The sequence below is a fragment of the Durio zibethinus genome, chromosome 28 (assembly GCF_047325235.1).
Source record: "Durio zibethinus cultivar Kanyao isolate XHJ-2024 chromosome 28, ASM4732523v1, whole genome shotgun sequence".
NCBI classification, from domain to species: Eukaryota; Viridiplantae; Streptophyta; class Magnoliopsida; order Malvales; family Malvaceae; genus Durio; species Durio zibethinus.
Genome location: NC_143189.1, coordinates 10251194 through 10369597, shown reverse-complemented (window position 1 = coordinate 10369597; position 118404 = coordinate 10251194). Strand labels below are relative to the sequence as shown.

Sequence of the window (118404 nt, the reverse complement as noted above, 5' to 3'; positions counted from 1 at the left end):
ATATTGTCCTTGTACCGAAGCAGATAGTGGCAACGATAAAATGTCCTTGCAGCCATGTATATTTAGCTTATCACGCCGGGCATGAATAAAAGGCAATGGCTCTAGTACTTTTAATTAAGAATATAATTAGTTCCGCAGAATGTGAAAATATGATCAAGTTACATTATGGAAAGTGTATTTTCAATAAACTTTACATACAAAAGTACAAACCATGATTTTAGGGGATCGAGCATTCAACCGCTAGCCACAGGGAATGAACAACTCAAACCCAACTGTTTAGAATACCGTGAAATGAATAGACTTTGCATTCCATTCAAAGAACTCCAATGCTTTCAACTCGAACGAGAGGTCTTAGCAAATAACAAAATCTATTACTTTGAAGCTTCATAGACTAGTTTTTATATTTGCCTCATTTGTTGTGCATCATCCTTCGACTGGATTTGTCTGTAAAAATATGAGATAGCGGGCACCAAGCTTCAGCAAGAGGCATCTCCAAGTTTTGAACAGTTTTGAAAGTTATGGGAACCATCTTATAGCGTTCCACCCAAATGATCACACTGATCATGCTGCAAAATGCGTGCCTGCCAGCCTGAAGCATCTACTTTGATAGGCTGGCAATCACGATCCAAACCAGATGTCGTTGCACAACTGCTTTGAATCCATCGATACTGCAAGATGACAGTAACGATAAGAGATTACAACCACCGATAATTTAAAGCTGTGTAACCACAATGTCAAGGTTCTACCAGAAATTTTAAAAATGTCACCAACTCTTTTATGTACCTATCAAATTGGTATGAACCATGAAGCAACATCCATATAATTTTCATTGATGAAATCAAAATTTACAAAAAGACAAACGTAAAAATGTCACTGATTATTGAGATACTAGGCATTAGTGACAGACAGGTTGACAGAAACAAAAGCATTACTAAAAATTATGGACTTTTGGAAATCGTTTTCTGCATCTTACCTCAAATAACCTTCAGAAAGACAGTTGCCAAATTAGCCTTGAGGATTTGAGGAAGAGTTACCAAGTCGAACAGTGTACTTTTACGGTTTAAGTGGAGTTTTTTTCAAGCAAAATGGTTTAAGGGTAATAGCCGAATTGGTCACTGTTTACTCATTATTGGATTCTGAGATTGAGTCTGAATTCGAGCTTGACTTCAGTTTGTCTTGGGTTTCATTTGAACTTTTCTCTATCCAAGTTAATCTGTTTAGAACTTGGACTCGCAGTTACTGATATGGTTAAAAACATCCATCTTTTTTCTTTTAGGTAGAAAGTAAGGATTCCAAAGTCACGTTATAAATCCATTTGGATTTTCGTAATAAAAAATATTTTGATTTTGATAGTACAGTCGTATTTTAAGGCTTTACATTAATTTAATTCTCTTTACAGATAATTTTAAAAGTACATTCTTTCATGTCAATTGATACATTTATAATTTTATTTTCGAAGTACTTTTCATAATGAATGATATGTAATTGACAAGAAAATGAAACTCATCTCCTTATTAATAGAATTAATCTTAAATTATAGCATAGTTTCACTTTTTATGTATAAAATAAATTTTTATAATAAATTATATAAAAAAGTAAGAAGCATGCTACTTATAGAAAAGTTAGAACAAAAAGAAGTCCTTTTCTTTTTTTTTTTTTTTTTTATTTCGTTTGAAGCCAAACTGTTTCTTTGAAATTGTGGTAGAGTTCGACTTGAGGAAGGTTTTCCTGGTACGGATTTGAGGTAGCTTGTGAAAGGGATGAACGGATGCATTAATATTAAGCAAAAGGATGTAAGATTTGGCATTTCTTTGAAAATCAATTTGGTAGAGATTTGTCTGAACTTCATATGTGTTTTTAATGGGAGGGTAAATTATGGTCATTGTTGATTTAAAGGATGATGCGTTTCATAAAAAAATTATAAAAAAAAAGGTAGGGTTGGGGGTAATGTTTAGTGTTTATGATTGTTGTAGGTGAATAGAATTTGCAAAATTGAAACAAATATCCTATGCAAACTCTATTAGTTTGGTTTTTTTAAAATATCACGTTCATTACGATGAATAATGATGATACATCCATATGTACAAATAAAATATTCAACGATCTAAGAATATTTTAAAAATTAAAAAATTAAGGAAATTCAAATTTTTTCAAAATTTTTTTGAACATATTTTTAATTGATAAAATTAATAAATCTATCAATAATTTTTATATTATGGATATCTTGAAAACAAAATTCTGAATTGAAGATGAATATGACTGTGTGAGTGTATCCTCCATTGATGTAAGCCCAAGGTGGGAACATGGTGGTGCCATTTCACAAACAAAAGTATGATACTTGGGACCCGGTCAGAGTATCAAGGCTAGGTAGAGTTAGGTTGGAAACTTAAGGCAAATTAATTAGGATGATTAGAATATTATAATATTTTAATTACGCAGCTGCCTTTCCAATTTATACTATATTTCTTTTCGTAAAACACGTATGATCTCTAACAATAATTATATGTAAATCTATAGAAACGCAAGTTCATATTTTGTCCTTAGATCTCCAACAATGGTGCCTTGAAAGGGTACGTTGGGGCCTCAATCGGCTGGGTCATCGCTTAAACCGTAATTTTCATTTAACTTTGACTACCTGAATGCGTGTGAGAAAATTACAAGTTAGTTCTTTCTTCAAAGTAAAAAGATGGTCAGAGTAGGCAGTAATACTCCCCAGTATTGTTATCCCAACCCTTAATTGCTAGAATTAGTCTCTCGTAGTTTTCTCTTTAGAATAAGATATATTATTAGATTTTATATAAATATATATAATTATGATTCTCGACATTTTTACTAAAAATTTTGAGAAATTTAAGATTTTACGGTATTAATTTACATAATATCAGTGAATAAAACATAATGTCCATACTATGTCTTCTGACATAATATCAGTGAACCATTAAATCAAGTCTGAGGTGTTAAAATGCATCATTTTACTAAGCATGACTATTAGATTTTTGGAAGATCTTTGCACTAGTTATAAAAAAAAAAGCACACACGCGCGCGCGCACACACACATATATATATATATATATATATGCTTTTCAAAATAGCATATCCTCCCAAAAGGTCTTCCATCTGTAACTTTAGCTTGTTGATAACTTTTACTTGAAAATTCTAGCAAGGCGTGCTTCTACATAAAAAATGTAAGATGGTATCACAGCCTATTAAAATAACCCATTTTTTGTTTGACTTCCTAGCTATAAATATGGGAAGCCAAACCATCATCTTATCAACAAAGAGAGTTGTGCAAGGAAGAAAGAATTAGAGAAAGCTATCTTGCAATTACCATGAAGAATAGCTCCATGCCTCATTCATACCACAACTCCAAATTTCCAGAACCAAATGTCCATAACTTGAAAGATCATAGAGCCATGAGGTCCAATGTCACAGAGAAAAAGCCATTCGTCGACATAAAAGAAAGTGCTGAGGCATTCATCCAGAAATTCAGGCACCAACTTTTGCTCCAGAGGCTGGAATCCATTGAGAATTATGAGCAAATGTTGGTAAGAGGACTCTGATCGGTTGCCCTTTCTTTTATCTTTAAGACCTTGCACTGGTATTCTGTGCTAGCTTCTTCCATTTGTTTCATTAATCTGTTTTTTGTATTGTATTTTATCTATTATGGATGAATATATACAGATGATATCGAAAGTTGAAAATATGTAAAAGAAAATATCGTCATATATTATATAATTAAATTAATACAAGCTTTTTTTTTGTATAATTTGTAGTAATTTTCATGATGAATTCTTGTCTGCTTTCCCTCCGTAATCTCCATCTCTGTTTTCCATGTCTTTCAAATGATAATCTTTTAAAAAGAAGGAAATCCCTATTTTAAAAGCAGTTATTATATAGTTGAAAATCCTTTTCTTTTTTAATTTTACATTAAACCGTATACGTTTAAGCGTTTGACTGTCCTAGAGTTTAGTAAATCACTAGATCCTTTCTTTTTTAATAAAAAACTAAAAAGCAGGGCAGAAGCTTCCAACAGCATCAGCGCTATCTAAATGCATCTTACGAACCACGGTGCAATCGGAGGTCAAAATCCCATTGAATTCCATTGCTTCTATCTGATGGAATCAAACGGGTCCTTATTAACCCCACCATTTCGTAAAAGGATAACTTTTTTTTTTTTTTCCAAAATGCGTCGTTTGGTTCTCTTTTAGATCGTTGAATTCAAATATAAATTTTTAATCTACACAAATTTTATAGATCTATATTTTTTTTTTCTAATTTTCGTATTTTTTTTATTTTTTAATTATTTATATTTTAAATTATTTTATTTTCATTAAAAAATGAAATGATTATTCTATAATGTTAAAACAAGTAAATTAATCATTTTATAATTTTGAAAAAGGTAAATAGTCATTTTATAATGTTGGAAAGATGTCTAAATATAACTTTTTGGGAAATCTTTTAATATATTTTTTAATTTTTTTGTTATTTATATTTTAAATTATTTTATTTTGATTAATGGGTAAAATGATTATTTTATAACGTTAGAAAGGATAAAACGATCATGTCACAATGCTAGACTAATGTTGCAATATAGTACTTTTGGAGATTCTAAAATATGTAGATCTGATTTTTTTTCTATTTTCATATTGTTTTATTTTTATTATTTACATTATAGGTTATTTTGTTTTTATTAAAGCTTAAAATTATCATTTTATAATGTTGGACATGTGTCAAAATATAACCTCTTTGAAAATTCTTTTAATATACTTTAAAATTTTTACTATTAACATGCATTTAAGTTATTTTATTTTCATTAAAGGGTAAAATGATCATTCTATAATATTAAAAAAGATAAAATGATCATTTTATAGTATTAGACAGATGATAAAATATAATCTATTTAAAAATTCTTTTCATTTATTTTTAATTTTTATTTTTAACATTTTAATTGTAATTTAGCAATTATCTGCTTCCTGAACATAGAAAACACATGAGACCCATTTTCCATCTATTTTCCATCCATCACCAAGAGAGAAATTTCATTCAAATTCATAGATGATGAACCACAGTGTTGCAAGAAGACAAGAACATTCCAATAAAAAGCAAAGAAATCAGCCGCCAATCGAGAAAGTAAAATGCAAGATCGCATTACGGTAAGGGGGAGACAGAAGTCCTAGCATCCAACCAAGATGAATGAATTTGGCCTTGCGTAGGTTGAGAATTTAGGGATGAGGCGAGCAGTTTCTGTCATTTTAATTTCAAATTTTCTTTGGATCGCTTATTCATGAACAAAAAATCGAAGAATCAACTCAACCAAGAACTCTCTTCCGTTCGTCTGGTTGCCTCCAAATAGCCACAAACAGGCAAGAGGCAAGACAAAAAACCCTTTACCAATTCTAAGACCTATGGACGAATGGCCAATTTATTTAAAGGTAAAATAATTATTTTATAATATTAAAGAAAATAAAAATAATTGTTTTACAACATTGAACAGCTGTCACTCTCTAATCCCTTCAAGAATTCTTTTAATAGAGTTATATTATAGATGAAATTATGATCACAAATAGAGATTATGTTTACTAAAGCATCTTAGTTGTTAAGAAATAGTAATAGTATGAAATGAGAGATACAGAAGGGAAGAAACGTAAATCCAAAGCCAAAATGAATGCCAAAACAACGATCAATTTTAAGAGCATGGCAATGCCTTAAAAGAGGAAGAAATGGCAGGTTTCAGCATTGGAAGGAACCTTTTTGCTAACTTCCGTCCAAATCCAGGACTCAAGATTGGTTGGGATTTAGATTTTGTGGGCCTCTTCTTCTTTTTTTTTTTTTTGGTTTCTTGACTCTCCTCTCCCTCCAAAATGAACTTCCATTGGACAGGTGCAATCATAATTTTCGATTCTTTATCGGTCATTCATTTGATTTTTCAATACTACATTTACATGATTGATTGTAGATGAAATTATTATTCTGGATAAAGACTTGAATCTAATTAATACGAGATGAATTTGTCCAATTTGGAAATTAGATTGACATTATAACATGACCTGTTGTAAAGGTAACCTAGTGATAGACCATAACTCTGAAATTGACACAAATCTAAATACGTACATGAGGTGTGAATGATAGCTATATATCCTAGTATTATTCGAAATTTATGAAAGGATAGATAGCAAAATCCTATTCAAATTGTGATTTTTTATGAAGTTTTTATTTTTCGTTCTATGATAAATAAATTAGGATAAGACTATGTGCTCATAACATGATTTCCAACAAACTCTTTCATGTGAATGGCATTTCACACTGTATATCAATCAAAACTAGTCCCAACTTGTGCATTAAAGTAGTAGATTTTGATACCCCAAATCATTCACAACAAGAGAAGGGGCCCTTATATAATTTTAAGTACTAGAAAGAGCTTTAGAGAATAGTCCATTTTTAATTAATTAAAATAAGCTCATAAAATGATCACTTCCATTGGGATCACATCTAGGCCTTGTCTTTAATAATTACGAAATAAATAATATTCAACAAACTACTAAACCAAGTGAAGAAAAACAGGGACTTGTGCATACAATAGTTAGACAAGAACATGACAAAAACAAAGCAGATAGGGTGCTTTTTTTCTTATGATTTTTACTAACATGCAGCTAAATCAAATGACTTAGCTCTGTTCCTGCAGCTGCTCTTACTGCTGAACCACTTGCTGTATCTGCTGACGCTGCAGCAGTTGCAGATTCACTCGGGAGCATGATCGAGCCATCTCACCTGCCAGTGGGATCACTGGTAGGTTATCACAGTTGCATATCTCAATCATGAACCCATCTGGGTCATGGAAGAACAGTTGTTCAACATAGATCCCGCCTTCTTCCACTATTGCCCGCACGTATTCCAAATCCATTTCCTTCAGCTTCTTCTCCACTGTCCCCATGCTCTCACACTAAACATGGGAATACAATTAGTAAATTAATTACCTAAGCTGCAAATCTATAGCTACCAGGGTTCCTTATCAATTTATAGTTGATTCATCTTCTTGTCAATTCCATCACCATAAACAAATTAATAAACGAGAGGGCCATGCATACACTAAGCTATTTAAGTGTTTCTAATTATGTTATTCCTTCCCACCAACTAACATTCCAACATGATTACTCTGAAAAAAAGGATAAAAAAAGAGGTAGCGGATCATCATTGGTTTTTAAGAATAAGAAAGGATCAAATTCTAGAAAAATAACATGGTATCTTGATTTTTTCCACTTGGTGTATCAGAATTCAAATCCTTAGCTGCTGCATTGGCATTAATAAATTACAAATAGGTAAAACTATTAGGATTATCTGCCCAATTCAGAGTATTTGAATTGAAACAAATATTTACATGAAAAAAAGAAGAAAGAAATTAACCTGGAAAGAAATGTGGTTGTCCTTGGGATTGATTTTCTTTTTCTTTGGCAAGTTCTCTGGATCCTCTGATTGCAGAAGATGCATCCCGATCCCATATCCAAACAACCTGCATCATCACAAAAGAAAAAATCCAGAAAAATGTAATCATAACTTGAAAAATGAAAATCAACCCTAGATTTCTTGCGCTTTCCATCATAATATTTCAGAGGAAATTTCTTGAAACAAAAATTAAGATTGACAAGACTTCATTACCATGCCCCATTAAAGTCAAATGTTCCAGGCCTCCTGATTGGAACAAACCCAAGAATATTCTGATAGAAATCTATGGATTCCTCAACTGATCTACAAACAAGGGAGATATGGTTCAAAGATTTGAGTTGAAGAGGGTTTTCCGTTCTTCCCTTCATCTTTTTAATTTTTCCAAGAAAAAATGTTTAAATCATTCGACAGACAAACACACCAGGAAAAGCGTAGATAAAGATTTATGGAGAGAATAGGATATAGAAAAACAGATAGATTTGAGAACCAGAAATTTATTGTTAGGAGGAAAACCAAAGAAATTAAAACGAAGGCGCTACTAGAACCGATGTAACGAAAGAGAAGAAATCACGGCACTTCGTCGAGAGATGCAAAAGAATTGGGGTTTATGTATAGCGGGAAGGACGCAAGGGGGACCTCTTCACGCAAGCCACGTGTCTTATAATGTGGATTACTCTGACACGTCGACACCACGTGCTGACTAGTATTAGCACCACCAAGGCAAGAACCAAACAAAGCTCTTCTGGTCAGAGACACGTAAGTACTTGATATGGGTTCTTGTCGGACTTGGGTGGGTAACTTTGTCAGTTGCCTTTTTCTACAAAATTTATTCCTTTTTTTTTTAATGAAAAAATTTATTCTTTCTTTTTTGGTAAGATTTATAATCTTAGATATTAGATTTTTTTAGAATAGAATATATTATTTATCAAAAATCATAAAAATTTTAATATACAAAATTTTATATAATTATTTAATAAAAAAATCATAATCTAAAAAAAAATTACAAAGGTTATGAGTTAAAATTCAAGTCTATTAATTATCATATTTAAAAATAATTATATAATTTGATATGTAAAATTGAATATAATTTTTTTACGTGAAAGAACATAATTATTGATGTGAAATTTATTTTTGGTGAATTCTTTTATTTAAAAAGGAATTTAAATCCTTTTTAACAATAGATAAATATGTTGCCCTTTCTAGATAAACGTGCGGACACTTTCGTAAAAATTTTTTATTAAGTGAAAACGAAAAAATTAAAATTTTTTTGAAAAGAAATGCAATAGGAGGATTTCTAAAGTTTTCATTTGAATTTGGATATATCTAGTTAACAATAATTAACTATTATAATTACTAGTAATTGATTTTTTTTTATAAAATTATAAACAATCATAATAAATATTTTATTCATATATATAAAAAATTATTAAATAAATTTAACATAAAATTAAAACAAATTCGTAAAATAATATTCCATTTATAATCTCAAAATTTTAAAATATTCGTGCCATTGATTCAAAGTTTAATTAGCAAGTTTTTTTTTTCTTTATTACTTTTAAGATCCATTATTGCTAGTCACGAGAATTGTTTCTATGATAGATGGATAAGCCAAGGGGCTCAAAAGTCAACTATGAAAATTGTGCACACATCAAATTTAAGTGGCGAGCTAGTATTCAGCCTTTCCATCAAATTGAAGTACAAATTGTGATAAATACTTTATAAAATTGGACATTCAAATTAGGGAGATGGGAATTTAATTACTCATAGTTTATAAAAACAACTTTTATGTGTACTCTCAATTTGTCATTACTTTACATTTTGTATGGTGGGATGGAAAAAAAAAGGGGAAAAAAACTTTTTATAATTTTTTTCTTAGATTAAAGGAAAAAAAATGAATGGATTCATTTATAGATTTTATGTCTTTCTAAATTCAATCTTTCAAAAAGTAAAAAAATAATAATAATAATAATCATTTTATTTACAATTTTATTTTTATTTTTTGTTTATTTTTCCCTCCTCAAATACAAAAAAGAAAACCAACATTTTTTTTTCTATTCTCTTCACACTTTTTTTTGTTCATTTCCCTTCATTTTTGCCAGACATTAACATTACATACACGTTTATCATGGAAACGATGGTGATTGCAAATAATTACTGTCATTGCTTGTATCCACGTTTATCTTTGTCAGCATGCAATATGACAGAAGGAAGTATAGGAAATGATGTAATTAGGTCATGACATGCAGACAAACAACACTAATTTCACGATCCGTGCTAATTATTTTCTTAATTTATTCCTAACCAACAACTACTACCAATTAATTAAAGTTTTGTAATCAAAGAATTAAAAATGAGGAGAGATACAAAAATGGTTTAGCCAAAGATAATTATAGCATGTGCTTAAAATCGGTGCTTTATTTCAGCCTCTTTTTTCATATTATTTTAGTGTTTCAGTCAGCTGTCTCAATATATAAAACATATATCTGGATGTGAGCTAATTTAAAAGTTGTAAATTGTATTTGTGATATAGTAAATTAAGTAAAAAATAAAGATGTTCAAATAATTTTAACTAATTATCTAATATAATTTTATTTGAACCCATAATTTTCTCAAAAGATTTCATATATTAAAATTTTAATACAATTAATTTGTGTTATACTACAATTAAGAAAACATTTTTAACTTTTCAAATAGAAACAATTAAAGCCTAACATATGGGTCTTTACTTTTAGGGATGTTAACACAAAAAAGCATTAAATAATAGTGATTTTTGGATTTGTTGGATTGGAGATGCCTTTCCCTACCTTATCCAACCTTTTTCCCTTTGTTTCTTGATTATTACATTTATTTCGTTTCATCTTTCAATAGTTAGTGTTCTTATAGGGATGTTCGAACCAAAGAGTATTTAATTACAATAATCATTGGTTTTCTTAATAGATCTGGCTTCTCACTCGTCATAATCATACTGCATCCTTCATAAAAAAAAAAAAAAAAAAAAAAGACTGAAGAGTTTAACTCGTTCAATCAAAGAAAATGACGAAATCCCTTCCATTTCCTTATTCGACCATCCCTATTTATTAAATGTCCATTTATTTTTTAAAGTTTTTTATCTTTTAAAAGTCTATCTTAAAAACCCTTTTAAAAAAATTCAGTTATATCCCTTCATTTGTCATGCAGATTCTCCTTTTTTTTTTTTTTTTTAAGTTGTAATGAAATTGGGAAATAAAAAAAAAATTGTTACCTTATTTATTTATTTATTTATTTTTGCTAAGCCAAAATTTATTGAAGTAACCACAAGGTTACAAAGCTAGTCTAGACTAGCAAATACAAGATCCAAAGAATCAATACAAACTCATTTGAGTATCAAAGAACACTTAGATGTAAATCAAAGAAAAGTACCCTACTAGCTCTTGATAATAGCCAAGAGCAATCAAGACCCAAAACAAGAATCTAAAATATGACCAACTATAAAAGAGCTCACCACACTTGACTTTTGAAAGAAAATATAAAAAAATTAATCATAGGAGCAAGAAAATATATACCTATGAATTTAGAGATAGACAGCGAATAACGATCGGTCGATGATAGAATCAATCACCCCAACATACAATGCAAAACCACCATGTGACAACCATTGAAAACTAATTGGTAACATTATCATCAAGATCCCTCCATTCCACTTCCATTAACTTGTCAATAATAATTTCTTCATTACCATTAAATGACAACTCGAGCCGTTTCCAAGCTCTCAAGTTTTGATAGCCTTTTCTTTATGAAACAAATTTACCCGTTAAATATCATTATCTGAGATGCTGTTATATTTTTCAAGGGTAATAAAGGGATTGTGAGCACACAATAAGATTTTCAAAACTTTCTTCCTACTCCATTTGTAGTTTTTCCATTTCTTTTTCTTGATTTTGTGACCTTTTTAGAATCTTCCTATCTGAGAAATGAAAATGGTCTTTGATGTCTTCATAATTAACACCATACTCCTCATCTTTCTTATCTAATTCACCCTGATCATTTTGGACATATTCCTTTCTCCTTCTTTACTTCCTCAAGTAAATTCTTAGGATTTGAACTCAACCAATCTTCTAATAAAATTTGATCCTTGATTACCACCTCATCATTACCACATTCAACTAATTCAAGACAACCACCAATGTTGTTAAGCTCTCACGCTACTTTACAAGAATTTGGAACCATATCACAATTAGAATTACACTCAATAAATCCTTCTTCACTACTCACCATAAGATCAAGGCTTTGATTATTTTCTTGTATTGGAACAATATTAGGTATATCCAAAGACCTCACACCATTAAAGGATTGCTTATCATCAATCAAAGGCAAGTTTGTACGTGATTAGCCATCTCTACTGAGTAATTCTCATATGATAACTCTTTTTCATTGTTCTATGTATCCTTTTTTAATTTTCTAAGACATAAGCTTTTAGTATCTCATCTAGATTGATTTTGATAACTAAAGACCCTTTGTCTAAAGAGACTTGAATATGATTGTACACAATACCATAAGAAATAGAAATTGAACTCTTATTAACCTTTTCCTCTACCATGCAAAAACTATCAATGTTTGTTTTATTCTAGATTCCGACAAACTCTTTTTAAGACTGCTAGAGTCATTTACATTTTTTTACCTTACACCTTTAACCACTTTTGCATAAGATTTGTTAAAATAGATCTCAGGCCTACCACTAGGTTCCTTAACCTTAGTAGTCCTTGCATGATGAACTTGGTCTGCAACACTAGATATTTCTTTAGCTATGAAAAGTCTAAGTTTATAAGTACCAATCCATATACCATCCAAAGCTTCAAGTAAATACCCAATATCCTTTAACATTTCTAAAACTGGCAAACCTGTATCTTTGACCTCAAAATTTTCTTTACCTTAAAAATTTTTATTGGAATGCTAATGTTACTGGTATTTCTGGCTTACAGAATGCTACTTAAAAATTTTTCATGTTTTCCTCTTAGATAGCATCTTTAGATTAACCTAGGTTTATACAAGAACAACTTTTAAAAACATATTTGACAAGACAAGTAATTCATGCCAATTTCAACCCTTTCTAAATTTAGCTCTCAACAGCCAAATAAAAAGCTTGGAAAAAATTAAAGGGTGCAAGAATTAAGGTATGCAAGTATATGACTGCTACAAGCAGTGGAGACTTAGTGCGGCTCTATGGGAAATTTTGTCAAATAGGTGGTACGTACTATTTTAGGAAGGAGTTTTTGAAAAAAAAAATGTGATAAAATGGATAGTAATGGAAAGATAAGATATTAGACTAGAAAAGAACATAATATAAGACCAAAAAAGAAAGAGAAATTGAGAAAGAATTTAGTAATATTTTTATTCATGATCTTGAAATAATCGTTTTACACGTTTATAGCTCATTCCCTAAATTACTCGCACCACTATCACACAACTATGCATAATATCAACAACTTCCTTATCCCTAAATTACTCAGTAAGTTTGTTATACTTCACGTGACAACTCCCTTAAGCTTACTTAGCATTCTGCTGCTAACTTCCTTCATAACCTAGGCCTTTTTACCTTTCAGCCCAACTTTATCATTCCTACAACTGTATGATAACATCACTTTACCCTCTCATTGAATGTATACTAATCCCTAAAGATCAAAATAAAGGAATTGGGACTTAAGCACAGTATAATCCTCCTATATAGCATGTTCGTAGCATGTTCAAAACATAATTTAGAGATTACCTATAGCTTAGCTTGTTTGTAGACATCAATTAAACCAGTAAATACATTAGCTTTGACCCTGAGTTTTACTCACAAAGCTGGAAATGAAGTATTCTTCATTTAGATGAGGGTTAAACTAAAGCATGTATAGCTTTAATTCCTCAAACCTCTATTGGTAGCCCTTTATTGTGCTTTTCTAAACTAGTTTATTAAATTCTTCTATCACATCTGAGTAAGTCTTATTGCAAAACTTGTTGCATTGAGCAAACTCTGACAAGTCATTGTATTCTTCTACATGATGTAACCATCGAACTAAGTTTTTAAATTTGTTGACAAATACATTGCTGCCATTTCTAATTTTTGATGGTCTAAAATGAAAAAAATAGCAAATTACTTCTGACATTTCTTGATCTACCCTAGGGTTATGTTTATAAAAATTGGGCAGTTCAATCTTAGGTCTTAGGGTATATGCATTCATAGTAGTATAAAGGTTACCACCCTTAATAAATTCATGATATTTGCACTGCTGTGTTCTACCATGAAAAATACTACTACTAGACTCAGGCTAAGTATTAACTAACTATCTCGGTTTATTGGTCTTATAGATATATTTTCCTTGGTCACCAATTATAGTGATTACAACAAGAGATTTACCATCTTTTTTTATCAAAAAAAATGATCATGATTTGGTTGCTATTGTTGTTGGCTGCACCTTCTGACTTTGATTAAGCTTATGATGTTGCCTTTGGATTTAACAAATCTATAACCTGTTGCATTTACTTCTTAATTTCATCTAGTAGGGCCTTCTAATTCTCAATTAACATTGCCTTAATTCTTTTCTTCTGTACCTCCCACTATTTTGGAATAGTGTCTCGCATTGCTTTCATTTTTTTCTACAATGCTTGAACTTGATAATGGAAGACATTATATCAAGTACCTTCTTCCATGATGGTTGCTTTCTGTATTTTCCCAAGATGTTTGGATTTATGTGGCTTTGATATTAATTTATGATAAAAATAGATAGTGATGGAAAGAAAAAAGATTAGACAGGAAAAGAAAAAGAAGTTGATAGAGAATTCAGTGATATTTTTTATTCATGATCTTGAAATGATCTTTTTACATGTTTATAGCTCATTCCCTAAATTACTCCTACAACTATTGTATGACTATACATAACTAATCAACAACTTCCTTATTCCTAAATTACTCAGCATGGACAACTTTTTTCTCTCTAAATGACATAGTAACATTGTTATACTTGACATGATAGCACTTTCCTTATCCTTAAATTACTTAGCAACATTGTTATACTTGATGTGATAGCTCCCTTAAGCTCACATAGCATTTTGCTGCCAACTTTCTTCATGACCCAAGCCTTTTTACCTTTTAGCCTAAATTTATAATTCTTGCAACTGGATGATAACATCACATTATTTGTGATAAAATAGATAGTGATGGAAAGAGAAAAGATTAGATCAGAAAAGAGAAAAGATTAGATCAAAAAAGAAAGAGAAGTTAAGAGAGAATTCAGTCATATTTTTCATTCATGATGTTGAAATGATCATTTTACATGTTTATAGCTCTTTACCTAAATTACTCACATGACTATCGCACGACTATACATAACTAATCAACAACTTTCTTATCCCTAAATTACTCAATGTAACTAATCGATAACTTCTTTATCCCTAAATTACTCAACAACGTCGTTATACTCCAAGCCACAGCTCCTTAAGCTCACTTGGTATTCTGCTGCCAATTTCTTTTATAACTCAAGCCTTTTTGCTTTTTAGTCCAACTTCATCATTCTTGTAACTGGATGATAACATCACAAAATAACAAAGATTGAAGGAAGTAGGGAGAAGATACGAGATAAGGCGTGGGGTTTAGAAGGAAAGGGGATGTAAATCCATACAAGAAAAATTCGAAAGGAAGTAAAAAAAAAAAAAATCATGTAGTGTTCAATCGAAAGGAAATTGAAAAGCAAATCTTCTTGATTTTGGAGATGAAACGAGCACAACTCATGCAATTGATTGACAGTGAAGGAGATTTCAATGTAAAATATATATATATATATATATATATCGTTACTAACATGAAAGTATTATCTAGAATTTTATTAATTGTTTTTTATTGATTGTTTGAAACCATGAATTTAACTGTCAAAGTGTTACTAGAAACGTCTTTCCCTTTCAAGACAGCTTCAGAAATTTCTTCAAAAACTTTTATTGGATTTATAAAAAAAAAAAATCAAAATTTTGATCATACAAAAACAATGTTATTATATTATATTATATTACATTGATTCCTCAAGCTTTAATGTTAATATAAATGCGTGTAAATAGGATAGGTGTTCACTGATCAAATTAGGTGAAATCTAAGTGAAACTTCTAAAACCTGGAGTCAGGGGAGCTTGGCACACCCATTAAATCTTTTTAAATATATTTTTTTTGTCAAATTGAGTTTAGACCTTTTTGACAGATTTTCAAGTTCAAGTTTGTTTTGCCCGTCATAGTATTCATGTACATGTTGAAGAAAAATTAGATCAATTGAAATTGAAAACCAAACTATTGAAAGAAAGATTCACATTAATTTCATGTCAGATAGTCTTACATTCATATATATATATATATATATATATATTATAGAGCTTAGCTTTAAATAGTTTTATGCTATTGTCGAGCGCATATACTTACATCATAATGCACTCAGTCTATGTTGGAAATATGTAGGAAGTGCATTTTAGGACTTGGATTGAAGCAAGCAAAATGTGGTTTCTTTTCTGAAATGCAAAACTCAGGTCTAATTAGAATGTAAGCATTGCAGCAAAACAATGGAGAATGAAAGGAAACCCAATTCTTCACAAAAACCATTTCAAGAAGTATATATATATTTTTTAAATTGAAAATTTTAATCTTCATCCTAGTTGAGAATAGCACAAAAAGTAGTTTTAAAGCAAAGCAACATGTAAAAGTAGAAGAACTTTGCTTTTATTAACAAAATATTGGGACACCTGTTCTAAGGGACAACATGGCAAACACTTAAATTTTAACCTTAAAACAAATGTGCATGGGTTTTGTTTTGTATTTTTCACTTCAATTAGCAAAGGATCCACTTTGGATGAAAAATCCTATGTGCATACAGTTGCATTATACCAAACATTGCAATACTTTGACCTGACAGGAGAGCATGAAGGAAACACATTACTTTGCCTTTTGAAGCCTTTTCAGTTGTGTCGGTATTCAGCCTTGTACCTGTTTGAAATGGGGAAGAAAAACATTTTTTTATTTAGAACTAAGGGGCCTCTGGATTTTGCCTCCTTTTTTGTATTGGTTTAAACAAATTTATTTATGTGAATTTTATGTGAAAGCTAATGAATTAACGAGAAATTACTTTTCCACAACCTCTTAATAGATTTGAACTCAAATAACAAAAAATATAAAGGATACAATATTTTTGCAGCTTGATCCAACCATTCATTCACAAAGAAAAACATTTCTTGTGGCCTCACTTCTCGCATTCAAGCTCTTCCCACCACACTGCCTCTGCTTTGATGACAAGATTTACTTTATATGCACTATCAGACTTTAGCGGCAGCGTCTTCAGCTTTGGACAGCCAGATACATATAATTGGGTCAAATGCGCGAAGGGTAAGGAATCCCAATAAACGCTTATCACTTCTAGTAGGTAACTTATGTCAACGTGTTCCAGCACAGTAAATGGGTTCGGTTTCTCCCTCAACTGGTTAAATTGACTCGGCTTCTCCTCACTGATTAGTTTTTCCACCTTTCTGCAGTGCATTACATTAAGAGATTTCAGATTAGGAACATGAATAAGCCATTTCATGTCCCTCACTTCGGGGCATCCGAACGTTACTACTGTTAAAGCATGTCTTACTTGCAATCCACAAGGTTTGCACCTTCATGTCTAGACTCTCCATTGCTTCTAAATGCAAAATCTTTGTTGTATTAAAAGGCGAGAAATAGTTCTTGAATGCAGTTCCATTTCTCTCCATACTAAAAGCATATTCAAAATGTTGCAAGTCTTCTAATTCCTCTATTAAACCTTCGTTAACACCTGATAGCACATTGTCTTCCACAATTTCTACTGAAGCATCAGAGGGTGAACTCATCATGAATGCTTGCAACTTTGGAAAACTTGATATTGGTTGTTGTGGGATTCTTTTGAGATTTAAACGACCAAATATTTCAAGTTTTCCAAGGCCTTCAGCTGAATCGGCAATTCTCTTATACCAATCCTGATAGATTAATGAGACATACTAGTGAAATCAATCTTGAAATTAGTAGCCGATTTTATTTGAAAATGTTCATTTATAATATATATATATAAATTGTAACGAATTTATTAATTTTATTGATGAAAATGGTATTCAGAAAAAAGAAATTTACTACAAATTTTCTTGTTTTCTAATTATTGGGTGTCATGGACATCATATTTTCCTATTTGGGTCAGCCTCTGCTTGAAATATCCTTTGGTAATTCCTGTAGATCCATATTCCCCTATAAGCCGACATAGAGTTGAAGAATCCATCATCGACAACCTCCAAAAAATTCTGGTTGAGAAATAAAGTTTTGAGAGCAGAACACTCAGGCTTTCCAACTAGTTCCTTTGATTTTATTTTGCATCAATGATATTCTTTCGACAGTTTTCCATTCCCTAATCTCAGGTTCTGCAGTTAACTGAGCCCCTGATCGCACAAAAAATTTACTGTTTTGTGCTTCTCCCATATTCGCTATGTATCCATAAAACCATGTCGCCAACCACATCATGCATCTTCACTTGTTCACATTGAGCTGATGAATTACTTAGGTTGTGAAACTCAACCAAAAACCCCTCAAAAATACAATGATTAAGTCAGATTTGAGAATTATATAATCCTCAGGATATAGACTGCAATACAAGAGACATGATCTAGTTTTGTCATTATCCTCCCATTTTCTCATGTGTTGATTGCTGCAATTTAGCAATTGCATTTTCCATGATTGGGGGCTCCCCTTGTAAGCCTTGGCACGACCGACTGTATCTACTACAAGAGGCAGTCCATCGCACTCTGGAACTACCATTTTAGCTACTTCGGAACAGAGATCTGGATCACTAGCAAGGGTCTCATGTCCAACCTTTTCTTCATACAATTTCCAAGCTTAATCTAATCCCAAACACTTAATTTGTGAGGTTGCAGCTTTATACCATGGCATGAACCATTTGGTATCATTGGTATCTCACTATATTTTTTAAAGAGTAATGGCAAAGGTTAATTCAAAATTTATTTAAGGATTTAATATTTTATTACAATAAATTAAATTATGAATTTTTTATTTTAGATAAATTGATCCATTAAGCATATTTTTTTATCCAATTAAACTTATAAATATTTATTTTTATTTTAATTGAACTCTTGATTAGATGAAAATTGATGTTGAAAGTTAATTAATTTTTGTGTAACAAGATCTTAATCGATGAAAATAAATTTTAAGAATTAAATTAATTATAATAAAATAGTAAAAATTTAAATAATTATTAAATTTTTATTCAAAAATTTTTTATCCTTTCAGCGGGGGTAATTTTAAACTGCTTTTCTAGTGTGTAACAGTGACGTGATATCTATTAAAATTTTAAAAATAGGAAAAAAAACCGGTGATCTAAAACTTCGGTTCAATCCGAACCATTAAAACGAAATCTGTCCACAGTCCACACGACATCAGTTATCAACTCAGTCCATTACTCAATGGTGTTACATTTTTTGTATAAAAATTCTAAAACCTGATCTTTTTCTTTGATTTTTTTTTTCTCGAAACCCAGTTGAATCTGTTTAAAAGTCATAGTTAAAAAAATTTTTATGAAATGAGGGTCCAGCCATTGTTCGTAATCATCTCGACACTTTCCTTCTTCTGGGCCGTCGTTTTACTCTCTCCTTCAACGCCGTCTTTGCAGCCTTCACATTCTTCGAACTTTCCCAACAGGTTACCGATCAATCTACTCTCTTTGGATTCTTATTTTCTCTTTATATATATGATAAATTTATTTATGAATCTTTGTTGATTTGGCAAAATTGCAGTGCCGAATCGGATGTATGGAGTGTGAAGAGAATTGTGGAATGGAGGCCTTGCAATTGGTGGCTTCAGTCTCGCCTAACCCGTTAGTATTTACTATATTCCTTTGATGATTCCTGCATTAGCTTTATTGGTTATTGGGTTTTTTATTGGATTTTGGGGGGAAATTCAATGATGTATTTGGAATAAGATTATTCTTTGTGAAGGGAGGATATATATATATATATATATATATGTATGTATGTATAATTTAATGAGTTAGGTGCCAAGGGAGTAAGAAAAGGAGTGAATTTTTAGTATTTGAGAAATGGTTTTTTCTTTTTTTTTTTTTTTAGTTTTTCATGTAAAAGATAGGAAAACATTGTTGTAGTCGGTATCAAAATAATATTTGGATTATACTAATATCATATGGCTTAATGACATAAGTTCATTGATTTGTTTGATGTAGATTCGGGAGAAGTATATGGGAAAGGGGTACATTTTGTGAAGTTGTGTTAAAGTTTTAAAAGAGTGTGGGAAGTGGGGGTTTACATTAGGTTAAAGCCTTTTGTTTGGATTTTGATATTCTGAGTCAATTTTTTTAATTGGCTATCAGTGCAGACATTTGCATTGGTTTTTTTGTTGAAATCCTGCAGCTCTACCAGCCAAGATTAATGGGTATATTCGTGTGGATTGCTATGGCGGCCTCAATCAGATGAGAAGAGATGTGAGTGCACAGTTATTGTAATTCTTTTTAATCTTTTAATGTGCTCTAAAAATCAGATGTTTTCATGGTGAGGGCAGTTTTGTGATGGTGTTGGTATTGCACGTCTGCTAAATGCTACTTTGGTGTTGCCAAAGTTTGAGGTGGCTGCATATTGGAATGAATCAAGGTAATCGAAATGCAGTGAGTAGGTTATCTTGTTTTCAGGGCCTTGTAGTTTCTGAATCTTTTTTGAATATTTTCAAACATGTTAAGACATTAATGTTATAATCGTGGCTAATTTTGTCATGCTTGTAGTGGAAATACCCTTAGTGATATAGTTCGAATAATTCTGAATCTACTTATTGAAGTTAAGATTACAAGAAAAATTGAGTGTAAAATAAAACCAAAGCAATACCCGATTAACAAATGCTTCTGCTGTTGCTTGTACGGTAGTCTGGGGGGATTAGTGTTATAAGTCATGTCTTCCAGACACCACCACTTGCCCTATCTTATCGTTGCTATCATCCCTACTTTCCTTTTTCTTTATCACATTGGTGTTTGTCGTTAGGTTGATAAGTGCTTGTGCGATTCTCTTTAGAAAATTTGCAAATGGTTGTTAAGGGATCAACTTCGGAAAATTGAACCTGTACCTAACTGTCCTACCATAAATTCATAATGTTAATGATTTAAGTGCTACTGAAGCTTTATTGTTTCTTCATAGTGCCCACACTTCCCTACGGATGTTAATTAAATTGTTATGATATGTCCCATATGCTTTTTTTTCCTTTTAAATATTTAAATTATAAACAAATCTATCAGTATATACTGCTTTGTATGTACTGGAAATTTGGTCATAGATATTACAATCATGATTCTAGTAGTTGTTAACAGCTTCTTTTCGTTTAGCATTACATTTAATTTATTATCATGTGAGTGTAGCCAAAAAGTTTCCTATGGTAGAGTGCTTAATGATAACCAAACGTGTTTATGTTGCCATTTTGTTTTATGTAGATAACATCTTTTTAACTCTTTGCTTTCACCACAGTGGCTTTGCAGATGTATTTGATGTCAATTACTTCATAAAACGGATGAATGGTTTTGTTGAACTTGTCAGAGACTTGCCACCAGAGATATCATCAAAAGAACCCTATCGAGTAGATTGTAGTAAACGGAAAGGTCAATTTGATTACATCGAAAGTGTTCTTCCATCCTTGTTGAAATATCATTACATCTCTTTCACGCCAGCAATGAGCCAAAGAAGGGATAGGTATTGCTTTTTCTCTTTCAGAAATTCTCACACTTCATTTACATAGAATTATTGCATAGATGAAGAGTATCTTTTTTTTATGACATCTTCTAGGTACCCTCAATATGCAAAAGTTGCCCTTTGTCAAGCCTGTTACAGTGCATTAAGGCTGACCAAATCCTTGGAGAAGAAGGCTACTGAGCTTCTGGAAGCCATACCCAAGCCTTTCCTCTCCCTCCACCTTCGATTTGAGCCAGACATGGTAGCTTATAGCCAGTGTCAGTACTCAGGTCTTTCTCCTACCTCGATGGAAGCCATTGAAGCTGCAGGTGGAGATGATAGAAAGCCATGGACTGGAGAAGCAGCTCGCATTTGGAGGAAAAGGGGGAAATGTCCTCTCACACCTAATGAGACAGCTTTTATACTTCAAGCACTTTCTATACCGACAAACACAAATATTTACCTTGCAGCTGGGGATGGACTAATGGAGATTGAAGGTTTAACATCTATTTATACCAATGTATTTACCAAGTCGGCCCTGCTTACTGGTGAGGATTTCAAAAGCATGCATGGGAACACAAAAGCTGCATTGGATTATTATGTATCTATAAACAGTGATTCTTACATGGCTACATACTTCGGAAACATGGATAAGATGGTGGCGGCAATGCGAGCTTTTAAAGGATTGTACAAAACTCTTTTCTTAAGCAGAAGAGCTTTCGCCGAGTTTACTTCTGAAGGGTTGGAAGGGAAGCTGTTGATGCAAGCGTTATGGAAGGTTCACAAAGATGATTTTATCATGGGACGAGGGTCTGCCTTGCCTGACTGCTTTTGTGAATCCAAATTATAGTTTCTAGTTTCTAGTTTTCTTTTTCCTTTTTGTGATGATTCATTGTTAACTTTTTTTTCTAGGTATTCTTTTTGTATGAAATTCTATTGCATAATTGTAACCCTTTTAGCTGGGTTTATTGAAATTTTTTTCTGAAATTTAAACGTAAAACACTTCTATTGGATTCTTCCTTTGATCCTCAAAGGTATTTTATTAAAGCCATTCTGACTGTGTCATTTTCCCATGTCAGCATCTAGAAAAAAAAAATTCCTGGCAGAAAGCATCTAGAAATTGGATTGCTTGTGTTTGAAGTTCCTTTGGAAGCGAATCATTCATTTATTTGTCTTAAAGTTTCAATGCTCATTGGTCTCCAAGAGCTTGGGGGTTCGATCAAGTTTTCCCCTCTGAGCTGTAAATTGTACCAAAACCTTTAAGCTTGAGAGAAACTTGGGCTTAATAAGCAATAAAAAAAATTGATCTTTGAAAATGCACTTAAATAAAATAATTTTAATCAGGTGATTTTATCTCGCAATTGAAATCAAATTCTATTTTCATTTCTAAGAACTAAAAAAAAATTATATATTTGATAATTTTAAATACGGTATTATGATATGATATAAAAATTATACAAAAATATAAAAATGATATGATTTACAATTTTTATAAAAATCACATATAAATTTGGTAAAAACAAAAATAATATATTTCATGTTTAACATATCAAGTGTTGACAAAATTTGTGATATGATAATTTTGTACTTTACATAAATTTAAACTCAAATAAATATAACATAAACACATGAATTATCAAGTCTAAAAAAATTAATATTATACATAATCCCTATATTATAGTAAAATATTAAATATGTTAATTTTCAAAATTTTCTAATATAATACTTGAATTATAAATATGTTAATTAATATGATATTTGAATGAGTATTTATTCATTACTAATATCTTTTAAAATTAATCGCATTAATTATAGATTTATAATTCAAGTGTTACATTAAAATTTTTTAAATTTAAATATTATATTAAATATTTTATTATAATTTTAAAAACATTCACGAGGTTAACAAGAAGCAATGTCCCCTTGACTCAATCATTAGACTAAGAAACATACGGAAACTTAACATGGAAAATTTGGAAGAAGGAACAAGACTGCTTCGACTCGTTCATGGGATGTGTTTGCAATTTGAACTGCTGACCATATAAAATTACTTTTCTTTGCTTTCAAAACTTAATTAATTATTGTCATTAATGACTAACCACGTCAAGGATAATTAAAAGGACCAGCAACAGTTGCTAGGCGATTAGACAAACTCCTTTTAATAAGCAAAACCTGATCCCTTACTTTCCAAGCAATTGTAGCAAGTTCTTCAAGCATTGCCAATTAGCATTCTTCGACGTCATACCATAAACAAAGCCTTTTCGTATTCATCCAAACCTTTTCCCTATTCATCAAAGTCAAACCATGAAGAAAAACAATTCTTAAATAAAAAATTTAATTCAATTTATTTATATAATCACTTATAATAAGTGATATATAACAAATTTAAAATTTAAATCTCAATATTTACAATTTTTTCTTTTATTTTCAAGTTGCAACCTAATATTTGTATATATAAAAAAAAATTATTGTGGTTTACATTTATGATAAAAGTATTTTGTGCTATAAATTTGGTGAGTGCAGAATTTAATTTCATTTACCGAATAATCTTTTTGCCAAATCTATTCTTTACTGAAAGTGGATAAATCACTATCTTGTAAAGTTGCATACAAAAATATTGGGCGAATCTGAAAACAACAAAGAAATTGGCATGCTTACAAACAAAGCGAACCAGAACCGCAATCTGGAACGAATTGTCAAGATAAACATAAGCAAAATGCAATGAAATAAACCACTTTTGTACCTTATAGGTGGAAACCAACTCTAAAATTGACTATGGCTACATGTCAACCTGAAAGCCTCAATGAATGTGATTATGTCGCAAGCTAACCAAAGATGTCCAAGATATCAAGTTACTTGTACATACAAGTTTGGTAATCTTAAACGCGTTTACGTGACCTTAAATGTTCCTTTATAGCATCACATCAAGTATTGTTCTAGATGAAAGTTTCCTACTAAGATATATAAATATATATTCTCTCCCAACTTTGGCATGGTAAGAAAACTTCTCTTACAGGAGCAAAAGTTGAAGAGTGAAACGAACCTGAACCTGAATTGCACATAGCTGAAGATTTGGCACAAGGCATCATTGATATAGTTTTTCTTATTCTTCGCCTCAGGTAATGGCACTCCTGGTATTGGCAATTGTGATTGCTGCAATGATAAGCAAAGAAGCCTACTTCGTCCATGGTGATATTGGCACTGCATCATTCTATAACCCTCCCTATATACGTGAGTTTATTTTCTTTCTTCTTTTTACTGCGTTCAAACACTCTCCTGTTGGAAGAACAACTCAAGACTTGAATTATAAACAATTCATCTTCTTTACACCTTTCGATCTTGCAGCAACTAAATGTGATGGTAATAGAGAAGAACAGTTTCCACCAGGTAATCTTTTTGTAGCTGTTAGCGACGGATTATGGGATAACGGTGCTGCTTGTGGGAGGCGCTACAGATTAAGATGCCTGAGCGGTCCCAAGAGACCATGCAAGCGTAGAACAATTGATGTCAAAGTGGTTGATTACTGCCCTGTCACACCATGCCCCTCTACAATTATGCTGTCCAGGGATGCTTTTGTAGCTATTGCACATCATGGAAGGAAAATCAACATTGAATATATACAGTAAATCCCTCCTCTTTTATCTTCTTCTTTTCCTTAATTGAAAAAAGCAGACAAACCTATACTGGATTTAGGTCTCTGAATTTAACCATGATGATTGATGACATGCTGCAGGATTTGAGATAGTAGCTAGCATGTGTAAAATCAGATCAAAGTACCAGCTTCTGCCTCTGTACGAAGAACATATATGCAGGAACAAATTAGAAGTGTAATAAAGATGCTGATAGATGGAAATATCAGTAACTTTAGCAATAACTATTTTAGGCTGTTACATATAAGGACAGAAATCATGTGGGAGATCACATGCAGTTATCTACGTTACATAATACGACATTTATGTTGTTTATAAGTAATGTAAGTACAGTTTTGCTCTAAGCTGCATGATGGGCTATTTTCTAGGACACTTTTTCAAGAAGGAATTAGTGCTGCATTATTCAAAACATTTTTTAACATAAATTTTGATCCTTAGATAACATGTGATTTATGATAGAGGTAATAGCTTTTATACTCATTAATGATACTTTTTTCAGATATTTGATATCTAAAAATCGAAAGTCCTTACGTCTTCAGTTATTTGATAACTAAAAACAAAAGGAAATGGTAATGAAAGTGGGGCGAGATGTGTACATCTAGCCAAATCAAACTCCATACGCAGCTATGAAACCATTTGTTAGGTTCAAAGTTCTGCACAGGAGCCTTCTCCTCATGAGGCTCCACAAGATCCAGCCAAGCTCATAGTTTGATACTAATTTTAAATATTTCAACACTTGAAAGCATCTTCTTGACTTGCAATTCCCAAAATCAAAATTATCAAAAAACTGACGTGCAATTTGTTGAATACTCTCACATACTGGCCAATGCAGAGTTTATGCATACATGAATCACTTTTCATGATCTATCTTGACAATCAAATATAATGCAGAGTTATCGTTTAAATATAAATCACTTTTCATGAGCTATCTTGACAAGCACACAATAAAGTGGGTATTTAATTAGATGGATTGGTTGATATACAGCCAAATACAGACACAAGTTGTAATGTAGCTGTATATTGCAAATTTGAAATCACAGACACAAGTTGTAATGTCATGCGGCCAACTAAATCCATGCATCTTATAGTGGCACAATATGGTAAGAACTTTCTTATCATATATCAGAAAAAAAACATTTTGCCTCTATAATAAAATAGTCAAATAAATAATTAACAATTTTAACTATGAATTTAAATCTAAACCAGTGTCTCTTATAATCAAAATTCCGCATGGTATCAAAATATCAACATATTAATTTAGACTGAATACCCAATAAAATAGTTTCATATTTTACTTAGCAGTTAGTTATTTAACTACTTCAAAAGTCAGATTTCTGTAATGGGCTTAACAACTATAAAAGTACCAACCTGCGGCTTAACTGGTTCTGTAGTGTAAAGGACTAATTATAGACGCATTCAAGATTACACTCGTATTAAGAGTCAAATAATGAAATCCTGGTCGATACCCCCAAGTCAATTCTGCCTCAGAACCTGTCATTGTATATAATGAGTTCGATAGAATGTAATTACAGTCGGCCTGCCTGCACAAGCACCATTAGTGAGAGATTAACCCACAATTGCCCGTATCCATCCTAAGCTTCCAACAAAAAGAAACTCACTACCTGATTTACACCTTGTCATTACTTGTTTTGGAGCTAAAATGAATTTTCAAGGACTGCCAAGAAAATCTTCTCCGTATTGAGTGATCCGGTGAAAGCCGCAGTTAACCACCCACCCCCACCTCATTTAAGACCACCAATTCACATGTGAAGCCAGCTAAATATTATTTTCATTTCCATATGTCTTTCTAGTAAATCCAGATGAGGTGTTTTGCATTGGACTTTTACTCCTGTATTTTACATATGAGATCTTCCTTTTGGTTTTCGTAGCTGCAGTGTTTAGTCAACGTCTGCAAAATAAGTAATGCCTAAGAAGTTATTCCATAAGGTAGAAATTGGTTCAAAAGTTGTGAGTACTTCAAAGCAGTTTGAAGTTCCTCTTCATTTAAATCATTGGAGATCATGTTCCTCCACTCCTTTGATTTTCCCTCCATGCAAATGCCATGTAGAAAGGCAGCAAAAGAAACAGAGTCAGGAAGGAATCCCTTATTCACCATTTTATCCTTTAATTGCAAAGCAATTCTAGTCATTCCATTTTGGCAAAGGCAGAGGAGGATAGAGTATAAACAGCAGCTCTTAGAGCAGATCCTTCAGATATCATCATATTAAAAGATTCAAGAAAAAGAGACTTCTTCTCCAAAGACTGATTATCCAGAATTGCACTTGGACTGTTTGTGAAGCCATTTACAAAATAATGGAAAGTAACATCATTAGGCATGCAGTTGTTAGACAGCATCAATTCAAAAGAGAAGACTGCTTTTGCAAGTTTACCTTCTTTGCAAAAGCTCCAAATAAGTATAGTGTATGTGACTGCACTAGGTTCCAAACCACAAGATTGCATTTCTTTAAAAGCTTTTTCCGCTGTATTGAAATCTCTACTTTGACAAAACCCATTGATCAGAAAGGTATATGTCACCGCATTGGACTTGCATTTTCTTTTCACCGTCTGTCCAAACATCCTCAGCGCACCAATCATGTCATGCTGCTTTATGTAACCATCTAAAATTGTAAAGTGAACTCATCTGGAGTGACATGTGCTTCTATCATTCTAGTGACGCATAACAGTGCTTCCTTCATCCTTCCAAATTTGCAGAAACCCTTAATCAAGGCATTGTATCCCACAACACCAGGATCCATGCCTTTTTCAATCATGGTTTCAAACAGTTTCTTTGCCTCATGGATATCGCCATTCCTGATGAACCCATCGACCAGTGTGGCATAAACAAATGCATCAGGGGATACATTTTGGTCAAGCATCTCGGCAAGGAGGACTTTAGCACTAGAAAATTTTCCTTTCTTGCAAAGACAATTCATCAATACATTATATATACCAGCATCAGGCAGAACTTCCCTTTCAACCATCCCGTGTCTAACTGTTAATGCAGCATCCACCTCTCCATTGCAACAAGTCCATGGATAAGAGCTCCAAAAGCAACTAAATCAGGTTTATGTCCTCTCTCTGACATTTCAATCAGCAAATCCAGTGCCTAGAAATGTTCCCCTAACCTGTAACAGCCTTGTATCAAAGGGGTATAACTAATTTTATTAGGTATCAATCCCCTCTTTGTTGCCTGCTCCAGAAGCTGACCAGCTTCTTGAACCTTCCCATCCTTACATAAACCAAAGTGCTATACGAAACAATATCAGGTTTACATCCACTCTCAATCATCTGCTTTAAAGTGTCTGTCACTTTAACTTCAAAAGCATGCTTATATTGAGCATCAATAATAGTGTTATGAACTTGAGTATTAACAGCCATTTCCCTTTCTTTCATTTCTTTGAAAAGCCTATCAATTGCCTTGAAATCCCCTTTCTTGCAAAACCCATTTGTCATAGCTCCATAAGTCTTCAATGTAGGCAACAACCCCTTCATTTTCAACTTCTTAAAATGCTCATTAGCCCTTTCAACATCACCTTTAGCAGAGTACCCATCAATTAATGTATTATAAAATACAATATCCGGAACACACCTTTTTCCCCACCTATCCTCAATCAATTTTTCACCTTCCTCAACCTTCCCTATGTTACATAAACCCTTCACCATTATACAGAGTATAATTATCAACACTGCCATCTCTTACAACCATTTCGTGAAACACTTTACGGGCGATCACAACTTTTTTAAACTTCACAAGTGATTTAAGCAACGAATTACAAGCAAACAGATTAGGAACAGAGTTATAAATCTTAACCACGGAATAAAACACTTCAAGAGCTTTATCAACAAAGCCATAATCCGCATAGACGCGCATAACAAAGCTTAAACCTTCATGGGTAGGCTTTATTTCTTCCATTTTCATGTTTTCCAGCGCGGTTTCGATCTTGGAAAACAGTTTGGATCCCACTAAAAGCTTTAAAAAAGAAGAATAAGCCAGCCCATTAAGGGGAAAATGCTTGGGCTCTTCTTTAGAGGCCCAATCAAAGAACTTTATACGTAATTCAACGTCGTGTATTAGATCAAACACGAAATGGGCAATCTCAGAAACGCGGGTTTCGTCATCATAGAAACGTGTTTCGAAGGAATCAGGCCATTATGGGGTGGGTTTTGAGGATTTGGATGGTTTCATTGATGAGGTTTTTTAGGTGGGGTGGGACGCGAAACGGTGAAGGAGGACATCATTTTGGGGTGTGGAGAGGTTTGATGCCGGAGAGAAGGGATTTAGACACGAGGAGGAGGAGAAGGGAAAAGAGAAAAGAGATGTGAGTTTTATTAGGGGGTTTTATGGGGTTTAAAATAATGATCATTTGGGGAGCCACAATCTTTAACTTCAAATTTCTTCTGCACTTCGGCTTCTAGCAAGAATGTTGGAAAACTTTGCCTCTCAAGAGAAAATTTTACCTTCTGAAGTTCTTAATGTCATAGTAAAATTCAGAACTTTTAATGACCTAAACTTAAAGTTAGTGCCTTTCTATTTCCATGATACCAACAATGCAATTTTTTTTTCTTTTTTGAAGTAAAGAAGAGTGTATGGCTCTTTCCGAAAAATAAGGATAAAAACAAAAGGATGAACGTTTCATTCATGGAAGCATACAAAGAACAAGCTCCTCAAATCTACAACTTTTTCCTATTAAAAAAAGAAAAAAAGGAAAACCAGCCATTCTGATATTATAGTAGTGGGATTGCTCTCTCTAATCTTTACAAAGCATTACGAAAAGCCATATCGTTCATCCAGCCCATAAAACTACTGCCAAGCACACTAAGCAAACAATTGTGACAATATCTCATGCCTAACCCACTGTCGGACTGAAGGAAAACCCAAATGTTTTCCCGTCTTGCAATCTCACTGAGAGAAACTTAAGGGGCTGAACCCTTTACCAATTCTTTCAATGAACCCTTCTTAGAGCCTTGAAATGCACTTCATTCAAGAAACCAACCTCAAATTCTTTAACAATTTAGTGGCCAACACCAAACATCAATAGAGAAAGCCTCCAAGTGCACCTCCCAATCCTGCACAATACAAAAGGTAAAATGGAACTTAGTTGCTCGGTTATGCACCTTTCTTTAGAGAAGAGTGATATGACTTAACCAAGCACATCCTGCCACTTAACCCAAAATCATAATAATATGGGATACTCACTGATTTAGCATCTGATCATATCTAATTCAGAAGAGTTTTCCTTCTTTCCATGGCCATTCTATCCTTCATCATTGAAGCTGAAACATTTCGTTAAGTCAACACCTCAGAATCCAAGTTCAACACATCAAAACTTGGAATTTTGCTCAGGTAATTTATCATGTACAGAGCAGGATGTTATTAAGGACCAAAATGAAAACTTACATATGAAAACATACATCCACAGGCACTGAAGACAAATTTTGGTTCATGTAATTTAGAACCTAAAACGAAAAATTGCCAATTCTATGTTGACAAGGTGCAAAAACAAAGATAACAATTCATTGTTATGGACTGTCAAACACCATATGCATGCTTCATTGAGAAAAAAAAAATGGAATTGCAAGTGCAAAACAGTTTAGCAAGCATCTTTCATTTACAAAAAGAAAATAAAAGTTGCAACCAGAGGAGCTCCATGTGCACAGAATGAAACAAATCAGGGGAGAGAGAGAGAGAGAGAGTAATTGCATGAGGACTTACGAGAATTTTGATTTCTGCTATGCATTAGAATTCTCATTCATCAAGGACTTGTAGAGGTGGTACAACAAATTAATTCAAGAAAAATGGGATCCGTGTTTGCTTTGATGCTAGCCATAAAAATCTATCTCCAATTTGTTTCATGAAACTACAACTGCATGGGGTAAAAGAAATATCAGCTTCTTTTAAGCTGTGTTTTTACATAATCAAACTGATCCTTTTTCATTCCGTCATCTTGATTTAGTCTTTTGATAAAACAGATTGCAAAGAATCCAATTGAGTAGAGGAAAAGGGTGGTATCCGACTCCTAACCAATGTCATAATCATCTTAGCCTTGCCCAGTTGCCCATTTTTCATAAGACCTTGGAGGAGTGAATGAATAGTATCCACATTTGGAAACCAATTCTTCCTCATGCAGTCTTTACACCTTGTATAGGCCAAATTGTACTCCCCTCCTTTGCAGAGATAATGAATCATGGTCTGGTAAATCTTAACATTGGGCTTGTACTCGCTATGACATTCTAGAGAAGAATAAACCCTTTTAGCCATTTCAAGATAACCGGCCTGGCAAAAACCTTTGATTACCAAATTGTAAGTAACCTCATCAGGGTCTATCCCAATTTTCTGCATCAAACGCATCACATCATTAGCTTGCCATGCCAGTCTCCTATTAATCAAATACTGGATCCTAACGTTAAAAGTTGTAAGATTAGGTCTGCACCCCTTATACACCATAAGATTCCACAACCCGTTACCCATCTCAAACCAGTTTTTCTGATAGAATGCTGAAATGAGTGTTGTATACGTAATGACATCTGGCTTTATTCCAAGCCTTTCCATCTGTACCATTATCAAATATGCTCTATCCAGAAAATCCATTTCACAAAATGCCTTGACAACTATATTGACTGTATATGTATCCAACTCAACAATGAATTTTGGTGGAACATCGGTGAGAAATGCCTCAATAGCTCTTAAATCACGAGTTTGAATCAAAACATTTAGTGCAGCATTGAATGATTTAACAGTTCTCTTACATCCATACAAATGCATATCATAAAAAGTGTCCATAGCATGCTTTATCATCCCAGCCTTACCATACAACGTTATAATCCTCATAATGAATCCTTCTCGTCTACCCTGTGGAAGAGTTTTCTGGTGCTCAAGTAAATGCTCAATGTAATCAAAGCGGCCAGCCCCGGCTAATCTATCAATTGTATCTTCAAATGCAAACCTATTCTCAATGACAAGTTTATTGTGGGAATTAGCCTTGAATAAAGCGAACAACTTATCAGGGTCTCTTTCAGCTTTAAGCTTGGAAAGGGCACTTTCTTGTAAAGGTATTATGTTTGATGGTTGCTTTGAGAAAGCTGCAGAAGTATCAGTTTTTGATGCAATGGCAGCAGAACCAGAAGCAAAAGCAGCATGACAAAATCTGCGAATTGGTCGCAGAGATAACATGTTCTGATATCTTTTCATCCATACGACGCCAATGTATCAAAATATTGTTCAACAATTTAAGAAAATTGAGAATCCCAGAAACATGAATCCGGCCAATGAACAAAAACTCTAAAAGGACTTTCATCAAACAGAACCATACCCAGATATCAAAACCCTTTTCTCAAGGCACCATCATCAAAAAATACTCAAAAACACAATACCCAGACGTTGATAAAAGAATCAAATGCACTATCTTGAACAAAATGAAGAACCCAGAAACAAGAACACCCAAAAACACAGATTAGCAGGCACGAAGTATACCAAAACAACCAAAAAAATCCTTGCTCTGATCAAAAGTAAAGAGCATGAAGAATATAAGTTTACCGGGAAAGTTAGAAGGGATCTGAAAGAGAGCTCATCATTGCTATATGCTGGTTACGGTGGTGGTCGTTTAGGCTTTGAGGGGGGAGGGGGGGGGGTTTGGGGTTTAGGTTTTGCCATTTTGAGTTGAGTACATGGGGAGACAGCGTGGACCTCTACGGGAGTTTGGGCTAAAAGGAAATGGATCTAGTGCCATCTCTAAACATGGGCCTCAAAATTAGAGTAGTACTACCTTATAACTTCGTTTTTTATGCACTATCATTAGTTTTATTTTGTAATTTTATACACAAAATTAAAAGATTGACATATCTTTCATTTATTATGTATTAATTTATTAATCTCGTTTATAAAATTTAAAATTTTCATTAATAGCAAATAAAATCAATTTTATATAATAATGTTTTTTTTTAATTTAAAATTTACATTCAATGAACTGTCAAATTTATATTTATATATATATTGTCATAAGTTAATAAATTATATTATATTTTTACAAACTATTAAAATAAATATATAAAATTTTAAAATTTTAAACAAAATTTACTTAGTATTTTTTTTAATTTTTTATTAAAAAACTAAAAATACTACTAATCAGCCAAAGGGCTATGGATAAATATAGAAGATAAATATTAAACTGAACAGGTAAAAAATAGAATGCGAAAATTTCATGCACTCGCCCTTCAAAATGAGGTTTTGTTTTGGGTTAATAATATGAATAGTTTTTAAATTATATTAAAATATATAATGAGGTTTTGTTTTGGGTTAATAATATAAATAGTTTTTAAATTATATTAAAATATATAATGTGGTATCTAAACTTTAAAATTTTAATGTGATTTTTAATTTATAAATTTATTAATTAATGTAATAATTATTTTAAAATAATTAATTTTAAATGATGATAAGATAAAAAAATAATTTTTTAAATATCACATTAATTATTACATTTATAATTTAAATATTAAATTAAATATTTTTAAAATTTAAATATTATATTAATCATATTACTATAATTTAAGCATTATTCATAAAATTAATTTTTTTTATCAAAGATTATATTACAAGTTGGACGGTTGCCTCATAGTTTTTAGGTTGTAAATGTAAATGGCATCCAGAATTCGTCGTGGAGTCATACAAATCCCCACTGAACCATCTTTTTTGATAGTAGAGGCCACTGAACCATCTTTTTAAACTCCCCCCACCCCCCCACCAAAAAAAAAAAAAATCAGCTTTCAACTACTGCTCTCTACCACGGTGCTTCCTCTTTCTGTTGGATGCGCAAGATTTAACATTTTGTTGTCTATCTGAAAGTTAGATGCGAATTCATATCTATGTGATCAACCATATGCTAAAGAATCTTTTATTTTTCTTAAATTTATATATGATTTTTTTAAATAAAGTTATTTTTTTATTATTTTTTTTATCATGTTTAAAATTATTAGATCTAACAAAAAAAAATTAAAAAAGAATGTAGTTTTAATTCATACTTATTGAGGAAAAAAAAAAAGGAAAATGGGATGGAAAAAATAAGAACTTAACTTGATTCCATTGGGGAAAGAGACAGCTATCCAGACAGGAGCGAAGACAAGTATGCCAACTAGATTTATCAGACAAACAATGAAGAATATGCCAAGTAGATTTATCAGACAAACAATGAAGAAAACTTCTGAAACCCTGTATTGGGCACTCATCTCTAGGGTGTTTTTTCTGGTAGATAAAATGAACGGCGGAAACATCTGCACATAAACAATATGGGATTATTCGTCAATCGTCATTGTGTCTTTCGGAACTTTATTAATTAATAGACTTTTACAGTCCTACTGGGCGAGTTAGGTGACAAAGGGCGAAGATATTGGAGGGCAAAATAGAGACATTTGGTGGATTATTGGATTTAAGTCAATTAAAAGTTTACAATAGCATACAGTGTTATGTTATGTGATAATTATTCTTTTACCTGAAAAGACTGACCTACCCTTCATTACTAGAAAGCTCAATTAGTTGTTTATTATCAAGTAGGACTTCTAACTTTGCTACCCAGATATTAGATTTTCTCTTAGAAAAATTTTGTATTTGGGAAGATGATCAGAGCAGCGATCTTTTTGCTCCCCTTGACTTTCATCTTCTTCGCCTTAGCAGACGCTACGAGAATCCTTCCACTGCCTCACCCTCTCAAATCCTTCAAGATCAATGCTACCCAGGTATGATTCTAGTTCTTTTCCAACTGATCCCAGACTTTTTTCTTGGTATTCAAGGTTTGATAAGAGTCTGGCACTCTACCAACAGCACACATAACTGTTGCTACAAGTAATTAACATCCATTTCCCCATAGCTTAAAACATCTTCTAAGTATAGGATTGTGTCAGTGAGAGTTTTCTTTGAGCAAATCTTGCTAGGAAACTTCAGTGTTACAAGTTTCCTGTTTATGAAATTTCCAGGAAATCTTCCTAGAGCTAGCTAAGTGCATAAAGGAAAAGACAAATAGTGTCCATTTTTTCATGGTGTAGCCCATGCTGTATGGATTGTTTTACTTTTATAACGTCTAAAATAAGTCTTTTATATTGCTTCATCCATAGAATGCGGGGAGCTGCTCTTACTCAGTGTCAATAAGGACAAGCTGTTCTTCAACTTCCTATACACGAGATCAAATTAGTCTTGCATTTGGCGATGCCTATGGAAACCAGGTATGCTTGTCTATGATCATTAACATACTGAACGAACCCCAACCCCAGATGTATTCATTAATTGCCCTTTAATGATCCAAAATGAAATCAGTAGGAAAAGAAGGCTGCTAAAGATCTTTTTGACTGTTCTGACTATTTAATCTTAGCCTCCCGTACAAATGTATTCCATGAATAATTCAGATCTCAACTGCTCGTATGTTTTCACTCAGACCCTTTTTAATTAGTGGAATCATGAAATTGGTAAGGGGCGTTTGGTTAAATGATTGTTGCTTGAATGATTAGGTGTATGCACCAAGGCTGGATGATCCATACTCAAGGACGTTTGAGAGCTGTTCTACTGATACATTTCAAATAGAAGGTCCCTGCACATACCAGGTTTGCTATCTGTACCTCTACAGGAGTGGATCTGACGGTTGGAAGCCAGAGAGTGTGACTGTGTACGGCTATTATACCAAGTCTGTCACATTTTATTACAACACCTTTATTCCTTCTGGGATTTGGTATGGCTTCAATCTTTGTAATGGAGGGGTTTCTGCATCCGCTTGAACGATGTAGGAAATGGGGTTCTAGCTGATGTTAAAATCCCTTTTGGATCAGATGTTTTGATTTCTTGAAACTTGTGCTCTGGCACCTAACCAGGATTTATACCCTCGTTTATGCTAGATATGCCTATAGCCTTCAAATATTTTGAAATATTACCATATATGTTGTCCAAACTTCAAAACAAAAATAAGCTGCTCATAGAGGTTATTTATGGTTGTGGTCTACCACAGCCTACGTTCAGTTCTATGGGATATGACCACTTGAAGTTAGTACGGTTAAGTATTTAACTTAAAAACATTGATAATAGACCCAAAGCCCAACTTCAAAATAAATATCTAACAGATGTGGAACAATTAGTAATACTTTAACATACCCTTATCATGTGATTGGAACTTAAAACTGATTGATAATAGGTAGAGAGCTCAACTTGAATACAAATATCTCGACAATGGGATAATTAACAACACTTTAACATGTCATTATCACATGATTGGATGGCGTAACACGCAAGAGTAACGGAACAGAACTTGGGTTCATTGTTGATTATTCAATCTAAAATGAATCAGCAATAAATAGTCGATCCAATGTGAATATAAGACCACAAGAAACTAATATTTAACAAATGTGGAATAAGATCACTTTAGCAACTACCATAAGAAATTTCACAGAAGGATGCAAAATTCAAAAGACATGCATGTTTTTAGTTAATACCAAGGAAACTCAGGATGGAATGCTGAAACAGATTCAGCTGGGATAATCTATATTTTCCGCACTGAGGCAGAGTAGTATTATGTTAAGTAAACTTCTGTAATTTTCGTTTTCGCTGCCTGAAACAACTAGAAGCCCTTGATTGGAAACTGGTAGTAGAGGCCAAGCAAGCTTGGCGCCTGATATCCTGCATGTGGCGTCATGCTGGAGTCATCCATTTAGTTGCTAATATGGTGAGCCTTTTATTCATAGGAATCCAACTAGAGCAAGAATTTGGATTCTGTAAGAACTTAATCATTAAATACAACTACTGAGCTTTCATCAACAAGGTAACTAATTCTCCAGTTACTTGAACATTGCAGTGAGAATTGGACTCTTATATATGCTTTCTGGCTTTGGAGGGAGTTTGAGGTCTGCTCTAACTCCTGGTCGTAGACAAACCATACCTGTTGGTGCATCAGGCGCACTTTTCCGACTGTTGGGAGCCATGCTTTCAGAGCTCATTACAAACTGGACAAACTATACAAACAAGGTAAACACTGTATGCTTTACAAGATTTTAAATTGCATGAGAAAAACAGAAATCTCTAAGACAATGATAAGATTATAGAATAGCAACAGTTTAATTTGAGAATAGAGGGTTCTAACTTTTCTATTCAGTGTGAAGCTCTGTCGACCATGTTGTTGATTATTACCCTAAATCTAGCGGTTGGATTTCTACCTCAATGTGGACAATTCAGCTCATATAGGAGGGTTTATGTCCGGATTTCTGGCGGGATTTATACTTCTAATGCGTCCTCAGTTTGGATATGTAAGCCACAAGCACAATCCACCTGGATAGGAGATCAAACATAAAGTGCCAAGGCACAAATGCAGCCAGTATCTATTATTGGTTGTCGCCTTAGTCCTTTTAATTGTGGGGTATATTACTAAAAGATCTACTGAAGATTTTGACAGTGAAATTAATCCAGCTTAAGCTGACTTTCTGGCATTTTGGCAGGTATGCGATTGGTTTAGAAAGGCTATTTGAAGGACAGACTTTTTAAAGCATACTTCTTATGGACTAAGAGACCATTTTTGTATCAGCTCAATTGCCTCTTCCCCAAACAACACATAAGCATGATACAAGAAACTCCCTTTCACCTGTTTTTATGCGCATTGTGAATATGAACAATCTATTCTAATTTTCGGTATTTACAAGATTTCTTGGCCTAAAATATTTGTAGTCTCCTTTTATTCAAGCAATCAGCAGTTGGAAAAATAATATGATAGGGTCAATGAGGAAGCAGTCTAATAGCAGATTCAGGCACTGTCATTTCTTTGTAGTACATTTTCAGTCAAAGAGTCAAGAAGTTTCAACCATGTAAATACAAGAAGTTATTTATTTACCATGCAGGAAACATTAAAACAAAATTTATGCAACTCATTAAGAACTTGACTACAGTAATAAATACATTGAGATCTAAGGCTGTTGCCAGTGCAAATAAGGTGCATACCTCTACCTAACCTACAAATTCTACATGTCAAACAATTTATTTCCACATGCAGTCAGAACTTGCAATGATATTGAGAGGACAGGAAAAAAGATGATCTAATAAGAAAACAAGCTAAATTTGGGACTTAAATTTCATATCACTTCATAACCATTCAAACAATCAAGCTTCCACATCATGCTTTAAGAAAGAGGAGTGATAGAGAGAAGAAGCAAAATTAAGATGAAGAGAACACAGAACAAAGAGGAAGATTATCAGTAGAGGCTGTGACAGTCAGGCGACAGCATAAGTGAACGGTATTAACTGGCCATTAGAGAAGAAACCATTTGAAACTGCCCTGTGCATTGCAAAAAGTATTACTGTAGCTGACAACTAGTTTAAATAAGGCTTTATCAAGGGAAGCTCTAATTCCATGACAACCCACATGAATAATCAGAAACCTGACAACAAGAAAAATAGACGAGGAAAGATACTGTTTTAGCATGAAACAGGCTATACTTTGAGCAATAAGCTTTAAGCATAAGATCTTATATGTTATTCTATTCTATTGGATTAATGACTCCAGAAGGTATCTCTAAGGAAACAAGGCTATTAAAAGTTATATTACGCCACTTCTACTTGAAAGAGAAGTTCTATAGCCGATGAAAACATCAGAATTCATATACAACAAGGCATATTAAATTCAGACTAAGAATTCTTGATTCATGCTTACCATCTTAAGTTATTCTGTTTATGAAGCAAATAACAGCTGATCAGATTAAGATCCCCTCCATTTCTACTTCCCTATATAGATTTCTTTGAAAAAGTGTTGACTGACTATATTATTTCATATCTCACATGAGTCTGAATAGCCAAAAAGTGCTTAACGGTTGTTTGCAACATTGTCATACATAAAATCCCTTATGAACCTGCAACCAACCAAAAATTAAAAAAAAAAAAATTATGGCAGAGATCATAATTGACTACCTCCATAAGCTAAGGGAATAGAATCATACACCCATTAGAAGACTATCAACAGAACCATCAGAAGGCTACCATCAGAACTGTGACCTACAACGGAACCAGGCTAGGCAACACCTGAATAGTACAGTAGTAAGCATATTCCTACCTATCAGAAAACTATTAATTATGCATTCCCTGATGTTGCTTATTTAAGGGTTTCAAAACATAAAGAGATGGTAATAAGTGGCTCATGTCATAAGGCACCTTACTCTTTCTATTGAACGTTATGTTCCATTAGTTGATGAGATGCCATCTATCAAGGCCACATTCCTCATCAAGTATAAGTTCACAAATGACGAAATAGTCAAGCATTTTATTATCCAAACAAAGAAAGAAAGAAAATTAAGCCTACTGTATCACATCCAAGAGAACAGACAACCAATAACAAATAAATCCAATGAGAAATATATATATATATATATACATATTCAACTTTGACTATAAAAGCATTCATGAATGACAAAATTTTTGGCTCATTCAATTCAGCAAAATTATATCAGAAAAATTGCAAATGCAATACTAAAAATCCAACCATTTCTTGAAATAAACAAAGGTCTCGAGAGAGATTATGCCATCAGGGGTACAATGACTTATCTGTGGACAAACTCCACAAGGAACGGAAGCCAAGGCCCCCACCTTCGGTTCTCCTCCATACCCTCTGTTACCAATGCATTCATAACAAACTTTCCTAACCGGAATCGAAGCAAACTCCCCTGTTCCACTACTTTTCACTTCCATAACCTCATTATCCAAAACCAAAGCTTTGACAATCTCTTCAATCTGCTGTTTCGATAACTCAATCTGCGAAACTTTGCTCCTCTTAATGGCAACCCTCACCCCTTCCAATGCAGCAACCTTCAGACCATAAATCTTCCTCCAACACTGCTCTTTCAAAACATTTACAGACTCGGTATCAAGACTACCTTCAACAAACCATGCCCCACCGGTTATTTCAGTTGATGGCTCAAAATCAGCAGAGACAAAATGCTTCCTACCACGGCTTTTGATGTTTTTCACTTCTTTTATGAGATTCTTGGATACAATGACTTAAGACATTTGGTATCTAGGTTGTCAGGAAGGTTAATTTCTCGTTTCATGTCTCGTTGGAAGATTCCTATGTCTCGTTTACCTTGGATTATATCATGAGCAGCTCGTTCATGTTGTGTTAGAGAATCGGAAGTTGAGCCCGGTCGTTTCCTTTTCAGCGAATTAGGCCTTTGTAATCGACTCATTCTAACATAAAACAGAAATAAAAGAAAACAAAAAAAAAAAACAAGAAATTCATGAATATTAGTATATCAGTAAGTTATATTTATGCTAAAATAGTTGCTAAATTTCGTCTATAATACATCAAAATTTTTTTCCCTGAATTTTCTATTTCCTAAGCAACCAAAACCCATTGAAGTACGAGAAAAAAAATTTCAAGAAAAAGTGGAACAAAAACTGACCTGAGAAAAGAGAACCGCATTGTAAATATAATCGATCGAAATTGAATCAGATATAATATTAAATTTAAATTTAAGTTCAATTTTAAATTTAAAGATTAATTTGAATTCTATCAAATTTTATTTTTTTAGTTAAAGTTTGATTCGAGAAAAAAATTAAATTTTTCGAGCTTATTTAATTAAGCTTGATTAATATATAAAATCGATTTTTATATTTAATAAAATCTTGATTATTTATGTTTGAGCTTAAATTTGAGTATTTTATTAATTAAAATAATTAAAATATATTAAAATATAAAAGATTAATTAAGCTCATGAGTAACTTGAATCGAGTATAAAAATATTCAAATTTGATTCGATATATAAATCAAATTACTTAAATTTAAACTTGACTCGATAATAATCAAATCAAAATTAAATTTTTTTAATCAAATTTAAATAATTTATAAATAGTAATAAATAATTTACATTCATTGCTATGATACAATGAAACAAAGAGAGAAATAGAAGACACATCCCATCTTCTTTCTCAGGGCCAGGGGCTGCCATTTGGGCTTAAGATTATTGCTACCTTCCATTTATGGGCCTACACTGCAAGTCTGGGCATTGAACAATCCAATCTCATATTCTTTATATCATGTCATATATAATATTATCTTACTTAATACATGATTATTTAGTTTTTTTGGTATGACAAGATAAGGTTTATTTATATATAATTCTATGTGGATAATTCATGTTATTTACATGTAAGATAGTTCTTTGTTTGCCTATCAAATAATCTTATTATTTAAATTTTAAAAAATTAGATTTATTCAAAATTTTTTATATAATCTTTATCCTCATTTAAATGAGATAAGATTATTGGAATCCTTCCAATAAAAAATTAAAAATTAAAAATCTCATTTAAAATTAATCTAAGCAATTTTTTTTATATAGAACATGCACGTATTCTTTATCTTGCATTTAAATTATATAAGTGCATTGTAAAATAATTTTCAAATTTTGGACTTCATTTATTTATTTATTATTATATGTTACGTAAAGCATGGATATACTTAAATATTGCATTCCTATTATTAAATTTGCAATATTTTTTTAATATTTTTTTGTCTTAAATTAATCAATCTTTTGTAAAACTAAATGCATGCACGAAAGATGTGTGTTGTTATAATTTTGTCATGTACATTAAATAAATAACCAATTTTCACCTTAAATTATTTTTTAGTATATAAATTTAAGTAAAGTGATAAAAAATTTCTTTAATAAGTTAAATAAGGCCTTAGGTCCATAACAACATATAATACTTATAGTTGTTTTTTATTTGCATTACAATAACATTTTTTCAATGTTTCATATGTCCTATAATGTATATAGAACAATGATAACTCTCTATAAAATTCCTTAAGAAAATAATTAAGAATAAAATGATTGAAAAGATATTTTTATATAAATGGTGAATTGAAACTTTGGTGTAGGGTTAGATCAAAATCACATGGATAATAAGATAATAATATATGTACATAGATAAAAAGATAATAATATATGACAAAACATTCATTAACCAAATAATTAATTTTTTATTAAAATAATGCTAAATATAAAAAAATTAAATTATTGATTTTTTACTAAAAATATGCAAAAAGAATTAATTAAAAACTAAAAATATTCTCTCTAAATTAAAAATCACACATATTTCTTCTATCTTTTTTCAATTTTCAAATATCTTATTATTAATTTCTTTTTAAATTCAAAAGACAAATATTTCTTTAAGCCTATTAATAATATGTGTTATGCCATTTTGTCCCATTATTTAATTTTCCTTTAAGATTTATATTGCTTTTGTGATTTTGTCGTTTATTTTACTTATATGATTTCTTCTTTTGACATTATTTTTATTTAATTCCTTTTTGTTTGTTACACATTTCTTAATTGATATTATTTTAGTATTTTAATCAAAATTATAATTTTGCTAAGGTATATCAATACCTCTTTTATTATTATTTAATTGATCATTGAATATTATATTTTTATGTTCTTCTAAAAACCCAATATTATATTTATATTCAAATTTTCTTTTTTACTTTTTTGATCCTTATCTATATTTCCTATTTTTTCATATTTGTTTCAGTATTTTGATCAAAATAATAATAGTACAGTTTAATTCTCTCATAACATGTTAATTGGATATATATTTATATTTTATATATGTCATAAAATTTTAAAGATAGATATAACTATAGGAAAAATACAAATTTTAAGATGTAAACACATTTAAATACGTAAAATAATTCATGCATTGCATGGGTCATAAATTAATTATATATAATGTAATATTACAATATACATAGTTAAATAGCGGTTGGTAACATGTAATCCTTCGTGGAAAACCTATATTATTGACACTAGCATAATTCTTTAATTTGTTGTCTACTAAATAATCTTATTTTTTAATTTTAAAAATGTTGAAAAAGATTAGACTAATCCAAGTCTTTTAATGTCTAATAATTTATAATCTTTATCATCGTTTAAAACATATAAAGTTGTGATCAGATGTTGAAAGATTGAATATAAATGCCACAGGCATTATCACATTTCCTGATTCGGTCAATGCCATTGATAGCCACGTTCTTTCAGATGGTACTCTATCCCAATTTTCAGTTACAATTATGGGTGGGAACATGATTCTTGTAACATTTGAAAGTAGAGAGGATTTGTTATCAATACTCGAAGAGGATCATGAATGGTTCCTTAACTGGTTTGTTTCTATTAACGAATGGAAATCAAATGATATATGCCAGTCAAAGCTTGTTTGGTTGAATTTGACAGGTATTCCATTACATGCTTGGCATTTCAATTTTTTTGCTGTGATAGGGAATTTGTGGGGAGAGGTCATATCTTTGAATGATGGCACAAATAAGAAGAGACAATTGGACATTAGCAGAGTTCTCATCTTAGTCAAGGAGTGTGCTCTTTTCCTGATGAAGTCAGCATATCGATTGATAATGAAGTCTTCTCCAACAAAATCTCAATTAAGAAGCATTATTCGAATTCTTTTCATAATAAGTGCAATTCTGGGTGCAAGTTCAACCATTATCCTCATGAGTTTGGCTAGTCTTCACAGACTGATAAGGTGAATTATAAACTCAAAGAAAAGGCGATGGGTGATTTAGATGAAAATATACCCACTGACGTGATGGCTAGTTTTCAAAAGGTAAAACAATAAACTCCTAAATATAGTCCTGATATCGAAGTTAATTTTAATCATGCAGCTTTAGGCGTGGATGATACTACTCGTGGCATTAGCGATAGTGTTGACGCGGTGAAAGATTCAAATTCAGGAATTATAAGAGTATGTTTTGATATGGATGTCGTGAACATTCATTTGGAAATTTGCAATAATGGTGATATTGATTCAAAGCGATCAGATAATTTTAAACAGTGTAGTGCAGATGCTATTCAACAATTATAGATGTTCTTTTTGTACTATTTCTATACTATTTAAGCTTTGTTGCTTCTAACATCTTACAGTTATATTTTTTTACTTCATTCATAGAACGTAAGATTCTTATGTACAGCAACAATTACAGATGTTGATCTATCTAATAAATGGTTCTATATTGCAATAATGGTGTAACGAACATGGAAAAAAAAACCAGTTCTTACGTAAACCATTTACAATTATATTTATTGGATACTAAATATATTATTAATTTTGCTTATTTTAAGTCTTTCCCAACAAAATCAAGTTTATATATGATTATAAAAGATTGCACTAGACAAATAGATCTATTGGCATTTGAAAAACTAGCTAAAAAACTTACTGATTTAATAATCCAAAAAATGGCTTCCAAGGAAAAAATTGACAGGTTTTCTTTTACCACCCCTATCATTGAACTACTTGACAGAGAAGAGTCTCTTGAAATTGGGTTGACACAGAACATCCTTGACTACAAAGTATTTGACTCTAGCAACACAAAGAGAGGGAAAACTATAAGTGCTGCCATAACTGGAACAGAACAAGAAGTCATAGCATCATACCTATCATTCCAACAATAGGAAACAGTCGAACCGGTATCCATATCACCTGTACCCGTTCACCATCTAGACCAATCAAGCATTACAATCCAAACACAACGTTTAAACTCACCATTAGGAACTCTAATCCCATGAGAATTATCCCCTAAAAAGTCCCTTGCAAAGAAAAATATACTCAACTATAACCTTCTTGAAAAATCCCTTGTAAAGAAACCAAGGTATGTCTCAACAAACTTCTGTCAGCATAAGCTTCTCAATCCAAAACAAAAAAGAAAAATGGTACTATCACTTCTAATTGGTTTATGCAGGATCAAAAAATGTAAGGACAAGCTTGACATTTAACACAAGTGTGACTTCACAAGTTGTTATATTTTTGTTGTACTTTTTAGGAAATAGTAACCATATTGAATCATTCTTTTTGTGTCCTCATTTTATTTATTAGGTCTATGCCAAGTTGCAAAGTTGACTATTTTCTTGAGTTTCATCTTTTGAAGACATGTGTCCAATTATGTTACTTGTGCTTTTTTGGTTTTTCCCTTTCAAAGAATATTAGACTACATATTTCATTTTTTAACATTTCTTTTGATTTTCAATTACCTTCATTTATATAGAATACTGATTTATTAAGACATTTTTTTATAGGAACAAAAACAAAAGGATGAATAAAAATTATTAGGTAACAATTTTTTTTGTACATGTTGATATAGCTTTTTTGAATTCGAAGATAATGTTCTCATGCACAACCAACCTACATAAGGGTGAACCTGTACATGTACAAAGTTGATACACTTTTTTTTTGTTAAGAGAAGTTTCACTTATTTTGTAGACATTTAATAATGATAGCTAACAAACTAACTTTTGCGAATCAGTTTGGAATTCCATCCATATTATATCAAATAGAATTATTTTTTTTGCATATATATGGCAAAATATATATTATTGCTTTATATTAGAGTCATTGTTGCAAATCATCATAAGGGGCAATGAATCATATCATTCCATAATAGATTCAATATTTGTAGGCCTTTGGTCATATGTAATTTAAAAAAAGAAAAAAACATCAATGTCATCCTTTGCTAGATAATGAACCACAAACATCAATGATACCATATTTTGTTTCTAATTTACTTACTAGTTTCTAATAATTTAACACTAGACAAAGATGTTTCGATTCTTCATTTTTCAAAAAGATGTATGCACTGTTCACGAATAGTTTATGTTAATTAATTTAAATATATATTTTTTTAACTATAATAGATTCAAATAACTGAATAAGAATGATTCATATATTTAATAAATTTTTAGAATTTGTATTCACCTTTTTTTAACTGTTTTCATTCGACTATAAAAGAATCTAAATTTAACACTTACAACTAGCAAAAAAAAAAAAAACACCTTTTAAAAAAGATTATAAAGCTAAAAAAAAAAAAACAATTAGATAAAAGAGTGACCAAAACTTTATAGTTAGGCAGCCCATTCCTTACCACCTTTAGCCCATCTCCCGTAAAACCAAACCCATGTATATTAAAACCCAAAAAACAATCAAATAAAAAAGAATCCACTAATCTTAACCCAAACCTGAAACTCCATTAGCTTATTTCTTTTCAACCAATTAATAAAAATCTAGAAAATTCTAACCCCCTTAAAAAGCTGAAACACCTTTCTTAACCTCTCATAATCTCTCAAAAACAAAAACAAATTAAAAAAAAACCACAAACACTCTTTGAAGATATTCAACTATAGAATGGCCAATCAACATAAGCCAAATGACGCAACTTTCCCCAAACCAGATAACATCCCAAAATTCTTCAAAATGATCATTTCAGCATCTTTCTTTAGGGATTCAGTAGTAAGTTTTTCTGAAATTTTCAAACTCTTCAAAAAAATGTGAATGCATGTATAAATTCTCATTTATATGTGCTATTCAGATCATATTATTGCCAAGTCTTCTTTTATTGTCTTATTGTTTCTTTGGTTTTTTGTTTAACCTATTTTTATTTTGGGAATATTTATGCAACAAACAACATAAATTTTCCTTTCTCTCCAACCTTCCTTTATCACAAGATAAAGTTACAAACTAAAACTTATGAATTGATTAGCTTTATTTTTCTACAACACCATAGAATAGACACATGCAAAAAATATACATATTTAGTGATAGAAAGTTGACTTTTGCTTTTGGTTTGGGTTATTTAGAGTAGGGTTAGATGGAAAGAGAGATGAATTTGGATGAGTTACAAGATTTAGTTGCTTATATCATTTTTTCAAAATTAGATCTAGTAAACATTGACTAGGTTTCACATGTTAGCAAAAAACTTAGACTTTCTGCTTCTGAGGATTCTTTTAGAGCTTAATTTTGTTTCTAAGATCTTCATCTTTCAACCCTTCAAGATCACTAAGGGAACTTGTTCCTTATTTTAAGGTGGATTTTACATAAGATTTTTTTAAACCTATGTTATCAATTCATTTCCTGGACTAGCTTTTTTTTTTTTCTTGATTTAATTTCTTTTTACATTGTATTTTCTTTACATGTTTCTATTGATTATATTGCAATATTTCTTACTTAATTGGAAAAAACCAAAATTTTTATTTTGCTTATGTAAATGCTTGTATTAAATAAATTTTACATCTAATTTAAAACATTCATGTCTAACTTTATTTATACAACATAAGACACTTGAAGTTATTTTTTTCAATCACATAATAAAGTTGAACCAAACTTTCAGTGTCTGCCAAGAACATTAGTTAGCCATTACATGACAAATATTGAGACTTCAAGGACTACCTACCTCAGAGGTCTAATGCCAAATCCATTTAGACTGAATTTGGTTTGAGTGTAATAACATTTTCTTTCACAATGGATAGAGAAACTTTATCACTGCCCGCAACATTGAATTGGGTTACTTTCTTATGTTTAAGTATTGTTAGCTTTATAAGTAATATGATGATCCAAAAGGGAGGTTAATTGGATTTCTCCAAATTCTTCCCAAATAATGATTTCAAAGTAATTGAATGGAAAATTAAAAACAATATCAAAATATAATGCAAATAACAATGAATTGATGAACTATAAGCAAATATAAACTATAATCAAAATAAAGAGATAAGAATAGAGAAATCAAACACAAGGATTTATAGAGGTTCGATCTTTTTTCACAAGGCACCTATGTCTTCTCTCTTGGTTGTCTACACCAAGGCTTCAATCCACTAATTAAAAAAAAACTCTTACAAGATACAAACTTATCTTGTATTAAATCTCTATATTTTTCTTAAGGTTTAGATAACAACCTCTACCCTTACAATATCAAGAGGATACCTCACATCTTACCTACAAGATAACCCAAATAATTTTTGTAAACTAAAATACCTCTTAAGGGTGGGTGTTTGCATAATGAAGTATAAAAAAATTTGATGAATGAACAACACAATATAGCTTGGATATAACAAATACAAAAATGTAGACTTTTGAGCTCTAACAACTATTGATTCTTTGAGAGAATGACAATATAACTTATTGGTTCTTGCTCTCTTCTTCATTAATCTTATTGGTATGTTGGAGTGGCTAATATATAGAGAAATTGAAGAACTAGCTCTTGAGGAAGCATGGAAGAAGAAAATGGCCATCGAAAGTATGACAAACTAACTGTTGAAGTTGTTTCAAGGCATACTTGATTGATTCCTTTCATGAGAAGATCGATTGGTTCACTTTTAGAAGCCAATTACCCCTTGCACATAACATTACCTAATCGATCCCTTTATGTAGGGGATCAATTGGTTCAAAGGGGTGATCGATCCCCTACATAGGTTGATCAATCCCTTCTTTATCCAAGAGCACAACACTATTTTTTGGGTAAAAATACAATTGATCCTTTCCCTGAGGGAATCAATCCTATCCATGGTTAGGTGGTTGTCTTTTGTTTTGTACTCTACTTACTAATGTGATCATATCTTGAGTTATATAAATCCAAATCACAAACTGTTTTAAGATTTAGAAACTAGACTAAAAGAGCTTTCTATTCATATAAAATTTATCAACTAATTCATTGTATACGAATTATAGTGAATTTTTAATGCTACCTTTTATGTAGTTTTTAGACAACTACAAAGTGTGTAGTAAAAGTTCAAAATTTTTTCTTACTAAATTTGAATTTTGATTTTGTTTCAGCTATTATAAAGTAGACTCAAAGAGTTTTCCAACATATAAAATTCAAATATTAAAACTTTGTGAATTAATACAAAAAATAAAACTTTGTTATTATAAAACAACTTTATTAAGTGAATCTATTTCTCAAAACCAATATTATTAAAATTGTATTAAGTCCAAAATGAATAAATTCACTTTAAAAACAATAATTGGACTTTCATTTAAGCTTAAATAAATAATCTTTAAAGATGGATTTGGTTTGAAAAATATAAAACCAAGAAAGGTTTGTTTAAACTTTGAAAATCATATTATTTATTTAGTACCAAAATATAAAGCTTAAAACATGTACTAAATAAATCTTTTTAAAATCTTGATCAAGCTTATTTATCTTAATGTTTTTTCATTTCAAAATAAGGATAAATTCAAGGCTAACAATCCTCCTCTTTTTGATATGATAAAACTTAAGAATAAATTTGCTTGATTAAAAAAACACATTCTTTAAGACATTTAAGATTTTGAAAAACTCCCACTTAAAGAATACAAGGCGAAACTCCTCATCAATTAATGCATATTAATCCAACTCAACAAACATATGTTAATCAAATATATGAAATAAAAATAATAAAATATATGCATGTCAAGCACAAGCAAATTTATCTATATGATATTTCTCTCCATTTTTGTCATAGCAAAAAGGCATGAGCATATTGATGAGCAAATAAAAATAAAGAGGCATTATTAATAAATATATTCATGAAACATTTCTCTTACTTTTTGTTTATGCTCTTTATACCAAATATTTAAGCTCTTATATCAATTCCTATAAGTATACAAGAAGAAATATCTCTAAATTTTTTATCTTTTTTTCTTATTTCAAAAGAAAAAGAGATCAATTTAAGGCATAGAACAAATAGTTGTACTAATAATATCAAGAGTATTTTAAATGTATGTAATTAAGTATAATATGCAAAATGAAGTTCACATACATGTATTCAAGCATAAAAGCATAAGTGTATCCAATTTTAGTATTTTAGCACAAGTCATCAAATTTACTACATGAAATTTATGAGCAAAGGATAATGAATGATATGCAATCTACTCATAAATCATGTTAGGATAAGATGTGCTTAGAACTTAAAACATCAACAGAATTAAGCATAAATTTAAGCATATGCATACAAGCTTATATTGATGGTTATGGATATCAATTGTTAAAGATATGTTATCACAAAACAAATCAAGCAAAATTGTATTCTAAAATTTTTCCTCCTTTTCAAAATAAGGATTAATCAATTTAAAACACACACAATTTTGCATGAAAGATATAATCTATATCAAAGATAGGCATATAAATAAGTGTCTATGAAAGTTAAAAATTTTTTTAACAATTTTGATACCAATTGTTACCAATTGTTAGCAATTTTATTCATTTATTCAACAACTTTCATAAAGCACACGTACTATAAGTATATAAAAGATTCATTCAATACATGCATAAATGATAATATAAATCTTTCATAAGTTATCCTATTCAAACAGGAATCAAAAGCTCATATGTATTTAATAAAGCATGAATACTAGTGAGTAATAAGGTTCAATTATCATCATATCATAACAAAGATTATTCAAGTATGATTTTTCAAACATAATAAGCACATATGCTATAGCAAAAAAATAATGAAAGCATAATTATTCAATTATAATCTAAATTATTTGAATGCATAACAAAGTACTTAACTCAAACATATGCAAGTATTTAATCATATATTTCAATCAAAATCATACAAGCATATGCAAAAATATTTCAAATCACATATACCCATATACCAAAAAAATGCAAATCATTAGACACAATATGGCACATGCTATGTCAATGGACTCAATCAATGAACTTGTATATAAATTTTAAATTTATATTTCATAATCTATGAGTCAAATCAATTTAAAGATTAAGAAATCAACATATCCAAGTCATAGCCATGTTTAAATATTCATTTTAAACAAATATTCATGCAATGAAAACTATTAATCAAAGCAACCAAAAACTAGACATGAATATCAATGAAGGAGAGTTAATCAATCCAAGCTTTCAAAAATATTATAACAATATCTACCAAGTGACTTGGTGATTAATTTTTGCAAAGTGTTTACAAATTCAAACATAATATCTCATTTTTGCATATATCAAAGCAAATATTTATCAAATCATGCATTAAACATTATAAATCATAAGCACATAGCATAGATTCAATACAATTACCTCTATCTTTATCAAGCTATGTTATTGTGCTCATTGCTATTGAATGAGGCTTTGAATCCTCCATTCCACATCATTTGAGTTAGTCTTTAATATACTTGGGCTTGATTGATGAATACGACTTACTTTGCTTATTCCACTTAAAATCTCAAAAATTTTAGTTCATTCATACTCATTTCAAGTTCTCCTAGCATAGACTTAAAAAAATTTCTTGACAAAGGATTTTCATTAGAACCATCAAGAAAATTAATTGATAAAAATTATACCAATTATTAGAAAATAATTTCATATTTTAAGTCACTGTAGGTAAAAGAAAATTTATTCACTAAACATAAGTTACCAATTGCAACTGAGATATATACTTAAACTAGAGGTCATATATCAATTTAAACATCAAATAATATAGGAATGGCACTAAAGCAAAACTTCTCATGTAATATGCAAAAATCAAACATTTTAGATCATTCATGAATACAAAATAGACATATTTAATTTTCATTTATATTCAAAACATCACCAAAGAATATTTCAAAATAAATTTTAGGCCATATGAAAATTAAAAACTCAAGGAAGACATATTTATCATCAAAAACATATTCAAAAAAATTTTAGCACAAAAGCATAAATATGTCTACATAAATTATAGGCCATAATCATCAATGACTTAAGTTAAAAATAAGCATTATAAGAAAATCATTTACTTAAGTTATATTGCAACCATGTTAAGTCAAGAAAAATCATATTTATCATATATGCACACACTTGACAAGAACAATAGATGAACTAACAACATATATCATTAAACATAATTAGTTCATCAATACTTAATCCCAAATCAAAAGATAAGTCAATTATACACAAGTTCCAAAATATTTCACAAAATTAATAAAACATTTAAGTACAAAATGAAGTATATTTAAAAGTATTTTAAAAATCAAGAGATAAAAATTTAAATATTTTCAAATCATAAGCACTAAGGTCAAGTTGAATTAATGATCATATGAGCACATATCTTGACCAAAAATATAGATGAACAATGAATCAATATATGTTACTTAAGCACATAAAGTTCATCAATTCATCAACACAAGAGAAGAAATAAATCATGAATTAATAAGGATAAAGAATTAAAACATATTTCAAGACTATTTCATAAGAAAGTAAAAGATCAATAATCAAACCTCAATATATATGATTTAGGCATAAGATGATCATCAATTTTTATAATTACAAATAAAAGTTAAAACAATTATGTATAACATAATCAAGTTTAAAGAATTCACAAAATCCAAGCATTATAAACAAATAAAGCAATTTTAAACATCATGGTCGTATAGACATGTTTAACAATCACAAATCAATATATATAAAAATCACAAAATCATTTCCATCATGCCAAAATCATTCAAACAAATATATTTACACAAAAACAATGGAATAAACATTCAAAACTTAATATTTTCAGGATTTTTATTTTTGATATTTCGAAGCTCATTTTTGCTTGAAAAAGATTTAATAAATCTCATAACTAATCAAGCTCATTTTTAACCATCTTGAACCATTCCAACAAGTTTCAAATGATAAAACAAAGCTGTTCAAGTGATCATTTGGCATTAGAAAGAAGAAAATTAAAAAGTTAACTCTTAATCCCATATTTCCTTGAAAAAAAGCTATTAAAATGGGCAAATATGTTTAAACTCACATTTAAGAGAAACATTTTATATTACACTTTGAAAAAGTCCGAATGGTTTTTATGCCCATAAATGTTCAAAAACAAATTTTAACATTTTAAGCTCTAAAATCCTTTGAAACTTGCATATAATACTTATGAAAAATTGAAACCATTGCAAGTTATCAAGTTTTCTTTGTTTGAGCAAGTTTAAATTATTGAATTTAATATATTTAAATTCATTTTACAATTAGAAACTTGCAAAAATAAAATTTCATATTTTAAGGGTTGATTCTAGCAAAAATGATTTTTAAAGCAAAACATAAAGTTTCAAAATCATTAAGTTTTGAGTGCTCCCCCTAAGTTTGTGCATAGATATAAAAATAATTAAGCACATAACTAATTACACCAAGCATCAATAAAAAATTCATCAACAAAATTATGTTCAAGCAATTTAAGACCACAATCAACTTCAACAAACACCTCAAATATACTTAAGAGCAAAATAAATGCATATTTAATTCAAGTTCACATTTTCTTAAGATTATGCAACATATGTCTTGTAATCAATGTCAACCAAAATTTGTATAATCAATCAAGTATTTAAATTTCATCAAGAATAGGCAACCAAATTAAAATTCTCTTCAAATAAAAGTTTAAAAGTTACCCATATCCATTGTGTGTCTAGAGTTTCATTCTTTAAAATCATAATGTAGCTCCTTGCTCTAGCGCACCTATAATAGATAATCGCATTTGTTTTTTGGTACCTAAATTACTGTGAGTTCTTAAGAGTTAGTCACCAAGTCTCTTATTTCTTTTGGAACCCATACTTGCTTAATTCTAAATGAAACTTTTCTCTTTATAGGACAAATATATGTAGTATGACCAAAAAATTACAAAAATTGCATTTAATCATTTTAGTACTTAAACAAGTCTTGAAGAGATTTTGTTTTTCATTCATCAATTCATTAAATTTCTTTTTCAAATCAAAATTTTCTTTTTCTAAAAATTCATTTCTACTTTGAGATGTTTCTAAATTCATTTTCAACTTTTCATTTTATTTTTTCAAATAATTCTTTGCATTCATTAAAAATTCATTTTCAACTTTTAATTTTGAAATCATTTTCTTATGTTTCAAATGCATATTTTTAAATCAATTACTAAATCATTGTAAGCATCTTTAACTCATCAAAAGTATAAGAGTTTGAATGACAAGAGTTAGAGGTTACCTTTAATTCTCAATAGCTATGAGACATGCTGCATGTTGGTAAAAAATTTATATTTCATGTAGCTCATCCAACTTCCTCCATATCTCATTTGAAATGAAATAATTTGAGACTAAGTTAAAGTTACGGGAGTCAAGAGCTTCATAGAGAATGCACTTAGCCTTTGTATCATCCATCATTTACCTCATATACTTTGCATCATTTGAAAGAATTCCAAGCTTTAAAATCTTGGGCATTATGAACATCTTCATCATCCTTCTCCATTAACAAAATTTAAATTTATCAAACATAGGAGCTTTAAGGACTTTGTCACCATCTTATAACCTAAATTGAGCCATAAGAACTTTATTCAAGGTGGTTAAACCTATAAAAAGGGACTAAAGCTCTGATATCAATTATTAGCTTTATAGGTGAGATGGTGATTCAAGATGAGGTAAATTGAATTTCTTCAAATTCTTCTCAAACAATGATTTCAAAGTAATTGAATGAAAAATTAAAAACAATATCAAAATATGATGCAAATAATAATGAATTAATGAACTATAAGTAAACATAAACTATAATTAAAATAAAGAGATAGGGATAGAAAAATCAAACACAAAAATTTATAGAGGTTTGATCTTTCTCTATAAGGCACCTACGTCATTTCTCTTGGTTGTCTACACCAAGGATTCAATCCATTAATTGAAAGAAAACTCTTACAAGATACAAAATTATCTTGTACTAAATCTCTATTTTTTTTAAGGCTTAGATAGCAACCTCTACCCTTACAATATCAAGATGATACCTCACCTCTTACTCATAAAATAACCCAAATAATTTTTGTAAACTAAAATACCTCTCAAGGTTGAGTGTTTGCCTATTAAAGTATAAAAAAATTTGATGAATGAGCAATACAATATAGCTTGGATACAAGAAATACAAAAATGTAGACTTTTGGAAGCCAATTATGCCTTGCACATAACACTACCTAATTGATATTTTTATGTAGAGGATCGATTGGTTCAAAAGGGTGATTGATTCCTGACATACGGTGATCAATCCCTTCTTCAACTAGGAGCACAATGCTACTTTCTAGGTAAAAATACAATCAATCATTTCCTTGAAAGAATCAATCCTGTCCATGGCTGGGTGGTTGTTTCCTATTTTGTACTCTACTCACTAATTTGATCACACCTTGAGTTACACGAATCCAAATCATAAACTGTTTGAAGATTTAGAAATTAGACTTAAAGGGCTTTCTATCTATATAAAATTCATCACTAATTTATTGTGTACGAATTATAGTGAATTTTCAAAACTATCCATTGCAAAATGTCTAGTAAAAGTTCAAAATCTTTTCTTACAAAATTTAGATTTTGATTTTGTTTGATCCATTAAAAAGTATACTCAAATAGCTTTCCAACCATATAAAATTCAAATATTAAAACTTTGTGAATTAATATAGAAAAATAAAACAAGTTCAATGTTGGAAAACTTTGTTATTGTAAAACAACTTTATTAAGTTAATCTATTTCTCAAAACCAATATTATTAAAATTGTATTAAGTCCAAAATGAATAAATTCACTTTAAAAACCAACAATTGAACTTTCATTTAAGCTCAAATAAATAATCTTTAAAGATAGATTTGGTTTGAGAAATATGAAACCAAGAAAGGTTTGTTTAAACTTTGAAAATCATATTATGTATTTAGTACCAAAATATAAAACTTAGGAATATGTACTAAATAAATCTTTTTAAAAATCTTGATCAAGCTCATTTAGCTTAATGTTTTATCATTTCAAAATAAGGATCAATTCAAGGCTAACAAGTATAATCATGATGTCATATTCAATGTTTATCTTTATGACAAAATTGCTACTTTACTGGCAACTGTTGATCATCAATGAGAAAAGATAACACCTTATTTTTCAATACTAAAGTGTATTAGAAAGAACCAATTATATTCACATTGTTTTTCTCCACAGAGAAACAAGTAAACAACTACCAGCAACAACATCCCAAAGTTGTTGAAATCGAAGGTTCAAGTTCAAAATCAAACTCATACAAGGGCATTCCCCTCTTTGCAAAATGAGCCCAACTAATGTCCAAACATCTTATATTTTGGTAAAAAAAAAACCTTGTTTTATAATACCTTACTTAATCACAAACTATTGTCTTACCTCTCTGCTTGTATTACAACTCAAAATAAACAATGCTCATCATTAATTGCTTCATCTTTTCTTGCCTTGCTTTAAACAAATTTCCATATTTTTTTCAACTTGAAAATGTTGTGGATACTGTGTTGCAATTTTTCGATCATTTTAATTTTCAGTTCGATGTGCTTGATTCTTATGGCCATGCAAGATATATTGTGTTCTGAGTATGGTTTTTTTTTTTTTTTTTCATTTTGTGGTTACTGTTTTCATGCATTGATTTTTCTGCATATGTTAACCAAATGTTTTTCTAGGTATTTGTTTTATTGCTTGGACCATAGTATTTTTTTTTATGCATGGTAACTGCTTGAAATTTTAAATGTTCTATTTTTGAAAATATATTTGTTTTATAGTGTTCGGAATTGATGCTGTTTAATTCTTCAATTATAAGACTTTTGTTTTTTTCCTTACAACTACTTATAAGAAATCTCTTAACTTTGGTCACTTTGATTAATTTTTGTTTAAAATGTCAATCTTATGATAATAGCTTAGGCCTGATTCAAATGTTTAAACCATGAGCAATCAAAATTATGTTTTCCCTTGCCTGAGTTATCTATTGTGGTTATTTCCTTTGATGTTAATCTATGATTCAAACAATCTTGATTATATTTCTAATCAATACCATTCTTATTCTTTACACAATATGTTCCTGCAACATTTGCCAAATGTTTCCTTCTAGCCCATCTAATGGATCTAACTTTTTAAATATGAAAATAGAAAACAGAATCTTTTGTTCAAAACACTGGCACCATCATGGATCAGCAACAAATAGAATTGTTTGTTCATTACATTACACCATGAAAAACAAAACTTTTTCAATTGACTGGCATTACTTTGCAATCGATAATCACCTCAACCTTGGAAAGCGATACATATTTCACAAGATTGAACTAAACAAATTCAATGGTTTCATCTTTCGCATTACTTAACTGCATAACTAAGTGAACGCTATTGTTCCCATTTTGTTAAATACCAAAATTACTGTTCTAATGTTCTCATTTTGTCAAACAGCTTCTGATGTTGCTATTTGTCAAAATGTAGTTTAACCCTTATTCCTACGTACAAAACATCTTCTTTTTTTTTTTTTTTGTATCTACTAAACGGTTGTAAAGAATATTCTCTTTTGTAAATAGTAAACAACAGTTTAACATCTACTACTAATAATGGAACATTTGACTACTTATGTTTGTCATTTGATGTTAAATTTTATTAAATTAGTAAATAATCACTCTTTCTAAATCCTAAAACTTTATTGAATTGGTAAATAATCACTCTTTCTAAATCATGCAACGAAGTGCAAGTACTTTGACTAGTATATGCGTTAAAACCTAAACCAATTTTGCATTGGAAACTTTTAATACATTCCTAAAATTTGTATAAAAAAAGGAAGCATATCACCTATAATTCTTAATTACAATGTTACAATTGTTCAATCAAAATAAAGATTGATGTAGGGGTTCACCATCTATAAATATAGTTTCCATATAAAATTTTGATGGATCCCATATAATTCTAAATTGTGATTGATTAATTGTATTATAATTATTGTAGTTGATATGCTAAAAAAAAAAAGCATAATTTCAAATGAAAAAAAAAATCCACCACAAATATATATATATATATATATATCTATGTGGATTTTCTTCCTTTGATATGATTGTCTTCAATGGCTCAATCAGATTGGGCTTAAGGATAATTCGGGGGAGAGAGACGGTCAAGTATTGCTTCACATCCCATGATAAGATTGAAAAGCAAATCAGTAGATAAGAATGGCTGTTGCAGATCCCATGGCATGTAGGATGAGTACACAGAATAAGCACCTGTCCGCTTCTTGTGCTTCTTCACAATCTTGATCAACCCTAGTAAATTTTATTGTGGTAAAAATAAAATTCAGGTGATTTTGCCTAGTATTTCTAGAGATTATTGATGATTTACAAAACTATTGAGCTTGATTAAAAAGGCTATATACCTTGAAAGTTAGTGATACTAAAATGGTGTAGCATCACCATCTCGGACTGAAAAGCTAAAATTTCCCTCAGCACTTCCAACATTTCTTCATTACCGGTTAAGTTTTCAGCCCTGATTTCCAGTTCCTGAAACACCCAAAAACAAGGATTTCTTAATTTCAACCAAATTGAATTTATTGCACAAACAAAAACAAAGTTGTGATTAATTCTTTTGAAGGGAGGATCAGGGAACAAGTGTTACTCTGAATTTGATGACATAATCCTCCTCTTTGTCGATGTAAAATGTATTGATCTTATCGAGTTCCCTGTCTAATAACAGGGTGAAGCCCATGTCTTCTGTTGGTAAATTCCCCTCATTGCTTACACCATCTGAAAAATTTCCACGGCCTGAATGGGGGTTTATCAGTTTCACTTTCTTCTTTAATGCCTTGTAAGCCATAAACTTCTGTTCCCAATCAGGCAAGCTTTTTGCTACCTGATCTCGATGTGTTTTTCCATGTTTCATCTCTTCTCCCTGTCAAGTTTCAATGATTGATGAAGAGGCGAGCAGAAATATATACATATATATATATATATATATATAAATATTACAAAGAAAGTTTTATATATATATATATATATATCCTATACAACCATAGGCATATTCGCATCACCACAAGATTTTTAAACGACAATCCAATAGTTTAAAACCTTTCCATGCATCAACTTTTAGAGACGATTTGGCTGGAAGCTTGTATCCATGAAAATTACAAGGTAGATTGTAAAATATTCCTTGTTGCTGCCTTTGCAAAACTTGTATATTCCGGGATGCTGGTGCAGAATCTGAATATTCCACAATGCTGCTGCAAATATTTTCTTCTCATTCTTTATATTATTCAATAAAAATGTCTACATCACTTCTTCCTTGAATCCATCGAAAAAAAATCATGAGATCCCAATTAGGTAACACTGTATGTTTTCTCTTTTCTTAATCTGATAAACTAGATTGTTTTTCTCTCTTAGACATCAATTGGAAGGACTTTACCAATAAATCCAAGAATAATATGTTCACATAGTAAATCACTTGGTTGACTGGTTATAGATTCTTACCAATATTGGAACATCATTTGCTTGTAAAACAGAGAGATATCAATTATAAAAATTTAAATTTTAATTCAATTAATTCATATAATTATTTTTAAAACATAATATTAAATATGATTTGAGTTCGAATAATAATATTTATAACCTCTTCATTTATTCTGAACTTATGACCTTTTATATATAAATAAAAGAAAAAAAAAAGCTATTTATAGTCATTTGATGCTACCATATTGTTTTGATTTAAGAAGTACGAACGTGGGACATGAATATAATACAATATAAACATATAGTGATTCAACAAGTTTTAAAAAATTAAGATATAATGCGGTAGGACGCGCCTATTAAAAGATAATAAATATATATTATGTAAATATATTATTTTTTAATGAAAAATAACCAACATGCACTAAAATCTTTTTTTAAAAATTATTTTGCAGTTGCTATTTTATAATAATTAGATGAGTGCTCTTATGTTGTTATGGGTCAAAAAAAAAAGTTTTTTGTCATTCATATTTATTGGTTTTATTGTTGAAAAATATACTTAATTTTTTTTAAAAAAAAATTGATAAAAAGTAAAAAAATCAAATAAAGATGATACACAGAGACTCAAATTGATATCCTATCTTGAATTAATTTGATACTATTTTTTATAAAAGTGTTTTGTATTGAATAAAAACAAATAAAAATTTATTTAATATTATTTATTTTATTAATCGAGACAAATGAAAATTCATTTGATATTGATTATTTTATTAATCGAGATGGATAAAAACTTATTTGATTATTTGATTATCTCTATTAATTGATTTATTTTATTGATTTATTTTATTGTAAAATCGACTTAACTAAAAAAGGAGCGAAAAAGAAAAGGAAGATTGCTTTACTCTCATGTTTCTCTCTCTTCTATTTTATTTCTCTGCTGAGTAAACATTGAGAATAACCATTTGTGCCTTCACCGTCGGTACCCAGAAAAGTTTTAACCTTTCATTACCGTGTCCAAAATAATTTTCTTTTGCCAAAATTTCTCACGTGTCCAGCTGCGTTGGATGTCCGGACACGTATCCCGACACGAATACGTCGAGGTCAGAGTCGTATCGGTGCTTCTTAGGCTTTGATTTAAATGGATGATAATGCCCATAATTAATTTCCCAAAAAACTATAATTTTCTTGTTTTCGAAATCAAGCCTACATTAATATTCAAGTTTGCAGAAATACTTGCTTTGGTTTCTTTTTTCCATGCGAACTAAAAATGAGAGGCGAAGGCACCATTGTTGTAATTTCCATACATTACTGCTACCACAACAGTGACAAAAACAACTATTCTTTGGTATATTGCATAAATGATGAGAACAGATAAATACAAAAACCATTTGAACTTTTCATTAAAAAGATGTAGACACTTTTTTTTTTGTAATTTAGAATTTAAATCCCATCTCAAAGTCACATAAATTCATGATATAATGATCAATTTGGCAGCAGTTCGATGAGCATGTGAGTAGAATAATGGGACAATAACTACTGCAATTCATCAGCCAACAATACTAGGAGGAGTTTGATGGATAAATTAAGCCTATGGCCTAAAGTTCACATATATATATATATATATATTTCCTGCTGGCCTCCCCTGCATTTTGTTCTACTAAATTGAAAGGGCCAAGTATCGGAGCTGTTGCATAACTATCATCCTTTCCAGACTAAACATTTCATATCAGTGCCAAAGTGCAATAGAAAAATAATTGACGTGTTTGTTGTACAGATAAAATCGAAGGCTTGCTCGAACAAGAAAAAAGAAGCCAAAAGGAAAAGGAGAATTGATCTAGCTCTTCATAAAAATAATGCAAAAATATTAAGATCTTAAATTTTTTTATGTAGGGGATTAGAAAAGAGTTCGACATTTCGAAAAAAAGTTATATATATTTAGATTTGAACTTCAAATAAACACAATCTTGTTGGTGAGAGAATAGACTCAATTGTGCCAATGTTCAAGGTCATTAAGATCTTAAATCTTAGATCCTCAATAAGTCCTTAATTAGTAGTTTCAAGGCTTACCTTCCATTTTTGTTAAACTGTATGGATGGTGCAGTTTGTATTATTTTCTTTGAATAACCAGATCCTGGACCATCTAGCACTGCAATAGGCTCTTGGTTCTTAATTCTTCTCTTCAATCATGTGCATTGATTGAATGGTGAAACCTAAACCCCAATAATGTCATCACGCACTTGAAGAGATGGATTCATGTTTTGAAGCAAGGTATATCCATGGACATTCAAAAATTAAAAAATTAAAAAATTTGAAAGAAAAAATTTCTTTGAACACCCTCTAAATTTTCTTCTAACATCTGTAAAATTGACAAATCCATTTCTTGTTTTATATTTATATAGACAATTCCGAAAAACAAAAAATCTTGGATCTATCACTGTGCACTTGGGGTTGTGGTATTATCTGTAGCAAGCCTTGGTTGCAGTCTGAACTTGCCAGATATACTAAGGCAAAATGAAAAATCTAAAAGGTTTAGAAAGAGAGCTAAAATATCGTCAAAACCTGACATGAAATTATAGATAAATTGCATGTCCACCAAGCCCTTGTTTAACTATGGAATTTGAAAATCTTTTCGGCGGGCACAATTAATTAAGGCCTTAGAGCTTTTTCGTTTGAAATTTGAACTACATAATCCAAAATCCGGGTCCTAATGTCTTATACAATCCCTGCAGGAAGTCGATTACAAAAATTTTATTGCAGCAAATATAAGACTCGTGATTAAACAACTCTTAAGATTTGTGGGTAAACTTTGGCTTGCTTGTGGAGCACGTAATCAAGTATTAAATCATGAATTTAAATGAGCTAAACCAGATTGAGTTTAAAGAGGTTAAATATGGTTTTAAGCTTTGCATGCAAATTAACTTCAAATAGAAGCACAGGTTGGGAACACCAGAGCTTAGTGGAGCCATGTACATGACCACTTTCATTCTTATGAACCATTTAAAAACTCACATCACATTTTCTCTTCAATATTTTGTTGAAAATTAGCATATTCAATCCTAGATAATAAATGAAATCTTCAACCATTTGAAAGGATACATACAGGCCCCATCACCCAGCATTAATCAATACAATCAGTGTGATTTTGATTGCTGAACAAAGTCCATAACTTCAAATATTGTTGTGAACAATTATAGCTGTTTTTGCCTCTAGCTAATAGGCAAATATGAAAGATAAGGATACCAAACCCCTAGAGCTATAATTTAATCTCCATGAAAAATTTGCTTCTTTCCTCTTTCACCTAACAAACAATCAAATAAATTACCGGCCTTTACTCTTGAAATGCAAAGTACTGGTGAATAAAAATACCTCAGACTTTAATCTGCATAGAATTTCCATTACATCAAATGAATATACGGAAGTTCCAAAAATCAGGAAGTTGTGTTAACAGTTGCTTGAAATCGGCCAAAAAGTTATAGTGTTGATTGAGTCTTCTTAAATTCCTGAGATATGATGAATCTGTCAAACTTAACATGGATATTTTGCTTATTTGTTGTAAGGATCAGTGATCACAAGCCAATCTCATTTAAAATGTTCATCTTCCTCTAAAGTAATGAAAAATTTTAACTTGAAAATCTGCAGTTTGAAGGTGAGTTGGGTTGTCATCATTGTAGACACCCAATTTGTCTGAGGTCTACTTGTGATTTTTGCAAATAAAAAATAATGAAAAAAAATAAAAAATAAAAAAATAGATGGTTGAGTTTGTGTGAAATTGTTGGAATTGGTTTGTAAAGTTAAAGTTAGGTTTAAGTTTAGAATTCAAAAGAAATTAGGATTCCTTTCTAGATTGAAATTCTCATATTCAGAACCCTATAATTATATGCCTATACGTATCACACAAACACACAAAAAAAATTAGGGAGAGAAATAAAAAATTGACGGCAGGTGAAGGAATGTGAAGCTACTGGCACCAAAAAAAAAAAAGAAGAACCGAAAAGAAGATTGAGCAACAAGAACAGAAGAAGCTAGCAGGAACCAAAAAATAGTGGAAGGCAACAGTGGAGGGGAACCACGTGCGTGTGGAGCAGGTGCCTTAGTGTGCTTTGATGCCTTAGTGTCATGTGATAGGCTAGGACATTGATTTGGTAAAATTTCAAAGGCTTACGTCAATTTTGATACTTTTTCTTACTTTTATTTAGTTTTTTTTAATTGTTTGGTACTTGTTTCTTTTCTTTAATCGATTGTTTATTCAGTTTTTTTATTTATGCATAATTGTTTATTTATTCACTTATTTATGATTTTCATTATTTGATATTAAATAAAATAAAAAAAAGTAAAAATAAAAAAAATTTGGGAATAAATATTAATTATCCAATGATGGAATTTATAAAAAATCTAATAGTAAATTTTTATAAAATTCTTAGATGAGAAATTTTGTCTAAATTTGATCAAAATGATGGAATAATTTAGACAAGGTTTCAATAACAATAATTAATATTTATTTTCAATCCAAAAAAATTTAAAAATATAAAATATAAAATTTTGGAATTAAATACAAATTATCCAAGGATGAAATTTTTAGAAATTTCAAATGGTAAATTTTATAAGAAATCTCTAGGTGAGAAATTTTCTCTAAATTTGTCTCAAATTGTGGAATAATTTAGATGAAAGTTTCAATAAAAGTAATTGTATTTTTTTTCCAAACTAAAAATTTGGCTTGAAAATATATGATAATTATCCAAGGATGAGATTCTTAGAAGTTTTAAATGGTAAATTTCTAATAAATCTCTAGGTGAGACATTTTCTCTAAATTTGACCCAAATGGTAGAATAATTTAGATAAAATTTCAATAAAAATAATTATCATATTATTTTCTTTCCAAGAAAAATAACAATTTCTAAATAGGCCCAAATGGTAGAAATTTTAAAAATTTAAAAGAGAAAATATTTTTAATTTGGCCCAAATGGTAGAATAATTAGATCTATTTTCAACAAAAAAATGATAATAATAAAAAGTAATAAATAATTAACTTTTTTCGACGACGGAGCCTCTTCAGGAAATCAAATTGGATCCTTGAATACTCTTGAGGTGAGAAAATATTTTTTAAAAATTCTACTAGATTGATGAAATAATCTTATAAATTATTTTCAATATTTCAACATAAAATTTGAAACCATTAGACTCAAGACCTTAGGATAAATTTGAAATAATATGGTATCATCCTTCGAATGGGCATGTGGGGGTGCTATAACCTTCCCTACATGTAACCGACTCCTGAACCCTGTTCTGGTTAGTAAACCCAAACATATTCTTTTAGAGACCCTCAGTCAAGCTTAGGAGTTCTTTAAAAGGATAGATTCCTTAGGTGACCAATCACACCTAGTAAAAAAGATTGGTGGCGACTCCATTCATTTGTTAAGTCTAGCTATAGATTTACGGATCTATATGTTATGACAGTTTGACGACTCCACTAGGGACTGCTAGAGAGTCAAGCCATAATTTTTGAATTTATCCTATCTTTTGAACTAATGGTTTTAAGTTATTTGTTGACTAACATTTTTTTCTTTTGTTTTTATTTGACTTATGGGGTTGATAATTATATGTTCCTTCACACACACTATCACATGCATTTGCATTACATGAGCTCTATACCCAGGCTCCGTCCCTCTTAGGAGGGAGTAAAGTACATACGCTCTCGTGAGATTATAATCTTCATAATGGCTAGCAAAATACCCCCACTCAAATTGAATCATTTTCATTGGTAGCCTATGATGGGTGAAAATTGGACTGCCTTACTACTCTGTGATAGACAATGATGTAAGGAACAATTTAAGAATCTTTTAGTAGTTAAAATATCCTAACCCTGCATATAGTTCATCCCTAAAAGACTAACCTGAGATAGAGCCTTTCTTACCCATTAATAGATATAACCCAAAATTAGGACACAAAAAGGAATGGTATGTTATCTAACCATTTTGTTTGCTTGATTTTGGACATCTACACCATCTTCATGTCATTTTGTTCTATGCATCATTTTTATATCATCACTCCATGTTTTAGCATTATCATATCATATCATTCTATGCATCATTTTCATAATTATGCCTAACGCCATCATTTGCATATAGGAAATATTTGCTATATATCAGTTATTGATAAATCAGATCTCCCACTTACATCCATGGAAAGCCAAATACAACCAAAGTCTACATCAGTACATTATGAGTCTTCTCATCAAGTAAAAATCAAGTCAGATGAAGGTAAAAAAAAGTAAGAAAATTGCTTGCCTGAGGGTTTTATTTCATCATTACCTAAGAAAGTTCATTTCGAGCTACAGCAAAATGATCTAGCTGACTTAAGTAGAGTCTGAGGATGCATGAGTAAAATAAGACATGAGGTATTTGAGAACAAGTATGGAGATATAGCTTCATTGTTTCAAATAGAAGTGGATAGTAATTTGATTAGGGCCATCATTCAATTTTGAGATCCTTCTTATAGATGTTTTATTTTCAATGAAGCAAACATGATGCCTACAATTGAAGAATATATGATCCTACTTCACTTCGATCTACCAAACCCAGACAAGATTTACTGGTCCAACAAGGTGGGCTATCGTAAAAAGCTAGTGCAAATGCTTGGACTTAGTTTACTTCAAGTCGATTTATGTGTTAAGATAAAATGTGAAAGTAAGGTTATTCCAAGAAGTTTTTTATGAAATTTCATCCAGGGACATATAGATGACGAGCAGGGATTAGTGGCTTTGACTATATCTTTATATGGATTAGTGATCTTTTTGAAAGTCATCGGATATGTTAATGTTACAGTGGTGGATTTTGTTGATTAGTTAGCATATCAGGTCAATGCAGCACCAGTCATTTTGGCAGAAACCATCCGTTCTCTAAACTTTTGTCGCAGAAATGATAAAGGTCGATTTAATGGATGCCTACAGTTACTTTATGTATAGATGAAGAGTCATATGGAATACAAAGAAAGTCAATTTCACAAACCATACCTTTATTCTAGTATTCCTATCAAGGAGTTCTGTTATAGCACATGGCCTCAAGCAAAGTCAAAAGAAGAGTGGGTTTCCTATTTTCAAGCCCTTGATAGTCAAGGGATAGTTTGGAAAGCACTTCAGATGCGTCATGATACAGTGTTATACAATTATGGAGATTAACCGTAGGTGTACTTATTAAACCTATGGGGTGCTGTTACTTATGCCTTACTTTAGTGAGAAGACAATCTGAATGTGAGCAATTCATTCCAAAAACTTATGGACTTAACCAATGAAAGTTCTCATTCACTGATAAAGGGGCATATGAAATGGTTGAAAAAGTCAAGAAATCATGGAAGCAAACCACCAAGGTTAATCAATAAAGGTTTACTTACGACGTCACCCCTGAATATAGTGTATGGCATGCGAGGAGGAGAAAAGACATTGTGCTTCCTAGTGAACAATTAAGGCATTCCCTAAAACCCATTCTTCAAGATCTTTTGTTTAAAGTGGAAACAGTTAAGAGAAAACTCAAATCCGAGAAAGATCTATTGGAACAAGAAAATAAATGATTGAAGTTGGAAATGAAAGAGAGTATATGACTTCAAGAACTGAAAATCCAAAGTCTCACAGAGCAAAAAGATCAGTGAAGAGCCTTATTTAATTTCTTAGATATGACACATTTATTAGTCACACCTGAGCTTGCCCGACTTCTAAAAGAAAATGAATTGCTAAAAGTAAGGGTGGAAGAAAAACAACAGGCCACTACTAGGGCACATAGACATAGCCAGATACTACAAGAGATAGTAGATCAACGTACAGCATAAGTAAAAGCCTTATCTAATGAATGCAGGAAACAAGCTCAACAGAGTGAGATATGGAAAGACATGTGCACAGAAAAACAAAGGCATTTAAGTCATTTGTTTGATCAGTTATGTGTTACCATGGACAAAGCATCAGAGATGAAAAAAAGAGTAAAAAGTTTGAAGGCTGTGGTGCAATCAGTGGGAGTTCATAGGCGACAATTACTTGATTTTCTAGATGAGTTACAAAATCATTATCAACAAGCTAGGAAGTTTATAATGAGGCATTAGAAACAAATGATGATGTTTAGGACTTTAGAATATTGCTTTGACTTTATTATGATGTAATTTTGCAATTTTATTTAATAAAATTTCAAATGGAGATTTCTTTTATCAATATTGGTGATATGGCAAATATTAGTATATTTCATGCATACATTTACATATCATACATACCATACATAGTTTCTAATAATCATATAATTATGGTACTCAAGGTTCAAGGATAGTTTCGTCCAGCAGAAATCCCTCTCACTGATACAACATAAGAGCTAGAGCCAGATAAATGGAACAAAAATACTCTCACCGATTTGAAAAATTGGAAAAGGCCCAGAAAAAGCTTGAAAATGAGTTAAGTAAGATTTTAGATGCTCTCAACAAGTTAAATAAGGGGAAAGGGGTAGAAGAGAACACAAGCCAACAAAGCCCTTTATCACAAGAAATGACTGACCCTTTATATCACCTGGTATTGGTCTACCTCAAGCTCAGTCCACACAAGAGGTTCCACCATAATAATTCACATACCTTACATATCCTGGAATGCCATCAACCTTTAATCCAGGGCATTTTCATAGCTATATGAATCATGTCTTTACTGAAAAGGTAGTAGAACTAATTCAAGTTCCTGATCTAGATGAACTAAAAGAAAAAGAGAAAAAAAAGGTAAAAATCAAGGCTCAAGAAGATTCTAAAATCAGTATGCTAGAACAAAGGTTAGGGCTGTGGAAGGAATTGGGTTTTATGCGTCTGTTGATACTGTTGGACTTTGTCTAGTTCCAGATGTGGTTATTTCTTTGAAGTTCAAAGTATCAAAATTTAAGAAATATGATGGTACAAAGTATCCAATGACCCAAATCACCATGTATTGTCGAAAAATGGCAGCCCATGCTCATAATGAAAAGCTACTCATGCATGTTTTCTAAAACAGCCTTACTGACTCCGCTACTAGGTGGTACGTCCAGTTAGATAGAACCCGTATCCATTTCTAGAATGACATTGCCCATAACTTTATCAGTCAATATCGACATATCATGGATTTGGCTTCTAATCATTTGTCTTTGCAAAATATAGAGAAAAAAGCAAATGACTCCTTTAAAGAATATGCCTAGAGGTGGAGAGATGTAGCCTCTCAAGTACAATCTCCTCTAACTAAAAAAAAAATTACAGTGTTGTTTATCAGTACTTTGAAATCTTCATATTATGAAAAGATTATAGGGAATGCAACAAAAAATTTTACCGATATGGTGATCTTTGACAAAATTATTGAAAGTGCCATTAAGAATGGTAGGTTCGAGGGAGATGAAGCATTTACTAAAAGGGCCCCAAAGAAAAAAGAGATTGAACCTCAAGCTGTGAGCTCTGATAGATAATAATTCAGATGCTATCAGCCTTACACACCACAGAGTTACTCTCAAAATTGTTCCACTGTGAATAATGGTTATCAGTACCAGTCAAATTTACAGCCATTCAACTCCTCAACTTATCGTTCCCCTTATAAACCACAGACTGCCACATACAACTATAGTGCTCACCTTTCCCCTAGACCTCAAATTCGTATGGCTAATCCTACTAGTGGTGTACGAGAGTAACGAACCATTTGTGAAAAACCCATGTTTGATCGAATTCTCATGACATATATGAAATTGTATCGAGAGCTCTACAATAGTCATCTAATTACTCTTAACCATGTAGAGCCACCCAAGCTACCATACCCCAAATGGTACGATCCTACAGCTCATTGTGATTATCACTATGGGGTTATTGGTCATTCCATCGAAAATTGCACTACCCTGAAACATAAAGTGAAAAGTTTGATTAACAATGGAATGGTTAGTTTTGATATAGAAAAGAAAACTGCATCGAATGTTAGTGGTAATCATTTACCTAATCATCATGTAAATGCTTTAAGTGATGGACAAGAGCATTATCTGAAAAAGAAAGTGGCAGAGATCAAAACCCATTTCAGTCAGTTATTTGATATTTTATGAAAAGCTGACATGATATAGCTAGTTTGTTCATATACTTCTCATGAAGCATGTATAGCCGATGAAAGCTGTAAATACCATAGTGGGGTATCGACCACTCTATTGAAACTTGTGAGTAATTTTGCCAAAAGGTGAAAAAACTCATGGACTCACACCAGATTGAATTCTACAGAGAAGGATGAGATTCAAAGAATACGAAAGTGGCCATGATCGACTAGACATCGAAACTATTCCTGAAACCATTAACAATTTATTGTGGGGATAAGTCACAGTCGACCGTAGGCAAGTTCACTCCCAAGCTAGTAACCTTAAAGTTTCTACTCTATTCCTTTACAAGAGCAATAGGGCTGTGCCATGGAAATATGATTGTGACACAATAGTCCAGGAGCAAGAAGAGAATGTTTTGAAGCCTGATGCTACTAATATAACTGGTGTAGGAGGTATTACCCAAAGCGAAAGATGCTATACTCCAAAAATGCTGAAATAGGCTAGAAAAAAAAAAGGCCAAGATAGCTTATGAACGCAATAATCCAAAAATGGTACCTGAAGAGGATTGCCCAAAATCGATGTCAAAAAAAGAGGCTTGTGAATTTTTAAAATTGATAAAATATAGTGAATATTCTGTGGTTAGCAGTTAAATAAGATGTCGACACGTATCTCATTATTATCACTATTATTAAATTCAAAACCACATCAGAATGCCCTGTTGAAAATGTTGAATTAGGCATATATTGCACATAATGTGTCTGTTGAATATATGAACCACTTAGCTGGAAACCTAATCATGCCAAATTATATATCCTTTAGTGATTATAAGATTCTTCTAGAAAGAAAGGGAAGCACTAAAGTTCTACATATCACTGTCAAATGCAAAAGCCATATTATAGCCAAAGTCTTTATCAATAATGGTTCTGTTATCAATGTCATGTCTATATCAACTTTGGCAAGGCTACCTGTTGATTATTCACATATGAAGGATAGCCAAATGGTTGTTTGAGCATTCGATGGGACTAGGCGAGAAGTTTTGAAAGATATAGAGATTCCCTTGCAAATTAGGCCATACACTTTTAATGTAAAATTTCAAGTGATAGATATCTCTTCATCTTATAGCTGCTTGTTGGGAAGGCCATGGATTCACATGGCAAGTGTTGTTCCTTCTATCCTGCACTAAAGGATTAAGTTCAATGTAGAAAGATAGTTGGTAGTAGTGTTTGGAAAAGAAGACATGTTGGTAAATCAGCCTTTGAATACTCCGTATGTAAAAGCTGCTGAGGAAGCAATGGAATGCTCTTATCAGTCATTTGAGTTAGTCAACTCTGTACATAAAGGACCAAAAATCAACAATGCTCAAAGATAATGATGTATAAGGCTATTAATAAAGGTTGGTATCATGGAGTAGGATTGGATAAAAATTTACAGGGGATAAGGGAGCCTCCAACAACGATAGATAACAAGGAGAGACTGGGTCTTGGTTATGAAATAGAAGATTGGAAAAAAAGATTGGCCAATAAGACAGCAGTGTTCATCCCACATCTTTATGAGACTTTCAAGCTTGGAGGGTTCCTATGCCTAATTACAGAAGAAGACTTTGAACAAGACATGGAGGAAACATTTGCTGAGTTATCCATCTATGCGATTGAAGATGAAAGTGAGAAGAAAAAGGAAACATGGGTTTGTCCTTGTCTACTAAACTACGAGCTAAATAATTGGAACGTCCTTGAGATGCCTGTTATCTTTGATACTGATTCAATGTAATTAAACATCCTAATAACCTATACCTAAGGCTTTGAGGTGATCTTTCTTGTTTGGACTATTTATCTATTATTATTTTAATAAAATTAGGAAGGATGTATTTTCATTCATTTTTTTAGTACTTTTATTTCATTGCTTTTTTTTTCTATACATTTTGTCAACACATCCTATTTCATTCAATTTCAGGTCCTTAAATGAACAGAAAAATAATCATGAAGGGGTTAATTTTGAAAAATCAAATAATGTTGATGCACTTGATAATGAAGATGATTCTGAAGAATATGCTATTCTTCTAGACCTAATGAGATTAATTGAGTAAAAAAGTAAACCAATTGAGCTTCATCAAAAGATAACTGAATTGATGAATTTGAAAGATGGGGAGAATAAGAAAGAGGTTAAAATTGGCACGTCACTTTCATCATTGGATAAACAATGATTAAAAAATCTACTTCAAGAATTTGTAGATGTGTTTGCTTGGTCTTATCAGGATATGCCTGGGCTCAGTACAGAAATAGTATAGCATAAACTACTTTTGAAGATAGAATGTAAACTAGTCCAATAGAAATTGAGACGTATGAAACCTAGAATGTTATTGAAGATCAAAGATGAGGTGATAAAGCAGTTTGATGCAGGTTTCTTACAAGCAACCAAATATCTAGAATGGGTAACCAACATTGTACCAGTTTCTAAGAAGGATGGAAATGTGCGAATGTATGTAGATTATCGCAATTTAAATAAGACTAGCCCAAAAGATAACTTTTTTTTACCTCATATTGACATATTAGTGGATAATATGGCCAAGCATTTGATGTTCTCTTTTATGGATGGGTTTCCAGGATATAACCAGATAAAGATGGCTAAAGATGATATGGAAAAGATCACTTTTGTGACCATGTAAGGAACCTTTTACTACAAAGTCATGCCCTTTGGGTTAAAAAATACTGAGGCAACATACCAAAGAGCTATGGTGACACTCTTTCATGATATGATGCACAAAGAAATTGAGGTGTATGTAGATGATATGATTGTAAAATCTCGAAAAGGCGAAGATCATGTCACCAACCTCAAAAAGCTATTTGAGAGGTTAAAAAAATTCCAACTCAAGGTAAACCCAGCTAAATGCACCTTCAAGACAAGGTCAGTGAAAGAGGGATTGAAATCGATCCAAACAAGATACGGGCCATTCAAAATTTGTCACCTTTGAGTACACCAAAAGAAGTTTGAGATTTTTTAGGAAGATTGAATTTTATTTCTCAGTTCATATCTCAATTTACCTACAAATGTGATCCTATATTTAAGCTTCTCCGTAAGAATAATACTAGAGAATGGAATGAGGAATGCCAAGTGGTTTTTGATAAAATTAAGCAATACTTGTCAAATCCTCCAATGTTGGTGCCACCTATTTTAGAAAAATCCTTAATTTTATACTTGACAGTATGTGAGAATTTAATGAAATGCACGCTGGGACAACAAAATGAGTCTAGTCGAAAGGAAAGAGCTATTTACTATCTGAGTAAAAAGTTCACAAAATATAAATCCAAGTATTTCTCATTGGAAAAAATGTGTAGTGCATTAGCATGGATTGCCAAAAGACTCAGTATATGCTCTATCATACCACATAGCTCATAGCAAAATTGGATCCAATTAAATACATCTTCGAAAAGTCTTCTTTGTCTAAAAGAATTGCTAGATGGTAAGTAATGCTTTTGAAATATGATATTATATATGTAAGCCAAAAGGCAATAAAAGAGAGTGCTATAGCTTAGTTTCTTGTAGATCATGCTATTGAAGAATATGAACCAATGAGATTAGAGTTTTTCGATGAAGATCTTATAACTGTTTCTTAATTAGAGAAGGGAGAGCATGAAAAAAGATGCTAAAAAATATATTTTGAGGGAGCTGCCAATACTTTTGGGACATAGAATTAGGGCAATTTTAATTTCTCTCGAAGAACAATACTATCCTATAATAGCGAGGTTAAATTTCAATTGCACAAATAACATCGCTAAATATGAGACATGTGTCATGGGTTTACAAGTTGTTATAGACGAAAGAGTTAGAGTATTAAAGGTATTTGGAGACTCAACTCTAGTTATATATCAATTGAAAGGGGAATGAGAGACAAGAGACTCAAAACTCGTTTCATATCAGAAGTATATTCTATAGTTGATAAAGCAGTTTGAAGATATCCAATTTGATCCTTTGCCTTGAGAGAAGAATCTGATTGTCGATGCCTTAGCTATTATGGCTGCAATGATTCGAATTAGTGATAATACTGATATTCAGCCTATTAGGTTAGATGTCAAAGATATGCCAGTTCACTGTTCTAATGTAGAAGAGGAGGAAGATGGGAAGCCCTGGTATTATGATATCTTATAGTATATTAAGGATCAGCAATACCCAATTCAAGCAAAAAAGAATGATAAAAGGGTCATCCGAAGATTAGCTATGAGCTTTTTCCTGGATGGAGATGTTTTGTACAAAAAGAGCCATGATCAAATATTGTTGAGGTGTGTAAATAAGGCAAAGGCAAAAATTATTATTAAAGAAATGCATGATGGAATATGTGGGGCACATGCCAATGGATATATGATGGTAAGATATATTATGAGAGTAGGTATTATTGGTTGACAATGGAGAATGATTGCATTGACTATGCTCGTAAATGTCACAAATGCTAGATATATGCTGATAAGATCCATATTTTGTCATTTGTTTTACATGTTTTAGCACCACCTTGGCCATTCTCAATATGGGGCATGGATGTCATTGGTTCTATTACCCCAAAAGTTTCTAATGGACATAGGTTTATTTTCGTAATAATATATTATTTCACAAAATGGGTAGAGGCAGCATCATATGCAAATATAACTCGATCTGTGGTTGGCAAGTTCATAAAGAGAAAGATCATCTATAGATATGGACTTCCGGAGAGAATTATCTCAGATAATACCAAGAATCTAAATAGTAAGTGATGTAAGAAATATGTGCCTAATATAAGATCAAGCATCATTACTCAGCATCATATTGTCCGAAAATGAATGGGGCAGTTGAAGTAGCTAACAAGAATATCAAAAGAATTATTGAGAAGATGACTGAGACTTATAAAGATTGGCATGAAAAGTTACCATTTACACTACATGCATATCAAACACTAATGTGCACCTTTACTGGGACAACCCCATTTTCTTTGGTTTATGGGATGAAAGTTGTACTGTCAGTGGAAGTGGAGATCCTATCCTTGAGAGTTTTAAAAAAATTTGAATTAAAAAAGGCTAAATAGATTCAAGAACACTATGAACAGTTGAATTTCATTGAAAAAAAAAGATTGACAGCGTTATGCCATGGTCAGCTATATCAAAGATGAATGATGAGGGCTCATGACAAAAAAGTTTGATCTCGTTATTTTGGAGAATGAGAGTTGGTCTTAAAAAGAATTCTTCCAAATCAACATGATAATAAAGGAAAATGGACTCCAAATTAGAAAGGACCACATGTGATGAAACGAGCTTTCTCGGGTAAAGCATTGATACTGGCTGAGATGGATGAAAATGATTTATCCCATCTTGTAAATTCTGATGCTATGAAGAAATATTATGCTTGAAAAAAAAAAGAGAAAAAAATTGAAAAAAAATGTGAAAAAAAAAAAGGATGACTCAAGGCGAAAACCCCAAAAGGGCAGTTTGAATCAAAATGGGGTTTATCTAAGTTGAAAACTAAAAAGGCAACTTAGATAAGGAGCATACAACATCAAATCTGAAAATTCATTGGCATAGAAGCTAGTATATTTTAAGGAGCTCTAAGTTGTTTAGTGCATCAGATGATTGAGTTTTTAAAAGAACCTTAAGATGTATTATCATGATTGTCCGATTATTCATTTTTTTTTTTGGCATTGTCTCCCCATACCTATCTTTGTAATTCCTTCTTGGGCAAAGTTTGCCAATTTTTTTGTTAATAAAAGACATTCTTCTTCATTCTTCGTGTGCCTCTTCTGTTGATTATTTTCTAACCATTCTTATTCTTTTCTCTTTAATACCTTGCAATGGAAGAAAAATGTAAATACATTCTTACTTTTTGATATTAGAATAATGATTGATAAATACATAATAAACATGAAAGATTTTTACATTACATTGAAAAAGTCATGAGTGATAAAGGCAAATTCGAGATGTTCAGTTCTTGATGAGGATATTAAAATTTGAAAGGGGATTTCTTGTAGAAAGAATGTGAGAATTAAATGAAAAAGATGATTAAAAGTTATGCTGATTTGGTCTTTAAAGGACAAAGGATTTGAGGCCCAAAAAAAGAGCTTGAAAAACTGGAGTACCATAACTAAATGGGAATTAATTAGCTAGCATTTGCATAGCATGCATTGAATTTTGCACGCATTACATTTCGCATAGCATATACTACATTTAAGAAAGCATAGTACAAAGAAGTAGGGGTATTCTAGGATCTCACATGAAGAAGGTAAATGTGAAAACTTTTTTATTTCTCAATTCTCGTTCGAGAAAAAGCTTGTGAGGTAAGTCCCTAATCCTTGGAAAAGGATATCTCTTAGCATCAGAATCAATTTGTAAGACCTTTGGACATAATCTCCTGAAATTCCTTCAAACATGATCTTTGACTCCTTTGGACATGATTGTCAAAGAGCCATTTATTTTTTCAAAAGTCTGTTGCCTCTATTCAGAAGAGCTATTTATTTTCTCAAAAGTTCGTTGCCTCTGTTCAGAGGAGCCATTTATTTTCTCAAAGTTCGTTGCCTCTATTCAGAGGAGCCATTTATTTTTTCAAAAGTTTGTTGCCTCTATTTAGATGAGCCATTTATTTTCTCAAAGTTCATTACCTCTATTCAGAGGAGCCGTTTATTTTCAAAGTTCGTTGCCTCTATTCAAAATAGTCATTTATTTCTCAAAGTTTGTTGCCTCTGTTTAGAAGAGCTTTGCTTACTTTCTTTTTTTTAAAAAAAGGAGAAAAACACAAAAAAAAGAAAAATATTAAGTTGAGTCTTAAATGGGTGTCTATGTCTTTACACAATTCTTGTTTCATAGAAAATGTGCAAAGAGGGGCAGCTGTAGACAGCCAATTTATCTGGGGTCTACTTGTAATTTTTACGAATAAAAAATCATGAAAAAAGTAAAAAATGAAAAAATAGATGGTTGAGTTTGTATGAAATTATTAGAACTGGTTTGTCAAGTTAGAGTTGGGTTTAAGTTTAGAATTCAAAAGAAATTAGGATTCCTTTTTGGATTGGAGTTCTCAGATTTAGAATCCTGTAAATACATGCCTACATATATCACACAAACACACAAAAAAAATTAGGGAAAGAAATAAAAAATTGACGACAAGCGAAGGAACATGAAGCTGTTGGCACCAAAAAAAAAAGAACTGAAAAGAAGATTAAGCAGCAAGAACGAAAAAAGCTAGCAAGAACCGAAAAATAGTGGAAGGCAACAGTGGAACCGAAAAGAAGATTGAGTAGCAAGAACGGAGGTGCCTTAGTGTGCTTTGATGCCTTAGTGTCATGTGATAGGCTAGCACATTGATTTGGTAGAATTTCACAGGCTTACGTCAATTTTGGTACTTTTTCTTACTTTTATTTAGTTTTTTTTAATTGTTTGGTACTTTTTTTTTCTTTAATCGATTGTTTATTCATTTTTTTTTGTTTATGCATAATTATTTATTTATTCACTTTATTTTATGATTTTCATTATTTGATATTAAATAAAATAAAAAAGTAAAAATAAAAAAATAAAAATTTGGGAATAAATATTAATTATCCAACGATGGAATTTATAAAAATTTCAAATGGTAAATTTTTATAAAATTTTTAGGTAAGAAATTTTGTCTAAATTTGACCCAAATGGTGGAATAATTTAGACAAAGTTTCAATAACAATAATTAATATTTATTTTCAATCCAAAAAAATTAAAAAATATAAAATTTTAGAATTAAATACAAATTATCCAAGGATAAGATTTTTAGAAATTTCAAATGGTAAATTTTTTAAGAAATCCCTAGGTGAGAAATTTTTTCTAAATTTATCCCAAATAGTGGAATAATTTAAATGAAAGTTTCAATAAAAGTAATTGTATTCTTTTTTCCAAACTAAAAATTTGGCTTGAAAATATATGATAATTATCCAAGGATAAGATTCTTAGAAGTTTCAAATGGTAAATTTCTAATAAATCTCTAGGTAAGAAATTTTCTCTAAATTTGACCCAAATGGTAGGATAATTTAGATGAAAGTTCAATAAAAATAATTGTCATATTATTTTCTTTCCAAGAAAAAAAAAAGAATTTCTAAATAGGCCCAAATAGTGAAAATTTTATAAATTCAAAAGAGAAAATATTTCTAATTTGGCCCAAATGATGGAATAATTAGATCTATTTTCAACAAAAAAAAATGATAATAATAAAAAGTAATAAATAGTTAACTTTTTCCAACAACGAGCCTCTTTAAGAAATTAAATTTGATCCTTGAATACTCTTGAGGTGAGAAAATATTTTTTAAGAATTCTACCTGATTGATAGAAAAATCTTATAAATTATTTTCAATATTTCAACTTAAAATTTGAAACCATTAGACTCAAAACCTTAGGATAAATTTGAAATAATATGGTACCATCCTTCGAATGGGCATGTGGGGGTGTTATAACCTTCCCTACATGTAATCGACTCCCGAACCCTATTCTAATTAGTAGACCCGGACCTATTCTTTTAGAGACTCTTAGTCAAGCTTAGGAGTTCTTTAAAAGGATAGATTTTTTAGGTGACCAATCACACCTAGTAAAAAAGATTGATGGTGACTACATTCATTTGTTAAATCTAACTATAAATTTATGAATTTATATGTTATGACAATCATTAACCACAGGTATATGAATTCAGAATAAATTTGACAATGTTAATGCTACTGTGAGACCATAGTCAAGAGATATAAAAAAGAATTGTAAATACTAAGATTTGAACTACTGACTTACTGGATGCAATTTTTTGAATATGAATACATGAACCAATTCAGATAAGCTATGGATTCCGCTAATGATACTTTTTAAGATCTGTATCTTTAACATTAATTTCCTCTTGTATCTTCATGTCTATAAAGCTGAAAGCATTATTTTCATATCTAGAGTTCTATTTTTGTTCCACAACTTCAGGGCATGTCATTATTATGTGGCGGAGGCGATAATTGGTTATAATTAAGCATTTGTTTGCTTGACGCAAAAACTATATATTACATTGAGCATAATTAATTAAGTTAATTTGCCTTAAAAAAAGGGGCAACAAACATTGTCTTAACGAAAGTACCCCAGCAAAATAAAATCAACTTAATCATCCAATCTGCTTCATTCTGACATTTATATGTTAAGGTTTTCTGCTATCTTCATCCTCAAGCATGCATTCATTATACATTCATCAATAGCTCTTTTTCTTGACATCAAATGCCCTTTTGGCCTTTTCCAATTTTTTTTTTTACATATTATTGGGTTATGTTAATAATTAAAGGTTAATTAAGATATTCGTTATAGTAAAATTTGTATTAAATGCAGTAATTAAATCCTAATCATAACTCAATTAATTCATTTAATTATTTTTAAGAAGAAATATTTTGTAAGTAGGAAATTAAAATTTTATTATATGTAATTTCTTTTTTTATCTTCGTTTTATAATCTCATTTGTTAAAAAAAATCAATACATTTAAAAGATATTTTTATTTAATTTAATGACTAAAAAATATTCTTAAAACAATCGTTAACAAAAATCCATTATAATTTTACAAGAGGATTAAATTCAACTCAATTAAACTAGAGAGCTGTGTGACTCAAAAACATTAGTCATTAAATGATTTAATTTTTTGGATGATTTGCACAGCTAAAGATTACAAGAGGACTTGTATTATCAGCAGAATTAACATTCATTCTATTATGTTGCCCTAAAAGGCTAAAACATTTGTCTACAAGATCATGAGTGTTTATGACAATCATCTTGCTCTCGCAATTTGATTGATCGTCGTGATAAAACAATGTGGGCTCGTTGCTTTTGTTCCAATTTGAGTAACATGCACCAAACATTTGTAATATTATATAATATTTTATTTTGATTTTGATTTTTAATTAATTTTTTTATCTACAATACTTTAAAAATATACTTCAAATCTTTTCATTTTGTCAAATGAGACTAAAAGCTCAAATAAATATATCATCAGTATTTCAAGGCCACATGGTAGAGGTCGCAGTCCCAAAAGTCAAACGATTTTTTTTTTTTTTTACATGGACATTCAGGTCATGTTGAAGTGACAAATTTTATTAAATTAATATAAATTGTGATTGACAAATTGAATAAATTGAATATATTTTTTAAAATTTCTAATCTATTTTTAATTTTATACTTAAATCACCTCAGAAAGGCATTATTCATTTAAATTTTTTTCAAATCTACGATCTTCAAAATCTGTCCAATTTCTATATTTTAAAAAATTAAATATGTTTAAATGATTGCAAATTTAAATTTTGATTTTAAAAATCACAAATGAAAATAAAATAGCTATAACATTGTGAATGTTTAATGCAATCTAGCTAATTACTTGTGCATGTAAGTGCTATATACATCTTAGATATGTCTTTAATAAATCTAACTTCTTATATATGAAGCTGAAATCATTTAAATACACGTGGTTAGGCTCTCAAATCTCAATGCGATTAAATAAACAAAAAGGAAATAATAATATAAAAATCTTAAAAGTAAGTCATATCATTATATAGGTGTGATTAAGAGGTGTAACCGATCAAATTTGAGTTGATATAATATTAAACTTGAGTTTGAGCTCAATTCAAAATCAATGCTTAAAATTCAGTTCGAACTTAATCGAATTTTTTTTTTTTAGCTCGAGTTTGACTCGAGATAAAAATCGAATTACTCAAACTCGCTCGATTAACATGTAAAAATAAGTTCGATTATTATATTCGACAAAAGCTCGATTTTTTGTGTTCGAGTTCGAATTCAGGTTTGAGATATTTTATTAATTAAAATACTAAAAATATATTTAAATATAAAAGCTCGATTAAGCTTACAAGTTACTCGAGTCGGATATAAGAATGTTCGAATTCGGCTCAATCAATAAGTCAAGTCACTCGAGCTCAAATTTGATTCGTTAATAATTGAGTTGAATTCGAGTTTTATTTTGATCGAACCTGAGTAACTTGAGAGTATTAATGTATCATTTATATCCCTAAATATGATATGGACAAATATGAAAAACAATAATAAAATAAATATTAGGGATTACAATTTAATTCTAAGTATATTATATGAATTGATTGTTCACGTGATTATTAAAATCTTTTCATAATTATTTGTAGAAAATTGTTATAAAAAGTAAAAACTTTTCGGCACCGATAAATTATACAGTATATTGTCTTTAGTTGAATCGCTTTTTTTTTTATTATTATATAAGAAGTCGCATTTGAAAATTTAAAAAAAAAAAAATTATAAGTGTTAAAATTTAATTTTAAATATATTATACGTTAACTTTCGAATAAATTAGTTGAATAAAATTTCAAATTTTACATAATAAATAGAATGTTGTAGTAATAATTTCTCAACAAGGTGAAAAGTCTAATGCTCTTGACCGATAGGAATATATAGTTTATTGAATAATTTCTCTCTAAATAAAAACACGCTTACCCTACATTTTACATATCATTTTCTTGCGACTTGAAAGCAAAATAATAAGCACAACGAGGTGACAAGGACTCAACAAGGATGTGCATATGGAAGATCAAATTCAAGGTCCCCTATTTTGCAGAACCCACATGTGAAATCTGATGTGGCTACCAGCTGGTCAATTCTTATTCAGAAGTTCTTCTATCATCTGCAGTGTTGCCTTCTGTTCCTCATCTAATCCATTTCCAACTTCCTGTCTCACCATTTCGACTGGTTCCTCTGAAACCGGTATTTTATTAGTCTCAAGTACTTCCCCATTTTTCTTTCCTAGCTCAATTGTCATGACCCAACTTGAATCAGATTGCGGCCCTGCTCTCTTTTGCCAGACTCCAATATGAGAATTCTCAGTGTCAAGCCTTAGACAAGTTACAGATGGATATGGGGTTTTGCAACATTTGCGTAGCTTGTCACTAAGGATTGAAGAAAGCGCAGTTGTACTGCTGCTAGAAGCTGTCGTGGAATTTCCATTGCCTGTTTGGTTTTTGGCCACTGGAAAGTTTGTTTTGGCGTTACGTCCACTCATCAAAATGGCTGCCTCATCGTAGGCTCGGGCTGCCTCTTCGGCTGTTTCAAATGTCCCAAGCCAGACCCTTCTTTTCCTATGACAATATCATACAAAAATCAAGAACATTACTGCTTATATAAATATAGAAGAACTAAGATCTTGCATACACCAAAAAAAAAAATGATGATGCTTGACATTGTTTGACGATGGAAATGTAGCTATTAAGAACAACCCTTTTATCTTGGAGATTAGGCTCTTGATCAGTTCTCATTTTTGGTCATGAGAGATTTAGCCAACTACAAGCAGAAAATGCAAATGCACTATGCAGGATTTAGAATCCAAATTAAGAAGAGAAGGCAGATCAGGAACCAAAAACTGGACTTAAAATGTAAATCATAAGAACCAATTTGGAAAGTTACATCCTCAATTCTTAAACTATGTAAAATGACATGAATTACACGGACAGAAAATGAGATATTATCCCATAATGCTGGAGTTAACAGCTAAAGATATGCTTATCGTCCAAGTCAAACAAAACTAACCCAAGTTGAAGAACAAGGAAAACGAAATAGTTAGTGTATACCGTTGAAACAAGCAAAGACGTGAAATGAACATGACTGAATTTTATTAATCTAAAATTTTATTCGTAATTGTTTCTTAAATTTAGTAAACAAATATAAACAAACAAAAATTGAATCTATTCTTGAATTGTTTATTAAACATTCTGTTCCTTTACACCTTTAAAAGGAAACAACGAGAAGAGAAATTGGATATATTCATAGTACAAACAGCATGATTAAGTCGGATATGGAGGTTATATTTAGAAAGGCAGAAAAAAGATGAAGATATGTAGAAAGAACAAACATCCTAAAAGGAGATACACAATGGACTGAAAGAACAGACATAAAAATGCATTGTAAGAGAATGTAAAGAAAAAAAAATGAAAATTAGTGTAGTAGCTAAAATCTTTGATGAGCATATATATATTAAATAGTTGCAAACTATAGTTTATTGAGAATACAGTAGAGGGTGACGAATCTCTGAGACCCAAGAGCCCCAGTGGCGCTGCCTGACGCCTCTGAACTTCTTTGATTGTACCATATTTCTGTTCAATGAACTGACCACTTGTGATCCTTTTTGTTTTTGCTGCTTGTGTGAGAGATAAGAAAGAGAGAGAGACAGAAGCCAGGGAAGTGAATTTAAAACGCGGAAGTTGTGGGATATTATTGCACATAATATAAAGGGGGCCTTAGCCTTTAGAGTACAATTAGTTTGGTGAAATTTAATTATCTAAAGATATAAATTGGGGTGAAAATAATGGGATTCAATTTTACTTAAAGGGTTTATATGCAGTAAATTAATTTTTTTAAAAAAATTAAAATACCCTTAAATACGATTCAAAGCTACATTTTCAAATGGGATTGCATTTTGTAATTTTCATTAAACATGTAACAGTCTAAGGCTTTTTATACATTGAAGTACTAACAAGAATGATAATTAATAATAAAAAAATAATATAAGTCAATAGTCTTATGATCTGCTAATAAAAATTAAATTCTTAATTTTATTGATTAAGGTTACTTCCAAGTTAATTTCGAGTATAGAAAAATACAAAGTGGAAAATACAATAACACAAGGGAGTACAATTAACTTGATGAGTAGGGCAAAAGATCCTTTAACATATTGTCCATTCTGGAAAGGAATAAAGTACCCTAGCCCTAGGAGGGTGCCAAAAGGTTATGGGTGTCGACCTCTTTTTGGCTTAGGTAGTTTACATATCCCATTATTGATTCTATTCCATTTTGGCTATGATTATGCAATTCTATCTTGGTATCGTAAAAAACATATTGATAATATTATATATGATAATTTATGTATTTGTATCATATAAAATATTGATAATTTATATATTTATATTATATTTTATATAAAATTTATATCATAATTTATATCGATATAAAAAATTAAAATACATTTTTTAAATTTTGTTATACCCAATACATAATTTTTATTAAAATTTTAAATTAAATTATTTTTTATTTTTTATTTATATTATGTTACCTTATCGTATTTTATATATTTAAATCTAAATAATATGAAAATATTCTTCTATATGGAAGATTTGCAAAATCCCATATCATCCGATTGGAAAAAATATAAAAAAGAAAAGAGCATGTGTCTACCACAAATTTCCATGTTATAACTGTACTGTTATACTAGTATTTCTAACTCATTGCTAGTTCCATCAAGGCACAGACATAAGCCCATCTTCGAAAGCTGCTTTCACTGAACTCCAAATGCTATAGATCTTGACATCTTACATATATTTGGAATGCTAGTTATTTGGTATGATTCAACCTATTAAAAGTGCAAATTATCAGTGCCTTACTATTAATTCGGTTCACTAGTAAATGCACGTATTCCCGTACTCAAACAATTGAATCAAAATGTTTTTTTTTTTTTTTTCAAATTGGTTTAATGGCAAGTGTATGTTTTCCTACTTTTTTAATGGATTCAACGATAAATGCATATGTTTTTAGTGCTCCAAGAGTTATATTGAAATATCCTTCCTTCTCAAATTGTACTTGGTCGTAAAAATGATCACCTTTGTAATGAATTATACGCAACTAACAGGTATATAAGATTGTAATAAAAATTTGAAAAAAATGGCAGCCTAAGTGCTAGGTGGAATAAACTTTAATTTTCACACTGTTACATATCAATTTCTGGAAGTATGAAAACAAAGTTTAACAAAGGCTTTCCTTGGTAAGTTTGGGAGGATGGGAGGGTTGGGTTGAAAAATGGGTAAAAAAAATGACTTTATTTTGGTAAGACAAAAACAAAATGATTATATTTCAGTTTGGTAAGAGAGAAAATGACGGAAAATATTAGTCACTAGAGGAGAAAATGTTTTTCATCCTTATTCACAAAATAAATTTTTAATTTCAAATTAAAAATATTAGTTCTTAGAGGAAAGAAAAGAGAAGCGTGAGTCAAGTATTAATTAGAATTAAATTTAAAAACCATCCATCTTTTTATTTGCACTTACAAAGGGTATAACGATAAATAATTTACTTTTCTTTTCTTCAATTTTTAAATTCTACCGATAAATAAGATAGAAAGAAATAATTTTTTATTCAGTTTTTCTAAACAAATCCATGAATAAAAAAATATTTTTCTATAATTTTTTTTATTTTTCTTCTTTCCTAATTTTTCTCTTTTGTGTTTCTCTATCTTCTCCACAAACAAAAACTAGAAATCAGTTTTTGTTTTCTAGAAATTTTATTTGGTGAAATAAAACAACTTTTTTTCCAGAAAAACAAAATAGTGAAATATGTTTGATATCACAATATAATTTTTTTTAAATGATTAAAGAAAAAATAAAATATTCAATGATATTCAATGTTGTATAATTATTTTCAATAGGCAAGCATCATTTATCAATCAAGATTCACTTAACATATGAAACATTATATTTTTAATTTAGATTTTTTTTTGACAAAATTTCTAACTAAGATTTAAGAATATGTTTTTTTTTTTTTTGTAATGTTGCATTTAATTATAACCAGTTAGAATTACCATGTTGTTTCTTGGGTTAGTCTCTGTTGATGGCATCCGCAATATTGCTTAGTTCATAAGTCCTAGCTATTTGAAGGCAATTTAGTTTTTCTGAACCTTTTTGAAACTAGAGGAAAAAGTATTTATATTTAAGGTATCATAGGATACATTTTGATAGCTAATTTATAAGTTTTTCTTCAGAGAGAGTGACACTTTTTTGGATTGAGGGTGGCTCGTTATTTTTTAATACAAAAGATTCTTTGTCCTAGTTTGAGGATAAAAAAAAAATTATAAATATTAAGATTTAAATCTCAAAACTATTAGATATCATTTTTTAAGAGTGGCACTCTCAATTTCAACTGTCTATATGTTTATTTGTTTATGGACTATGGTTTATCAGTGCAGAAATGGTATCAAACAATATTTCAGTGTTTGACTAGGGCTAGATATTTCACAAATGCTATACATTTTTGCAAATTAATTTCACACCAGAAGTTAATATTCTTAGCCATAGTTAAAAAAGAAAAATAGTTTTACCTATGGTATAGAATATTTGGCAAGAGCATTAAAGGGGTGGAAGGGCAAACCTGAAAAAGATGAATTATGACAAACTAGCAAGAACTTTAAAACAAAGTATGTGCAAGTACGATTTGCATGTGTCGGATATTGAACGATATAACATCGATGTGATGGATCTTTTCGTTGCAATGGTTTGAGGAAAAGTAAGAAAAGCTTTATCTACCTTAAATAAGTTTTTGCTAAATAATATTACATTGATCATATGCGAATGGCAGAGGTCAGAAGCAAAAGGAGCATTGCTTTTTAGCTGTCTTGCTAACTCTTTGTCACCATCGATTGTTATGGAATTATGTGGACAAGATATATGGCAAACACAAGAAGGATTAGCCTCGTCAAGGCTTAGTTTAGTTTTTGACACAAATCCCAGCACCTATAACTCTAAAGTTGCAGCCTCTTTTATACCAAAAAACAATGACGGATAGTCTTGATCTAATATTAGAACTAATTTGGATAACTTTCATAATTACTTCAAATACTAACAATATCATTAGGTCATCTAAAAATTAGAACTTCAGCCTTCACTTGGGTTGTTCACATCAGCGAATTACCAAAAAGTTGAATTTTGGTGACATTTAATGAAGTTCATAGGAGTTAATTGGCATAGTTGAGATCAAAATGTTTAATGTATTGGATGGTATCTATATTTCGAAATTTGGGTTGGATTTGTGTCAAATCTATCTTTTTAAAAGACAAATTAGACTTATACATATTTACATTGATATTTTAATATTTTAAAATATATTTTTAAAATTAAACTAGTTATATAATTTATTCGAACTAAACCTAAAACATTTTGCCCAAGCAAATAACCTAGCCTTTGAACACTTCTACTGTGAATGCTACAAAACATTTTGAATTTTGAAGTTAGAATATCTCCAATGACATATAATAGGTGTATTGTGGTTAATTTACCTGCAATCCGCAGCGCCTAGCTTAATTTTAGTTGTCATCAATAATGCTTTGATTGATGAACAGTTGTGCAGATCGACTTGCGAGTTCCTAGTTCTCGTGAAGCTGCTGCCTACGCTAACCACCCAGAAGAGATATGACAAGTACACCGAGCTAGCGCATCTTTGCAGTGTTATTACCAGACTATGCGTTCTCTCTTGTTACATAATATGCCCTTCAGCTCTCCTACGAAACTTCAAAAATTGATATGGTAATTTGTGTATTTGTATTATGTAAAATATTAAAATTTATATATTTATATTATATTTTATATAAAAATTATATATTATATTTTATGTAAACACAAAAATATAAAATACATATAAACATCAGATTTTGTTCGAATCTTTTATATTGAAATTATTAATTATAATAGTAAATAATAATAATAAAATAATAAAATAAAAATAATAAATATATTTTTAAAAAAAATTTAAACAAAAAAAACAATAAAAAAAAGAAAACAAAAAAAGTGGCAAAAAGCAGGGCAGCTGATACCTGCCACCAGCCACCCTGCAGCTACCTACAGCTTACCCTAGCCTGACCAACTACCTTCTATAACCTACAACAGCCACTCCCTACAACCACCTTCCAAACACCACATGTTCCCCCTTTTAAGCTCCTAAAAACCCCCTAGGATGACCAAGCACTGATCCCTCCATTAGAGATACTATCCTCAAATACTCATTTCCTTTTTCAAGCTACGGTTATCCGGAAACCCAATTCTCCAAACACACCAAAAACCCCCAAGCTCCTCTCAGACACATCCTCGAACAAAAACTTAAATGCCCAAAACCCCCAGCACCCAAACTAACCCCAGCTTGACCTTACCTCGATTCCTAGCCTATACACACGCACACGCACACACATACACACACATACTCCAAAGCTTTCCCCCATCCCCACCTACCAAAACTAAAAACCCAAAACAAATCCACATAAAAAAAAATAAAACACAGTCTTCCCTGCATGGAGGAACTTCAGCGTCAGAAAGCCCTATAAACAAGCAAAGAAATCATCAGTTTCTTTTTTAAAAAAAAAGAAAGAAAAAGAAAAGAGATCGAAATCTTGAAGCCCTAATCTATGTCGATCGGGGTTGTTTCTGGTAAAACGGACGTTGGATCTGGAAAGAGGGCATTGAGGTAAATATTTGGGAGTCTTTTTGATGTTTTTCGTTTATCGACGACAACCACCTGTGGTAGTAGACGCGGCGGTTGGCGCAACTGCAAGAGCGTCGATCGTCGGATGTCGGTGGAGCCCATAGAGCTCTCTTGGAGCTCTGAAAATTTTTTTGGTAGAAAGGATGAAATGAAACAAAAAAAAAAGTTGACTTTTATATAGAAGCCAAAGCAGCAAAACGATGTCGTTTTGCTTAAGAAGAAGATCTATACGTGGACCTGGATCCAACCCGAGATCCGCGTAACCCGACCGTAACCCGCTTCTACCTCAGCTCAAAATCGATCTATTTGAACCGATATTGAACCACCAGTGAACCGGTTCAGACCGGTCTGAACCACCAAATAGCTGAGCTAACCAAACCAGCCGTTGATCGAATCATTAACTGATCCGGTTCACGTAAAAAAATTTTTTTTATTTTCTAATTTTTTATATATTATTATTTTTGTTATTTTGAGTATTATTTTTTATTTATGCATGATAAATTTTTAAAATTTATTAGAATAATTATTTGATTATTTTTAATAATAAAATGAAAATAATATAGGATAATAACTAAAAAAAATATACTAAAAATGCTAAAAAAATAATAATAATAATTGAATATTTTTATTTTCCCTACCTAAATGTTGGAGCAAATAAAAAAATATAATTTTGCCTAGATGTTGGGGAATTATATAAAAAATTTTTTAATAATAATAATAATAAATTGATTTTTTTAATAATAAATTTTCATTAAAAAAAAGAGATTTTTTTCATTAATTTTTGAAAAATTATAAAAAAAATCGAACTTGCTCTAAAAGTCCAAGTTCGCCTAAATGTTAGGGATTTTTAAAGATGTTCACGTTTTAAAATTCAAAAAATTAAAATCAAAACCTAAATTTCTAAATCCTTAGAATCCAAAACCCTTAAATTTCAAAAATCCAAAAATTGAAACACTAAAATCAAACCCCAAACACAACAAACCTTAAAATCAAAACTTCAAACCTTCAAACCCTAAAACTAAACCCCAAACCTCCAAACCTTAAAATGAAACTCTAAACCCTCAAAACCCTGAAATTAAATCCTAAATCCTCTGAACCCTAAAAACAAAACCTTAAATCCTCTAAACCCTAAAATCAAAACCTTAAATCCCCTAAACCCCAAAATCTGAAACTTGAAACCTTAACCCTAAAATCTAAAACCCTAAAATTCAAAATTTTGAAAACCCCAAATTTGGTACAAAATCCCAAATTATTGCCCAAAGCTCACCAAATCTTTAAAACCTCGACCCATACCCAAGTTTAAAACCATCTGAAAATCTTAAGGATACGTGTGAAAATCTTACTTGAAGAATTTGTTCCCGAATGCCGCCTAAATAATGGGGTATTTTGGAAACTTTATTTTATTAAGTTTTTTTACACGAATTCTTAATTTGCTTTAATAATTGGATTAATAAATAAAAAGTACTAATAAAGATGAGATCTTAAATATAAACAGTCGCACCTAAGCTCTGCCTAGATGTTAAAGAGTTAATGTGGTCTCATTATATATAAGAATCCAATTTCAAGTTTGCATTTCATCATTATACATAGCACATATTAGCTTAATTGCATTTATTTGTTATTGTTTGCACTCATTTTGCATATTTGTTTGCTACCTGATAATATCATCATTTACTGTTTCATACGAAATGTTTTTTTAATTTACTTATTTTTAAAAATGTGTAATTTTCAAATAAAACAAAAATAACATTCTAAAAGAAATAATTTTGGTACCCTGCCTAGATGTTGGAGAGTCACCAACAATTATCTTCTGTAAAAGATGTTATTTTCATTTTCAAAAGATGTCATGGTAAATATCAATCAAAAGAATTATCTTTAAAGTTCTGCCTAGATGTTGGAGAATTTTAAAATAATTCTTTAATTTAGAGATTTCTTCGATATTCCTAAATAAAGAATTTTGATAAAATTAATTTAAAAAAATAAAAGGGAATTTATATTAAATTTCAAATTGAAACTAATTTTATCAAACACCGAAAATAGCACGTAATTAAATGGTACCAATTTATGGGCTTTGAGGGGGTGCTAATCATTCCCCAATCGTAATCGACTCTCAAACTCAAAATCTATTTTCGTAGATCAAAATTTATCTTTTTGATAAACTTTAAACTAGCTTTATCATTTTATTAAAAAGATAAACTTTTTGGTGACCAATCACACCTTAAAAAAGATTGGTGGCGACTTCCTTCCTTTCTTTGATTTTAAAATTCTTTATGTCTGACAGTCCCAAAACCGTTACAACAGCTTGGCAACTCCACTAGGGACTTTGAGAGTCAAGCCAAAACTTTAGTTATGCGTTATTGATAATTGTTAGATTTAATTGGTTTTATTTGGTGTTTAATTTAATTCCATTTTTTTCAAAATACATATATATATATATATATCCAAGTTAATAAATAAATGAATTGTATGTGTAGACACCCAATTGGGTCCAGGCCCAGATCAATTGGGCCTGGCCCAAATGGGTAAGGCCCAATTCAATCCTGTATTATTTTTTTCTTTTCTTTTGTATTTTATGTATTTTTATATTTATTATTATTACTATGTATTAATATATGTATATCTGTATTTATTTATTTTTTTTATTTAAAATAGATTTATATGTATATTATTTAAATAGTTATTATTATATTATTATTATTATTATTATTATATTATTTTTTTTATTTTTTTTATTTTATTTATTTTTGTATTTTTATTTATCTAATTATATATCTGTTATTTTTTTTATTTATCCTATAATATATCTGTTTTTTTCGATTTTATCTATTTTAATTATCTATTATTTTTTTATTTTTATTTGATTTTTATTGGAGGGCTGAGATTGAAGTTGAAGAATCCCACTGGGAATGGGAATTCAATCAGAAGAGTCCAGTTGGATTCAAAGATTGAATTCCCATCCAAGGAGGAATTGGGATTGATCAGGAACTCCTGATCAATCCTTATATAAAGGACCTCTGGAACAGAATGCAACACACAGAAAACAGTAAGCAAAACTACTTATTTGAGAGAAAATGAGGCGTATAAGAAGCTAAGAAAAGTTTAGGAGTGTTCTGGGAGTGAGAAAAAATTTTTAGAAATTTTTGGCGAAAAACTTTTCTGAAAATTTCTGGGAAATTTCCAGATTCCGGCGAAAATTCCGGCGACATTTGAATTTTCCGACGATAATTTCGACCAACATTGAAGTTTCCGGCAACCTACCCAGTTTCCGACGAACATCCCCAGAAACCGGTGATCTTTCGGCCAACTTCCGGCGAACATCCGGCGAAATTTCCAGATTTCGGTGATAATTTTCAGAATCCGACGACAATTCCACCGGTGTTCTTCATTTTTTTAGAGAGAAAGGAGAGGAAAAGGGAAGAAGAGAGAGAGAGGGGAGGACCGTTCTGCCGAAAAACGAAGGGGATTGCCTTTTATACCCTCCCAAAACGACGTCGTTTTGGCCTTAAGTAACCAGAGGATCCGCGCGTTTTGCCGAACCCGACCCGACCCGAGCGTCGACCCGCTTTCCTGACCCACGCGTGCTGCCCCTCCTCCAAGCCGAGCCGAGCCGAGCCGAGTTTCCAAGCCGCTTCCCCGAGCCGTTTTTCTTCCTTGAGCCGAGCCGAGCCTAGCCGCCATCCGAGCCGCTCCAGGTTCTTTTTTTTTTTTTCTTTTCTTTTCTTTGAATTTTTTTTTTATTTTCATTTATTTGTTTATTTGTTTATTTATTTTTTTTCTATATTAGATTTATTTAATATTTTTTATTTTTATCTTATTTTTATTTTTGTTTTACTTTTCTTTATATTTTATTTTTATTTTTTTTATTATTCTATTTTCTTTAAATAAAAAAATCAAAATTTCCAAAAAAAAATATTTTTAGGGAAAAGTTGAAAGTATCAATTTTCCTTATAAATACATTTTCAAAAAAGGGATTTTTGAGGAAAAGTTGAAAGTATCAATTTTCCTTAAAAATAAAGTTTCAAAAAAAAATATTTTTGAGGAAAAGTTGAAAGTATCAATTTTCCTTAAAAATAAATTTCCAAAAAATATTTTTGGGGAAAAGTTGAAAGTATCAATTTTCCCCACACAAGAACAATTAGTCTTTCCTTCCTTCCTATTTTGTTTTTTATTTTGATTTTTCCTTAATTAATCCGACGACGGAGCCTCTGTAAGTGAAACAGTAGTTTTGCTTGCATACTCTTGAGGTGAGGGAATTTTCTCAATTTTCTGCTAAAAGTATTAGAGTCAATTGAGAATAATTTCCAACAATTAATTACTTGGTAAAATTTTAAAGGCTTTTGGATAACACAAATTTAAGCTGGTACCATCTTTTGATGGGCGTTGTGAGGGTGCTATAACCTTCCTCACACGTAACCGAACTCCCGAACCTTGTTCTGGTTAGTAGACCTGAACCTATTCTTTTAAGGACCCTTAAACTTAGGTGTTCCCTGAAAGGACAGATTCTTTAGGTGGCCAATCGCACCTAGATAAAAAAGATTGGTGGCGACTCCCTGAAAGTTAATGTCTAGCGATAGATCCCCGGATCTAGATGTTATGACAGTATGTTAGTTATTACTTTATTTTAATTATGTGTTTATGATTTATTTATGTTATTTTGACTAATACATTACTTCGTACACACTTTGTATATTCACCTGCATGCATGAGCTCTAGATCCGAGCTCCATCCCTTTTAAGAAGAAGTAAAGTAGCTATGCTCTTATGAGGTGATAACCTCTGTATTTGCTAGCGAAATACTTTCATTCAAATTAAACCATTTTCATTCATAACTTGTAATGGTTGAGGGTCAGGGTGCCTTACTAATCTAATATGGACATCAGTAAGGAACAATTTGAAAACCTTTAGATGAACAAATCATCACTCAGCATATAGTGAACCTTAATGGATCAGCCTTCAATAGAGCATTGCCCTTTTGTGAAAATAAGATAAAAGCATTTTCTTGAAGATTTTTTTAACATGTATTTCATTCATTTGGTAGTTATCCAAAATTTGCATTTCCATAAATATTTTTGAATTAATTTTAGCATTATCCAACAAGCAAAAAAAAATTTTAATTCTTTATTTATTGGTTAAATAAAAATTAATTTTTTGTTTTTAGTCGAAGTTATTCCATGTGAAAAAAAAAATTTTTCCTTTTAAAAAAAAAGATTTTTTTTCTTTCTTTTTTTGAATGATGTTTCATTTTTTGCATTTTCATTTGATTTTTAACGTATCCCATCCCATGCGCATCATAATAGGATAATGTGAGCATTCCATCCCATCCATATCAATGTATAGTACATGCATATCATGTTATGCACATATTGATAAATGATACATGTCTTTCATAGGCATCTTAATAGGTAGTGCATACATTCCATTTCATTACATATTTAAAGGTAGTGTCAATTTCATTAGGTTGGCATAACATAAGCATTGCATTTCATGTAATGTGCACTTGATAGGTTCATGCATTCCATACAAGTATGTTGCATTAATCATAAGTGTACATATCATCATTCATGTAAGAATGTCATTGCATCTCATGCATATGGATTCATGAATAGCCCAATTTTATGGAACATACATTGCATTTCATATCCCACCATCCTTGCAATATAACATTGCATTCTTTGCATGCACATTCATGGTTGATGAAATTTTTATTTGGGTCTTTGTACATATAAAAATCCATTCTCATAAGTATATATGCATTTCATGACATTCTCACATTCATGTGTATTCGTAAACATACTTTGTGTGTCATATAAGTTAGAAATTATTTTTATGGCATTCATTTAATAAAGGTAATAATCTAGAATTTTTTATCTAAATCTTGGAATAAAATGTCTATCTTGGTAGAAATTAGAATGGCAAAAATGAGAGATCGATTGGAAGCAAAGATTAGTGCTTTGGAGTTAAATCAAGAAAAGTTATAGCTCAAGCTTCAAGAGATGAAACAACAGATGGCTCAATTAATGGAAATGGTTAAAAGTAGTGTTGGAGTTGAATTTGTTCTTTCTCAAGGATCGTTATCACTTTCGATTTCATCAAATCAAGATCAACTGGCTACTACTAGTTCTAGCACTTTTCTAGAGCATACTAAGGCATTGGATGATTTAAATAGTGGCCAAGGTTTAGGTGAACTTAAGAGAGGAATGGTGAACTAGTCACGCAAATGACTGAGCTCAAATTTTTTATTTCCAAGAAGGAGTCACCTAGCTTCAAACAATCATCACCAATTATCCCAAGTCCAAACTCGCACCCAAAACTTTTTTATGATTACTTCCAACCTCATTTCCAAGTACCTAGGATTAGGCCCCCAAATGTCATGCAACCTTCAAAAATTCCACACTTGAATCCACGTCCCTCACTTCACACTTCACAATCGCTTGTTCAGCATGTTATCCAATCACCACTTTATCAACCCAATCTTTAACCTAGAGTTTTTCAATTCACCTTGAGACCAACTATACTACCATCTTTTCAGCAAAGCAAACCAACCATAGGACAGAAAAATTCTGGCAACACCATAGAAAAAGTTCCTATTAATCTAATACACATGTCCTACATAGAGTTATATTTGTAGTTCTTAGAAAGCTATCTTATTGTCCCTATCCCTACTGAACCTTGTAAACCACTTTTTTTCAAATGGTACGACCTTAATGCCCGATATGAATACCATTTTGGCATCACAGGTCATTCTTTTAAAAACTGCATGACTTTGAAGCATAGGGTGCAGGGGTTGATAAAAGCTGGGTCTTTGGGTTTTGACATCAAAATGAAGCTAGTTGTTCACAAGAATCTTTCATCAATCCATGTTGAAACAGCAAGTAATGCTATAGATGGTAGTCAAATTGGCCAAGATAATGAATGAAAATAATAAGCCTTTAGGCATAGGGATATCCTTATCAGCAGTTATAGTCCACTTCTTTTGGATTTCTTAGGTAAGAAAAAGGGGAGTGAGAACAAGTCTAGCACTTTTTAGCCATAACCTTAGAATGGTTCATGATGTGTAAACTTAATATTTTTTAGAATGAATAAAAACTTCTTTTGATCTGAATTTTCTATGAATTGATGCTTCTGTCCACTTTTAATAATTGGAGCCAGTGAAAAAGAGTTATGGTTGTAAATATACTTTTATCAAACTTTTGAAGAGGAAGGAATATCTTTAAATAACCTAATCAGAATATAGGATGGAACTTAAGTTTTCCCTTTTTAATAATAATAAAATTTGACTTGCACATCATGCATCATCTGTTTGAATTCATTATTTGTCATGCTAGCTAAGCACAAAAGATGATGATTGTGAATATACTTTTGTTAAACCTTCAAAGTCAAAAGATTTTTTATAATAAAATTTATGTCATACATTTCTGACTTCTGGTAATCAATAAAAGGTTCAAGGATAGCTATCCTAGGAATAAGATCAGTTAAGTCTGCACACTTATAGCACTCTAGTTCATACCAAAATCATGAAAAATAAAGGTGCAAGTCGAATGGACAAAGTAGAAAAGACCCAAAGAGAGATTAGCGAAACAGTTACAGAAATACAACAGAATGTGAACGAAAAATTGACAGAATTCAAATAGAAGTTAACAGAGTTGACAAAAGGAAAAAGAGTTGTTGAAACACACAGGGTAAAAGAGGAAACAGTTGTTGAGACACCATTGTATCCATCTGGGTTCACATATGTTCAAAACCCTTATATGCCACAAACACCTCCAACTACTCATCAACTTTTTACTGACATTTCTGTCAAGTTACTCTTAGTTCAGACAAATGTCAACTCGAGGTATACTCTTCATAACTTTACTGTTATGCCTAATATGGATGATCTTAAAAAATTAAAAAATTTAAAAAAAGTGCTAGATCTATCAAGAGATATAGTGATGAAAGATAAATTTGATCTATTAAAAAGAAGATTGAAAGTAATTGAAAGCCATAACGAGTACGAGAATGTTGATGCCAATGAGCTTAGTCTAGTGCCTAATCTTGTTATTTCATCAAAATTTAAAGCCTCAAATTTTGAGAAGTATGATGGAATGAAATACCCTTTAACACACATCACCATGTACTATCGAAAAATGATAGGTTACACTCATGATAGTAAGTTATTGATCCATTGCTTTCAAGATAGTCTCACTGGGCCTACAACAAGATGGTATGCTCAGTTGGATCGAAGTAAGATTTTCTCTTGGAATGACTAGGGTAAGGCCTTTCTAACATAATACAAGTATGTTAAAAATATGGTGCCAGATAGATTGTCTTTGTAGAACATGAAAAAAAGATCAACTGAAACTTTCAGAGAATATGCACATAGATGGAGAGACATAACAGCCCAAGTACAACCACCATGGTCTAAGAAAGAAATTATTGTTCTGTTTGTTAATTCCTTGAACACTTTTTATTATGAAAGAATGATTAGGAATGTCTCCAAAAAATTTTTGGACATGGTGATTTCTAGTGAAATTATAGAAAATGTAATCAAGAGTGACAGCATTAAGTTAAAAGATGTAACAGATGTTGAAGAGGAAAGTACATCAAAATAGAATAAAAAAGAGGTGCAAACAGTCACATGGAAAGGCATCTACCTAATAGTTTTATCACGTACAATCCTTATCTTATTTATCAATCTCATCACCCTATCATAAGCCATATATCTCAAAACCCATATTTTTGCCAACCAAGCCAGCATTTGGGCTTTTTAACAAATTCCTATCCTCAATTGGCCATTCATGATCTTGTTCCTATACCTGAACCTACCACTCAACCAAAAAAAAATCGAAAGAGACCAAGAAATGATCAAAAGAAATTGTTCATCCCTATTTTTCATTTTTTACCTTTATTAATAGAAGGTCGGTATCTCACTCCTATGCCTTTAAAAATAACACCAAATCCATCAACAATGAGTTATAATCCTAATGGCAAGTGTCATTATCATATGGAGGCAATCGATCACTCAACTGTAAAATGCAGACAACTAAAAAAAAAGGTTGAAGACTTTATCAAAAGGGGTATTCTGACTCCAAAAGTGATAGAATAATGGAAGTTGTTGACTTCATCCAATTTTCAAATGTGAAGAGTTGAGATAAAGAGGGAGGTTTTTGAGTTTTGAAAATCAAGATAAGATGATTTCTTTTTTAATCTTTTTACTATGTATGTATGACATGTGCATTGTGTCTCTAGGAGTTATCTAACTTATTTTGAAAGAATTGAATGTTTTGGATATTTTTTCTCTTTATGCATTTGTTTGAATAAAAAATCTCATATAAGTAACTTTTAAGATTTCAAACAAAAAATAAATAAAATCTAAAAAGAAAAACTAGAAAAAAATTTTCTTTTGCAATAAATACGGAAGGATTCTTAAGGAAAATGGTGATTACTATTAGAAAAAAGCTCATCAAATACCTACACACCTTTTCAAATACTTTCATGCCCTTAATCACTCAAATGATTAGACTCATCAACCATAACCTTTCAAGAAAAGTGAGTTTGAGTTCAGACCTTAAAGGGTCGATAATTTCTTCTTGGGTAAAGAATAAAAAAGATTAATTTTGAAAGTTTGTTTTGAATTTCAAAAATCAGATACTCTTTCAAATTTTCAATTGGTAATTCAATATGTGTCAAAATTTTATCATGATCATAAACACAAAAATACCTGAATTTTTTTTCTCTTTTAAATAACCTTTATTCCATGTCTGAAGGCACATTGAGGAAAAAAAAATAATCCCTTTCTACCTAAGACAATTTGTTTCATATCTTTAAACCTTTTTTCTTCTTTTTACCAAAAAAAAATGCTAAAAAATTTTTAAAGCCCAAATAGCCTTTTTAAACTATGCGATCGATCATATTCGACTTGATCGTCATTAGAACCTTGAGTAAAAAAAAAGATGGGGCATCACAAAAAAAAAGCAAAAAAAGTAAAAAGATAAAAAAAACAAAAAGGACATCTTTGATGATTTGCTATTCTAATCAAATGATCATATTTGAAATGATGAATGGTCATATTTTTTATCTTTCTCATATATAAAAATTATCCATTTGTTACTCATTTGAGCTTATTAAATTTTTTGTTCCAAAATGAACCCTAGCTAAGGATCATTTTCTATTTGGAGCAAAATAAGGATACTTTCGAGAGATCAACTTCAATGAAAGTGTTGAAAGCATCTAATATACCCCTCAAAAATGAAAGTTTGGGGTCAAAAGGGAATAAGACTTCAATTGAAATCCTAACGATTTGAGAAAGTAAACAGCTAAAGATAAAGTTAGATATTTTCAAAAAAAAGTAAAGAAACTTTGGAGATAAGAATCTGAAGCTTCAATTAGAATTCAAAAAATAAAAAAAAAAAATCAAATAAAAAAGGGAAAAAAAAGAAAATATGTACCTTGAAAATGAGAATTCAGGGCATAAAAAGGGGGTGAATAAAGTTGTTAAAATTAAAGTCAAATGTTTCAAAAAAAAAGTAAAGGAACAAAGTCAGAGAATGCTCATCAGGATCCTTGGTCTAATTATCTTGAATATATATTTTGAGTCTATTTATCCATTTTTCAGAACCCTTAACCTCGGCTTACATTACATACCTTGAAAAGTCTATTTTGATCAAATGTGGATACTTGGGTTGAAGAGCAATGTCTTTGAAATTTGTACATACTTATTGGTATTTGGTAAGATTTCACCAAGTTCTTCATTGATAGAAAATATAGCTCTAAGGTAAAAATCCTAAAAAGGCAGTTTAGAGCTAAAATCATTCTTAAGACCCTAAAATGAATTTCAAAGTTTCAAGTTTCTATTTGAAATAAAAAAAAAATCTCGATGCAAAGCCTTTTGAAAGACCAGTACCCATTAAATACCTTTCATTTAAAAAAAAAAACCAGCCTTGTCCTCTTCCCAAATCTTGTTTGAAAAGTAATAGCTAGTTTTGACTCACATTGAAGTATCATGTTTTCAATAAAATAAAATTATTTTAGAAAATTATCTCTTTCGTGAGCCTAAGAGAAACCCTTGAACCCTCATTGAGCTTTCCATGAGATATGCCCACTTGCGAAAAGAATTGAATTGTCAATTTCCCCACCCATAAGTATTCCAAATAGTAATCATCAATTTCTAAGAGATTCAGAAGTCTTGAGTTTTAATTTTTTTTTCTTCATTTGATTGCAAAGATACTTTATGTGGGGTAATTTTTTGATTACTTTTGAAAATTTTAGAGATTATTTGAGAATTGTGTACATAATATTGAGATCATTTTTTTCATGAAAATGAAACATAGAAAATTTGAATAGAGATTTTTCAAAAAGAAAAAAAGAGGGGGAAAAAATAGTTTTTGTATTTGCATTGCTTGCATCATGAGAAAGACATCTGACAAAAAATAAAAAAGAGATATTCGTAGTTGCATCGCTTACTTGTGCATTATGAAAATGACATTTGCATTTGCATCACTTGCACCTGCATCATAAGAAAGACATTCGTATTTGCATCACTTGCACCTACATCATAAGAAAGACATTCGCATTTGCATCATTTGCACTTACACTTGAACAAGATATTTGTATCCGTACCATAAGAAAAATTTACATTTGCATCATGACATCTGCATCTTAAGAAGATATTTGTAAAAGCATTTAAATGAAAATAACATTGTCATTGTCAAATGTATTTGTATCAAGCATTCATATTCTTTCATTTGCATTGACATTTGTATTCACATCGACATTTTCCATTAGCATCATTTGATGAGGATAGACATTTGTATCATGATTGTATTAGAGGAAAGCCATTTTCACTTTTTAGCATTTTAAAGTTTCATTACCTCTTATTAAGAAGAGCATTCAAAGATTTTGAGATTTGTAAGACCTCCGGGCATAATCTCTAAAACTTTTGTGCACAACTTTTAAGACTTTTGGGAAAAAGATTTTTAAATTTTCAAAGTTCCATTGCCTTTAATTGGGAAGATAAATAAAGATTTTAAAATTTTCAAGACTTCCGGGCAAAAGATTTTTAAAGTTTCATTACCTTTGATTAAAATGAGCATTCAAATATTTTGAGATTTGTAAGACCTCCGAGCATAATCTCTAGAGTCTCTAGGCACAACTTTCAAGATTTTCAAGCAAAAGATTTTTAAATTTTTAAAGTTTCATTGCCTCTTATTATGAAGAGCATTCAAAGATTTTGAGATTTTTAAAACCTCCAGGCATAATTTCGATTCGCAATATTATCCCGATCGATTCTTTATTTCTCGACTTGTTGTGTTATCTCAGTCGATTTTGTAAGACCTTCGAGCATTATTCCTAAGACTTTCGGGCATGATTTTTAAGACCTCTGGACATAAATTTGATTCGCGGTGTTATCCTGATCGATTCATTATTTTTTAACCTACGGTGTTGTCCCAGTCAATTTTGTAAGACCTCTGAACATGATTTTCAAGACTTTCAGGCACGATTTCCAAGACCTTCAGGCATAAATTTGATTTACGGTGTTATCCTGATCGATTCATTATTTTTTGACTTGTGGTGTTATCACAGTCGATTCTGTAAGACCTCCAGGCCTGATTTCTAAGACCTTCGGGCATAAATTTGATTCACGGTGTTATCTCGATCGATTCATTATTTTTTGACTTATGGTGTTGTCCCAGTCAATTCTGTAAGACCTCCGAGCATGATTTCTAAGATCTTCGAGCATGATTTCTAAGACCTTTGGGCATAAATTCAATTCGCGGTGTTATCCTGATCGATTCATTATTTTTTAACTTGTGGTGTTGTCCCAGTCGATTCTATAAGACCTCCGGACATGATTCCTAAGACCTCCGAGCATGATTTTTAAGACCTCCGAGCATAAATTTGATTCGTAGTGTTATCCCGATCGATTCATTATTTTTTAACTTATGTTGTTGTCCCAATCGATTTTGTAAGACCTCCGGACATAATTCTCAAGACTTTCAAGCATGATTTCTAAGACCTCCAGGCATAAATTCAATTTGTGGTGTTATCCTGATCGATTCATTATTTTTTGACTTGCGGTATTGTCCCAGTCGATTCTGTAAGACCTCCGGGCATAAATTCGATTCATGATGTTATCACAATCGATTCATTATTTTTTGACTTGCGGTGTTATCCCAGTCGATTCTGTAAGACTTTCGAGCATGATTTCTAAGACCTCCGGGCATAAATTTGATTTACGATGTTATCCCGATCGATTCATTATTTTTTGACTTACGGCATTATCCCAATCAATTTTGTAAGATCTCCGGACATGATTTCTAAGACCTCTAGATATAATTTCGATTCGCGGTGTTGTCCCGATCGATTCTTTATTTTTTGACTTGCGATGTTATCCTAATCGATTTTGTAAGACCTCCAGGCATAATTTCAATTCGTGGTGTTGTCCCAACCGATTCTTTAATTTCGACTCGTGGTGTTGTCTGATCGACTTTTTATTTTTTAACTTACGATGTCATCCCGGTCATCTTCTTTATCACTTGACTTGTGGTTAAAAAAAAAAAAAACCTTTTAAAAAATTCACGATTTACTTCCGGACAAAATCGTTATCTTTATCTTTACCCTATTCTTGATTCTTAGTAATGAACAAAAAGGAGCAACTGTAGACATCGAATTTTATCCTAATCTTTTATATTGAAATTATTAATTATAATAGTAAATAATAATAATAAAAATAATAAATAATAAATATATTTTTAAAAAAAATTTAAACAAAATAAAAAATACAATAAAAAAATAAAAAAAAAGTGACAGAAAACAGGGCGGCTAATACCTACCACCAACCACCCTGCAGCTACCTACAACCTACTCTAGCCCGACTAGCCACCTTCTACAATCTACCCCAGCCACTCCTTACAACCACCATTCAAACACCACTTATTCCCCCTTTTAAGCTCCTAAAAACCCCCTAGGATGACCAAGCACCGATTCCCTCACTAGAGATACTATCCTCAAACACTCATTTCCCCTTTCAAGCTACGATTACCCAGAAACCCAATTCTTTAAACACACCAAAAACCCCCAAGCTTCTTTCAGACACATCTTCGAACAAAAACTCAAACGTCCAAAACCCCCAACACTTACACTCAAACCAATAGCCACCACCAGAAAATCCCTTTAGAGCCTGGTCTCTGCGCCTATACCCAAAGCCCTAGCACCCAAACTAACCCCCAGCTTGACCTTACCCCAGTTCCCAACCTATACACACACACTTCATTGCTCTCATCCATCCCCACTTACTAGAACTAAAAACCCAAAACAAATCTACATAAAAAAAAAAATAAAACACAATCCTCCTCGCAGGGAGGAACCTCAGCGCCAGAAAGCCCTGTAAACAAGCAAAGAAATCATTAGTTTATTTAAAAAAAAAAAAAAGAGACTGAAAGCTTTAAGCCTCGATCTACGTCGATCGGGGCTGTTTCTGGCAAAACGGATAATAGATCTAGAAAGATGGCATTGAGGTGAACGTTTGGGAGTCTTTTTGGTGTTTTTCGTCCACCACCAGAAAATCCCTTTAGAGCCTGGTCTCTGCGCCTATACCCAAAGCCCTAGCACCCAAACTAACCCCCAGCTTGACCTTACCCCAGTTCCCAACCTATACACACACACTTCATTGCTCTCATCCATCCCCACTTACTAGAACTAAAAACCCAAAACAAATCTACATAAAAAAAAAAAAAAACACAATCCTCCTCGCAGGGAGGAACCTCAGCGCCAGAAAGCCCTGTAAACAAGCAAAGAAATCATTAGTTTATTTAAAAAAAAAAGGAGACTGAAAGCTTTAAGCCTCGATCTACGTCGATCGAGGCTGTTTCTGGCAAAACGGATAATAGATCTAGAAAGATGGCATTGAGGTGAACGTTTGGGAGTCTTTTTGGTGTTTTTCGTCCACCACCAGAAAATCCATTTAGAGCCTGGTCTCTGCGCCTATACCCAAAGCCCTAGCACCCAAACTAACCCCCAGCTTGACCTTACCCCAGTTCCCAGCCTATACACACACACTTTATTACTCTCATCCATCCCCACTTACTAGAACTAAAAACCCAAAACAAATCTACATAAAAAAAAAAAATAAAACACAATCCTCCTCGCAGGGAGGAACCTCAGCGCCAGAAAGCCCTGTAAACAAGCAAAGAAATCATTAGTTTATTTTAAAAAAAAAAAAAGAGACTGAAAGCTTTAAGCCTCGATCTACATCGATCGGGGCTGTTTCTGGCAAAACGGATAATAGATCTAGAAAGATGGCATTGAGGTGAACATTTGGGAGTCTTTTTGGTGTTTTTCGTTGACCAACGAAAACCACCTACAGCGGTCGATGCGGTGGCTGGCTCGAAGGCAAAAGTGCAGGCGGTCGAACACCGGCAAAGCCCATAGAGCTTTCCTGGAGCTTTGAAATTTTTTTTGACAGCAAGGATGAAATGAAACAAAAAAAAAGTTGACTTTTATATAGAAGCCAAAACAGCAAAACGACGTCGTTTTGCTTAAGGAAAAGATCCGCGCGTGGACCTAAATCCTACCCGAAATCCGTGCAACCCAATCCACAACCCGCTTCTACCTCAGCTCAAAATTGGTCGTTTTGAACCGGTATCAAACCACCAGTGAACCAGTTTGAACCGATCTGAACAGCCAAACAGTTGAGCTGACTAGATCAGTCGTTGACCAGATCATTAACCGGTTCGGTTCAGGTAAAAAAATTTTTTTTTGAATTTTTGAATTTTTTTTATCTATTATTATTTTTGTTATTTTGAGTATTATTTTTTATTTATGCATGATAAATTTTTAAAATTTATTAGAATAATTATTTGATTATTTTTAATAATAAAATGAAAACAATGTAGGATAATAACTAAAAAAAATACTAAAAATGCCAAAAATAATAATAATAATTTAAAAAATAACAATACTAATTGAATATTTTTATTTTTTCTACCTAGATGTTGGAGGAAATAAAAAATATAATTTTGCCTAGATGTTGGGGAATTATATAAAATTTTTTTTAATAATAAATTTTCATTAAAAAACAAATATTATTTTCATTAATTTTTGAAAAATGATAAAAAAATTGAACTTGCTCCGAAAATTCGCCTAAATGTTGAAGATTTTTAAAGATGTTCACATTTTAAAATTCAAAAAATTAAAATCAAAGCCTAAATTTCTAAATCCCTAGAATCCAAAACCCTAAAATTCAAACCCTTAAATTTCAAAATTCCAAAAATTAAAACACTAAAATTAAATCCCAAACACTACAAACCTTAAAATCAAAACTCCAAACCTTCAAACCCTAAAACTAAACCCCAAACCTCCAAACCTTAAAACGAAACTCTAAACCCTCCAAACCCTAAAATTAAATCCCAACTCTCCAAACCCTAAAATTAAATCCCAAACCCTTTGAACCCTAAAAACAAAACCTTAAATCCTCTAAAATCAAATCCCTAAAACATCAAAACCCTAAAATCAAAACCTTAAATCCTCTAAATCCTAAAACCAAAACCTTAAATCCCCTAAACCCCAAAATTTGAAACTTGAAACCCTAACCCTAAAATCCAAAATCCAAAACCCTAAAATCCAAAACCTTAAAATCCAAAATTTTGAAAACCCCAAATTTGGTACAAAATCCCAAATCATTGCCCAAAACTCACCAAATCTTTAAAACCTCAACCCATACCCAAGTTTAAAACTATCTGAAAATCCTAAAGATACGTGTGAAAATCTCGCTTGAAGTAATTTATTTTCGAATGTCGCCTAGATGATGAGGTATTTAAGAAACTTTATTTTATTAAGTTTTTTCACACGAATTCTTAATTCGCTTTAATAATTGGATTATTAAATAAAAAGTACTAATAAAGATGAGAGCTTAAATATAAACTATCGCACATAAGCTCTATCTAAATGTTGAAGAGTTAATGTGGTCTCATTATATATAAGAATCCAATTTCAAGTTTGCATTTCATCATTATACATAGCACTTATTAGCTTAATTGTATTTATTTGTTATTTTTTGTACTCATTTTGCATATCTGTTTGCTACCTGATAGTATCATCATTTACTATTTCATACAAAATATTTTTTTAATTTACTTACTTTTAAAAATGTGCAATTTTAAAATAAAATAAAAAATAACATTCCGAAAGAAATAATTTTTGATACTTTACCTAGATGTTGGAGAGTCACCAACAATTATCTTCTATAAAGGATGTTATTTTCATTTTCAAAAGATGTCATGTAAATATCAGTCAAAAGAATTATATTTAAAGTTCTCCCTAGATATTGGAAAATTTTAAAATAATTCTTTAACTTAGAGATTTCCTCAATATTTCTAAATAAAGAATTTTGATAAAATTAATTTAAAAAAATAAAAGGAAATTTATATTAAATTTCAAATTGAAACCATTTTTATACAACATCAAAAATAGCGCGTAATGAAATGATATCAATTTATGGGCATTGTGGGGTGTTAATCCTTTCTCACGCGTAATCGACTCCCGAACTCAAAAGCTGTTTTCGTAGATCAAAATTTATTTTTTTGATAAACTTTAAACCAGTTTATCTTTTTATTAAAAAGATAAACTTTTTGGTGATCAATCATACCTTAAAAAATATTGATGGTGACTCTTATTTTTTTATTTTAAAATTATTTACGTCTGACGATCCCAAAACTATTACAACAATATATTTTTTTATCTTATTAAATTTAGATATAATTATTAATAAATTTTTAAACTATGTCATTTTTATATTCTATGTTCGTATCATATTTATGTCATATAATCGTATCGTGTTTTAAATTATTATGTCTATTCAAAAAAAATTTTGTAGCCGCTTAGCTCTTTGGCTCTTTCTTAGACTCTTTCTTAGAGTAGGGAGGGGTGTATAGAATAACATCTATTAATCTTATTGACAGAAAATATGTTTATAGAAAATTTTTTAAGATATCCAAGGAAATTTATTTTTCAATTTTTCCGAGTGTTTATTGATACCCACACTATGAGCTTTTTCACATGTTTTCCTTGAAGGTAATAGATGCACTGGGCATTCTCAACAAACTGAAATTGCCAGTCTAATGGAGGAAGCAAGGATGAGAACGAAGTTTTCTTGGGTTGCAAAATTGCACATGTAAAAGAGAGATGCCAATGAGGCAGCACATATTTTGCCAAAACATTTCTAACAGTTATGTTCACAACATAAACAAAGAAAACAAAATTATATAGATCTTTGTACTTGTTTCATGAGACTAATTTTTCAACCCGTTTAACAAATGCAATTAATCTAAATATTTTTTCCATTTTGTTTCAGCTAAATAAATTAATAAAAAAATCACACAACACTAATTATTTCTCATCTTATCATAAGGGCCATGTCTTAGATTTTCATGATCAATTTCATCCCCTCCTAGGCTTCCGTATATATAAAAAATAAATAAAATTAAGATCATAATTATCTTTATTCTAATTTGTCTTGGATTAATATAATTACATGCTATACTATAATTTAGTGTAAAATATCTTATAGATACCCCATTAAATTGGAGTTTTAAATTCAAAAATTATCACATAAAATATTTTTAAATTGTTTAAAAAAATGCATTAACTGTAATATTTATTTATGATTAGGATTTTTTTTAACACATAATTATGATATTTTAATATATATATATATAGGTAGCTGATTACTGGATTAATTAATAATGTATATCTACTGAAGCGTTGAATACATAAATAATTAAGCTTTTAATTAATTCATCCAATCACGACCCCACTTTAAAGACAGAAAAAATTGAGGGATACGTGGCATTTTCCAAGTAATAAACTTGATGGCTTAAGTTAATATCCTATTCAACAGCCATGATAAGACAGCTGTTCTCTTGGCCACTTTTGGATATCCAAACTTCTGTTGGTAAACAAAATCTGTTAAAAGTAATGAATTGTTTATATTTTTTTTCTCAATTTTTTATAAACATCTATTCACAGTAAACATCCAATTTTGTTTAAATTATTGAATTATCCCAAACTTAGGTCTTTTATTCGTTGGGCAATTTTCATTTTAATCTCAGCTTTTGATCCAATCCATCAATTAGGCGTAACTCGTTAATTAAGTTTGATTTTCTTAACCAGGCTTTAAAGTCTTAACCAAAGGTAATTCTTCGACGGCCCAATTGGCCATTTGGATTTGACTCCTTTACATTGGACCAAATTTGATAATTTTGAATCTATGTTTAGGATTGAGCCTGATCCACTCCTTGGGTTTGAATGATTGGGCCAAATTAAAAAAATTTCCCAGAAATTAACAAAAAAGGAAGGAATTGGAAATAAAATTAATAATGCAAAATGGCGGTAGTATTGTCGTGCACAGCAACCACAGAAAAAGGGTGGCTAAGCTGCTGATTTCTTGTTACCAGCCTCTTCCTACAATTTTCTTTTCCTAAAATCAGTGCCTCAATCCCTTTCGGTTATGTCAACCACCCCCATCCCTTTAAAAAAGCTTGCCTAAACTAAAATTAGAAAGGCTAAATCTCTAAGCAGCTTGAAACTTGATACAAATCAATCAAGAACACCTGCAAAGCCACCTTAACACTGTCAGGCTACTTTATCCTGCCATCTTCCTCCTCCCTAAGAAATTGGCTCCAAAATCAAAATGAAAATTTTTTAAAAGACAGCTAAAAATTGATGGAAGAAGAGGCCATTTTTTATGGGGGCACCAGAATCTCTGTTAAAGAAAACCCTCTGAAAAACTCACCGTGCCACGGCCACAAAAAAGCTTTTCACCACTACCCTAGCATCACGACTAGACCCATTTCCATCACCCAAACCGCCACATTTCATAGCCCAAACACAAACCTACCACCTTGCTTCCACTACCCCCATTGCAAAAACCACCATGAACAAAAAAGACACACACCAAAAAACCTAGACCACTTACCTCCCAGCAGCTAAAAAAAAAAAAAAACCCATTCACCCACAGCAATCGAGAACCATTCAAAAGAAAAAGAAAAAAAAAAGACCACACACACAGTGAAAACAAAAAACCACATCCCCTGGTGGGGAAAAGCAACCCCAAAATAATAAAAAAAAAAAAGTAAAAAGCATAGAAAGTCAGAGGAAGTCTTTAGGGAGTTAGGCAGAGTTTCAGGTCTTGATTTTCGATAAGAAAAGAGGCTAGGATGAGATAAAAGATATAGCTTGAGACGGTGACCATTAGAGTGACGGAAAGAGGTTGTATCTCATTTAAAATATTACTTGTATTAAAAAATGAGATTGTAAGAAAATTTAAGTAATATTTTTTAAAAAATTTTTAAGTAAAAAAATTTATTATAATATTATTAATGTATTAAAATATTTTAAAAAATTTTCAATAATAAGATTTTAATTTATTTTTTGAATAAAAATAAAATAATATTTAAAAAAATTTATGAAGAGAAATGAAAAAAAAAATTATGAAAAAAAAAGTAATGAAATTAATTTTAAATATTAAAATTAAGACAATTTTTGTTAAAATTAAAAAATAACGCATGATTAAGTTCCTAGTTCTCGTGAAGCTGCTGCCTGCGCTAACAGCCCAGAAGTGATATGAGAAGTACACCAAGCTAGCCCATCTTTGCCGTGTTATTACCAGACTATGCGTTCTTTTTTGTTACATAATATGGCCTTCAGCTCTCTTTTTGTATCCTCAAAAGTTAATTTGATTATTTATATATTTGTATCATATAAAATATTAAAATTTATATATTTATATTATGTTTTATATATAAATCATATATTATAATTTATGTAAATATAAAAATATAAAATATTTTGTTAATCTTATTAAATTTAAATATAATTATTATTAAAATTTTAAATTATATTATTTTTATATTTTATATTCATATCATATTCATATAATATATGTTTTAAATTATTAAATTTATCTAAAAAAAGTTTGTAGCAGCTATACTTTTTGGCTCTTTCTTAAGGTAGGGAGAGGTGTATACAATAACAGATATAGAATTTTTATTTTGAAGGTGTTTATATATATATATATATATAATTATTGATTGATCTATTAATTTTATTGACAGAAAAGAGGTTTATGGAAAATTTTTTAAGATATCCAAGGAAATTTATTTTCCAATTTTTCCGGGTGTTTACGTATACCCCGCTTTGTCACTTGGATCCGTTTCTGGGTCTGCGTGCAAAGTTTTTGGGATGGGTTAATGTTTAAAATGTTTTTTGAATTATAATAAAATATTTAATATGATATTTAAATTTAAAAAATTTTTAATATAATATCTAAAATATAAATATTTTAATTTATATATAATGTGATAATTATCTTTAATGTAATTAATTTTAAATAATATTTAAAACTCAAAATTAATGGTTTTTCTCGAAAGAAAAACATTTAAAGGTTTCTTTTTTTTATCCATCCGGATGAATGATTTAGGCTGAAAATCTTCTGTCAAATATCATAGATAAGAGTTCTGGAACCGACCGTGGTAGAAGCATTAGCATCAGTGAAAGCAATTGAATTTGCTACTGACATTAGCTTTTTCACATGTGTTCCTTGAAGGTAATAAATGCACAGGGCACTCTCAACAAACTGAAATTGCCAATCTAATGGAGGAAGCAAGGATGAGAATGAAGTTTTCTAGGGTTGCAAAATCGCACATGTAAAAGAGAGATGCCAATGAGGCAGCACATATGTTGGCAGAATATTTCTAACAGTTATGTTCACAACATAAACAAAGAAAGTAAAATCATATGGATATTTGTACTTGTTTCATGAGACCAATTTTTCAACCCGTTTAATAAATGCAATTAATCTAAATGCTTTCATAAATTTTTTTCAGATAAATAAATTAATAAAAAATTCACACTTGAATACTAATTAGTCCTTTTCTTATTACAAGGGCCATGTCTAAGATTTTCATGATCAATTTCCTCCCCCTCCTAGGCTTCTTCATATATATAATAAATAAATAAAATTAAGATCATAATTATCTTTATTCTAATTTGCCTTGGATTAATATAATTACATGCTATACTATAAACAATTTAGTGTAAAAAATCTTATAGATACCCCATTAAATTGGAGTTTTAAATTAAAAAATATCACAAAATTTTTTTTTAAATTGTTTAAAAAATGCATTAACTGTAATATTTTTTATGATTATGATTTTTTTAACACATAATTCTGATATTTTAATATATATATATATATATAGGTAGCTGATTACTGGATTAATTAATAATGTATATCTATTGATGCGACGAATGCATAAATAATTAAGCTTTTAATTAATTCATGCAATCACGACCCCACTTTAGAGACAAAGATTGAGGGATATGTGGCATTTTCCAATTAATAAACTTGATGCCTTAAGTTATTATCCTATTCAACAGCCACGATGGGACTGCTGTTCTCTTGGCCACTGTTGGATATCAATACTTCCGTCGGCAAACAAAATCTGTTGAAGTAGTGAATTGTTTATATTTTTTTTCTCAAATTTTCATAAACATCTATTCACGGTAGACATCTAATTTTGTTTAAATATCTAATTTTGTTTAAACTATTGAAGTATCCCAAACTTGGGTCTTTTATTCGTCGAGCAATTTTCATTTTAATCACAGCTTTTGATCCAACCCATCAATTAGGCGGAACTCGTTAATTAAGTTTGATTTTCTTAACCAGGCTTTAAAATCTTAATCGATTGTAATTGTTCGAAGGCCCAATTGGTCATGTGGGTTTGATTCCTTTAAATTGGATTTGAATCATGTTAAAGATTGAGCTTGGTCCATTCCTTGGGTTTGAATGATTGAGCCTAATTAAAAAATTACAAAAAAAAAAAAGACAAAAAAAAGGAAAGATTTGGAAATAAAATTAATAATGCAAAATGGCGGTGGTATTGTCGTGCACAACAACCACCGAAAAAAGGTAGCTAGGCTGCTGATTTCTTGTTACCGACCTTTTCCTACAATTTTCTCCTCCTAAATCAGTGCCTCAATCCCTTTCGGTTATGTCAACCACCCCCATCCCTTTAAAAAAGCTTGCCTAAACTAAAATTAGAAAGGCTAAGGGTTCGTTTGGATCTCACTGAAGCATTAGTGCGGCATGATTATACTTTTTTTTTAGGCAATCGCACCATTCAATGTTGTTTGGATAGCATGCGATGCAGTTTTTAACTGCACTTGAGCATCAATTTTTGACTAGAGCAAAAAAGTGCAGCGAGCAACTACACCGCTCCTTTTTACGTTTTTGTCCCATTTTCTCTTCATGTTTTTCTTTATTTTTCATGTTATTATTTTTTTTAATTATTTAAATGATAAATAAATTTATATTGTTAACTTTTTAAATTTGTTAATTTATTTTTATTTTTACTTAATTATTTTTAAATTATTTATGTTTATCAAGTCTCTCATTATTTATTATTTATATAAAAATAATTTAATAATTTTTAATTATTTATTATTTTGATAAATACTAAATAATTTAAAATTTTTTATTACATATAAATTTTAATCTGTCTTTAATGATCATTTTATTATTGCACTATACTTAATCTCACCGTTATTGTCGCGTTTGTATCCAAACATATATCTCACTACTGATTTTAATCTCACAGCCATAGTATTAAATCTCATCGCTATAATAACTAATCTCACCTCTATCGCTATTTTTAATCTCACCGAAAACAATTTCACTGCCCATCCAAATAGATCCTAAATCTCTGCAGCTTGAAACTTGATACGAATCAATCAAGAACACCTGCAAAGCCACCTTAACATTGTCAGGCTACTCTATCCTTCCATCTTCTTTCTATCTAAGAAATTGGCTCCAAAATCAAAATGAAATTTTTTAAAAAGATAGCTAAAAATCGATAGAGGAAGAGGCCATTTTTTATAGGGGCACCAAAATCTTTACTAAAGAAAACCTTGTGAAAAACCTACTCTGCCACAGCTACAAAAGGCTCTTAACCACTACCCTAACATCACTACTAAACCCATTTCTATCTCCCAAACTACGACATTTCATAGCCTAAACACAAACCCATCACCTTGCTTCCACTACCCCCATTAAAAAAAGCACCACGAATAAAAAAGACATACACCAAAAAACTTAAACCACTTACTTTCTAGAAATACAAACAAAAAACAACAAAAACGCATTCACCCACAGCAATTAAGAACCATCCAAAAAGAAAAAAAAAACCATACAAACACATTGAAAACAAAAAACCCACATCCCTTGGTGGGGAAAAGCAACCCCAAAATTTAAAAAAAAATTAAAAAGCATAGAAGACGAAGTTTTTTGGTTTTTCGACTTTAAGGAGTTAGGCAAAGTTTCAGGTCTTGATTTTCAATAAGAATAAAGGCTAGGATGAGATAAAAGATATAGGTTGAAACGATGGCCATTAGAGTGGTAAAAAGATGTTGTTTTTCACTTTGAAGCCACCGGCTTTAAGAGTAGATCTAGGGAGTTTGGTCAACTTTTGAGAAAATTTATCTATAAAACGTGAAAAAAGGGGTCAAGAGAAAGCTCTAAGTAAATTTTAGGCTTAAAGTGGTGGCAACAATCAATGACTAGCACGATGATCAATGGTAAGATTTTGAAAACAAGGTTAGCCGACGTTTTTAGCTTTTGAGAGTGTTTTAAAGGATTTTAAGTTTGAAATGAAATAAAATAAAAAACCTATCTTTCATAATAAAAAAAATAAAACACCTGTACATGGACTTAACTGAATTTAGGGTTTGCGCATCTAACCCGGCACTAATTACTGTTGGCATAACCTTGGACTAGTCAAATCGAGCCGTTGTTGAACCAACTGAACCACCTATGAACCACTCCAAGCCTATCAAATCACTACTATGTAGTACTTGAACCACTTCTTAAACCGTTAACCAACTTTGACCAAATTTTTTTAAGTAATTTTTTTATTATTTCATTTATTTTTATATATTTTTTCTAAGTTATTTCTTTGTTCATTTATTCACATTTAAATTTTAAATTTTTAAATAAATATATATTTAGAAAAAAGAAAAAAAAGTGTTAGAAACAATCTTTGTAAAACAAAAATGAAAATTCTCTGATAATAAGATATTAAAAAAATTCGAGTAGTGATTCTTTAAAAATCTCTAAATGAGAGTATTTTTCTAAAATGCTACTAAAGTTTCAGAGTATCTAGAACGATTTTTAAAATAAAAAGGTTTTTATTTTTTTAAATTAAAAAAAATGGAGGAAAAATAAAAAAAAAATTTTAAATTACATTAATATTACTTGCATTAATTACTTTAAAATATGAGCCTCCAAATACGGGATTGTAAATAAATCTGAGTAATAATTTTCAATAAATCTTTAGGTGAAAAAACTTCTTCTAATGTTACTAATGTATTGAAACATTTTTAAAAAATTTCAATAACAAGATTCCAATTTATTTTTTAAATTAAAATGAAATAATATTTTTGTTAAAAAAAGAGAGAAAATTTTTTGAAGAGAAATGAAAAAAAAAAGATTTATGAGAAAAAGGAAGTCAATGAAATTAATTTTAAATATCAAAATTAAAACCACTTTTATCAAAATTAAAAGATAAGACATGATTAATTTGTATTGTTTTAAAATGGACACTATGGAGGTACTAATTCTTCCCTATACGTAATCGTATTACCCAAACTATTTTTGCATAACAAAAAATTATCTTTTAAAACGATCTTAATTAATTTTAAAATTTCATTAAAATGATAAGTTTTACTAGTGGCCAATCGCACTTAGCTAAAAAGGATTGGTGGTACTCTTTGTGTTGTTTAAAATTTATCTAGCAGCCCCAAAACCATTATGATAACTTGGTGACTTCGCTGAAATAGCTTTTTGAAAGCTAGGCAAAAAATTAATTATGTACTTAGCCAAAAAAGATTGGAGCTAACTCCTTTTGTTTTTTAAAACTTATTTAACGGCCCTTAAAACCATTATAACAGTTTAGTGACTTTATTGAGGACTTTTTTTACAGTCAGGCTAAAAATTAATTATTTATTATTCTTAATTTTGATTTAATGATCTTAATTTTGATTTCCTTAATTTGGATTTTGTTGCTTAAAAAAATAATAATAAAAATAAAAAAAATCACTTACATTTCATTTTAATTGTGTCGTTTGTTCATTATTTATTTTATATTTTTGTATGTGTTATTCTCAAAAATTGTGAGGCATTTAGGATAGAGATTGTGATGTTGTTTTCTTTCACACACATGATGACACATTGTCTTTTATGCACACGATGACACATTATCTTTCGTGCATGAGTTCTATACTCGAACTCTATCCTTTATAGGAAGAAGTCAAGTACTTATACCCTTATTAGGTGACAACTTTTACAGCAACAAGTGAAAAACTTAAACTCAAATTGAACCATTTTCATTTGTAGCATGTGATTAATAAGAATTGGGATGCCTTACTAATCCAGCAAGGATGATAGTAAGGAACAGTTCTAAATGTGTGTCAATTCAAACCAAGCATATAATAAGCCATAAAGAGCCAACCCCATATCGATCCAAGTCAATCTTTTTTGTAGAAATTATCCAAAAATATGATGTATGAGGGTATTTATTACAACCAAAATTTCAAGATAAATTTCAAAAAAAAAAGAGAAAAAGCCTTTTATTTATTTACTTATTTATTTCAAAAATAAAGGATTTTTTTTTCTTGATATTGTTAAAATTTAATTTAAATTATCTTGTGCTCGCTAAAATTTTGTATCTTCAAAGTTTTTGTGAAAAAAAATAATGCATTTTAAAAAAATGGTTGTTAGGAAAAATGTTGTTTTCTTTTTCTTTTCCCCTTAAAAATACAAAAAATAAACGTTTCTTTGTCTTTCAAAAAAATTAATTAGATCATCTCTCCAAAATTAAAAAGAGTTTGTCATATTCCAAAATTGGGTGGAAATATTTTTTTTCATTACTCAATTTTATCCCAAAAAAAAAAGAGAATAGAATAAAAAAAAAATTTTTTTAGTTAGTTTTTTTTTTACAAAAAAAATGGAAAGAAATAAGTTTTAACAAAAAAATGTGGTTGTCATATTCAACAATGATAGGAGTACTGTTGTTCTTAGCCATTTTTTTTAGATCTTTCTCCCAAATAAAAAAACAAGGAAATATTGGGTTGCTTGAATAGTTAATGGAAATTTTTCAAAAAAATGATTCATTAAAAAAAAAATAAGGAGATTTTTAGAGACCATATATATATGAAAATTCATCTTGCTTCACTTTACACTTTTCATTTATAACTTCATCATTCCATATCATGCATCGATTGGACATTTGTTAATAGTTTTTTTTTTTTTAGAAGTTTACATGTGAAAAGGATTTTGTAAATAAAAAAAAGGATTTAAGTTCTCCCAATACTCTCTTTGTCATGAAAAATAAATAAATAACTTTTTTTTTCTCATGGCACGGGTATATAAACAAAATAAGAGTCTAATTTTGAATTGTGGCAATAAAAGATTCGAAGATAGCTTACCATCCAAGTTTCAAATCAACTTGTCTACCATTGATGGAATACCCGATCTAGGATTATGGAAGAAGAATGAACCAATAGAATGGATAAGATTGAGAAAGCGTAAAAGGAAATAAAAAAACAACTCAACATGATGATAGCAATAATGAGAAAAATAGGCAAAAGAAATGAAATAGTGAAGGAAGAAGCTACCCAAAAGGGACACCAATGGCAAGATGCTAATGATGACCCCTTATATCCACTAGGTTACACCCTACATCAGGCCTAAACTTCTCAAGTAGTGCAATCGCATTTTATGCCTTCATTGAAAAATACCTATTCACTCATCCTACTATAATGACAACATAAGGACCTACTTAATTTTTGAGGCGTACTGATTCGACTACGGGATGAAGTCATTAGGTCGATCCATGTCCATAATTTAAATGATCTAAGAGAACTAGAAAAGCTTAAAACAAGTGCATTAGAAGTAAAAGAGGACATAAAATCCTAACATAAGATGAATCTTATAGGAGAAAGGTTAAAGGTCATCTAAGAGATGGATATTTATGGTTTAATGGATGCGACTGGCTTATACTTTGTGCCTAATATGGTCATTCTATCGAAGTTTAAAGTTTTAAAATTGAAAAATATGATGAAAGTAAATGTTAGATAACCCATGTTACTATGTACTATTGAAAAATGGATGTTTACCTATGATGACAAGTTATTGATTCATGTGTTCTAAGATTTATGAAATCTATTACTAAGTGGGATGTACAATTGAACAAAAGTTACATCTACTCATTGAAAAAGTTAGCTAGTGTATTCATCGCGCAATATAAACATATTGTAGATTTGGCCTCAGATCATTTGTCATTGGAAAATATGGAGCAAAAAGCTAGTAAGAGCTTTAAAGAGTATGCCCAAAGGTGGAGAGAGACGGTTATCCAAATTCAGCTGCCACTCACAAAAAAAGAAATCATTGTCTTATTTTTAACACTCTTTTAACAACTTATTATAACAAGATGATTGGGAATACCATAAAGAATTTTACAAGCATGGTGATTTCTGAAGAGATAATAGAGAATGCAATCAAGTGTGGAAAGCTTGAGGGTGAAAATACAAAAAAAGATGAAGCATTCAAGAAAAAAAAGAGACTTGCTAACTGTAACTTATAAGGAACAATGAGGTAGAAATTTTGCCCTATATCATCCTCACCCAATCTATCACCCCCATTATCAGTTAAAAGCATTTGGAAGAAATAAAAAATGACAACAAAATAACAAAGGAAAGAATTATGTTGACCTAATTCCCATATCTTACATTGAAATACTACCCTAAATTATCCAAAATCACCTTTTAAAGTTTGTGCATCTAGAATCCCTTCAAACCATTATAAAAAATGGTAGGATCCCAATAAACAATATGATTACACTGTTGAAATTAGGTTCACTCAATAGAAAATTGCATTACACTGAAATATAAGGTTAGACATCTCATTAAATTTGGGTTAATAGAGTTTAAAATGAAAAAAGTTTCTCATGTCATTGAAAACTCTTTACTCTAATATATTAGAGAAACAATGAACTAAAAGTGCTAAGACATTGATATGAATAATTTTTGATGCAGTGGTTAGAAGAGGGATTGGAGAATGGTTCTACATGCTTTTGTGAGGGAATGGTAGGATATTTCATTCAGTGTTGCAAAAAGGTCGATTGATTCAGAGGCCTTTTTTATTTCTAATTTAATCTTTTACTTTTGTATTAGGCATGCATATAAACTTTATGACTTGTATGAAAGCTTTGAATCTGAATGCTAATTGAGAATGTTTTGAAGTTATGTTCCATTTTCTTTTGTCTCTAATTTGTTTAAAAAAAAAAAAGAAACAAAAATTTTTTTCTTCATAATAAAAAGTAAAAAAAATAAATCAAAAAATTTTTGTGATCATTATTATGAATCTATCCATATAAAATATCTCCATACCCTTTTCATGTCCCAAACTGCTAGAAAAACCTTAATGCTCCAAAAGATAAAGTTTAAACTTTGTGATACCTCTCGTCACGGCAACAAAATTTGAAATGATCAATTTAGGAAAACCTTTTTGAATTCTTGAAAATCAAACAAATATGATGCTTTTTTTATCTAGATGTTGGTAACTTGATATGTGTCAAAGCTATGCTTTAAATTGGCCAAACACAAAATTGTTCAAATTACCATAAGCACACAAATGCATCATTTTTTTTTCAAAGTCATCCTTATTTCACATTTAGGGGCATATTGATAAAAAAGCACAATTACCTGTTACCCTAAGACAACCCAATTTTTGCCTCAATCTATTTTGGTGATGATGTGCACAACCTAAATGTAAATAAACCCTTTCAACATGATTTTCACTGTCACGTGAACCTTGTTGGCTTATCAAGATAAGGCACTCTTCTTGAGCTATATTATTGGCAAAGATTGATTATCATATGAGTTGTGAAAATATGAAAGAAAAAAGGATCGATAGTTACATTGTGCGCTCTAGGTATTCAAATGATCCTATGAAAAGAAAGATTTAGAAAAACCACAACAAAAGAAAAGATTAAAAAAAACCATGAAATTTGAAAAAATAAAAAAAGATGAAAAAAGAACCCAAAAAAAAAAAAAGGTAATAAAAACAAAATCCTGGTTCTTCAAGGAATTACTCTTCCGCACAAATAACCATGCTTAAGATGACAAATAGCCATATTTCTTCATCCTTTCAGAAACAAAAAATTATCTATTTATTACCTCTTTGAGCCTAATGAATTCTTTCTAAATAAACCTTAACCAAAGATTACCTTTTACATTAAAAGGTAAACAAAAAAAGGATCTATCTAATGAAGTCATGTTTCGACAACAAAGGAAGAATGCCTTATATTGTGGGGCAAATGTTAGATAAATTGAGTTAAAAATTTTAAACTCATCTCAACCAAATTTAAAATATGTAAAAATGGGAATGATACAAAAAAAAAAAAAAAAGAAAAGAAGAAATGAGATGATGCGATGTTAAGATTCAAGAAATAAAAGGACAAATGCTCTAAAGGGATTTCTTAACATAATTGTTATAATGGTTTTAGGAGACCGTCAGATGAAAATTATGGCAGTTTCAAAATAAAAGGGGAGTTGCCACCATTTTTTTTTTAAATGTGTGATTAGCCACCTAAAAAGTTTATCTTTTTAATAAAACAATAAAACGAGTTTAAAATTTATCAAAAAGATAATTTTGGTCTACAAAAACAAAGCTAGATTTGGAAGTATGATTACATATGGGGAAGAATTAATACCCTCACAATGCTCATTTTTAAAATGCTACCAATTGATTATATGTTATCCTTAATATTGATAGAAATAACCTTAACACTAATATTTAAAAATAATTCCTTCAAATTTTATCTCTTCATGAAAAACCTTTAAAAAAAAAACACCTTTTTATTTAGGAATAAAATAAAAATTTTTAGTATCGAAACATTTTCTAATTCTTCAATATCTAGGCAAGATTTCAAAAAGTATTTCTCTACTTGGGAATTTGATACTAATTCCTCAAAAATCTCACATAATATTCCTTTATAAGGAATAATTATTGAAAAACTTTTCAATATCCAGATAGCATCCCAAGAATTATTTTTACTTAGGAATATTAGTTTTTTATTTGTTTAAAATAATTCTCTAAAAACCACTATTTATTATTATTTTTTAAAGTAATGAAATGCAAGCAAATATCATATGTAGCACATGTATGATTCGAATACAAATTAAAATACAGACAATTAATTAAATTCATCTAATACATATTTAAATTTTATTTATGTATTAGTAATAAAA

General features: G+C 30.7%; 7 protein-coding genes and 4 pseudogenes across 13 annotated transcripts; 5 read left to right on the top strand and 6 right to left on the bottom strand.

Annotated features, from left to right (window-relative positions):
- The first annotated feature begins 3104 nt into the window (after positions 1-3104).
- LOC149510722 (uncharacterized) lies at positions 3105-4448 on the top strand. The gene has a single exon (XM_089757207.1). The coding sequence runs from the start codon at positions 3330-3332 to the stop codon at positions 3558-3560; it is 231 nt and encodes a 76-aa protein (XP_089613333.1). The 5' UTR covers positions 3105-3329; the 3' UTR covers positions 3561-4448.
- Positions 4449-6477: 2029 nt separating this feature from the next.
- On the bottom strand, positions 6478-8022 carry LOC149510721 (glyoxylase I 4-like). Its single transcript, XM_089757269.1, has 3 exons — positions 7654-8022; positions 7402-7507; positions 6478-6940 (listed from the first exon to the last, which is right to left on the bottom strand). Exons 1-3 carry the CDS (start codon positions 7806-7808, stop codon positions 6689-6691), a joined length of 513 nt encoding a protein of 170 aa, XP_089613395.1. The 5' UTR covers positions 7809-8022; the 3' UTR covers positions 6478-6688.
- A 10888-nt stretch (positions 8023-18910) lies between these two features.
- On the top strand, positions 18911-22138 carry LOC111281354 (O-fucosyltransferase 13-like). Of its 3 annotated transcripts, none has more exons than XM_089757161.1 (6): positions 18911-19143; positions 19239-19318; positions 19869-19939; positions 20017-20105; positions 20964-21185; positions 21279-22138. In XM_089757161.1, exons 1-6 carry the CDS (start codon positions 19025-19027, stop codon positions 22012-22014), a joined length of 1317 nt encoding a protein of 438 aa, XP_089613287.1. In that variant the 5' UTR covers positions 18911-19024; the 3' UTR covers positions 22015-22138. The 3 variants fall into 3 exon arrangements, with proteins under 3 accessions (XP_089613287.1, XP_089613288.1, XP_089613289.1); XM_089757162.1 differs by having other exon boundaries at positions 19087-19143; positions 19829-19939; XM_089757163.1 differs by having other exon boundaries at positions 19096-19143; positions 19834-19939.
- A 1894-nt stretch (positions 22139-24032) lies between these two features.
- Positions 24033-25158, top strand: LOC111280396 (EG45-like domain containing protein). 3 transcript variants are annotated; one of them, XM_022867745.2, is made up of 4 exons: positions 24033-24159; positions 24284-24395; positions 24510-24786; positions 24898-25158. In XM_022867745.2, the coding sequence occupies exons 1-4, from the start codon at positions 24157-24159 to the stop codon at positions 24902-24904; spliced, it is 399 nt and encodes a 132-aa protein (XP_022723480.1). In that variant the 5' UTR covers positions 24033-24156; the 3' UTR covers positions 24905-25158. The 3 variants fall into 3 exon arrangements, with proteins under 3 accessions (XP_022723480.1, XP_089612957.1, XP_022723481.1); XM_089756831.1 differs by lacking the exon at positions 24898-25158 and having other exon boundaries at positions 24510-24790; XM_022867746.2 differs by lacking the exon at positions 24033-24159 and having other exon boundaries at positions 24166-24395.
- A 1583-nt stretch (positions 25159-26741) lies between these two features.
- On the bottom strand, positions 26742-30666 carry LOC111280395 (uncharacterized; annotated as a pseudogene). Its single transcript, XR_002689027.2, has 3 exons — positions 30528-30666; positions 30012-30088; positions 26742-29881 (listed from the first exon to the last, which is right to left on the bottom strand). The product of XR_002689027.2 is annotated as an uncharacterized LOC111280395 (transcript).
- LOC149510720 (pentatricopeptide repeat-containing protein At1g80150, mitochondrial pseudogene) lies at positions 30524-32452 on the bottom strand (annotated as a pseudogene).
- Positions 32453-34362: 1910 nt separating this feature from the next.
- LOC111280983 (embryo-specific protein ATS3B-like) lies at positions 34363-35811 on the top strand. The gene is made up of 3 exons (XM_022868540.2): positions 34363-34543; positions 34919-35026; positions 35309-35811. Exons 1-3 carry the CDS (start codon positions 34424-34426, stop codon positions 35570-35572), a joined length of 492 nt encoding a protein of 163 aa, XP_022724275.2. The 5' UTR covers positions 34363-34423; the 3' UTR covers positions 35573-35811.
- Positions 35812-36659: 848 nt separating this feature from the next.
- Positions 36660-37306, top strand: LOC111280621 (RHOMBOID-like protein 5 pseudogene; annotated as a pseudogene).
- A 618-nt stretch (positions 37307-37924) lies between these two features.
- On the bottom strand, positions 37925-40140 carry LOC149510719 (uncharacterized; annotated as a pseudogene). Its single transcript, XR_016334922.1, has 2 exons — positions 38482-40140; positions 37925-38209 (listed from the first exon to the last, which is right to left on the bottom strand). The product of XR_016334922.1 is annotated as an uncharacterized LOC149510719 (transcript).
- Positions 40141-57156: 17016 nt separating this feature from the next.
- LOC111281378 (SPX domain-containing protein 2-like) lies at positions 57157-58540 on the bottom strand. Its single transcript, XM_022869121.2, has 4 exons — positions 58404-58540; positions 57955-58227; positions 57716-57839; positions 57157-57605 (listed from the first exon to the last, which is right to left on the bottom strand). The coding sequence occupies exons 1-4, from the start codon at positions 58413-58415 to the stop codon at positions 57433-57435; spliced, it is 582 nt and encodes a 193-aa protein (XP_022724856.2). The 5' UTR covers positions 58416-58540; the 3' UTR covers positions 57157-57432.
- Positions 58541-80215: 21675 nt separating this feature from the next.
- Positions 80216-82023, bottom strand: LOC111280618 (ethylene-responsive transcription factor WIN1-like). The gene is made up of 2 exons (XM_089757097.1): positions 81841-82023; positions 80216-80913 (listed from the first exon to the last, which is right to left on the bottom strand). Exons 1-2 carry the CDS (start codon positions 81918-81920, stop codon positions 80433-80435), a joined length of 561 nt encoding a protein of 186 aa, XP_089613223.1. The 5' UTR covers positions 81921-82023; the 3' UTR covers positions 80216-80432.
- Positions 82024-118404: the final 36381 nt, after the last annotated feature.

Bases quoted from the DNA above. Each gene is read 5' to 3' on its own strand.
- LOC111281354 (XM_089757161.1), top strand. From the start codon at position 19,025: ATGAGGGTCCAGCCATTGTTCGTAATCATCTCGACACTTTCCTTCTTC. The intron at 19,940-20,016 runs GTGAGTGCACAG...TGGTGAGGGCAG, and splicing joins TCAATCAGATGAGAAGAGAT to TTTTGTGATGGTGTTGGTAT. The intron at 20,106-20,963 runs GTAATCGAAATG...CTTTCACCACAG, and splicing joins GCATATTGGAATGAATCAAG to TGGCTTTGCAGATGTATTTG.
- LOC149510722 (XM_089757207.1), top strand. From the start codon at position 3,330: ATGAAGAATAGCTCCATGCCTCATTCATACCACAACTCCAAATTTCCA.
- LOC111281378 (XM_022869121.2), bottom strand. The intron at 57,840-57,954 runs GTAACACTTGTT...TGGGTGTTTCAG, and splicing joins ATTATGTCATCAAATTCAGA to GAACTGGAAATCAGGGCTGA. The intron at 57,606-57,715 runs GTATATAGCCTT...AAAATTTACTAG, and splicing joins TAGTATCACTAACTTTCAAG to GGTTGATCAAGATTGTGAAG.
- LOC111280618 (XM_089757097.1), bottom strand. From the start codon at position 81,920: ATGGTACAATCAAAGAAGTTCAGAGGCGTCAGGCAGCGCCACTGGGGC. The intron at 80,914-81,840 runs GTATTCTCAATA...ATATTGTCATAG, and splicing joins GAGATTCGTCACCCTCTACT to GAAAAGAAGGGTCTGGCTTG.
- LOC111280396 (XM_022867745.2), top strand. The intron at 24,396-24,509 runs GTGAGTTTATTT...TCGATCTTGCAG, and splicing joins CTATAACCCTCCCTATATAC to CAACTAAATGTGATGGTAAT.
- LOC111280983 (XM_022868540.2), top strand. From the start codon at position 34,424: ATGATCAGAGCAGCGATCTTTTTGCTCCCCTTGACTTTCATCTTCTTC. The intron at 34,544-34,918 runs GTATGATTCTAG...CTTCATCCATAG, and splicing joins TCAAGATCAATGCTACCCAG to AATGCGGGGAGCTGCTCTTA. The intron at 35,027-35,308 runs GTATGCTTGTCT...TTGAATGATTAG, and splicing joins GCGATGCCTATGGAAACCAG to GTGTATGCACCAAGGCTGGA.
- LOC149510721 (XM_089757269.1), bottom strand. From the start codon at position 7,808: ATGAAGGGAAGAACGGAAAACCCTCTTCAACTCAAATCTTTGAACCAT. The intron at 7,508-7,653 runs GTAATGAAGTCT...GTGATGATGCAG, and splicing joins TTTGACTTTAATGGGGCATG to GTTGTTTGGATATGGGATCG. The intron at 6,941-7,401 runs GTTAATTTCTTT...TCCCATGTTTAG, and splicing joins ACAACCACATTTCTTTCCAG to TGTGAGAGCATGGGGACAGT.